This window comes from Natrix helvetica (genome assembly GCF_964273705.1).
Source record: "Natrix helvetica genome assembly, chromosome: 6".
NCBI classification, from domain to species: Eukaryota; Metazoa; Chordata; class Lepidosauria; order Squamata; family Natricidae; genus Natrix; species Natrix helvetica.
The window spans coordinates 44,515,053-44,621,258 of NC_138553.1; the positions used below are offsets into that span (position 1 = coordinate 44,515,053).

The window sequence follows — 106,206 nt, forward strand, 5'->3', positions numbered from 1 at the left end:
TATCTTGTAAAATTCTTGGACATGGTGCCAAGTGCCCCGATGACAATGGGTATCACTGTTACATGCTTCATCCATAGCCATGTAGTTTCGATGGCCAGGTTGTGATTATTTTTTTCTAGTTTTTTTTCTTCGACTCCGGCATCTCCAGGAACAGCAATATCAATAAACTGTATACTTTGACCCTCTACAACCGTGATATCTGGCGTGTTATGCTCCAAATGATGATCAGTTTGTATTTGAAAGTCCCACAAGATCTTCACCTTCTCATTTTCGATAACTTTTTTCCACTTTATGTTCCCATGACTTTCTGGATACAGGTAAATCATATTTTTTACATAATGACCTAAGAGTTCAAGTCCTAACCAAGGACCTAAATGCTGTTAAGGTAAACAACGAAGTATATAGGCAGTTCCTAGTAAGGTGTTTTTTTGCAAAGTCAGAATATTCAGGTCTAATAAGTTCAAGATTTCCATGTATCTAGGCCATCCTTTGGGTATTGCTCATAGGACTCCTATTACTATTGCTACAACCATTGATTTCTTCCTCCACAATTACTCAACTTCAATTTGTAAATCACAATATTTCATTATATTTTCTAGCTGTTCCTCCTCCTCCTCTTTCACAATAGTAGTAGTAGTAGTAGTAGTAGCAGTAGTAGTAGTAGTAGTAGTAGTAGTAGTAGTACTGGTAGTAGTAGTCATCTAAACATATTTTCACCACTGCTAAAAACAGTAAAGTAAAAATCACCTAATAGTGCCTTAAATTTCCTTCATAGCGACTGTGGCTGTTATGGTATCATAAAAGAGGAAGAAGGCAGTTGTGGCTGGTCCACAAAACACCCAGGTTGTACTATTAGGGCATATCAACATTGTACTCTTACGATGCTTCTGTCTTGGACTCATGCTTGATAACAGACTAAGTCAACTTAAAGAAAAAATCCTGCCAGGACTGAGATACTTTGGCAGCAACTTGCAAAGTTTATCAGCCAGATTGCAAGCTGTCATGTGTTCCCACCAAATATACTCTCCTAAGTTTCCATTCTAGGAAAATGATTATCAATTGCTTTTCTTCCTGTGGGCAGAACTTATTGGAATATACAGTCTGCCTGCCTGCCTGCCTGCCTGCCTGCCTGCCTGCCGGCCGGCCTGCCTGCCGGCCGGCCTGCCTGCCTGCCTGCCTGCCTGCCTGCCTGCCGGCCTGCCTGCCTGCCTGCCTGCCTGCCTGCCTGCCTGCCCCCTCGCTCACCCGTCCATCCGTCCCTCCCTCCCTCTCTCTCTCCCTCCCTCTCTCTTTCCACATTTATATAGGCATGATAGCTAGTTTTGAAATAAAAATTGTTTCTTGACATTCTTTTAGAGGAATTGTGCTGCAATTCTATACCAATATTTCCCTGAATATAGAATGTTGTTGGTTTGAAAACTGGCTGTTTTTTTTTTTGTTTCGTCATATTTCTATTTGCTTCTAAAAAGGTTTAACTCAAATGTCTGGAGAAATGATGAAATAGTGAATCAGTTAACCTTTTTTTTAAGTGGCTCAGAGAAAAATAATAAGAATAAATAGTTTTCTGACTTTCAAACCAGCAAGGCAAGTGTTACAACCACTATACTATTGCAATATTGTTCTTAAAGGTAACTTTAGAAGATATCAGAGACCATAGCAACCATTTAATCAGTCAAGGGGGTGCTTTTGTCTGTGCAAAGTAGCCAATCAAAGCACAGGAAACAATGTACTGCAGGCAAAATGGAGAGTATTGCTTGAGGCAATTGAAGCAGAAAAATTGTACTTTGAAAACACAGCAGGAAAGCATCTGGAGTTCCCTTCTGTGGTGGGTAAGGGCAGAGTATAGGGCAGTGTTGTCCATGCCTACTATTGAAAACTAGTTGCTGGCCTGTCCTGGCCCTGGGACAAACTTGGTAGGGAGACTAAGCCCTTAGATGGGGGTGTTATAAAATCTCCATGTTCTGAAATGACCTCAGGTAAACAGCAAAGATTCTCCTAAAGTCTGCTGGGAACCAGTCATACATTGTAGATCTGCAATTATTAGAAATATAAAATCCAAGATAGATTATTTCTACATTTTCAAGTTATCCAGAACATTTGATACACTGATAGGTCAAAAAAAAAGGGAATTCAAGTAAAGTATGATTTTTTAGTATGTGTGCTGCAATGCCAGATTAGAAAATACAAAATCTTTTGTAGAATCCTAAAGAAAAGAATACAGTAAAAATCCACATGACCAGTTGATGGCAGCAATGAGTGAGCGTTTCCAGAGTTTTTCAGCTCAGTATGATAATGCTATGAAAGAAGCTTCTGTGCGTATCAATTGGAACTGAGGAAAAATATCATTTTAGGAACAAATTGGATGACATACAATGTGGATGTTATTATCCTTTCATGGGTTATTTTTTACTTATTTAAAATGTGGCCTGATCTGACTCAAGATCTTTAAAACATTGGACTGGGGAGTCTGATTCTTCTCTCCTGCCAGCACTTATTTTCTACCCCTTGATTTCTATCACCTTTATATTTACATGGCTTTTTAAAAAGCCCATTGGCATCAATTGGATTTGCAATACAACTCTCAGTCTTCAAAAGATATTTACAGATTCTGAGGCAAACTTAAATCCTTACTGCTCAGCTAGCATTGGTTAATAAATAAGAGTTATTGAAATAGACCAGTGAAGATGATGGTTTGAAGTCTGAATCTTCTCCAATGGATTCACTGATGACTATGCAATCTACACTCCTGTTCCATAAAAGCAGAGACAGGACTGGACTTTGGGCTATACAAAATGTTTTCGTGGGACTGGCATCTATTTTTTTTATTAAATAACTCTCTTTCCATTATAAAACAAATCTAGTGAGTAATAGGGAGGAAGAAAAAAGGAATGATAATGGCTTAGAAGACTTATACAGAATGCTTCAAAGCAATGCACTTTAATGCATTTCAGTTTTAGTAGGTCACCAAATTATTCATAGATTTATATAGACAAACAGTTTCTGAAAACATATCCCTGACAACTGCTTAGTAGGCAATCTCATAAAACTGGGGGAAGTTGGCAGCAACTTCCATGGCTTGGTGGAAAAGAGTTGGTGGGAATGGATCCTTTCCAAAGCCCAGAAAATATAGCATTACATGAGTTCTTTTTGGCAGCGTGCAAAGAGCACAGAAAAACAAGCAAAAATCCAGTTTTCCTCAGAAACCCACTTTGCAATTTTCTTTGCCATTTTTATAAAGCAGAGACCTGATTTTAATTGTCTCTCCAGCAGAGAGTCATAGGATTGCATAGTCTGAAGATGTCATTTAAACGGCTGAGTCCAACCTCCTGCTCAGGATAGGAATCCAAATTAAGGGACCCATGTTGGAAGATTGTGCAACCTAAATAAAGGAAATCCTACCACCTCTTGGGCAGGGCTTTGATTGTGTAGTCAAGACCATCATCTTGGTGTTTTTTTTTTTTACATCTTCCCCTCACCCGCCCTGAGTATCTCTGATGGTGGGAGACTTTATTACTTGGTGCTTACGCTATCAAAGCTGAATTATGAACCTGTGGAAGCTGTTTTTCCAGTTATTTGGATATGCACTGGGAGTTATGCACATTTATTTGACTACTATAAAGGGACCCGATACCAAGAAATCAAGCTGTTTGAGGAATACCAGAAATAATAAATAAGCTTTATGAAAATGAGCAGCATTTTTGTTCCTCAAATTGCATATTGCGTTTGATTAATCTGTACTCCCAACTTTATGCTGGTCTCTTGAGCCTCCGTCTTTCATCCATGTTTGCTCTTCCTTATTCAACAAGCCTGCACATGGTTTGCTTTTCAGTGCTGCTTCAAAGGTATTATTAATACCTTTGGTGCTGAGGCAGATGAAAATGCGATCAGTCTCCCTCTATGCCTAGATTCTAAACCAAAGCTTTTAAAAAGAAACTGATTAAGAGCAAAATTCTGGGTTGCAACATAATGCAGATTTTCGCTGGATTGACGAAGACTATTTTCAATGAAAGCAGTTAACATTATGACACACAAAGGGAACGAGGACTCTTCATTCTGTAAATGGATGTATTATTCATTAGATGGAACGGTTTAGAACTGCTTTCTGCGTCACCACCACTGCACTGATTATTCAGCAAACACATATGATAGATCTCGTTATAAAGGACTAAGAGGGCAAGAAAGAAGGAAAATTGCATCATTATTGCCTCTTTTTAGGTCTCTTTTCTAGTAAAGGTATATTTCTCTTTTAGTAATATACCTTATATTTCTGGTCCTCACTCTGTGCCTGTCAACAATCCTGCACCATGAAATTATCATATATTAATTACTGTACTATTTTTTGTTCTGTGTCTCTCTGCTAGCAGCTCCTATACACAAAATGGCACAGGCTTCATTCTGGGTTCCCCAAGCATTTAGATTATGTACACAAATAACCTGTTTATTTAGATTCTGCACAGAAGCTGATTCCATGGGCAGATGAATCAATGGCAATGATAGAAACAGCAACCATCATGGTCTAGCGATTTTTATTTAACATCATGTCCAATTTGAAGAAGAGTACAGGTAACAACCCTTTATATACCACTGGTCTAGAATTATGAAAACCACAGAACAAGTACTTTATAGCCAGCACTTCTGGATATTGGAAAATGTTGCACCACCACCATCTCTATGCTCACATGATCGCAATCTGGGTGCTTGGAAACCTGTTTGCATTTATAACTGGTTCCCAGTCACCTCATGATCATGTGATTGCCATCTGCAATCTTCTCTGCCAGCTACTCCAGAAAGTCAATTGGGAAGCCAGCAGGAAAGATATAAGAGAACAAAAAAGGGCTGCCTGTTGGAAGGGAATTTTAGCCAGGAGGGAATGTCATCTGAGATTTCCCCTCCCGCACTGCCTTGGAGGCAACCTTTGAAAGTAAAAGGGCTGTTTGCTAAGGAGAGGGGTAGGCTGTAGAAATTGAGGTCAGATCCCGAAAATCTGGGCTCCTTCTGCAGTCTTCTGGAGGAGTTCCCTTCCATGAATGGAGAGGAGCTGAAGTTGTCAGGCAGATCTTTTGCTCCATCCACTTAACAACCCAGAAGCTTGCTTTATGATTGCAATTGGGAGTAGCAGGATGGCAGTTGATGAGCAAAACAGTCACATGGGCATCTTGTTTAATGACCACTTTGTTCAACAATTGAGATTCTGGTCCCAGTTGTAATTCAAGGATTAACTGCATGCCAAATTAGCTGATTGTATTACTTTTTGGTTAGCCCTAGTACAGGTATTTTTCTTAGATACTCTCATCATTCAATTTCTAACAGATCACAATGACTATATTTTGTGCACAGAACAAATTACTTTAAATCTTATTTTTTGCCAACCAATTTTTCTTTTAAAACCATCCTTCATAGACCAAATGATTTCATGATTTAGATACTGATGTCTCATATAAGACCTTCAAAAGATGATTCATCTTTTGCGCTTTCATCTTTTGCTTGAGTCATGGCAATGAAATGAAACCAACCCGCCAAATCTCAAGTAGTCATCACAGAAAATTGCTGTTGTTTTGCAATGACATTTAACAAATACAAGTGGGTCATATACTTTTACAAAAGCAGAATTGAATATTTTTTCCAGACACAACATTTTGCCCTACACTTTTATAGAAAAGATAAACTGATAAAAATGTATCTAAAAGGGGGCGGGGGGAAACCATTCAAGTTTGTTTTTGTGAAGGATTGTTCTTTGGATAAATGCAACAGGAAATATGAGTCCAAGAGGGAAACAGAAATCTGTCTGTTTCTGAAATTGCACAAATACATTCTCTGTTTTGGAAAAAGGCTTAAGCCAACAACCCACTGCAAAAATGTTGCTTTATTATTATTATTCCTTCAGTAAATGCATTTCTAACTGCTTTCACAAAATTTCAAACCAATTGGAGAATAGATATACAGATCTAAGGGAAATGATATCCAGAAAGAACATGATTGCAATTTATTCTCATTTTCCCTTTTTCTCCCTATGGCAAATGGATAATAGTCTGATTGCTAAGACATAGAAAGCTGCATTCCCACATCATGTGATTGTGTCTTAGATAAGAGAAATCATATACAGGTGAAACTCAAAAAATTAGACTATTGTGCAAAACTTCATTTATTTCAGTAATGCAACTTAAAAGGCGAAACTAATATATGAGATAGACTCATATCATGCAAAGCAAGAGAGTTCAAGCCATGATTTGTCATAATTGTGATGATTATGGCTTACAGCTCATGAAAACCCCAAATCCATAATCTCAGAAAATTAGAATATTGTGAAAAGGTGCAATATTCTAGGCTCAAAGTGTCCCACTCTAATCAGCTAATTAAGCCATAACACCTGCAAAGGGTTCCTGAGACTTTAAATGGTCTCTCAGTCTGGTTCAGTAGGAATCACAATCATGGGAAAGACTGCTGACCTGTGCAGAAAACCATCATTGACACCCTCCATAAGGAGGGAAAGCCTCAAAAGGTAATTGCAAAAGAAGTTGGATGTTCCCAAAGTGCTGTATCAAAGCACATTAATAGAAAGTTATGTGGAAGGGAAAAGTGTGGAAGAAAAAGGGGCACAAGCAGCAGGCATGACTGCAGCCTGGAGAGGGTTGTCAGGAAAAGGCCATTCAAAAGTGTTGGGGACTTTCACAAGGAGTGGACTGAGGCTGGAGTCAGTGCATCAAGAGCCACCACACACAGACGGATCCTGGACATGGGCTTCAAATGTCTATTCCTCTTGTCAAGCCGCTCCTGAACAACAAACAACGTCAGAAGCATCTTACCTGGGCTAAAGAAAAACAGACCTGGTCTGTTGCTCAGTGGCCCAAAGTTCTCTTTTCTGATGAGAGCAACTTTTGCATCTCATTTGGAAACCAAGGACCCAGAGTATGGAGGAAGAATGGAGAGGCACACACTGCAAGATGCTTGAAGTCCAGTGTGAAGTTTCCACAGTCTATGTTGCCATGTCATCTGCTGGTGTTGGTCCACTGTGCTTCATTAAATCCAGGGTCAATTCAGCTGTCTACCAGGAGATTTTGGAGCACTTCATGCTTCCTTCCACAGATGAGCTTTATGGGGATGCTGACTTCATTTTCCAGCAGGACATGGCACCTGCCCACACTGCCAAAAGCACCAAAACCTGGTTCAATGACCATGGGATTACTGTGCTTGATTGGCCAGCAAACTCGCCTGACCTGAACCCCATAGAGAATCTATGGGGCATTCCAAGAGAAAGATGAGATACATGAGACCGAACAATGCAGAAGAGCTGAAGGCCGCTATTGAAGCATCCTGGTCTTCCATAACACCTCAGCAGTGCCACAGACTGATAGCTTCCATGCCATGCTGCATTGAGGCAGTAATTGCTGCAAAAGGGCCCCAAACCAAGTACTGAGTACATATGCATGCTTATACTTTTCAGAGGTCCGATATTGTTCTATGTTCAATCCTTGTTTTATTAATTGCATGTAATATTCTAATTTTCTGAGATTGTGGATTTGGGGTTTTCATGAGCTGTAAGCCATAATCATCACAATTATGACAAATCACGGCTTGAACTATCTTGCTTTGCATGCAATGAGTCTATCTCATATATTAGTTTCACCTTTTAAGTTGCATTACTGAAATAAATGAACTTTTGCAGGATATTCTAATTTTTTGAGTTTCGCCTATAATAATTGGATTGGTCAATGTGAGAAGATATTCTTCCCATCCATTTAGAGCTATTCAAAGACAAATGCATCTATTTTATCATTAATAACAAAATATTTATATGTTAGCCAGATGTCTTCCATTCCACTTTTTTTCATTTCTTTTTCTAAAACAGTCTAATATCAACAAAAATTCTTTGTTTCATACTGACATACTCTTTGTGCCCCTACATTTGACTTGGTAGCCTGTGATTTATAGAAAGTGCTGTCACTTCCCACGGGTTTCTTCCCACCTACAAATTGTAAATAGAATGGCTGCTTTCTTAAGAGAATCTCTCTCTTAGTGTAAGGCTAAATCACAGGTTTGTGCCATAATAGTTGAATTTCAATTTTTAGGTCCTGGTATTTCGTGATTTTTTCATGTTCCTTCTCATTGACCCCGCTATCACCTGGTATTGCGATGTCTATGATGTCTATTATGCCAGCAAACAAAGGGGCTACTGAATTTTTTTCTAATTGTAATTTCTGAGAAATCCTTAAAGGCAGTCACATGTAGAGACAATGGCACATTGTGGCCAGTCCATCCTGGTAGTGATAAAAGTGTGAGCTATAGTTGCCAGTGTTCTTGCTTCAGGCAGGTTTGTAATTGGTACACCAGTTAAATCTGGGCAAAGTCCCTCCTGACCATTTCCTCCACTTGCCCACCAAGAACTTACCATGAGTCTAAGAAGATTCCCAAATCACAGACTTGCTTCATTTGCAATGCCACCACATTCAAAAGCAATACCAGACCTGGCAGAGCTCCTCTGAGAAAAATGTATCAAACTTTTTCCATTCAGCCTGTGGCCCAGTGTTTTTCAATATTGGGAACTTTAAGACATTTGGACTTCAACTCCCAGAATTCTCCAGGCAGCATGTTCCCCAGTTACCAAGGCTGAGAAACACTGTTCTCTAGAGTCTAGATACTAAGACAAAACTACAAATGGTTTGCCTGGATGGCCAGCGATGGTGATGTATATTTGAATATCATCAGAATAATGTGATACCACATCCAAACCAATTAATAACCACTCCAAATGGCTTCCTATAGATGTCAAAAAGAGGGAGGGAGAGAAGCATCTAACTCTATAACATTCCAAATCCATGAGGCCATTGGGATAACTTCTCCCTTTGACTACCCACCAAGAAATCATAGTAACAATTTCTAGTTCCTATAGGTGGCCCAGAAAGGTGCAATAGTTGATAGAATGAGATTCTTCCAAGAGATTTAACAAAACCAGAAGGCACAAGCAAGTTCTGTTTAGATCCTGAGAAACATCATCAAGTAGGGTGACTGATGTGGTTAAAGCCTCATATCTGAACTCAAGGTCTCAATCTTGAATTAAAAAGGACCAGATAATCCATTTCATCTAGTTGTCTCTCCAATAACACCTCAACAACCTTCCCTAAAATTGAAGAATGGAGACTGGATAATACTAGTTTGGTACACCACTGTTCATTGCATAAACATTCCCTCATGAATTGAGACATTGGCTAGCTGACCACACCATCAATCAGGAATCAGGGGGCATGGATTCCATTGACCAGATGCATGGGATATATCAACAAGCTTCCTATTTCAGTACTTCATCAGTCTTTAGACCAAAAGGATTCCCATGTAACATGACAAGACATTCTGGTTACCACCATAGACTTCCTCCACTAATGCTCCAGGCATGCTTCTACCACTTCATTTCCTGAGCAGCTCAGTAAATCAGGAATTAACTGCAATAAGCTAGTAGGAAGAGGCTACTCAAGAGCAATCCTGCCAAGTGTCACCTGCTATTGCTAGCCTCTGAATAGGATATCAATGGAAATCCTACCAGATCACTGAAAACATTTCAAGTTTTTACTGGAATCCATTTGGATTTATAGTGCATCTGAATGGGTAATTCTAATTAGTCTGTGCTTCCTCCAGAGATCTAGAGTCTTATTCCATGTTTAGTTTGTTTTATTGCCGTCACTAAATGGAATGTGCCTGATATAAGCAGACACTTCCTTTTTCTGCCCCTCAATTTATAGATTTTCAGACGACTGATTGCATTTCTGCTTTCTCAGGAGTATATGAGTTTGCCTGGAGCTTTTACATAAATATTCTGATGTACTTTAGTCTTTGGAGTACGGCTTCCATATGCCATATCCTCAATGGACAACATTTGCTGATTACAGGAAATGTAGTTTAAACTATCTGAAAAGCTCCAGGTTCCTTCAACTGCTTGGCTAGGATTTGAACTAAGAAATTTAACTAAGAAATTAACAGATGCTTTTAAGATTTTTTTTTTAAATAGAAGAATCAATTTTAGTCCAAGCTAGTGTTTTACAGTACAATTACTTGAATGTTTAACATTGCTGAATATAAGTACAGCATTAAAGAGAATATTGCCTACCCCAAGCACATCATTTGTGCAATACCAATTCAGAGAGAAGAATACATGTTGTGCCCAGCTCAGCACAGACAATCAGTGAAGATTCAATTACAGACCTCTTAGGGGATTATGTTTCATTCCTAGGCTTAGATGATATGTGAAAAAGAAAGTGGAACCACAAGAAAGCTCAGAAATGAACACTGTTTGTGCATTAGAACAGGTGGGAAACGCTACATACAGCTAATCACACTGCACAGCTTGGATAAAATTACCCTGAAAAGAAAAGCATGGTGTCTGTGGTCCAGACCTGTTGCTTTTACATGAATATATCCCGTGAGTAATCTTTCCCATCTCTTTTTTTTTTCATTTATAAACTTTTCCTACACAACACCTGTTCTTGCCAGGATGGGATAATAGCATTTCCACCCTGGGAGAAGAAATGAGATTCTTACAACGCTGAATTGTACATCTTAAACTTTTGAATAAATGCGGAAACATGAAAGGGGCTTCACAGTTTATCTTCTTCAATCCTGTACATAGTTTCCTCTCAGAAGATTTCAAAATCAGGGCTTTTCCCAATTATATGCTGCATAAGCACACTGTTAGACACACGTACAAAATTTAATGTAATGATTTTTAGATCAGTTAAACACAATGGGGACTTGGGAAAAACACTGCTGAAAGGGATATTCATACTGCTTCCCTTCAGCACATTTGTGTTTTTTAGAAGATAGGGAGATTTCCCTATCTTCTAAAAAGATTTCATACTTTTCATAAGAAATATTTTATTTGGAGAACTGTAATCCTGGAATAATCACCAACTCATAATATGTATTAGAGTTCTTAGGAAAATGTCAATTGCTGAACTTTTCCTAATGCTACACATCAGACTCTGATAGTATAAGAAGAGTCCAATGAACCAGGCTAAAAGCCCATCTAGGGCAGCATTCATTTTCAAGTGACCAACCAAATTCTGATCATGGAATTTACTGCATTACTTTCATGACCTCAATAGCCTTGTATTTTATGAATCTTTAATCCTTTTTTAAACAGTAGGACAGTGTGTACGTGCATGTGCCAAAAAACTCAGGAGGCATGATTGCAAGTTCAAAGTCCAACACTTTTCTATGCATATTGATATTCCTCCTTTAAAGCTATCTGATCTGGTAATCAGTAGTGCATCATATGGTACTGTTTAGCTTAGTTTAACTATTTGGGACATGAAGCAGGTGCTTTCTGAATCTCCATTATTCAGCATTATTGGATGATTGCAAGTTCTATTATTGTCATGATAAAAAAAATCTTGCTATTTATTTTTCCCACTCATCTGATAACACTGGACAAGTTTTTCAAATTTTTGCTTCCTGAAAAACTTTTGCTGATTATGATGGATCCTTTCAAACGGAACACAAATGTAATTTTGGAATGAATGTGTCACATAGGAGTCTTGGGAAATATGAAATAAACTTTTAATGACTCTAATGTATTTAATGGCATAATGTTTCTGACATATTGCATGAGTTCAACAAGGTCAAAAGTTGTTGATTTGTACTCAGTGTCCAATGCATCTCGCTGCAGGGTCCAACAATAGCCAGCCAGCACTGATGGATTCCAGTTCCCTGATACATTTTTTCCATTGTGACAATATCCTAGTGAAACTTTTCATCATGTTTGTCACTGACTCCACCTAGATTTTTTGTGGGAAAGTCCATGTTTGAATGCAGAAAATGAATCTTCAGTAACATGTTGCATTCCACGGTGTCGTATGCTATCTAAAAAATTGTCAACCAGCTGAATGTAGTTTGGTACTCTGTAGAAAATTATCAGTGACATCTTTGAATGCTTTCCAGTCAATTGTCTCTGGCCCCACTAACAGATCTTCAAACCATTTGTCATTTATGATGTATCTGATCTATGCACCAAAAACCTGCTGGCATCAGGTATTCCTGGAAACCTCTGTCTCAGATATTGAAAACCTTGTACAATCTTGCATGTTTTCCTTTCATCATCCAATATCAATACCATACAACATAAATGCTCCTTTCTGGAAGTTATATGACTTAACAGCAGTGACTGGTAGGAAACATTCAACCAATAGCTAAAATAGGCTGTGGATTCTATAAATTAGCAGAGCAATTCAATGAGATAGTACTAATTGCTGTTAGGATACTAAGAATTTAGAAACTACTGCTTAGTATTTCATAGCCATAAAATGTTCTAATTAGTAAGGTCCCTTTCTTTAGCTTCCTGTCTATCTTTTTCTTCTATGTGATATTACCCTTATCTTTTTGTTAACTGATCAGTGAAATATGAGATGCAATAAGCCAGACAGTTTAGAAATCTATTCAAAGTCATTTATAATCTAGATGGATAATTTCTTAGTGTTTGTTCCAATTAAGAGCAAATCATGTCCATGCTGTTAATGAGATTTTAATTCTCTCCCAATCATTTTATCTTCTGTCTGTAAAAATGGAATAGTATCTGGTGAGCCACAAAAGCTGGCCACATTTTTGAGATAAAATGGAATAATTTGTCTTCATTGCAGGACTGTGATATTTAATGCCCTGATGTTGAAAGTAGGTTTCAGCTTGCAAAAATAGGCTCTTACTTTTTCCTATCAAGGGGATAGTGGGGGAGGGGAGGGTTAAAAATTGTGGCTTTTTATTGCTGTTCACCACCTGGAGTCACCATGTGTGAGTTGAAGGGCCATATAAATTTGTTTAATAAATAAATAAAAGATTCCCCAAATGGAAAATAAATATTTTAGGCAACCAACTGCTTTGCTTAGAATTGGAAGGGGAAAATAATTCCTGATAGCATAAAAGCAAAAGCCAATAAATTCCAATGAGCTTTTGACAGGAGGAACAATGTGGCCAAGACCCAAACAGTTGTATAGTCAGGGCCAAATGCCCAACAGGATTAATGCACACATGCACAGTGTATGTAAATCATTTCCCAATCAGTGGGACTTTTATATTGCATGGACATGCAGAGTGAGAAGAACCATCATGTCTCTACTACAGTCACTATATTTATTCTGAAAGTCTACGTTATTTCTAAAACATGCCTATAAAGAAAATGTATGTATGTATGTATGTATGTATTTGTGTGTGTGTGTGTGTGTGTGTGTGTTGTAATTGTACTGATAAATAAATAAAGGGAGACTAGGATAGATCTATTTCGAGCTAATTAGCTCTCATCAGCTAGCCATACCCTTACTGGGATTAGAAGGGCTAGGGCTACAGGACATGAAATCAACTTTGAAGGAGCCAGGTTAATCTCCAAAACAGAACACCTCCACAAGAGAATAATCATGGAAGCCATCGAAATAGAGAAACACTCCCACAGCATGAACAAACGTGATGATACCTCCCGCCTACCAAACATCTGGAAACCAGCCCTAGCCAACAAACGAACACCACCCACCACCCAAGCCGTTACAATACAAAACAACAATGCACACACAGCCTGCACCAATCAGCACCAATCTACCAATCATGATACAACCACACAACCAATCATTCCACTTACTGAAACAAAGCCAGCACCCCATCCCCTCCCACCAAGACTTACAGAAAGACGGCAACTCTGTTCCCATTGTAAGCCCATGCTTGAAGATGGCAGGTGAGATCCTGCCGAAACGTTGCAAAGACAATCTCAACCTTACACGGGAAAAGACCCGAATACAACAAAATGCCTGGATTAAGTCTATTGAACTAAGTGGAACTGGAATGTGATTGCCCAGTTGTATAAATATGTATTTTATATATAGTATATGTATAAAAATAATCTAAAGATGTTCCCAATCACATGGGAGTTAAGTGCTAGTTATCTAAAGGATGCTAGACTATCTAAATGAAACCAGGCAAGCTACAAATAAGACTGTTCCACTTATTCCTATATGAAACATAATCATAGCTCTAGGGATGTGCTTACATATCATTTTTTGCACCCAACTAATCAATGCCTCTGGCAAGATGAACAGTACAATTACCGCAATAGGTTATACTGTTTATTCTTAAGGCAAAGTTGAACATCTATTTCAGTCAGCAAAAACAAGACCCAATGTTATACAAACTCTTTGTAAAATTACAAACACAACCAATGAAACTAAACTAAATTAAATTAATTAGACTAATAAGATGCAACTTCAGCTATATTCCATCTGATTATGTACTGTAGGTAAACAATAACTTTAATGCTTTAGATTTGGTAAATGGAGTGTCTGAAGAATCATAGACTGAAATTTGTAACATTGATAACCATGAAGCAATAAAAAAAATGCCCTGAAATGTAAAAGAAAAAAGAAGACAAAATGGGAAAGAAAAGAAAAGTAAAAGCAAGAGACAGCAGAGGAAAATTTGCCCAAAGTAGATACTGAGATCCACAGCTTGAGAAGATGGGACAAGAAGTTGTGTTTTTAAAATCCACAGAAAGAAAATGAGGGTAACAATCAAATGGGAAGGGCAGCAGATTTAATGAAGAAAATTACAAATATATGGATATAAAATTATTATAGAAATTATAGACACAAAAGTCTGATAACCAAACTAGAGACCAACATTCCATAAAATGAAGTTAAATGGCCAAAACTGGAGAATAAATTATACAGGAAGAGACATTATCTTCCTAGGCTCAAAAATACATGGGGATGAGAACTAGAAAGAGATCTGATATTTGAAAGCAGGACTTTGAAATATTTAAATAAAATATTAAGATGCAGAGATTTCACACTGATAAAAGAGTGATGCATTGTCAAGGCTATTATTTTCCCAGTTGCAAGAGATAATTGTGAAAAGTGAATTACCAGAAAGGTTGGACAAAGAAATACTGAAGTAGTTGAATTGTGGCATTGAAGGAAATAGTCATTATTACCTTAGACTACAAGAACAACAAATCATTCAATATTACATGAAGTAAAACTAGATAGTCCACTAGAAGCATTAATAATATAGGTAAAACATAAATATGTTGGATGCCTAATGCAAAGGCAAAAGTAATCATTAAAAATCATAATGCTAAAGAACAATTTTAAAAAAGGCTGAGAAAAGACACAGCTGTTAGATCCACATATAAGCTTGGAAGAATGAAAACTCACCGTAACTGACATATACTCTTGATGAAATCATGTTTGAGGGCTCACAAAGTTATTAAATAATGAAACAAAAATCAGTTATTGATAAATGCCAAATGGTTATTAAAACTTGTAATTGCCAATATTAATTGCCTTCTCAAATATTTTTTCACAACTTTTGAAAACTAGTAATCAACTAGTAACCAGCAGCACTTATTGCTCCATTTTATTTGAACCATAACAAAACACACACACACACACACAGAGTGGGGGAGGGAGGGAGGGAGGGAGGGAGGGAGGGAGGGAGGGAGAGAGAGAGAGAGAGAGAGAGAGAGAGAGAGAGAGAGAGAGAGACTTGGCTATGCCTTTGACAAACTTCTGGTAACTGCATTTTATATGCAAATTGTCTTATTTTCACAACATACAAGCCAAATACGTAGGAAGCCATTCAAATGCCTGCCATACACTTGTATGTCAAATGCCTTTGATCGTTGATAGTATCCTGATGATGGTATGGCTGTCATGGATCAGAGCTATATGACAATAGGTACTGTGCAACCTTGCAGCAAAAAGTCACTTCCCCTCCCCAGCCCACCCCACATTTATGTTTGGACAATGACTTGGTAACTGTAGGCAGGCAAACAGTCCTACTGTTGTGTACAGCCATAATAGCAAAGAGCAAACATCAGTTTGAATAAAGCAGAAACAACAGACAATGCATCAGTGGTTCATAAATCTCTCAAACAAACCGGGTGAAATTCATGAGATTGTTGAACCCTATCCCAACAGTTCTTTTTACAGATATATAACGATGGGAGGCCATCAGTTTGATTGGATAAGTGGCTGTTAAGGGAAAGAAACTTTTATTTAGGGTGAATTTCAAAGTTTTCTGCATGTCTACTGTACTTCACCTGAACATTTTAAAAGCTTGGAGATTATTGCATCTTCCATATCTATTTTTCCTTGCAGCTGCAAAGATCCAAAAAGGTTCAGTGAAAGGAAGTCAAGGTCAAGGATCAGGAAACTGATGAAGAATGTATCCTGACTGAATCTGGCTGATGATGCTACAGAAAAGTATTTATATCATATGAATGAATGGAGGTGCTGATTCACACAGATTAATAGAGTTGGAAGTATTCCATACGAAGGAGCAATTCCAGTAGAGAACATGGCATGAAAGTGGAGGCTTGCAATGGTGAGGAATTTCAACATACCGTATCCCTGTGCCAGTGGCATTGTGCCTGTGGTTGAAAAATTCATTTCAAACAACAAATGCTGCCTCACAAATAGTTATACAGCACTGCTTGTGTTTGAAGAGACTCTCATTGGAAGGGATACTTTGCATACTCCAGCTGCTGGCTCCAATTGTAGTAGCATAATAACATTATATGAGAAAGGAATTAAGACAACAGAGGTTTGCTATCAGGAAACATGTAAAATGCTACTTAATACTTGTATTTTAATAGATATTATGGATCTGGACTTGAGACACGATAAGGTACTTACCGGCAGTTATTCACATGCAAGTAAATATTGATTGGCTAACAGTTCTCTGTGCCCAGTTATTGGTCAGAAAGGACAAATACTGATTCCTAGTGGCCCTCTGCAAGCTTTAGACCTGCAATCTTATCAACATTTAAAGCTCAAAGCATCTTGACTGACCTACAAATAGTTTAAAGCTGCTTAGATGAATCCCATGTATGTTTTAAACTGGATTGGAAATAAATGAAGGTTGATCTTTGAAGGAACCCTTAGCCAGATTTAAAGCCTAGATTTATCTCAACCACTCAGTCTGTCTGAATGTTACCTGCACATATAGATATAAGGGCTTTGTTTGTTGAATCATATATTTGTAGCTGATCTGTTAATTATAGCGACATGAGGGTATATTATAAAATAAGAGATCTGCCTAAAAATCAGTTACTACCTGAACTGGAAGTCAAGTTTGTAGGGTTGGTGTTGCTGTTGTTCTATTCTGGAAAAAATCAATCATTCATCCATCGGTTTGAGACAACCTACAGAGTAGTCTTACCTCCAATTTTACCCTCATAGCAAAATTCTATGAATTAAGATGATCAAAGAGAAACTGGTCCCGAGTCATCCATAAAACTTTCGTGACAGAGAATGTACTTAAATTTGGGCTTTCCTGGTTTACTCCAGTATCTTAACCACTCTACCACATTGATTCTTCTTGACATTGGAAAGGAACTCCAGGATCAGACACTTTGGTCCTCATCCATAATAATTACATGTAAGTAAATGTGATTTAAGAAGTACATTTTCATTATGATGATCCACTTTATTGAATGCAAATAGAAGTTATCAAAATGTGTTTTTGCGCTTATTTATTTGTGCAGCTTCTGATCCTACAAATGTAACCAGCTTTTTCCTCCACATAATTTTTCTTGTTTCACTGGAAAATATATTAAATTGCACTGAAATCTGCATTAGGAAGTAAGCTTCATTTAATGCGGGATACGTATTAAAATGACAGCATTATATCCTTTCCTTATTTCAAAAACGCTCACTGTGTTGCAGCATTTATATAATAACTTATGCCTTGTATTTTCAGCTACATCTTCTTTTGTTCCAATCTGTATTAACCATTTCAATATTTTCTTAACTGATACATTGCCTAAATTCTGTTCATTATGAGTTGTAATATTTCCTATATATTTACTAATTTCTTTTAAGAGATCTAGATCTAAAAATCATCTATCTATCTATCATCTAAATACTAGTGTCTTCTAAGAGGTCTATTAAATTATTTTTATCTTATATGTTATTTTGCCATCCTTTATTCTTTCTTATTTAGTTTATAATCACAATTACTGTACTCATAATTTTCTTCCTCTTCCTGCTTTGCTTGGTACTTTCTCTCTGTCTTTTTCTTTGTGATTTTGTTGTTCTTTCACGGGATTAAGCAGACTGCACTTAGAATGAAGCAATCTTGTTATTAGGAGCATTTTTGCTATGGAAGACAATGTCTGAATACTCGGTTGAAATTCAAAGAAAGTACCATTTGCATTCATGTTTGTTTAAGGTCTAAAGTAGATGTGACATTTACTGCACAGTTATCGTTAATTTACACAGCTTTTGGCAGGAGGAGGAGGAGGAGGGGATTTTGAAGCTAGAGGTTGTTTTTCTGAAAATGGCTGTATTCCAAAGAAAACTCCCATTGGATCCAATGGAAGTTCCTTGTCAATGGTAAACAGGACTTTCAGAGAGGCTGGAAACAGAAGGGAGAATTTTCATGCTTTCCACCAACTTCCCAATTATCCAGATAACCCTGAAGTCATCAAGACTTCTATTATGTTAAAATATGCATATTGATTGCATTCATAAAACTTACAGCCATTTGGGCTCTACGTTACTGTAACTTAGTTCTAGCCATATAATACTAAGATGAAATCTTATGAGAAATTTTTCTTTTGTTTTGTTTTGAACAGCTGGTTTGGGGATCTCTTTTGATTCAGGAAACATGACAGGCTTTCTAGATACAAGCAAACAGATTGCATCAACCTCTCACTGATGCTATGTATAAAATATATGATTGTTTCTGCTATGGCAGTGGGAAGCCACATTTTGGAGCCAGGGACTGATCAAAGTATTTCTGAAATATCAACAAATTCCTTTAATAACAAATCCACTAAACACAAACTAGTTCCAATTCTTTTCATGCTGCCGCACCTAACATTGTACATGCAGAGATGTCTACCACATGATACATTACTCTGTGTACAAGACTAAATTGGTTTGAGAGCTTAACACCAACCATTTTTATGGTTGCCTAAACTCTTCTAAACATAGCACATTTGTTTCTGCACTTGTGTCTACCTTAAATTTTACTATCATTTTATCCAGTGGTGAGTTGTCAATTTTTTTTTACTATCAGTTTGGGCGCACTCCCACGCACGATGTTTCTGCGCATGAGCAGAAGCTTCTGCATATGCACAGAAGCATCCAGATGGGTGGGCGGAGCCTCCCACCACCGCTACTACCAGTTCGCCCGATCCAGGCCAAACAGGGAGCAACCCACCTCTGATTTTATCACTGCATACAGAACCTTATTATCTTTTCAGCTTTACTGAAGAGTGAAGGGCAGATTTTACATACGATTCACCCCTAACTCAACTATCCACCTATATTTATAGGCTGCAATGTCCATGGTCTTTTCTATCATGTTTCCACTTGACATATGAAATAGGTTCTTGGAAATATATGATAGAAGGAAAGAAACAACTGGTGGATAAGTGGAAGGAAATGACAGAGTGGAAGGAAATGACATTCTCTGCTGTGACATGTCTATTGCATCCAGTTGCAATGATGATGTCACGTCTGGAATTATGCCTACTACCACCAACGTAGATTCTCTATATCTATAAATGGAAAATCAAAAGTCTTTAAAAAATAAAAATTTAATGAAGTGCCAGATTGAGAATCTCCTAACAGCTGCATCTTAAAAAGCTAATGTGATAACTAATCGAAATCATATTGAAAACATATTGCTATCCATCTGGGCCATTCCTTATTCACTGTAAAAGAGAACATGAGGATAAATATGCTTTTATAGGTGATCAGTGCTGTTTTGCTGTAAGTATAACAATTGTTTAAAATCCCAGAAGAATGTACTTCTTGTATGTTCCTGCTTTAGACTCTATGCTTTATTAAGCAGCAACTAGCTTAACAGATTGAGAAATGATAGGATGTGTACTAAATGCATTTAGTTCAATTATAGTTTCAGTAACTTGGAAAAATACTAAATTTGAGATGCAATGGTGGATATTAGGCAAAGCAATCAAGTCAATGACACGAGCAAGCGCTATAGTGAACTGCACATGGTATGCTTCAGCTTTTGAGAGGTTTTACAGCATGTTTGTGTAAATGTATCTTGACACACATTAAGTCTAAGTATGTTAATAGTACATGCATTTATTTCATTTGACAAGCATAGTATCTAAGCAGGCAAAGAAAAGAAAAATCACAGGGCAGAGCTGAGCTTTTCCTCTCAGAAGACCCTCAAATCTTTGTTTTGGGTGGCACCAAGAATCCCAATATAATGGACTGTAATAAATCTACATGCCTGCAAACCTCTTCCTGATCTGTGTAAAAATAGAAAAATTCATATCTATCTATATGCCTGGTCTCATCAATAAAATAAAATAAAATACTGTAAACATGGCCCTAGCTACCAAAATGTTGCCAGAAGGTAGAAAAGTATTATAATAGAGAGGAATGGTTCCTCCCCTCTCAACACACACACACATTTTGGCCTTCTACTGGGCAGGAATTCCCTTCTTCTGATAAAAGAGAAGGGCAGCAACTCAGGGACACAAGGAAATAGGCATTTTGGTTGGCATCAATGAGACGGTGGAAGAAATGGAAACAGCTGGTAGTATTCATGAAGCAGGCACAGTGCCTAACAGACTAAGAGGGAACGTGAAAGAGGTTGACAAGATCATCAGAAAGAAAGCATCAGTGACTTTGTTGGGGTGGGAGGTGTTGGGAGACCCCATTTGAAGAGCAGAGAGGAACATAAAGGAATGGAGAAGAGATCTGGATTAGATGAACCAGGATGGAATGTTTATTTATATGATTATTGCTGCTTTAACAGATTGTTTTTAAATGACCCACATTTATATATTTATATTATGCCTTGGTTATTTTTATAAGTAACTCAAGGTAGCAAACATGCACAATATTCCTTCTTCCTCTTATTTTTCCCACAACAGCAACCTTGTGAATAAACTGAGCCTTCCTTAGCAATGAGCAAGGTCAATGCAATAACCTTTTTTGTTTGTGAAACACTGTTATGCTGCTCTTTTCCTCAACCATTACTGTCATTTAGTGAACCAATAAAAAAGAATGCAGTGGAATATTCACAGTGGAACATCAGACTACGTAGTCCTTTGTGGCAGGTTAACAAAGCTTATTTGATCTGAAAACAAAAGAGAAGATTGAAGCGTGCATGAAGACTGTTGTCGAACTCCTCCTCTCCGCAGCTTCATCAGACATCACAAAGCAATGATGACTTGTGAAATATTCTTAAATGTCTTATTCCCTTGTCCTTTACAGGAGAGAACTTTTACAAAGATTGCTATTGTTTATTTTCCATTCCTCACTTTCCAGAGTGAGACTTGTTTGTGCATCTCCCATGCTTTCCTTTGGATTGGGGAAAGTGACTCCCCCCCCCCCCCCATCATTTCCCATGCCACCAGCCTTTGGTCTGCAACAGATGAAAATTATTCTGGCATTCAGCAAGCATTTGGTTGCTCCCTTCCCTGCAATGGGATCCACTTACAGACACTTCATGGAGGAAGATATGTGTTCTACAATATTTCATGAAACAATACAGAGATACCTGCCTAAATCTAATCCTTCCTTGTACCCCCTGGCCTCTTCTAAAAGACAAGTAGCATTATTTCTAGATGCATTTATGGGTCAGGTAGAGAAAACAAAGGCTTTTATAGCAATGAAACACAAAGTTAACCCAGCAACAGACCACTTAGGGTGTCATTACAGATGTTTTGGTGTGTCCTAGTGAAATTTATCAGTAGGAAATCATTTCCAGACCAAACGTTCCTATTCCAACTGGGATCTGTGGCCATGGCCACAGTGAGAGTTTATTCATTATAGATTGTAACTGTAAATATTACAAAGATATAGCAAAAGGGCAGATAGTCTACAGTCTACAGTCTACAGTCAACGTGTAGTTCTCAATGGAACTGCATCTACATGGAGGGAAGTATGCAGTGGAGTACCCCAAGGCTCTGTTTTAGGCCCAGTACTCTTCAACATCTTCATCAATGATTTGGATGAGGGAATAAATGGGGAACTCATCAAATTTGCAGATGACACCAAGCTGGCAGGAATAGCCAACACTCCAGAAGATAGGCTTAAGATACAGAAGGATCTTGACAAACTTGAACATTGGGCACTATCTAATAAAATGAAATTCAATGGTGAAAAGAGTAAGGTTCTACATTTAGGCAACAAAAACGGAATGCACAGGTACAGTATAGGTGATACCTTACTCAGTAGTAGTAACTGTGAAAGGGATCTTGGAGTCCTAGTGGACAACCATTTAAATATGAGCCAGCAGTGTGCAGCAGCTGCCAATAAAGCCAACACAGTTCTAGGCTGCATCAACAGAGGGATAGAATCAAGATCACGTGAAGTGTTAATACCACTTTATAATGCCTTGGTAAGGCCACACTTGGAATACTGCATTCAGTTCTGGTCGCCACGATGTAAAAAAGATGTGGAGACTCTAGAAAGAGTGCAGAGAAGAGCAACAAAGATGATTAGGGGACTGGAGACTAAAACATATGAAGAACGGTTGCAGGAACTGGGTATGTTTAGCTTAAGAGAAAGAAGGACTAGGGGAGACATGATAGCATTATTCCAATATCTCAGAGGTTGCCACAAAGAAGAGGGAGTCAAACTATTCTCCAAAGCACCTGAGGGTAGAACAAGAAGCAATGGGTGGAAACTAATCAAGGAGAGAAGCAACTTAGAACTGAGGAGAAATTTCCTGACAGTGAGAACAATTAATCAGTGGAACAGCTTGCCTCCAGAAGTTGTGAATGCCCCAACACTGGAAGTCTTTAAGAAGATGTTGGATAGCTATTTGTCTGAAACGGTATAGGGTTTCCTGCCTAGGCAGGGGGTTGGACTAGAAGACCTCCAAGGTCCCTTCCAACTCTACTATTGTATTATTGTATTATTACATTTGGACATGCTCATCCACAAGCAGATTTTCTGAAGATTAAAGACTAAAAGATTAAAAACTAGGAGTTAATGCCTTCTGAAGTTTTCTTTTCTCCATAAGGTCCAAAGCAGGACAGTCATGGTTTTATGCCATTTTGAAACCATGTGAATGAATATTTGATGAATGTGCTCATACGCTTTACACTCCAGGAATACTAACCTACAAAGTTCCAGACATTCAGTTCACTGTGCATATACTACCTGCAGCAACTGTACAAGGATTAAAAAATACCCTTCAGTGGATTGAATAACATAGGGGAAGTTGATAGGAAGTGAATGTGGATTGCTTGCTTAGTCATGCAGTATTTAAACTGCATATTCAATCAATGGCCTGCAGGAAAAAGAAGAAAGACAGGATCATTAAAAAATATTTTATAAAATATAACTGAATATATATGAACTGTCACCAGAGTTCTCTACATTACATTAAAGCAGTGGTTAAATGTAAACATTTTTGCCACCGGATCGCTCGCCATGGCTTGGGGTGGGGGAGGTGTCATGTGACTGGGTGTGAAGACAGATTCTTGATCAAGATCAAGGGATAGAATCAAGATCACGTGAAGTGTTAATACCACTTTATAATATCTTGATGAGGCCACACTTGGAATACTGCATTCAGTTTTGGTCGCTACAATGTAAAAAAGATTTTGAGACTCTAGAACTGTAATGGTGAACCTATGGCACGCGTGCTGCAGGTGACATGTGGAGCCATTTGTCAGGGCACGCGAGGCGTTGCCCGGTCAGCTCCAGTGTGCATAACTTTGGCCTTCTTTTGAGGCTGTTTTTTGCCCTCCGGAGTCTTCAGGGAAGCCTCCTGAAGGCTCTGGAGGGCGAAAAACGCCCCTGCGAGCAAACCAGAAGTCCGTTCCTGAACTTCTGGTTTGTCCATGGAGCAGGTTTTTCATGCTCCAGAGGCTTCAGGGAAGCTCCTGAAGCGTCCGGAGGCCTCTGGGGGGGGGGGCAGGCTATTTTCGCCCTCCCTAGGCTCCTAGTAAGCCTCTGGAGCCTGGAGAGGGTGAAAAAAGAGCGCCAAAAGCGGTGTGTGTGTGTGTAGTGCTGGTCACGCACATATGTGTGCAGATGGGGGAAGCATGCGGATATGTGGCACGCCCACGTATGACCCCCCCCTGTGCTCTCCCCGCTTTTGGCATGCGAGCCAAAAAAGGTTCACCATCACTGCTCTAGAAAGAATGCAGAGAAGAGCAACAAAGATGACTAGGGGACTGGAGGCTAAAACAGTTCCTCCAACCATTATGGAGAATGGTTGGAGGAACTGGATATGTCTAGTAATACATGCATACATGTAAATACCGACACACAAACAAGCAGACACACTCACCCACACAGGCACACAGAGACATTCTCATCCCATGCACCTGCATTTCTGTTACATATTGTTGCTAAGGGTCATAATAATTTCATAATATATTTAAGATGCATATTGTTAGTTTAACATTGGGCACCTCTTAATATATTTTGAATGTTGCCTGTATACTCACAACAGCCTTTCTTTCATCCCCCTACCTCTGTGGAAACCAGCCACTTGGGAGCTTTGAAATAAACTTGTTCTCCTGGCTATTTGCATGTGGGGTGCTTTGGTCACCATGAACCAGATAACTTGACAGTGGATGGTAACTGCCCAATTCCTATTGGCCACTTTCAGTTGATGCAGACAAACCCCTTCCCTCTGAGTGGTCTAGAGGAGGTAGAGACTGAGAGATAGCTCCTGCAGTGATAAATACAGAAATAGGACCCCTTGAAATCATATTTGCCCTCCAGTCTCAAATTTGCAGCAACATCAACAGCTTTGTCTGCAGGTTGTGTACAGTGAGTATAGCTGAACAAGGATTCCTTCACCCAATGCAACCAATAGAGATGTCAACGAGAATAACAAGTCATGCAAGGGATCTTGGAATGATGAGCATCCTTAGTGACCCCATTCTTGTTATCAGGCATTGTGGATTGGTTAGGTGGGCAGGAGCAAATAGTCAGGATCTTTATCAGGAAGCCTTTGTACCAGCTTGCACCCCATCCCCATGCCCCAACAACAGCCAAAGTTCATGCTGAACAAACTTCTGAAAATCTCCTAGTCACCAATGCAGGGAAGGGCTGAGGGGCAGGTTGTTCAATATGACACTTCTGCTGCAGTATTCTGTTTGTCAACCTTTAGGATCCATCACCACTTCTTGATGGATCAGGCACTGCAGCATGATCTATAGATGGGTTCCTGGAAAAACTGGAGGGGGTGGGAGATAGCCTTTTGTGCCTTAATGGTATCTCTCTCAGATGAGATTCTGACAGATAGCCAAACCCATCCTCTAGCTTTGGAATATGCCCCTGCCCCAGTTCTGGTCTTGGTGCTTTTCCCATTGGTTGGACTATGACAGAAATAAGATTCCTTTCTCCTTTTTGTCTGCTGGTTTCTTACCATGAGCACACTTAGCAAGCAGTTGCAACAACTAGTTGTCCCTTCTGAAAAGGCGGGGGGGGGAAGTCCCTCACTATTCTACCACCTCAGCAGTAAGTAGTTTAATGTGTTTAGAGAAACGTGCAGGTGATGAGACGTAGGAGCTTTGTGGTTATTAAAATTCTACTTTTCCCTCCTGAATAGCCCTCTCTGCAAATGCTTTGCAAGACCAATCTGCTATTTATGAGCCTGCTTTAGAAATATAAGCACGTTATGTGTTTCAAATACATTTGCTTACACAAGAGGATTCTGTACTCAAAGCCCACATATAATAAAGGTTTTTAAAGGCAAATATGTAAAACAAGTCTCTCTCTCTCCTCTCTCTCTCTCTCTCTCTCTCTCTCTCTCTCTCTCTCTCTCTCTCTCTCTGTGTGTGTGACGCATATTCATAGTCTGGTTCAATTTTTTTCATCTGAGTTTAGAAAGTATATCTGAAGCTATATTTATTACAAAAGAAGACTAATTTCCCCCAATTTACCTTTCCAATTATTCACTTAGAATAATTGAGAATGTGATTTAAAGTATCTTGTCTTGGTTTTATACAGAATTGCATTAAATTCACCATCCTTTTTCTTTTAGTAAATGTGGCATATTATTTTCAAAGTACTAGTCAAAATATAATCAGAAAATCAACACTGAGGGGAGAGGGGCAGGGTGGGAAGGTCATAATTTGAGTGACCTATTTCACATTCAAAATCTGACTACAACTGCAAAAATATTTTTTTTCTAATGAGGTATTTTATAAACATTTGTTTTTAAGTCAAATATGGATTAAAATTGAATGTATAGGTATGTACAGAAATTCAACCTGTGATATCCCCACTAGTATGAAAAATATTTTGCCCTGAATTATGTTGTCCTGAAGAACTAACCATTTCTGTTTCTATTTCTTGATGAGAAAAAGCACTTAAAGACTTCCAGAAACTTTGATTGTGGCTGTGACAAGTCCCAAGAAGAGGACCTGCAATAATACAGGCTAGTTAATTATTAGCATCACTCTGCATGATTTTATACACCAGTTTTATGATGCTCAGAGAGCAGGTGGTCTCAATTACAAGATGAACTGATGCCCAGGTCTTACTGGACATTGCCATGTGTTTATTGAGTGACTGTTTATTATACATAGCAAAATATGTCTTTCCTTTAACATTTAAGAAACTGAATTCAAACTGAATTTCAGCATTCTTAATGGAAGGAAAGAATTTCACACATAAATATCTCATCCTCCTCTCCTGCTACACACACTTTGGGCCAAAGAATTGCCCAAAACAAATGAAGTCAGTTAGTTTTCACAGCTGCTAGTAAGACATCATGCATTAGAATCAACATGTCATATTAAATTGTTACGAGTTAGCAGTGGAAATTTTTTGGAAAGTATTAATGCTCTTGCTGAGAAATTACAACCCTAACCCCACAAGGAATGCCAATTGTGGAGGGCTTTTCCCCAAAGGCAGAGATACCATCACTTGCTTTCCCTCACATCTTCCCAATTAAAAATGAAACATTAGCATTGCTCATTGGTTGTTGTTGTTTTAAACTGAGGCAGAATAAGACTCAACATTGATAGCTGCATCTAGTATGCCAGCCTAAATTTGTATCACCTTACAGCCATGAATGTGGCATGTTAGTGCAGTTGAAAGGAAGAACCATCAGTATCATATTCTTTTCTAGCCTCAGACCAGCCTTCTTCATGCTTTCATGGCCTGCAATTACTATGAGAAGCTATCATAATTGGAAATATTTTTTGTAAAGTGCAATAAATATAAAGCTCATGTGGATTGTCATTCTTACAGTACAACACAATTCACATTGATTCTGAAGTAAAATTTATTCAGTTCAGAAGTTTCATTCTCCGGTAATTATGTGCAAAATAAACTACTTGCTTTTAAAATTAAGCAATCCAATTTACTGCTGCATTTCCAGTATTACTGGAAGAATGTGCCATTAAAGTCTTTTGATAAAATGAAATGGTTACTTCAGACAAAAAAGGAGGAGTACTTTGCATTAGCCAGAGGATGATGACATGTAGTTAAATTATATGCATTTCCTTTCATGGCTCCAGACAAAAAAAAACCACCTACAATGAAACAGGTGAAGAGACTAGAACGGGTATTCAAGAACTCTTTCTTGTCCTTTCATATATAGTAGGGTATCCAATTGGGCCAACTCCATCCTAGCAGGAAGCCCATTTGAGTAACAAGAAATAGATGTGCTGTAGCATCCAAGATCAATGCAATTTTGATTTATAAGCCATGCCAGTGTTAATCATGAAAGCTGCAGCTGCATGGAGAGAGCTCTTGATATGAATGCACCTGCTGTTCTCTCAATTTCTTTAAGTCTCAGAATCTCTACCCCTTTTGGGGAATATATAAATAGCAAAACCTAATATTTAAATTAAAAATACTCAGTTCTTTCTCAGGTATAGACATCCTGGCAGCCTGTAAGGACTGTTTGGGCCAGAGACAATAAAACAGACATATGAAGGCAGCTATAGACTTATTTCCACTAGATTTTAAATAGCAATTTTTTCCTATTACAAAAATTCAACTTTTACTTTAAACTTAATGTTGCCATTTTGGGTTGTCTTAGCCAGGAGTTGAAGCAAAATGCTTTAACAGAATGTGCAGAAATAAAAATTAAATAAAGAGCCAAGATCTGTCTTAGTTATATATTAATTGAACAAAACTACAATTGTAAATAGTGCTACAAGTATAACACTGTTATTCAGTATGTACAGAATGAGGATTTGTGATGGGTTCATAGATTTCCTATATGTAAGGATAAGGACATCAGGTGTCCAATTTGCAGCAATATCCAAGTAATTATGTCTGACTTGTTATGCAAATGCCTTTCAGGTGGAACAGAACTCTAACCACCGTGGATAAAACAAGCTGACATCCCAATGAAACAGCTTGTAAGATTGAGTAATAGCACTGTGGAATATCATGATATTTTACCTTAGGAATCATATTATCTGATGTTTCATGGCTGAAAATATAGTTGAAAAACAAAGGTAGCCTATTGTGCTATTAGAACATAATTTCATTTCTTTCAAATGAAATTACTTTAAATACATCTAGTAGAGTTGCTCAAATAATGTATAGAAGATCTATAATTATTTGTCCATAGAATTCTATATCTAGCAAATCCCAAACTGTGTGTTCTGAAGAAAGCAATCCTGCTTTTTATCTCTTCGCACTTATATTGGATGATTATTTAAGCTGAGTCCAAAGTGTTTTGATTCCCAAAGAACTTTTCCATTGTTGAATAGATGAAATCTCTTTTACTGTTTATACACGAAACTTTGCAAGGCTGATTAATCATTTAATTACAACCACCATGGAGGTAAATGCCTTTTAAGAACAAAGGGAAATTGTCGTTTTTGCGATATGCCTTGAGGTAATCCCATTGAGAACAAATCTGTTTCCTGCAGTAAAAATGACAAAAAACAATGGCCGATGTGTTTATTTATTTTGTGTCAGCTAAATGTTTGAAGGTAAAGCATAAAGATAAAACACATGCATGGAAGAAATAAAGAACAAAAGAGATGCTCTACTTTGCTTGATAGAGAAGGATTGGTGAGCCATTAAATTGATTTCATTATCTATACTCCACTTTCTGCCCTCCTTCCATTCCCTTTTCATTTGGTTTTATTTGATGAGCATACAGATATGAAAAGTAACCACCTTTGTCTGGGCATTACATATTTTATCAGGGCATAGACAAGCCTCCACAATCACATTCACACTGACAGCTGCTAATTTCCACCTCAAGACTCTAAGCCAGAGGTCTCCAAACTTGGCACCTTTAAGACTTGTGGAAGTCAATTCTGGGAGTTGAAGTCCACAAGTCTTAAAGCTGCCAGGTTTGCAGACTCCTGATCTAAGCCTTTAGCCCAAAGAGACTCTCCCTAACCTCTTCCCTTTGGCAGAGGAAAAAGTTCTCATCTCCTCTTCATTGTAGTTTTGTATCAGGAAGGGACAAACCCAAAGTAACATACTAGAGGATGAAAAGTTCCTAAGATAATGTTGCTAATGATATACTCTGATTAATAGTTGCAACACTACCAGAATCTGGGAAATCCCGTACATCAAAGAGGAGCCCTTCTGGAAATCCCTTTAATGACAGGGATATCTGTGTTGTGTGTGCGTGTCAAAAGATTCAATCAGGATTGAAAATGCAACTGCACAATCAAAGAATTTCCCCCTTTTAACATGCATGTGAGGCTCACAACAGCTTAATAAGTGGCAAGGTTATAATTATATGATCCTACTTGCCACTTTGAATTTTTAGACATTTCAAATTTTTATGTCTGCAAATATCCCAATCTCTGCCAGTATTCTGATTTTCTTGACTAAAATGGGATTTGAACTCAAGGTCTTGCTTTGTCATCTGGTGCCTTATACATTATTAGAATAAAATGGCTCCCTATTTGTCTATTTCCCACTCACAAACTTTTGCAAAGATATTACCTATCTGTTTTTTAAAACTACTTTCAAATTCCAACTATATTAAACTCTTTTGAAGGATGATCTCTCTCCAGCACTTCGTCCTATGAGGAGGCCTTGGTGATCTCTGAGCTTGGTTGTTTTCTTGCAGATGTTTAATTACCCAAACTAGGTAACTTCATCAGTACTGGTTAGTTTGGGCAATGAAACATCTGCAAGAAAACAACCAAGCTCACCGAGCATCAAGGACCCCTCATTTCAATCCTGAGTTATAAATATTTTCCTTTATTGATACTTTGTGCTATCCTACTAGTCAATTCCAACCAGTGATGTGCGGTGAGGTTTATGGCTGGTGAGGCTGGTGACGTCATCAAACCGCGTGGTTGCTCCGATCACACAGGCGCAGCCCGACCGGTGAAGTTTCTCTTCTCAGAAATGTCAGAAAGGGACAGGCAGGCTGCCACAGCTCCACTGAGAAGACATTTCTGAGAAGAAAAGCTTCTCCTTTCTCCTCCCCCCCCCATTCACGTCTAGCACTGATGCATTTTTTGCATCGGGCGAGCCCAGATCCTTGCAAGGGGAATGGGATCACATGTGCAGGAGGCTCCTCAGCGCCAGCCTCAGATCAGCGGGAGCCGCTGTCCCCTTCCCCTGCACATGTGGTCCCATTCCCCTCCTTCCTGAGCCAACATGAAGGGGATCGCGGCTGCGCTGATCTGAGGCTGGCATTGAGGAGCCTCCTGCACATGTGGTCCCATTCCCCTTGCAAGAATCCCGGGCTTGCCTGATGCAAAAAATGACGAGATCGGCGCACTTGGGGCTGCTGCTGCGATGTCCAGGGAGGCTAAACCAAGCCGCGCACCTCTCCCAGCCACTTTCGCGGCTTCCTGGAGTTTTTTTTTCCCCATGATGAGAGCGGTGAGGCTCTGCCTCCCCTGCCTCCCCTGACTGCACGTCACTGATTCCAACTGACTGCAATACTTCACCTGCTACAGCTAGTTGCTTTTCTGGGCAGCCAGTTTGTCTTTGGCTGAGAGACTTTTATAGCTTCTTTGTGGGTTGTTCATCTGGGTTCAGTTTTAAGTGGGGACAAAGACACTGGAAACATGGAGGCTGCTTGGAAGGATGGTTTAATGGAGCAGAACCATTAAGCACATGGTCCTGGTGCACTGAACACAATGGAGTGGAGAGTGAGTGTTATTTATACCCTCTCTTGGGCCTTGCCCTACAGCTTCCTGTTCCTGTGCAAGAAATGTATCCTATTGGTTGCTGTAAGGGTCATGTGCAAATCCTAGGAGTTTGTCTGAGATAAGCCTGATTGAACTTTGCTCGGTAATGTAATATCCCCAAGTGCCACGTGGTGAGCTCTGCTGCTAGATGGGTAGAGGGCTAATCCTATTATATCATTGAGGTCATGTCTTAACCCCATCACCCTGCAGCTAGAGGCTTTTTGTTTTGCAGACAGGATGGCACAGTCTTTCTATGGCTATTAATAAAGGTGGGGGCTGCTTTCCAAGAGGTTTCTCCTTTTCTCATCCAGGGAAATATAATATTCTGCCCTTTTAATATTTCCTAAAATATTTCATTCTTCTAAGAGAGGGGTGGGTGCTAACTTTCTACAGTTGGCAGTTATTCTTTTCACATGATCACAGCTTCTGACTTCCTGTCTGCTTCTTAATTAACTTTGCTTGTGGGAAGCTGGCAGAAAAGATAAAAAAAATGTAATCACGTAACCTCGTATTGTTGCAACACTAATCATGAGCCAGGTGCAAGTTCCGCGATCAACATCATGTGACCATGGAGTCAATGTGACCACCACAACTCTGAGGATGTGTCTCCCTTGTTCAGTGGCAGCACAGGTTTGAAAGATTCCTGAATGAGTGGTTTTAACCTGAGGGCTTGCAATGCTGCTGTTATTGTCCTTACCTTATTCTCATCCAATAAGAGTCCACTCTTTCTGGTGCATCATTTTGTCATTAATTGGCTTAATTTGTAATTAATTTGACTTAATTTTTTTCTGCTGGGTCACTTTTACTTTGACATTTGGCAGAAGAAAAAATTGCTTGGGTTCCAGCAAATATTAAGTACATATGCTCAGTGGAAAAATAATGCATACCCCATTTTTTTGCATTGTTAGGTCAAGGTTTGGCAATTAATATTTATGGAGGAATTTGGTTTTAATGACCCTTCTATGAAAAACTCGTACATAAAAGATTTCATCTCAGCCTGAAAAAGTACTTTGAGCCAAAAAAATGTCATCCTTAAGTTTTCTATATCAAATCTAAGCTACCTATCTTAGTTCACTTGTGACAAATGTTAAGCAGAAAATGAACCAATCTACCAACAAAATGATTAATAAGTTTCTTAATTATAAGGACCAGATATAAATTGTCAGGAACATAAAAGTGGTAAAAGACATGGAGTCCTAACCAAACATCCCCTCTTGCTAATGAACAACCTATAGTTTAGTGCTGCTGCAAGGATCAATGAAGGTGTACCTGGGAATAGAATGGGACAACTTGCTGCAGCCAACTTGCCATGTCAACTCACATTGGAACAACTTACTGTGGGACAATTTAACAATTCTATTTAATTATTTAAAATAAAAAATATTTAATTTTTCCCATTCACATTTCATTCTGTCCCTCCTTTGGCATTCTTTCTTCAATTATTCTATTCCACTATTTCTTTGATATTAGCATAAATCTTGTCCTGCAGCAAGTTGGCTGTAGTGAGTTGTCCTGCAATGAGTTAACTGTGACAAGTTGTCCATGGTAAGTTGGCCATGGCAAGTTGACTGTGGCAAATTGTCATAGACCCACCTAGGAAGGAGTCATTAATACTAACTTAATTATCTAGATCAACGTCCACATTCAAAATCTATGAACTAATCTGGCACCAAAGAGAGAAGTGGCTTTTGTACATTACAAAGAAGGAAACAAGGATTTATCTCTTCTGCCTTTCTTTAGAAAACTCGAGTTTTTGGCAGCAAGCAACAACCGGAAATGCCTGCAGCTGGTGGCAATGAATGGCTAATATCCCTTTTCTCTTGCCCCAAAGGACTCCATTTAGCTGCAGTATGTAACTGTGTAATTCAATTCTTGCTGCTCAGAAGTAAATCCACTGAATGATATAACACTTGCTTCCAAATTGGTATGCATAAATCTCAGATGTATAGATACTAAGTATTTCCAAACTGCCAATACTATATTGCTCAAGGCATTGAGCACCCCCAATGTTTGGAAATTGAAAGTTGAAAAATTTTACACGCCCTAAATGGTCTCATATCAATATTGATAACGAAACGTGGTAAATTTTCCTCCATTTGACAATGATACAAGCATGTCCTGGTAATTGCATTTATATGCATTTATATCTCAAGGCATGGCTTTCTTCTCATGTCTCCCTGTCTGAGAAGCCTGGATCAGCCAAAATAGTGGAAGTCCAGTGATACATGGAGCTGCATAGGAGAAATCATCTCTGCCTGCACAGAAAACAAAATTTAAAAATATGTGACAGAGCAAAATAAAACCCTCTTCTAAATTCATTGCTGTTTATAAGCTAGTATTTAGGTTCATAGAAGGGGGAAAGAGGCAATGGAAACTTTCCATTTACTTTTCCCTGCCAACTATGAACTAATATTATATTTTCCAAGGACACAGATATTGCTGATGTTTGCTTTTAACTGCATCTCAGAATTATTTTGACAGGTATTGCTTTGTTTTAGTCTGAGCTATCTATAATTTTTCATACTGGGCTGCCTGCAAAGATAACCTATCAGTCATGCTCTGGTGCTTAAAGGCTCCAGTGAGATCAAGATCACTTTGTGTTAGGCACTGGGCATGTACACACATTAAGAAACCTCTCCATTACAAAGACGTAGATATTTAAGCAAAACAAGACAAATAAAAGAAATACAATGTCCACAGAACCAAGAGGAACTGCCAAACAGACAAATCAAATGGCTGGCCCAAGGTCAAATAAAGGAATATAACATTATAGCAAGCATTGATTGCATTTTTCAATAGTATTGCTTCGAGTTAGTATTATTTTGACAATGTGGGCATAGAAAACCGTGATATTTTCCCCCCTGAAGCTTTTGAATGCCAATCCAGGAGTAGACATGTCCAGGAATCAGGTTGATATGATTAAATTTAAAATAAATTTAATTTATTATTCTTAGCATTATATTTTGTTGTGAATAAGTAGTATCGCATTAGATATTACAACACAGAGAAAGTATCTGGAGATACTTCAGGACTGTATGCAAGGTTTGGGTGGCTATAAGTGGCCTGAAGTTTCAAATTGTGCACTCCTTGTCTCATAAACCTTAATTGTTGATATGTATGAGTATAATGTATGAGTTTTTGTTTAAAATTTCTAAGATGAAAAAAGGGGAAAGGAACATGCTTACAGCATAAACATCTGTCTGGAGTTTCTCCCCCTGGATATGGAATCTAAGTCCCAACAGATGTGTTGGGACTTAGATTCCCAGAAATCCCAACTAGCACAGCTGGAGGGCACAGCTGCTTGGGATTTATCTGAATTTCTGACAAGTGAGGATAATCTTTAAAATGATTGAAACAATATAATTCCACAAATAATTCCATATTTGATAGTTCCAGAGAAGACTTTTTCAAGTGTTCTTACAATCTCTAATTATATTTTGCAATTAATGTCTGAAACATTGACCATTATTATGCAAATAATATTAGCTGTATTTAAAAAAAAACAAGACCATAAATTAGATGAAGATTATGAAACAATAAATTATGCATGCTAAGGACAGTTGCAATTTGCTTGAGTTATATACCAGAAGATATTTAAGAGTTATTGTTCTAAAGTGGGTAGCTGTTGATACAGAAATGGAAAACAATTTTCAGAGAATGTTGTATAGAACATGCGTGAATTCACTGACAGAAAGTTAATTTCTTTCTTATACAATAATATATTTTTACGTCATTGACATTTATCAGATGTGTTGATCCCTGTGTTATAGAAATTAAAAATACAGCATAGCAGGATCCTTCCAGATGAAGCATATCAAACTGAAGGCCTCCTTAAGACTCCCCTCTGTAACATTTCATTAGCTAAGCTTCAAGTCCAAATGAAATGTTTTCTAAATGCAATCCATCCAGTTTTCATTACTTCATAGGACAAAAGAAATATTTGAATTCAGATTGCATTTGGAACACAGAAATTTAATTTCAGAATTTTATTTCAGATAACTAGGAATTAAATATCGCTCACTGGTTCCTCCTCCAAAACTAGCAAGGAGAAAAATAAGAAACTACAAAGACCTGCAAATAGAAGTAGAATGACTGAGGCAAAAGAAAGCAAATATAGTTCAAGAAGTAATAGGCACCTTAGGTGCAATCTCCAAACAACTGGAATAATGCCATTGGCACTGACAAAACCACCATTGGTCATTTGCAAAAGGCAGCTTACATACCGTGATGGTGCCTTTAGCAACATCAGGCAACATTTGTCTATTCCAGGTCCTTGGGAATGACTCATTAAGAAGATAAAAATGCCAAATCTTGTATAAACATTGGGCTGACGGGTGACCAATCATAATAAGTAATAGAAATTACCAACTAAATTTCAATAACACTTTGGAATAATCAGAATAACGTCCTTTGTTCCTGTATTATCGGAGCTACTGGTCAGAGACAGGTTCAGTAAATATGTCTGGCTGGGATATTAATCTAAGAACCCATAATTTTCATAGCTTTGGAAGATAAGCAACAATAGAGCTGATATGACTTGTTATAAACAGTATGAACAAGCAGGTTGTAGGCAGTCTGCATCAATGCAGTATTTCACTTTGCAAATGAAACTGCCTCAGCAAAAAGTGGAGGTGGGGGTCAGTCTACCTCAATCATAGATTTCCTTTGTGAATTACAGCTTCAGTGCATGTACTGCAAATATGCAGAAAGGCTGTTGCCTGTACTCTGATGGCATTGCTCCACTGAACAGAATTGGAGTAATTCTTCATTTTGCTGAAAGTTTTCAAAGCAGGGTTTCATTCAGACAGCTGATGAAGGGAATATACCATCATACCAGACATTCTTCTAACTAAACTAAATCAGCTAGCGGTACCTGAACACACTTGTAAGTGAATCACAAGCTTCCTAACAGACAGGAAGCAGCAGGTGAAGCTGGGCAAAATCACATCAGATACCTGTACAATTAGCACAGGAGCCCCCCCAGGGCGGTGTGCTCTCTCCACTTGTCTTCCCTCTATATACCAATGACTGCATCTCAAAAGATCCCTCTGTTAAACTACTGAAGTTTGCAGATGATATAACAGTGATGGTGTCATTCAAGACAATGATGAAACCGCATACAGATGGGAGGTTGAACAACTAGCCTCGTGGTGCGATCAGAACTATCTAGAACTGAACACACTCAAAGCTATAGAAATGGTGGTAGACTTTAGGAGAAATGCTACTACCTCTTGCAGTACTAGATAACACAGTATCAACAGTAGAGATCTTCAAATTTCTAGGTTCTATCATATCTCAAGACCTAAAATGGACACCTAACATCAAAAACATCATCAAAAAAGCACAACAACGAATCTTTCTGCGACAACTCAGGAAGTTCAAACTGCCCAAGGAGCTGCTGATACAGTTCTACAGAATAATTATTAAATCTGTCATCTGCACCTCTATGATTTGTTTCTGCAACCCAGCAAGACAGACACAGACTTCAGAGCAGGGACATGTGGTCAGGGGAGGCAAGGGAGGCAAGGGAGGCAGAGCCTCACCTCTCTTCATGAAGTAATAGTATATAATATAATATTATATACTATATATATATAATATTATAATATTATATACATCTGTCCGGCCGCACCCGGGAGCTGTGGAGGCAGAAATGTTGTCTGCGCTCCCGGATGACGAAGCCACGAAAGCGACTGGGGGAAGGTTCTCGTCGTTCCCCAATCGCTTTCGTGGCTTCATCATCCGGGAGCACCGACAACATTTCTGCCTCCGCAGCTCCCGGGCGCGGCTGGACGGATGTAGCCAGAGCGACACCGAGGCGGTCCGGGCGGACGAAAGAGCGAGCGAGTGAGCGATGGAGGATCAGGCAGCCTGATCCTCGGTCGCTCGCCCGCTGGACTGCCTCGGCACCACTCTGGCTACCTCCGTCCATCCGCGCCCGCGAGCTGCGGAGGCAGAAATGTTGTCTGCGCTCCCGGATGACGAAGCCACGAAAGCAACTGGGGAACGACAAGAACCTTCCTGCCTCTGCTGGACTTTGCGCGCTCCTCGCGACTGCAATATACGTCCAGAAGCGGCTTTTGTGGCTAATGGGGTTTGGGCTTCCAGCCCAACAGCCCCTGCCACTTCTGGACGTCTATTGCAGTCGCGAGGAGTGCGCAAAGTCCAGCAGAGGCAGGAAGGTTCTCATCGTTCCCCGGTCGCTTCGAGGACTGCAGAGCACGAGCCGGCGGAGCACGCTCAGGAAGGCGGGGAATGGGATCACGTGTGCTGGAGGCTGAGGCAGCCTCAGCCTCCAGCACATGTGGTCCCATTCCCCGCCTTCCTGATGACGTCACCAGCCTCACCAGCCATAAACCTCACCGCACGTCACTGCTTCAGAGGATAATCAGAACTGCAGAAAAAACAATTACTGACAACCTGCCTTCCATTGAGGACCTGTACACTGCATGAGTCAAAAAGAGGGCCGTGAAAATATTTACAGATCCCCCGCAACCTGGACATAAATTGTTTCAACTCCTACCCTCAAAACGACACTATAGAGCACTGCACACTAAGACAACTAGACATAAGAACAATTTTTTTCCAAATGCCATCACTCTGCTAAACAAATAATTCCCTCACCACTGTCAAACTATTCACTAAGGCTGCATTACTATTAGTCTTCTTATTGTTCATATTACCCACCTCCTCCCACTTACGACTGCAGGACTGTAACTTTATTGCTTGTATCCTTATGTTTTTTGTTGATAATGATTGTTTCATGATTGCTTATTTGTACCCTATGATTATTATTAAGTATTGCACCTTATGATTTTTGATGAATGTATCTTGCCTTTTTCTGTACACTGAGAGCATATACACCAAAGGCAAATTCCTCGTGTGTCCAATCACACTTGGCCAATAAAGAATTCTATTCTATTCTATTCTATTCTATTCTATTCTATTCTATAGAATAATAGAGTTGAAAGGGACTTTGGAGGCCTTCTAGTCCAACCTCCTGCTCAAGCAGGAGACCTCATACCATTCCAGAAAAGTGACAGGTCCAGCCTCTTTTTAAAAGCCTCCAGTGATGGAGCACCCACAACTTCTAACTGACAGGAAATTTCTCCTTAGTTCTAGGTTGCTTCTTTCCTTGGTTAGTTTCCATCCATTGTTTTTGTCTGCATTGTTTAATAATTGTTTTACAAACAGGGCATATCTCATACATCTTGCTACCTATGGCTTATGCAGGAGCCTGCAAAAGGCTCAGCTCTTTAAACAATAGCAGAGAGATGCTATGCTCTCTCTTGTGCATAGCCTGAAGCATCTCTTTTGAGTTATTTTAAAGTATGTGCAGTGTAACTGAATGCCCTGTGAGCATTAAAACTTCCCACAAAGCAAAATAACATTCCTGCACAACTGATAAGCCTTGCTGAAGAATAGGAAGAGTTGGATATTGGACTCATATTCTTCCATTCTAGAAGAAGATACAGAAAGATATCTAGGAAGGAACCCAATTCAACATCAGCATCATTTTAAGAATGAAGGGATTACCAGAGTCACTGAGAGGCAATCATCAAGCCCTTGTACTAATGTTTGTGTATAATTTTTCCAGCTGAACTACTATTATTTAAAGTTAAACAGTGCAACCTTCTATTGATGAAAGCAGTGCAATTTTTGTCAGTGTACAGGAAAAATGATGCCAAGATTATCAGTGATATTTCAGCTCACAAAAAATGGGACAATTTCTTTTTCAAAGTAGATGGATGTTTATGATCCAAATAAAAATAGAGACAATAAATGTATTATATAAATCAGTAGCAGCATAAAACGACTTTGTGTTTCCCAAATTAAATGACTTAGTTTTTCACAAAGGTACACAGCACTATGAAACAAACTCTTCCCATTGTTTCATGTTTCAGTAATTTCTAAGAGAATGCTTGCCTTTGTTAACATTAATATTGTGCTTTACTCTATCGATTATTTTAATTTATCAGTGATATTATGTAAAATTTAATTGGTTACTTGATATTTTATGATTCTAAGAAGATTTGAACAAGTGAGTAGACTCAATGAAATGTTGTTTAATTACCATATTAAAGTAGATTTACAAATTGATGCACCATCCTGTTCCAAAATAAGAAAGCAAATTAGATAATTGAAATTGCTTTGGATTTTTGATGACTTTTCTGCCGTACTTGGGATTTTTCTTTGTAATGCACAGATACATTGTGTTACAATTTTGTAAAGCACTACATTATACAAACTATCCTTCACAAGTTGTGGCTAATCTAGAATTTAAAGATGCTAAATATAAAGTGGGATAAAGTATCCAGTCATTGCAACTGGTATTTTTCTCCTTCCTAAAGAAGATATGGTCTTTGTGTTGTCTAGTATGTTGTCCATCTAAATATATCTCAGTGTAGTTAATGAAAGATGGAAGAAAATGCTGATGTGCTGGCATGATGCCATTCAAACAGATATCCACAAAGCATTTTGGATATATCGAGTGCGGTTGTTAAAGAACAAGAACCTAACTAACCCTAGAAGCTACACACTTAGACTAGACTAAATTACAAACCTAAAAATAGCTTCCCTAGTTTGCTTGGGCTTGTTAGGATAGAAAGAAATATATAACCTTTAGAGCGGCTACCATTTTCAACTATGCAGGATAAAGGAAGATGCTGTAGTTTCTTCTTTGCCCTGTACAAAGGTAACATTGTGGCTGCAATGAGTTGGTTGCTAGCTGTTTCAGCTTGTGTGGAATGGCTTTGACATCCCAGGTCTGATCTAGGAAAGCAAGGGATGTGAAAGGATAGCTGTCCTTGGGATGATCAAGTGCATTTACAGGAACAGTTCTTGTTGTCTTCAAGTCCAGCTCACCTCCCTTCACTGGGAAAAGCATAGAATACCCAAAGCAGCTGACATTGCTCAGAAGGTGATGCTCTGGGGGAGAAGGAAGACCCTTATTTACAAATCTGTGCACTGAGTGAATTGAGCTGCTTGTCAGATCTAACCTGCAGGGAGATTGTTCAACCACACCCACCACCATCCTATCATCTTGCTCTGTAAACTAAAAATCCCACAAGATTGTACTGTGCCTTTGTAGGAAGACTGAAAACAGAACTATAATATCTGATAAGCTTTTTGAAATCATCTACTAAGTACAGTAGCTGCATTCATTACTTAGTGTGTATTATTAGAAAATAACACAATTACAAATAGGCTAAGACTATGTGAAAGCTTTGAAAATATCACAAAAGTGTGGTCTGCATTCAAAAACATCTCCCTGAGAGCAAGTTTACTTTATTAAATACATGTTTGCAGAAAAAGTTGCACCACCAGAAGCAATTCCTGTCTCTAAATGATTGTAATAGGCTTTGTTCTATTCACAGACATGTTTTATGTAATATGTAGCCCAGTAGATTAATTGGAAGGTTCTAACTAGGATTTCTTCGTTTTCCATCTATATCTATATCTATATCTACATCTACTTCTACATCTACATCTACATCTACATCTACATCTGTCTGTCTGTTACATAGGGGTGTGTTTTAAAGAAATAAATGGACATTTTAATTGTATTCCAAATAATCATTTAACTGCATGGTTTGGACACCTATGGTGGCCAGGGACATTAAAAAAAAACTTTGGGGACTTTTAAAAGCCATAAGGTTGGTAATAACTGGTCATTTTTCTAGTTTTGAGACCAGGGTTAACCTTGTATGAGTTTAGAAGCTAAGCAGGGTTAGGCCTATTTAATACTTGCCAAGGGTGTTGTAAACTACACTGAGAAGTCAAAACTCATTCCAGACAAAGAGGCCAACCTCTTTAGTTCTGCCACCAAAGAAACCAGCATGGCTGGAGGCAACTCAATCTTATGCAAGGTAGGGACAATCCAATCCAAACTGTATAAAACCTAATTTTATAACCAAAAAAAGCCAAATAATTAGTGATTTTGAACACACAATTTTGAGCGCTCAGGGAAATTGAAAAGTGGGTCTGGGGTGACACATAGATGGCAGGCTGAAGAATCCCTGTCCTGATCTCATGGAAGAAGCTTTGTTTAATTTTATTCAGCAAATTTATATAGCTGCCCAACTCACACATAGGTGACTATATCGCTTCCATTTCTGGTTTTTTTTAAAATGCTTCCTTTATTTTAAAGGAAATTTCACATCTACAGTATATCTGCAGAATTACAAATGAAGTTGTTATATTGTAAATAGTAGCAGAAAAAATATCTCTAGTGTCTTGAATAACAGTGACAGATGCTTTGATTAAATTGGTTTTATTTGATTACGCACCATCAAGTTGATGTTGTCGTTTACTGAACACAGAGATAATTTTACTCCATGATAAGAGACCTCCAGCCTGTCCCTAATCTGATCTTTCAGGTCTTCCAATGGTACACCTATCAGCACTATAATTAAATCCATCCACTTTGCTGTTGGTTGTGTTCTTCTCTTTCTTTTTCCTTTCACAGCATTAGATCCTTCTTTTAGGGAGTGAGGTATCTGTATATATATCCATAGTAAGATAATTTGACCCTAGTCATTTATGCCTCCAGTGAGGACTCTGGGTTGATTTGTTCAATAATCCATTTATTTGTTTTTTGTCCATCCATGATATTCTTAGGAGTGTTCTCCAATATCCAAATTACTCTTTCTGGACTGCTCCTTCAAAACCCAACTTTGCTTCTACAGAATGTCCTAGGGAATTTCATTACTTGCACAATTCTGATCTTTGTAGAGATAGATACATGTGGCATTTGAATATTTTTCAGGTCTTTGCAGCTGCTGTATCAAGTATTAGTCTTGGGTAGATTTCTTGACTGTTCCTTTACTATTCATTTTTATTTTTTTTAAAAAAACTTTTAAGCTATGCTCAATTCAAGGTGAGATTTGTTGTTGTTGTTGTTGTTGTTAAAATACAGATTTCTCTTCCAAATCTAGCCATTAATTTTAGGACTGAAGGATTGGGAAGGAAATTTAAAGAGACTCCTGCACTGGCAAAACTCCTCTTGATCTACATACTTCTAGCTATTCTGAAATGACGAAGAATGAGCTGAAGAACGAACAGTTTCACTGGTTCTGAGCACTATACTCCAAATGACCATATGTAACTTTTTGAAATCTGTGCCTTTCTGAGCAAAGTTCTGAGACACATAAATGAATACGTTTTCATAATTATAAACAGTATTCTGCCTCAAAAAGCTTTAAGTTATTTAACTTGAAAAGACGTTTAAAAAAAGAAACAGTTTATGTAGCACTCTAGACAATTCTGCAAAGCACCCAGCTGAAATGATGAGTTTGCAATTAAGTATTGAAAAAGAATGGAAAAAGGAAGCATTGAATTAGCATAGTAGCACTACCTCAGAGATTAACTACTCTGATAAGCGGCTAAGCAGGAAGTATTGTATTTATTTATATCTCCTCCCAAAATATATCAGGTGCTTCCTAAACTATTAATGTGAATTGCCCCTATGGAGAGGGTTGGAATGTGCAGCTGTGCTTAACCATCTGATCCTTTCGAACAGAGATGGGTAAGCAAGAACATATACTGCAAACAGAAAAAGAAAATAGAACAGTCAACTCCAGCATCGGATTGCCTTCCACAGCATCTCTGCAAGACAGTTCACGAACATCCTGCTCATAATCAAATTTCTCGAAAAAAGGAACCCGCTTGCCTCTTGATATAGTGAGGTAGTAACACTACAGCCATAGATAAGGATTGATAAAGACTCCTTCCAACTGAGTGATTCTCAGTGACTTCATAGATAAATTCTTGTGGTTTCTGTTTAACTTGCCAATGTAGCCTAGATTTTGGGATTTCTTGGGAAGAGAAGGGTCCAAGGCATTGGTCCAGAATGGTTCTTGAACCTATTTTGTGCAACGAAAGTATATTATTATCAGCAGCTTCAATTATATATTGTTTAGATATTAATGCTTTTTGTTTGTTTTTCTTTTATTATGTTGAGTTTTGTATGGTGCATATTTTCATTGTTCTTACTTGGACCACTAACTTGATTCCTCTGGTCCACTAATTTTGTCACTTTGTTAAAGAATGCAATAGGATTTATCTGGCGTAATCTGTTTTTGACAAACTCATGTTGGCTTTTGGTTATGACTTTGCCTCATTAAACTAGACCACGGGTGTCAAACTCAAGGCCCACGGGCTGGATCCAGCCTATGAGGTGCTTAAATCCGGCCCACGGGGCCAGCCTGGAAATAGCAAAGGACCAACCCATGGCACCTCTGCTAGCGAAAATGGTTAAAAAGTTAATTCATTTTTGCATTAAGACTCCTTCCCCAGTGCCTTATAAGCACATTACAAATATGCTCCAGCAACATATTTTTCCTGCCACGTGTTCTTAATGTTGCCTTCATCTCAATCTATTAGTGAGACAGAATGAAGTCATCTTTGGCTCACCAACAAGAGCTTTCAGCAGAAAATAGGTAAAATCTTATATGTTTTGCTGACCATTCCCTTGATACTGCAGATGGCCCATAGCAGATAGAATAATCAAATATTTAATTGGCTGTTTCAGGTGTTTCATTTCTGATCATTCTCAATTGCTGCTCTTCTGTTGTTGTCTCCTATAGTTTCTGTGACTTTGAGCACTTGCTGGTGGCCTCACTTTCTACAATCTTGATTCCTCTGCTAGTGTTGCACTTTCAAAGATGCAAGTGAGTTGTCCCATTGGCTCAGCCAATTCTGCCCCAAATAAATTGACCAACAGAGAAGAAAGTTAACTGCTAAGGGAGGGCACTGGCATGGTCAATTCATTCAGTTTCATTCATTAGCTTACAGCAGATGCTGTGATGAGGAAAAACAAAATGAGGGAAAAAAGGGCAAAAGAATTGAGGGAGGGAAAGAGAAACAGAGAGAGCCCAAGTGAATGAACAAGGAAGCAATTAAAAATTGAGACAGATCACTGATCCATGTAGTGAGAATTTTAAGCTTTTAACTAGTCTTCCAATTTCATACATCCGTTTTTTCTAACCCTATCTTGACTCTTAGTTCCTGCTTAAAGAGCAGATGGCAACTGTTGTACAGAGGCTATGTTTGTACTATTCCAATTGGTGCAATGTTTATGATTTTTCCTAGAACACCCTTCTTTCAATTGTTCACTTTACTCACCTTTTGTTTGGATTACTGCAGTTTTTTCCTCACATGAAACTAATCTTGAAACCCACTCGGAACTTACAGTTGGTCCAGAATACAGAAGCTCAAGTAGTGATGATTTACCCATCTGATGCTACTACTTTGGGAGCCATATTGTCTTCCATGTGCAAATCAAGATGTGGGTTGTCAATTTAAAAGCCATTCATAGCTTCAAAATGACCTTTTCCCAATTATGTTTGCCTGTTTGACAAAATCATGCAGAGAAAGCCCTTCTCAGGTCCCTTCACCCAGGAATTGCCATCATCTGGACCCAGGAACGGCCTTTTTCAATTGCTGCCCCTCTTTCCTGAAGCAATGTTCCCCTTGAGATCCAGACCACCCCTATTCTGATCGCCGCCAAAATCAGTGTGTTTTAGTACAACAGGGTGAAATTGCATTATTTCTTCTTGTAATTTGGGATAGTTGATATTTATCTCTATGTCTTGTATTACTTTATCAATGGATTATACTTGCAAGAATATGGTTCATAAGCCTCTATATGTTGGTATAGAGTAGACTAGATAAGCCATGTAAATGCATGCCTTCAAGCATACAGTATATACTTAAGAAAAAAATTTTTTTAAACTATCGCTTACATTCCAGAAAGAAAGGAAATGTCATCCAGTTTTTTCTTTCTCTCTCTTTAATGTAATCCTTTTATAAATAGTAGTAAACACAAATATAAGTTTCCCATCTTTTTGTGGTCTGTGAAGTAAAAGATAACACCAGGAAGCCAAGACTATGATACTGATTCATTTAAAAAAAAACCTTGAATTTACAACTATTAGAAAAGTGAGTAGTTTAACCCATCAGAATAATGCTCTTAATAATAATTAGCCAAGAGTGTGGCTACATTGTATATGCTTTAATTTTGATTTTCAACATTGGAAGCAAAGGTGGATTGCTCTCAGTTCAGCCCAGACTGAACTGGTATTACTGCCGTTGCCTGGGCCACCGTACTGTGCCATTTGGCCATTTGGGCCCCCCCTCCTGTGATATTATGGACTGGGTCAACCGAGTGCAGCCCTGGCGATGGATGTGAGTGCGGCTGGCGTGGGCGGAGCTTAGCTGTTGGAGTCGGAGTTGGAGCAGTCGCCGATGCCGCCGCTGTCCTCATTGCCGCCATCACTGGCCGCCTTACCACCTCGCAAGCTAGCATCTGCTGCGATTTTGGACAGCTGGCCATTACCCTTATATATTGTCCCCAACACCGACAATTTTATGATTGACATAAGCTTCCTGCTACCCCCTTAAACACTGCCGGCTGCCCCCCCCCCCCCCCCGTGGACATATCATCTCCTCATTCCATCTCCCCATGATGTCATCCCGTTTGGTTGATGCCACACTCTCCTCTATGCTATACTGCGACAGAACTTTATTCCCTCCAGGAACTCCCCCTTTCCCGGGGATGGCCTTCTGGCCTATCAAGACGCTTCCTTAATGATGGATCTTGGGATCCCGAGAGGTGGCATGCGAAGAAGAAACTTCTTAAGGGTTTTTTACAGGGGCTTTTAAACCAAATTTTAAGGGGTGGGAGGGGTGGGTTGATTCGGATGGCTCAGACAGGCTTGGGGGGGAGTCTGCCAGGGCACAGGCCAGCACTAACTAATGGGCGCGGGTTGGGAGGGCTAGGAAGGGTTGGGATTCTGGGGGAGACATTAAGCCATTCCATTGGGGGGGTTCACCATCACTACTGTTTGTGGGAGAGGCAGATATGGTGGGGGCCGAGGGCCAAATGATGTTCAGAGGATGCGGGTTTGCTGTTTAAGAGCGATCGCACGTTCCGACCCTCATCGCCCTTCTCGCACCACCGGGTGCCCGGGATTACAGGACCCTGGTCTCCGGCTGGTGTCGCTTAACGCCAGGTCTGTGGTACATAAGGCTCCCCTCATTTATGACCTCATACAAGAGGGTAGAGCGGACCTGGTGTGCATTATGGAGACCTGGTTGGGCCATGAGGGAGGTGTGCCCCTTAGCGAACTATGTCCACCAGGCTTCTGGGCGTTTCACCAGTCGAGAGCCCAGGGCAGGGGCGGGGGAGTAGCGGTGGTTATTAGGGAAAGTCTCAGACCTCAGGAGGTCACTGTGCCTCAGATAGGCAGGTGTGAGTCCCTCTTTGTGAAGTGGGGCCTTGGAGCTCAGGTGAACCTTTTTGTTACGTATCTGTCTCCCTGCTACGTTTCATCGGCCCTGCCAGAGCTGCTGGATGTGTTAGCTGGATTGGCGGTTGATTTCCCCAGGCTTATGGTCCTGGGGGATTTCAATCTGCCTTCCACTGGCGAGACATCCGAGTCAGCTCGGGAGTTCATGGCTTCCATGACAGCTATGGACCTAACTCCGTTAATTCAAGACCCCACCCATAATGGGGGGGACACGCTCGACCTGATTTTTGTCTCTGGGCAGTGGATGAATGATCTAGATTTAGGGGATATTTCTATTCAACCCTTGTCATGGTCTGATCATTTTCTCATCAGTCTTGACTTCCATACCGCTACCTCTTGCCGCAGGGAGGCAGAACCGACCAGATGGTTCCACCCCAGGCACCTGATGGACCCCGAAAGGTTCCTGATGGAGCTTGGGACTTTTCCTGAATCCCTTGCTCACAACTCGACCGAAGCCCTAGTGGAAGCCTGGGATAGGGCGGCCGCTGGGGCCTTGGATCGCGTTGTGCCTTTGCGGCCTCTGACCCGGTGTCGATCCCGGGTGGCTCCCTGGTTTACCGAGGAGCTCCGGGAGATGAAACGCCAGAAAAGACGCCTAGAGAGTGGCTGGAGGGCCAGCCGGTCCGAATCTGATCAAACACTAGTAAGAATTCATATTAAATCCTACTTAGTGGCGATGGAAGTGGCAAAACGGCAACATTTTTCTGCTCTTATCGCGTCCGCAGATAACCACCCAGCCGCCCTGTTCAGGGTGACCCATTCCTTACTTAACCAAGGAACTGGGGAAGACCCCTTGCAGGGTAGGGCTGAAGAATTTGTTCAGTATCTGCAGGATAAAATCGCTTAGATCCGGACAGGCTTGGACTCTGACTGGGTAGATTTGGGTGAGCCGACGGGGATGAATCTTGAGGAACAATCTGGGATGAGTTTGACCCTGTGACCCCCGAGGGCATGGACAGGATTATGGGGAGACTCAGTGCTGCCACTTGTGTGCTGGACCCGTGTCCCTCGTGGTTAGTTTCGGCTTCCCGGGAGGTGACATGAGGCTGGCTCCAGGCTATTACCAACGCTTCATTGAGAGAGGGGTTCTTTCCCACTGCCTTGAAGGAGGCGGTGGTGAGGCCCCTCCTTAAGAAGCCTTTCCTGGACCCAGCTTCTTTAGCCAACTACCGTCCGGTCTCCAACCTTCGCTTTGTAGTGAAGGCTGTCGAGAGTGTGGTAGCACGTCAGCTTCCCCAGTACTTGGATGAAGCTGTCTACCTGGATCCGTTTCAGTCGGGTTTCAGGTCCGGGTACAGCACAGAGACAGCATTGGTCGCATTGGTCGATGATCTCTGGCGGGCCCGGGACAGGGGCTGCTCCTCTGTCCTGATCCTATTAGACCTCTCGGCGGCTTTCGATACCATCGACCATGGTATCCTACTGTGACGACTCGGGGGGTTGGGAGTGGGGGGCACTGTTTTACGGTGGTTCTCCTCCTACCTATCGGATCGGTCGCAGTTTGTGTTGACTGGAGGGCAGAGATCGACCCCCAGGCGCGTCACTTGTGGGGTGCCCCAGGGGTTGGTTCTCTCACCCCTACTGTTCAACATATATATGAAACCGCTGGGAGAGATCATCCATGGTTTTGGGGTATGGTATCATCAATATGCTGATGATACCCAACTTTTCATCTCTACCCCAAACCACCCAAACGATGCCCTCGACGTGATGTCCTGATGCCTGGAGGCTGTGCGGATCTGGATGGGGAGGAACAGGCTCAGGCTCAATCCCTCCAAGACTGAGTGGCTGTGGTTTCTGTCATCCCGATTTGTGCATCTTGTTCCATCTTTGAAGATAGGGGGAGAAATTTTAGCCCCCTCAGAGAAGGCTCACAATCTGGGAGTCCTCCTGGATACGCGGCTTAGTTTAGAAGAACATGTGACGGCTGTGACCATGGGGGCCTTTTACCAGGTTCGCCTGGTACGTCAGTTGCGCCCCTTCCTGGATCAGGATGCTCTGTGCACAGTCACTCATGCCCTCGTCCTTTCTCACCTGGACTACTGCAACGCTCTCTACATGGGGCTGCCCTTGAAGAGCACCCGGAGGCTTCAGCTGGTCCAGAATGCGGCCACGCAGGTTATCATGGGGGTACCTAGGTGCTCCCATGTTACACCCCTTTTAGGCGGCCTGCACTGGTTACCGGTTGTCTTCCGGGTGCGATTCAAGGTACTAATTATGACCTTTAAAGCGCTCCATGGCTTAGGCCCAGGGTACCTGCGAGACCACCTACTGCCACCAATAGCCTCCCACCGTCCAGTACGATCCCACAGAGTTGGCCTCCTCAGGGTGCCGTCGGCCAGACAGTGTCGGCTGGTGACCCCCAGGGGGAGAGCCTTCTCTGTGGGAGCGCCTTCCCTCTGGAATGAGCTGCCCCCGGAGCTTCGCATAATCCCTGATCTCCGGTCCTTCCGACGCGCCCTAAAAAGTTGGCTTTTCCAGCAAGCCGGCCTGGCCTGTTAATTTTATTTAATTTTTAAAATGTGAGTGTTATATAAATTGGGTTTGTTTTTTTGACTGTTTCTAATTTCCTTTTAACTTTTGTACTATGTGTTTTTTAATGCTGTACCTGAGTCCTTGGGAGAAGGGAGGCATATAAATCTAATAAATCCAATCCAATCCAATCCAGACTGGGCGAACTGGTAGTGGTGGCGGCGGGAGGCTCCATCCATCCGCCCAGATGCTTCTGCGCATGCGCAGAAGTGTTGCACGCGTGTGCGAGCATGAGCAAAGAGGTAGCGTGGATTTGCAACCCACCTCTGATTGGAAGAGAAGATTGTTAGCTTTTGAAAACATTGCAACATATTTTCTATTATGTATAACTTTACCCATATTTCCCATATTCTATTTTCAGGTAAATATTTATTGAATTATAGTTTTGACATCATTGTGGTTATCTTCCTGGAGATGCTACACTACTAAAATGGCAGTCTCAACCCTTAGAACTTTTACTGACTGTTTCAGGGAAAGAAATATTTTATTTAAAGAGGTACTGCCAGGTACTACATGTTTGCCTATGTGTGCTTGGAATCACCTTTACTTTCAGATAGTACCACTAACATTTTATGACTGATATAATTTTATGGCTGATATGGCTGGCTGATTTTTGATTGTGCAAATGCATGCTGTTTGGCCACACATAAAAAAAAAGACAAAACATATTCGTTTTCATCTATTAACCAGGTCAACTCACCAAAGTCAAAACTATTCACTCCTGCTCATGAGCAACATCATCAGATTATTGGAGATGGCTCTCGGAAGCAATCTTATTAATTCTGGATTCATGTAAATTCTCTTTCAAGTCAACTCAACTGTAATGATTTTATCGGCATGTTCATGTCATTTTCTTGGCAATGAACAAAAATGATTGCCCACTGACTTCTTCCCAGATATGTTTTCAAAGTTTAGCCTGTAGCCCTCAGTCTGTAGTAATTTCCCATCTGCATACTAACTCCAGCTGGTCCTCAACTTACAACCATTTGTTTAGTGACTATCTGAAGTTACAAAAGCATTGAAAAGAATAACATATGATCGGTCCTCACACTTACAACCATTGCAACTTACCCACAGTCAGATGATCAAAATTTGGGTGCTTGGCACCAGCATGTATTTATAATGGTTGCAGCATCCCAGGGTCATGTGATCCCTATTTGTGATCTTCCTAGCTGGTTTCTGACAAGCAAAATCAATGGGGGAAGCCAGATTTGTTTAACTTCCATGTGATTCATGTAACAACTGCAATGATTTGTTTAACAACCATAGCAAAAAAGATTCAGTTAACCATTGCCTTTTTTAGCAATGGAAATTTTAGTCCCAATTGTGGTCATACATTGAGGACTACCTGCAGCTTACTGCTACTTAGGCTAGACAAGGCTGGCCAAGATCTAACACCTGGGGAATTCATTCACTCAGTTATCTTCTCTGTTATGAAAGCAGGATTACTATTATTTTTTTGTTATTTCCTCCAGTTGGCAAGGGAGGTGAGTAGGCAAAAAGACAACATGAAAAAATGCAACAGCTGCCCTTCATTTGATGTTTTAGTGCATTTTATGGGATGCAATCCTTGCTCTTGTTTTTCTGATGTCTTATTTTTATTAGGATAATAAATGATTTATCTAGCTCAAGTGATTCAAATGCTCAAAAACAAAAACAAATATTGAGGAACAAGAATTCATATTTGGCTCGGAAGAAGAAATTACAATTTATTACATTTCCCAAATGAGCTTTTTAAAGCAACACTTTTAAATATCAGTTTGACACTTAGCCAACGACTGATACTTTAATTGAATGTGTGTGTATAGATACAGCTTAGATTCTATACAGCAAGTGGAAAATTCAGTTATTACCAATGAACAAACTAAAAAAAACTTTTAAAACAGATCTTTATTGGAAGTCTGTTCAGCTATAATTACTACCAAAACCCCTATTAAAGTAATTATGATTCACCAGTTGAAAACTGCCAATTTTTTTGATGGGATTGCAGTATGATTTAATTATACCCCAAAGGTTGAACAGTTGTTAGAAAGCTTCAGCACTGCAGTCTAACATAAGATTTTCTTTAACTCTGATTTGAATTAGTAGGAAGCTTACAGCGGCAGACCTTTCTTCCTGTAAAATGCTTCTCTAAATGCACACTTCTAAAGAGCAAATAAGAAACAACTTTCAAAGAAAAGGAATTGAACAGTGACTCCCACCTAGTGGTAGGGGAGAAAAAAATCACCATCTATTGACAGTTACAGAGTAAGTTAAAAAATATTTCCTTTCTAAGACCTCTCCCTGCCTTTTATTTTCCTCCTTCCAGACTGAATCTTTGTGAGGGATTGAGAAAAGAAATACTGATTATGATTGTTGTTGTTGTTATTGTTGTTGTTGTTGTTATCAGCTCAGCTCTATATATGTTTTTCAATTTTTGCAGTATCTCTTCCAGTCTCTAGATGTGATGCGTTAAAAATACCAAGTAAGCTAGGTCAATTCAATTCAAACTGATTGTGTTTTGAACACAAATTTAACAGAGATGCCAACTTTCAAAGTATCCCCTTAAAGCAGTGGTTCTCAAATAGTGGGGCGCGCCCCCCAGGGGGGGCGCGAGGCTCCGTAAAGGGGGGCGCGAAGGCTCCCTTTCCATCTGGGTGCAACGGCGGCGGCAACAGCGCAGCGGCGGCGGCGGACTGGAGTTTCCCGCCAAGGTTGCCTGTCCGACCAGCCCCCGCTGGCTCCTGGCTGAGGGAGGAGCTGCCGCTCCGCCTTCTCCGAGCGGGATCCACGCCCTGCAACTGGCCGTGAGGGGAAGGTTTTGGCCAAAAAATGGGCCATTTTTGCCCATTTGTTGCCAGTAGAATGCTTCTGGGGGTGGGGGAGGTGAAAAATGGGGTGCACAGATGCCCCAGGAGGCACAAAAAATGGGCCCCTTTTCAACCCCCCCCCCACCTTCAGAAGATGATAGAGAAAGAGAGAGCTAGTGAGAGGGAGGGAGGGAGAAGTGAGACAGAAAGAGATAGACAGAGAGAGAGACACACACAGAGAGAGACAGAGAGAGACAGAAGGAGAAAGAGGGACAGAAAGAGAGAGAGAGGAGAGAGAGACCGAGAAAGACAGAGAGAGACAGAGAAAGACAGAGAGAGAGAAGAGAGAGACAGAAAGAGAGAGTGAGACACAGAGAGACAGAAAGAGACAGAGAGAGAGGAGACAAAGAGAGAGAGACAGAAAGAGACAGAGAGAGTGAGAGAGAGACAGAGAAAGACAGAGAGAGAGAAAGAGAGAGGGAGACAGAAAGTCAGACAGAAATAGAAGGAGAGACAGAAAGAGAAAGGCAGAGAGAGAGAGAGAGGGAGAGAGACGAGGGAGAGAGAGAGACAGAGGGAGAGACCACTTGGACTGTCTTCGCATCTGGGATGCATGGGTCTTTCCCATTGAGACGAGCAGGTGTTGTTTCTAGAAATCACTGCATGCAGGAAATATATGTGTGTGTTTGTGTGTGTATGTTACGGTGAAAGACCGAAATTGGTGAATGTCGACATTCACAGGTGAATGTCGACATTCACCAATCTCGCTTGGTGAATGTCCGAAATATTTGCTAAATGCCCTTATTTCTGACTTACACCGGTGAATGTCGACATTCACCAAGTACGTTTTCCCCTCTCTTTGGGGAGGAGGAGAGCCAGAGGGTCGCCTCTCTTTGGGGAGGAAAGTACGTTTCCCCCTCTCTTTGGGGAGGAGGAGAGCCAGAGGATCGCCTCTCTTTGGGGAGGAGGAGAGCCAGAGGATCGCCTCTCTTTGGGGAGGAAAGTACGTTTCCCCCTCTCTTTGGGGAGGAGGAGAGCCAGAGGATCGCCTCTCTTTGGGGAGGAAAGTACGTTTCCCCCTCTCTTTGGGGAGGAGGAGAGCCAGAGGATCGCCTCAAAGGATGCCCCAAAGAGAGGCAAAACGTACTTTCCTCCCCAAAGAGAGGCGATCCTCTGGCTCTCCTCCTCCCCAAAGAGAGGGGGAAACGTACTTTCCTCCCCAAAGAGAGGCGATCCTCTGGCTCTCCTCCTCCCCAAAGAGAGGGGGAAACGTACTTTCCTCCCCAAAGAGAGGCGATCCTCTGGCTCTCCTCCTCCCCAAAGAGAGGCGATCCTCTGGCTCTCCTCCTCCTCAAAGAGAGGGGGAAACGTACTTTCCTCCCCAAAGAGAGGCGATCCTCTGGCTCTCCTCCTCCCCAAAGAGAGGGGAAAACGTACTTTCCTCCCCAAAGAGAGGCGATCCTCTGGCTCTCCTCCTCCCCAAAGAGAGGCGATCCTCTGGCTTTCCTCCTCCCCAAAGAGAGGGGAAAACGTACTTGGTGAATGTCGACATTCACCGGTGTAAGTCAGAAATAAGGGCATTTAGCAAATATTTCGGACATTCACCAAGCGAGATTGGTGAATGTCGACATTCACCAGATTTCAGACTTTCACCGTAACATGTATACATGCACATACAAGTGTCATTTCTTCAGTGTTATCACAGAAGTGAGTACACCCCTTAACATTTTGTAAATATTTAAGTATACTTAAATATTTACAAAATGTTAAGGGGTGTACTCACTTCTGTGATACTCTATATATAAATATATGTATATATATGTTCTAGCTGTGCTCCTTTAAATCTTTTCTGCTACAGTTAATAAAGCTATTCTTTGTTGTAAATTGATCCACATTTTTCTTTTTTTATTCTCTTATACGTTAATAAGGATACAGTGTTATGCAGAGGTGTACTTATAACAATTTTATAGACAAATGATACTATTTACAGTCACGCGGGGGGGGGCGCGAAATGTTTTCTTCTTCCTAGGGGGGGCATGACAGAAAATAATTGAGAAGCACTGCCTTAAAGCAATATTTTCACAATGAAGTTTACATTTTTTTTGCAACTAAGCCCAAGCTCTATCAGTTTCCTCTGTTATATTTCATTTATCAATGCTTTATGTTAATGGGAATGTTTGTTTTGAAATGACATTTCCACAATTCAGCCAAATACCCAGGAATTTACTCTTATCCTAGATGGTTCCTGCTGATCCTAAATATTATTTTATGGAATTAATGTATATTAAAAAATCTTTTTAAATATGGATAACTTTTAATCAATGCTAGGAACTTAATATATCAAGCTGTGATAGTGCAGTGCTTAGAATGCAGTATTGCAGGCAAACTCTGTCCACAGCCAGAAGTTCAATCCTGACTGGCTCAAGGTTGATTCAGCCTTCCATACTTCCGAAGTCTGTAAAATGAAGACCAGATTGCTGGGGGCAATGTGTCTACTGTGTAAACTGGTCAGAAAGTGCTGTAAAGCACTATAGAGTGGTATATAAGTCTAAGTGCTGTTGCTATATAGTCCCTTGCTATTCCCTGTGACATTTTACAGAAGTGAACGTTGAACTTTAGCGAAGCAGATAGGAAAAATATTGACACCTTTCAATTTTGGTAGTGGTGGAGAGTGAGAATACTATGAATAGGCAACATAACCAATTGATAAGATCATCAAAAATCAACCCTGTTCTTACTTGAGGCACCAATAACCAGGCTCAAACATCTTACTTTGGACACATGATGTGAATACCCAACTCTTTGTAAAAGGCTCTAATGCTGGTGTTAGATAGGGTGAACAGAGGAGACAGGACTCAGGCTTTTAGTATAAGCATTATATATGTCTCTGTCCATGTTTCTGGCATTTTTACCTCCCTTAATAAGTCATTAAATAGTTCCAACATTACTTTGCTTAATACTTCTTGTAGTGTTTGGTACAGTTCTGCCGGTAATCCATCTGTTCCTGGTGTTTTCCCCTTCTTTTGCCTTTTGATGCCTTCTGTTACCTCCATCATTGTAATTTTTTCTTCTAGTGCCTTCTTAAATGTTTCTGGGATTTTGGTTATTCTAGTTTTCTCTAAATGTTGCCTTATTTTCTCTTCTAGAACGCTCTCATGTTGATACAACTTATTGTAGAAGTTCTCAATTATTTTTCTCTTTTTTTCATTTAAATGTTGTATAGTCCTTTCTCCATCCACCATTTGACTTATCAGCCTTTTTTCTCTTTCTTTATTCATCTTATAAGCCAACCAACATCCTGGTTTATTTGCATTTTCAAAAAGTTTTGTTTTGCCGATTTTATTTTATTTGCCAAGTCCTCATTTTCTATCAGGCTCAATTTATGTTTTTGCAGTTCCATCATATTTTTTACTTTTTTATTTTGTGCATTTTTCTGCAGCTCGGTCTCCAAACTTTTGTACTCTGATTCCACTTCTTTTGACTTTGTTCTGTCTATTCTTTTTCCCTAAGGCCTCTGATATATGTTTTACAAGTGTCCCATACATTCTGTAATGATGTGTCTTCCTTTCTATTTTCCTGGAAGAAATATGTCAATTCTTTTTCCATATATTGCTGAAAACTTTTTTCTTTCAGTATTCTTGAATTTAAAGTCCCTCTCCCCTTTTTCCTCTGTCCCTTCCAAGTCATTGATATTGGATTGTAATCTGCCCATGTGCTTATATCTATGTCTATAGTAACTGTTTTGAGTGTTAGCTCTGTAGACATCCACATCATATCAATTCTTGACCATGACAAATGTCTGTTTGAGTAGAATGTATATTGTCTTTTTTCGGGTGTCTTATTCTCGAGACATCTTGCAAATTTAATTCTTCCACCATCGTGAAAAATGTTTTGGGTAGGATTTTTCTTGGCTTCTTGTTCATCTTTATAGATTTATAATCTATTCCATTATTTACGATTGCATTAAAGTCTCCTAATATACATATATCTTCATAGTCATATTCTATTATCTTTTTGTGTAGTTTTCCAAATAATTCTTCTTGTTTGTCATTTGGGGCGTATATTGCCACTAATAATATCTTTTTCATGTTCATCGTTATTTCCACCATCAGTGTTCTCACTTCCCCGTCTTCAAAAAAATTATTTGATCGTATTGTCTTTCCAATATATAATGCTCCTTATTTGCGGTGGAAACCAGGACATTGTCGAAGGAGGTGACTACTCCTGGTATGCCCCGCAAAAGTCGTTCTATGACATTTTATAACAATCCTGGTGCTATGTTGACTCCAAATTGTAGTCTATTGCATTTGAATGCACCCCTATGTGTCACAATGTTTTGAGCCTCCGCAGCAGCACCATCACTGGCAACTGCTGGTAGGCTTGTGCAAGGTCTAATTTTGCAAATACTTTCCCTGGCCCAAGAGAATGAAGCAAATGTTGCACGATTGGTACTGGGTATGCGCTTTGTTGAAGGGCTTTATTCAGTGTGCACTAATAATCCACACAGATGCAGATCGACCCATCAGATTTGACTGGTGTCACTATTGGGGTTGCACGATTGGTACTGGGTATGCGCTTTGTTGAAGGGCTTTATTCAGTGTGCACTAATAATCCACACAGATGCAGATCGACCCATCAGATTTGACTGGTGTCACTATTGGGGTTTCCCACTGGGCATGGTCGACAGGCTCCAGGATTCCCTGGCCAATTAATTTGTCCAATTCCTTGTCAATTTTGGGTCAGAGGGCGAAAGCAACCCTCTGGGGCTTCATTCTAAATGGTGCAATCTTGGGGTCTAGGCTAAAAGATATAGTAGTCCCCACATACTTGCTTAGGTCTCTGCTGAAGACATCCTCAAACTCACAGATTAATTTGTCAGCATTGTCATTGGTGATGGCATTGATGTTGGTTACCCCCATACCTAGAAACTCAAACCAATCCAAGCTGAGCAGGCTTGGAAGGATGCAGCTGACCATCGTCAGTATGAGCGGCCTGTAAAAATTCTTGAATTGTACCCAGAAGGTACCACAGCCAAGGACCGGGATACGATTTCCCTGATAATCGCTGAGCCATAGTTGCTGGTGTTTCAGCTGGTTCCTCTTGAGGCTCGGGCTTGCCTTCTTCAAGGTTGCCCAGGAGGCGATGGTCAATGATGACCTGGTGTCGATCTCCATAATGCACAGAGTGCCCTCAATCTTATTGTTACATGCAGTTTCTTATTTCGCGGCGTGCTGGCCTGTCAAATTTTTGTGTGGAACATGTCCATTGACCCTGTCCATTTGTGCTTTTGCCAGGGCTTCCAGGTCTCATATCTGGATAGCCTCAAATGTCCCAGCTGGTTTGTTGTTGGCCTAGGCTGTTGCATGGCTGGTTGGATGGCATGGCAGCCTCAGACCAGGTGCTCCTTCCATTTGCAGCTCTGGCAGATGGCGTCCTTGAAATAGCAGGTCACCCTCTGGTGATTCCCTTTGCAGCCTGCACAGGGAGGGAGCCATCGAACAGCCTCACATGACGTTTTCTTCTTCTCTGTTCGAAGGCGGCAGACTTCTTCCTCGCTGTCATCCGAGAAGTCTTGCTCTGCATTCTTGTGATGCACAGTGACAGCTTGGTGGGAACTCTGTGGGGTGCCATGTTTTTGGAGTGTTTCTGTAGACTGGGTCGATGATTCCGTTGCTTTGGCCTCATCTAATGTGATCTGCGGGGTGAGGTTTGTCTTGGCTAGTAGCCACCGCTGTAGGTTGGTATCCCTTACTCCACAGATGATTTGATTGAGCAACAACTCATCCAAGTCTCTGAACTCACAGTACGCCACAGCCTTTTGAAGTGCGGCGATGTACTGGTTGATGGTTTCTCCCTCTTTTTGGTTCCGCAAGTTGAATTCGGGCCGCCTCATGCATTTGGACAGCTTTGGTGCATAGTGCATCTTGAGAGTGTTCTGTAGTACGGACCAAGTGACCGTCTATACCGGAGTTGGTTCGGAAAGTGTCTTTGTCATATCAAAAACCTCAGAGCCACAATAACTCAGGAAGAGAGCCCTCTTCCTGTTATGTGATAGGCTGAGAAGGTCATTGATCTCCATGAAGCACTCAAATCTCATCATATAGGAGTCCCAGTGCTCTGTGGCTGGATTGTAGGGAGCTGGTGGGGCATGCGTCATCATTGTGACAGGCAGAGGCAACTTTGAATTTCCCGCTCAAAATGGCCACTTGGCACCCGACATTGATCACTCCAACTGGGATAGCTCTTTTTGTGCCTAATCATCTTCCAATCTCACCCTCATTGCCTGTGTTAGATAGGGTGAACAGAGGAGACAGGACTCAGGTTTGAGTGATAACAACAGCTCTTTATTCAGCAACTATGTACAGAACCAGTGCTGGCCTGTCTGATAGCTTGTCCTTATATAGGGAGCTATCAGATGACTCAGCCAATCCACTCAAAGTATTTTCCCACCAGAAAGGAGGAACTTGGTGAAGCCTATTGCTTTAGTCTTAATATCTAACAGCTGGAAAGGTAGAAGAAAAGAAAAGAAGAGGACAACCAATAGCAAAGTGGATGGATTCCATTATAGTGCAATGAGTGCACCATTGGGTGACTTCAAAGAACATGTTAGGGATACATCATTGTGTGTGTGGGGGGGGGGAATCTATGCAGTTGCTAGGAATTGAAAACAATTTGAAATCATCCATCAATCAATAGGAGCTAAGAGTTGCAGCACATCTTTTTATAGGAGTACAGGAAGCAATTAAAAATTGAGACAGCTCACTGATCCATCTAGTGCAGAATTTTCAGCTCTAACCAGCCTTCCAGTTTCACGCACGAGTTTTTTCTAATCCAATTTGTTGATGTCAAAAACTTTGGATCATTTACCGCATCACTGAACTAAGGGCTACCATGTCCCTCTAGTTCAGAGGGAGGCATTTCCACTAAAAATGTCCCAGTTTCCAGGAACCCAGCTGGTGGAATAGCAGTTGTTGCAACCCAAGCAACAATAGGATTTACTTTTAAAGGTGGTTGAAGCCTTACACTAGTGACAGCAAGGAAAACAAGTTCTGCATTAATTGCTTGTATTAGCTACCATAACTTGACTCCAAAAACCTAGCATTGAATACAAAGAACTGAGATCCAGAATGCTGCATGGCATAGTGTAGAATATGTCAACATATAAACAAAGATTATTATTGTTATTATTTTAAGCCCAAACTTGGGATATTGTATCTGTAGATGGCAGCAATGTTCACTGAGAAATCTGTAACTAAAAGTAATTCTATACCAATTAAGTATGTATGGCTACCAAATCATGTAGCATAAATACAGTTGACCACTGTGCGGCAGCAAAGTGTCAAGACTTTTTTTTTATCCCTCTTTGCTATCATATAGTCGTTTTTCGATTTTTTTGAAGTCCAAATGTGATATCATACACCATTTATTTAATTCTATCCCAACATTCATTCTGGAGTTCTGGAGTTTGAAATAGATCAGGCTGAGGGTGAGTGACTGGCCTACAATCATTTAGTGAGCCTCTGTAGGCTCTTATATTTTAACCACCAACTCACCCTGATTCTTTGAATATTTCATACAGAATTGCTTCCAGTTGCACTTTGTAACACAAAAATTGTTGTATTCTTGTTTTGAATTTCACAGCTCAGAGATGCAGCTCCAACTGCACTATCATGAGTATTTGAGGTTGTGGAACAACATTAATGTGTAAATTTATACAAATTAATGTACCAGTTTTACTCTTCACAATGAAGCAGTACCATTTAGTAGTAGAAGTTAGTAGTAGTAGTAGTAAAAATACTGGCCTTTCCTTAGTGATGTAGTTTTTTCCTTTTCTCTCACCGCTTGTCAGGAGACCTGAAGCCCAATCAGTTTTCACATCTCTTAATTTAAGGGCATTTTATTGTTATTTACATTCAAAATATATCTACATATAGTAGGAATGGAATATTTCAAATCTTTTTTCCAAGATATTGCTGAAGAAATGTTTGCAATGTATTTTGTCATGCAAGTTAATAATATAAAGAGGTGAATATCATTGTTTTGTTTTCAAGTAAACATTCAAGGATTTTCCCTTTTTGATATACAGCCAAAGGAAATTGAATAGTTGCTTAATATGTGTACAAGAAATTGCCACAAGATGATTGAGCAAGATCAGCATTTTTTGCTGTTCAGAGACCAAACTGAATATTTATATTTGTTGCTAAAAAGCCCTCTAGGTTAGAGTTCATAATAATACAGTGGGTTTATAACATTTTATTAATTATAAAGACGCAAAAGCATTTCCTTGATTCGTTGGGCACAATAAAATTGCATTGTTGAAGATTATCTGCATACCACACTTGCAATCTTAAATCAAAGGAAATCTTTAGAGGTTCGTAATAATTGAATTGTCCTGCACTGTATTATGAGATACATTACATAATCCAATTTCCAACAAACATCTATGAGAAAAATCATGTTTTCACCAAGCAGAAAAATCTAAATTTTCTATGAATAATTAATTATATCATAAAATACTGTACCACTATCCACAAAAAATATATTAAAACATACTTTTTGTTTATTGAGTGTGATCTTTTAGTTTTGCAGCAAACTTCAAGGCTGGAAAACAGTCACAGGACAGTGCTTGTAAAGTCCCACTCAGAGGGTTATATGATGCACTTATTGCATGCAGTTCAGGGGTGAAATTTAGCAGGTTCTGACAGGTTCTGGAGAACCGGTAGTGGAAATTTTGGGTAGTTCGGAGAACTGACAGATACCACCTCTGCCTGGCCCCAGAGTGGAATGGGAATGGAGATTTTGCAATATTCTTCCCCTGTCACGCCCACCAGGCCACACCCATAGAACCAGTAGTAAAAAAAAATGAATTTCACCACTGATTGAATTGCCCTGTTTTCACTTCAAAAATACTTCCTGCCTTCCAAAATTTATCACAAACTCCATGATACCACAGTTTTGCTTGTGCAATTTTCTTTATGCTATAATTATGGAGATTTTTTTTAAAAAAAGATTATTTCTTCTAAAATAACTTTCGATACATATATATAATCTTATATATGATGCTATTTTCTAGAGACAAAAATACAAACAAGATCTTTAAAAAGACTGAATACAAATATTGACTAAATGCTGACCACTGTCCTTATCTTGATTCATGGTCAAAACTGCAGCTTGGGAAACTGTGGTATAGATCCTGGAGCAATGAATAAGGTCAATTTCCAGCCAGCCAGATCCATGTGCTATAATACCAAAGTAAGAGTTGTTAATGGAAAGTTCAGTGTTGAAAAAGCTTTTATTGTCACAGGTTATTTTATCTATATTCAAGTTCAGTGGGCCCCAGCCGAGCACAAGCCTTCTTGGTGTTTAAGGCAACCCACACACAAGCACACAATGGGTAGTGTTTGCAGTTCCTTCTCACATACTTCCCCAGGAACTCCTACTACTACAACTGAACTACTGCAATTCGTGTTCCCTACTGCTAAAGAAAAGCATTTCTGTCCATTAGCGCTAGGCTGCTCCTAGTGGCTCTATTCCCATAAAGCAATAGAAACCACCTGCCCTCTCACATTCCGAACAATGCCAACATCATCTAACCCAGCGATGGCGAACCTTTTTTGGCTCACATGCCATAAGTGGGGGGAGCGCAGGGAGGTCGTTTGCAGGCGTGCCGCACCCATAATGCAATGTGCCCCCCCCCAGTGCGCATGCTTTTTCGCCCTCTCCAGGCTCCAGTGGCTTTATAGGAGCATGGGGAGGGGGAAAACAGCCTCCTCCGCCCCCTGGGAATCCCTCCGGAGGCTTGAGGGACTTTCAGGACGCTTCCCTGAAGCCTCCGGAGCAGTCAAAACGACCCTCTGAGCAAACAGGAAGTCCATTCCCAAACTTTCGGTTTGCCCGTAGGGCCAGTTTTTTGCACTCTGGAGGCTTCAGGGAAGCTCATGAAGCCTCCAGAGGGCCTCCAGGGGGGCGGGGAAGGCTCTTTCCCCCCCCCAGGCTCCTATAAAGACTCTGGAGCCTGGGGAGAGCGAAAAATGGCTTTAAAAAAGTGTGAACCCAGCTGACAGGACAGTGCCTCGCGTGCCCTGACAAATGGCTCTGCGTGCCATCTGTGGCACGCTTGCCATAGGTTCGCCATCACTGATCTAACCCAACTCAGCTGCCTCTCTACTTGGCTTTTACAGCTGTTCATTGCTAGACAGCTAGGCTGGCTAGGGAGAGGGTTAGGGTTAGGTCTTAAAGGGGCAGGGCTGCATTAGTCCAGGTGCTAGACAATTTTCAGGCGGCCTGCCCCCTCACATAAAGCACTGAAACAATAAACCACATAAACCTTTAAGTAAGCATAAATGGATGGCAATATCTACCCAATTGTGGCTGATTTTAAAAGCGATAAGCAAACTGGGTTGGACTTGGTTACTACTTATGAGAGATACTATCTAAAAACCTTAAAAGTTGTAAAACAGACCAGGAAACAATTATAATCTTTCTATATACTACTAAAACTCTCATTGTATTCATCTGTCTGTACTAAAATCTGCTAACTTAAAGAATATATTAAAAAATAGGACTCATGTCTCCTGTGGAATTAAAATTTCCATGATGTTCAGACCAGGTTTTTTTGCAAAATTATGGCCAGCATCCTCAAATTCAGATGATCACAATTTCTGGTGTTCCCCTATCAGCTTACAACAAACAAAGTCAATGGGGAAAGTTGGATATCAGTCCTAGTACCACTGCTCGTGTCATTCTGTTTAGGTAAGTAACACAAATTCTTTATTTAAGCTCATTTGCCACTACAATTATTTTTTCTATTTATGATATATTATTTTCATAGAATATATCCTTCTTAGAATATATTCTTTTTATCTTCAGCATTGTCAGCATAAAATTTAATGTTCTTTCTAGACTCATCAGATTGTACTATCTTTCTCTCAAAGAATGACCGAATGGATCACAGGGTTTTTTAGTAATTTTTAAGATCCACAGAAAAAAAAAACCTAGTAAATGACTTACACGTCACATTATGGAAGTCATGTTTGATCTGAGGAAACTATTCTTGATAGTGCAGAAATTTCAATGGATAAATTTCTTAGAATATTTTAGAATTTGGAAGAGTAAAAAACTGAGCTTGTTGGATCTGGGCAACGAGAGAACAGACTGCGGACACGAAGTGACTTAACAGCTCTTTATTAGTAGTAATAGTGATCCAGCTTGCTCTGTGGTCGGAGGGTTCCCCTTTTATAGGGATCGGGTACGCCTCTCGACCAATCAGAGCGATACCTGTTTCCCGCTGTAGCAGCGGACCAGAGAGGAGGCTTGTACCGATATATGTTAATATCTAACACCCCTCCCCTCTTAGACGGAACATTGCGGTTTGTTATGTAGTCCTTAAGGTATGTTGGCGTTTGCCTTACTCGGGTGGAACGTCGCAGTTCGGGTTGGTCAGAAGTAGTTGCAGGATCAGTTGCTTTCTTTGTTTCGAGTTCTGGGGTTTGCAGGCTTTCGTTGCTTTGGCGTTCGGGGGTCTGCTCGCTTACGTTGCTTGGGGGTTGTTCCGTTTCGCGCTCGACCTCTTGTTCTGTCCTGGGCTCGCAGGTGTCGTAGTTCTCTGTGTTGGGGCTCTCGAGTGGCTGACTTTGCATTGGTAGGTAGCTTTCGTTCTCGGTTCGTAGGTCTGAGTGCGCCAGGCGACCCCGGAGTTGATCGATGTGCCTTTTCCAGTTCCGCCCATCTTCCAGTTCTAACAGATATGATCGTGGACCCGTGATGCCAATGACCTTTGCCGGCATCCACAATGTTCCCCCTGCATAGTTGTGGGCGTATACCGAATCCCCTATGCTAAAACTCCGAATTTTGCTTGTGGAGTCTGGGGGTGCTGTGGCAGAGTAATTGGGGTGAAGACGGTCCAGGTGAGACCGTAGACGGCGGCCCATGAGCATTTCAGCGGGGCTCCTGCCCGTCGTTGCGCTGGGGGTGATGTGCTGAATTAGGAGGTAATGGTCAATGCGTGTTTGCCAATCACCTGGACCCATCCTAGCGAGGGCCTCTTTTGCGGATCGCACCATCCTCTCCGCCTGTCCATTTGATACTGGATGGAATGGCGCGACGAGGGCATGCCGAATTCCCTGACCTGCTAAGTACGTTTCGAATTGCATGGCCGTGAATTGGGGCCCGTTATCGGAGACCAGGAGGTCGGGCAAGCCATGAGTGGCGAAAAGTCGCCGTAGAACCTTAATGACTGCCTCTGCTGTGGTTGAAGTCATTAGGACTACTTCTAGCCATTTGGAGTATGCATCCAGAACTATAAGGAAAGTCTGACCTTGAACTGGCCCTGCGAAGTCGATGTGTATTCTCGACCAGGGTGCTTTCGGCTTTTCCCATTCTGTGGCGGGCGCTTCCGGGGGTGCTGGTCTCGATTCTTGGCATGGATCGCAAGTGGCCACCCACTCCTCTATCTCTTTGTCCATGTTTGGCCACCAAACGTAACTTCTCGCTAAAGCCTTCATCCTAACGATCCCCGGATGCCCAACATGTAATGCATCTAACACATTTCTACGTAAGGCATAAGGAATAACAACTCGATCCCCCCACAATAAACAACCTTGTAACACTGAGAGTTCGTCCCGTTTCGACCAAAACACTTTGAATTCCGGGCCCACGTTTCCCTTCGGCCACCCCCTCCAAACCCAAGTTTGAACTTGCTTTATTATATTGTCTTTAGAGGAGAACCTTGCAACGTCGCAGGAAGAAACCGGTCCTGAGTCCAAACAGTCAATGAGCAACACTGGTACTTCGGGATTTGGGTCTGGCAAAAGGTCCGGTAGTGGGCAACGGCTGAGTGCGTCTGCGTGTCCTAGAGTGGAGCCCGGTCGATGGATTAACTTGTATGAGTACGCAGCCAGGAAAACAGTCCACCTGGTCATGCGTGGAGAGAGGGAGACTGGAGTGGGGCGGTTTCCCGCCAAAAGTCCCAGCAGCGGTTTGTGATCTGTAATTAGTTCAAAATCGCGGCCGTAGAGGTATTCATGGAAACGTTTTACTCCAGCTACAGCAGCTAACGCTTCCCTGTCCATCTCGGCCGATGAAAGAGTCCTAGACTAGAAGGCGATGGGTGCTTCGTTCCCGTTAGGCATCCTGTGGCTGAGGACTGCGCCAACTCCAAAAGGTGATGCGTCACAGGTCAATACCAGCGGTAGTGTCTGGCTGTATTGGACTAACAGCGAGTCAGTGGTGAGCAGGCGCTTTACTGCGGCAAAAGCTGCTGCTTCGGATCGTCCCCATCTCCATGGTGCGTTCCTCTGGAGTAGTCGATGTAATGGCTCAGCAACGGTCGCCTTCTGTCTCAGAAAAACGCTGTAGAAGTTAAGTAGTCCGAGGAAGGCCTGCAACTCGGTCTGATTTCGTGGTGTGGGGGCGTCCTGGATCGCCTTAATTTTCTTTGAAGTGGGGTGTATTCCCTGACCATCGATTCTATAACCCAGGAATTCTACGCTAGGCACGTTAATTTGGCATTTTTCCTTTTTAAGGCGGAGACCCTTCTCTCTGATTCTGGCCAAAACAGTTCTGACTCTTTTATTTAATTGCTCCTCGTTTGCAGCGGACACCAAGATGTCGTCGAAATAGGGGACGACTCCCGGTATCCCTTGCAAAAGTCGCTCCATGACGCTCTGGAAGAACCCTGGAGCAATGCTTACGCCGAATTGTAGCCGGTTGCATTTGAATGCTCCTCTATGCGTCACTATAGTTTGGGCCTCCGCTGTGGCGCTATCCACGGGCAATTGCTGGTAAGCTTGTGCCATGTCTAACTTCGCAAATATCTTTCCTGGCCCCAACGAGTGTAATAAGTGCTGTACTACTGGCACAGGATATGCGCTTTGTTGTAGCGCGACATTAATTGTGCATTTATAGTCTGCGCAGATGCGGACTGACCTGTCTGGCTTAACTGGGGTCACAATGGGAGTTTCCCAGCGCACGTGATCCACCGGCTCAAGGATTCCTTGCTCCACTAGCTTATCTATTTCCTTATCTATTTTTGGGCGGAGTGCAAAAGGCACTCGTCTCGGTTTAAGTCGGATTGGCGCCACTTTGGGGTCTAAGTTGAATGAGATTGGTTTACCCACATACTTACCAAGACCGGGGCTGAACACATCCTCGAACTCCTTAAATATCTGCTCAGTGCTGCTGTTCTCCACGGCGTTGATCCCGGTGACTTCTAACCCCAAGGCTTCAAACCAATCTAGTCCTAGAAGGTTCTGTAACGGTGCGCTGGCGATGGTCATGGGCAGCTGGGCTACGATGTCTTTGTAGCGGATCTGGAATGTGCCTTGGCCCACGATGGGGACTCGGTTCCCCTGGTAGTCTCGAAGCAGGATGTCTGGAACGCGTAGTTGGCTCTTTTTGAGGCTAGGGATAGCCTGTTTCATGGATGCCCATGAAATGATCGTCAGGGACGATCCTGTGTCAACTTCCAGCTCGCAAGGTGAGCCCTCCAAGAGGACTGTGACTTTCAGCTTTTTAGGCCGCTTGGTGCGGACCTGACTTATTGTGGTGAGATACGTTCGCAATTCCTCTCTCTGGGTCAACTCTATCTCAGCATCTGTATCCTGAAAATACTCTCGTTGAGCGTCCTGATAGAACGCTCTCTCAGCTCTTTGTGTGTAATCTCTCTGGGGATACGCTCGCTCAGCTCTTTGGGGATTTTCTCTCTGGGTAAACATTTGTGGATTTCTCTCTGGGCGCCCTTTTTGATTTCGCCAAGCCCCTGGGTTGGGCTTCTGTTGGCGGTACATAGGTGGCTGCCGTGGGGCAGGGACTTCGCTCCGGCACACTCGTGCGATGTGCCCAAGTTTGTTACAGTGCGAACAAAGAACGTTCCTGAACCTACAGGTAGACCGGGGGTGATTCCCTCCGCAGCTTGCGCAGGGCGGCAAACGGAATCCGGGTCTCCCCCCAGGCCTCATGTGACTGCTCCGCATCAGGTGACTGTCCTCGAACTCGGGATCCTCGTAGTCGGGGTTGGTGTCCTCGTAGTGAACTCTGGTGTGCCTGGGTGCTGGCTGGCTTGCGCTGAAACCGCGTTGTATGGTCACCGATGATTTCTCCGCTGACTCTGATGCCCTTGCTTCGTTGAGTGCTATCTGTAGGGTTAAATTTGGGTTTGCCAACAGCTTCTTTTGTAGCGAAATGTCTCTTAACCCACAGACAAATTGTGCCAGGATATGCTCGTCCAGATCCCTGAACTCGCAGTGAGTTGCTGCTTTACGCAGGGCTGCAACATATTGGTTGATTGATTCTCCCGCCTTCTGGTTCCGCGTGTTGAATTCCTGGCGGCAAACGTGGCGGGAAGGTTTTGGCGCATAATGAGTCTGTAGAGCCTGTTGCAACGCCGTCCATGATATCGCTTGTATCGGAGTAGGCGCGGTTAGGTCTCTGGCCGTGTTGAAGACCTCTTTTCCACAGTAGCCGAGGAAGATGTTTTTCTTTCGGGCGTCGGTTATCCCCGTGTATTCGTTTGCTTCGAGAAAGCAATTGAAACGAATCATGAATGCCTCCCATTCATCGTTCGCTGGGTCGAACGGAGCGGGGGGAGTGTGCATCGCCATCTTCTCTAGTTTGAATTTGCCGCGCTGCGGTGTCCTGAGATGGCTGCCGGAATTTCTGCCGAATTCCTAGGCTGGATCAAATCCGGAGATTCTGAAGTAGCGTTCTTCGTCCTATCTGTCTCTCGATCCCACCTTCGTCGCCAATGTTGGATCTGGGCAACGAGAGAACAGACTGCGGACACGAAGTGACTTAACAGCTCTTTATTAGTAGTAATAGTGATCCAGCTTGCTCTGTGGTCGGAGGGTTCCCCTTTTATAGGGATCGGGTACGCCTCTCGACCAATCAGAGCGATACCTGTTTCCCACTGTAGCAGCGGACCAGAGAGGAGGCTTGTACCGATATATGTTAATATCTAACAGAGCTATTGTTAAAAATATTATCTACCAAAGGCTTAGTTAGCTGTCATTGCTAACTTGAAGATTTTTATAGCATTTGGCTAGCCAGGAAGAATGGCATTACCACAGGATGCCAAATTCTGTAAGGGCTTTGTTTTGAATCGATCTCAATTTCAGTCTGGAAAAAGCGTTGGTAAAATTGATAGCCATAAACTCCATGCTAATTATTTCCAAGAAAATATGCTTTTAAAGATTAGTGTTTTTAATTACTGCAACCAAAATTCAGGAATCATGAAAATTTTTGGACCAATTTTGTAAAAGTGTGAAAAGTATGGAATTGGCACTTTGATAGAGCTAAACCCAAATAATAGTTATTCAGATGAGGTTTTATTAGATTCAGAAAGCACATATACCCATCAAACATATTACACAAGGTTTCTATGACATTAACTGTGGTGGTTTTTTTTTTTTGCTTTTAATGGTTTAGATAAATTACAAAAGAAGTTATACATGTGAGTTCTGAACTTATTTTAACCTTAGGGATTTTGATTAATTACATCCCAAAGAAAATCTAGAAAATGTTGTCTTAGAACTGCAAAACAAGAATTCTTATTAGATGGTTCTTATAAAGAAATCATAACCATGAAAGTATCTTCAGACTGTACTATTGCAAAGCATCCTTTGAAATTACGATTCGGGTTCATTTTATTGCCCACGCAAATTACAGACAAATACGAGGTAGCGTTTGGAAAGATTCGCCAGAGAAATTTACCGCAATTTTAAGTTACCTAATATTCTATTTTCGTATCTCTATGGAGGACTCCGCCGACCTCCCCCGTCCTCCCAGGTTCACCGCTTCCGTTTTGTCACGTGGCCGCTGAGAGGCGGAGATTCCGCGGCGTCGCGACGTGAGAGCAGCATGGCGGCCTCTGGGAAGGCTCAACGCCGGAAACGCGGAGCTGCGACCCAACTCCCCAAGACCGACAACACGGCTCCAGGTGATACCATCGTCCCGTGTCGAAGCGTGACTGCTAGTTGGACGTACTATGGTGGCTTCTGCTTCTTTTTTAAAGGAAGCACTTGGACGCATACGCTAATTTGTGTTGAAGTCGGTTGCAAATACTATGTTGGGGTCGCTGGCTCTTTGCTCCTCGGTTCTAATTACCGTAGCTGGGCTTCAAAATCCGCATCATTAAGAAATGCAAAGCACCTTTTAGCCGTCCGCATTTTTGCAGACCAGATGGGGTATTCTTATCCTCTATGTGTATGATAACCATGCAGTGGATGTCATTTATTTATTTTTAAATTAAATTCATCTTAGAATTATGTGCCTGACATTTATAGCTAACTTTTAGTGTGTTCAGATTTGTTTTTTCTTCAATATATTACTAATTGCTGTGAATGCTCTTAGGGCTAAAGTGCAAAATAGCTAAATTCTGAGTGGCTGTGCTTTTCTTTCAAGATAAGATGTATAAAGGCATACCGTAGTGTCAGCCTCCAGCAAGTTCTATATATGGGGAGACAAAGTAATTTTGTATGTCTAGAATGAGAGGGAACAGTCAAATCACTGGTGTCTGAAAGAAAAGAGGCATTGCTTCACTGTTACCTGTTGTGGGAGGGGTTGGTGGTGGTTTTTTGTTTTTTTTTGCAGCAGCAGCAAGTCTTAGTAAATGCTCTGCTTTTATAATTTTTTTCCAAAGCTGCAGTGTAAACATTCTGAAGAAGATTGCAAGAAAATACATAGAAGTCCCCAGTTATTTTTTTAAAAATGGCTTATTTAGAACTTAGAATAATTTTATTGTCATTTTGAATGTACACTGCCATCGGGCAGAAGACATCAAAGTATAGCCAGCCGAACAAATAGGTTTAAAAATAGTTTCTATCCTTGGGCTGTCAGACTTTTAAATACAACCACAATCACTCCATGCACATGCGGAAACATATGACTAGTTTTTTCTTTTTCTTTCTTTTTTCGTTTCTGCTATAATTTTGCACCAGTGAGGCTAAAACCAATTTCGTTGTATTTATTTTGTAAAATGACAATAAAGACTATCCTAATTGGCGTACATTAAAATAAAATTTCATTGCATATAGCTCCCTTTAATTATCCTTTTTATGAAAGTCTTGTATAGCTGCATTTATAATCGGTAATTGGTGGATTATGGTAGAATTGCCACCAACAAAGGGGCAAATACCGTATTTTTCAGAGTATAAGACACTTTTTTCCCTCAAAAAAGAGACTGAAAAACTGGGTGCGTCTTATACACTGAATACAGCATTTTTTGCCTCCCAAAACCCCGCCCCCTTCACCAAAATAGCTGTGCAGAAGGCTTTCAGAGAGCTCCTGGGGGCTGGGGAAGGCAGAAATGAGTGAAGAACAGGCCAGTTTTTGCTCAATTTTGCCCCCCCCCCCCCCTCAGGCCCCAGGAGTACTCTATAAGCCTCCTAAAAACTATGCATGCAATTTTTTTGACAAAAAACAGTCCTGTTTTCCCCAAAAACAGGCCATTTTTTGCTCATTTTTGCCCCCCCCCCCGGAGCACTCTGCAAGTCCCCTAAAGGCTATTCATACCTTTTGGGGGGGGGGGGGACAGGCCTGTTTTCGCAAAAAACGGGCCGTTTTGGGGAGGTTTGCAGAGTGCAAAACCTTTTTAAAAAAAATTTGCCTCTTGAAAACTTTGGTGCGTCTTATACTCCGATGTGTCTTATACTCTGAAAAATATGGTACACCACCTTGCCAGTTGTTCTTTTTCTTGCTCCAGATTGGCACTGTCATAGCACTCCTTCCTTTTGATCAGCTAGGGAGCCTCATTACTAGATGCACACTTGAGTGCTATTCTTTCTTTGAAGAGGTGGAATAGAACTTGTTACTGAACCTTCTGTCTCTCCAGCTAATAATCTTCAATCCAAATGTTTTTATGTTTGAAAGACATTGTAACATAAATATTTTTGCACACAGAAGATGAATCAGGACTTCTCACAGTGCCCGATGGATGGAAAGAACCACCTTTTACCAGAGAAGATAACCCTAAAGGGCTTCTGGAAGAAAGCAGCTTTGCTACTCTTTTCCCTAAATACAGAGAAGCTTACTTGAAGGAATGCTGGCCATTAGTGCAGAAAGCTTTGAATGAACATGTAAGAATCTTTACTTACACTTTTATAGAGATGTTTTCCATCTACGTAAAAAGCATAGATTTTGAGGAAAGTCATGACTTAGCTATATTGATGGATAACAAGTATTTACTATAGATGATTCTCTTTTTCACTGTCTACTTTGTGAATTCCCAAATATGGTCCATAAGCATCCTATTTCTGTATTCACTGCACAAGAGTTCCTATAATATTTAAATACAATGTGTATTATATCAGTTATTTAGAAATAAAAGTATTTCAGATGATATATTAATAAGCCTATGTTACAAACATGTTTGAAAGTAAAAGGGGTAATACTGATTCCAAGATTTTGATGTCCCCAGAGCAGGCTCTAATTAATGAGTTACATGCCTTAAAATGTGCCCATCTAATCATCCATCTGTTCTACCATTTGCTTCATTCTTCTGGCTCCAGTTTGACTTCCCAAGTAAAAAGTGCAGGCTATTTGGAGATGGCAGAGAATAGATAAAAAGGAAAAAGTAGGAAATAGGACCTGGAGATTTGAAAGGCTGTAGTGGAAGCATCATTGGAGCATGGGCCACGATCCCTAATTGACAACACAAATCCAAAGATTCTTCATATAACACCTTTTAATTTAAAAGAGCATCTGCTTAAGGTTTTTAAGTAAAACCCTTACCATTATGAAAATGTTTAGTTCTTCTTTGTTTCTAGATACCAATACTTTTTTTTGTTAGTAAATTTTATTAATCACATACATTTCTGAGATCATTTGTTCTGTTCTTCTAAGAATAGTTTGTTGTCTTATGCTACAGCATATAAATGCAGTTTTAGACCTAATTGAAGGAAGCATGACTGTCAGCACAACAAAGAAGACCTTTGATCCATATATCATCATCAGAGCCCGAGATTTAATAAAACTTATAGCCAGAAGTGTTCCATTTGAACAGGTTTGTTTTTCAATCTTTTCATACTTTAACTCTTTAATTTCAAGAGCTCTGATAACAAACTCAATCTGATTAAGAATCCTGATTCAAAAGTTTCCTAAAAGAAAATGAATATGTTATAATAAGATACTTGATTATATATCTCTGATTTCCATTCAGTCTGTACGTGTCCTTGAAGATGATATTGCATGTGACATCATTAAAATAGGGTCCTTGGTCAGAAATAGAGAAAGATTTATAAAAAGAAGACAAAGGCTTATTGGTCCAAATGGATCTACACTAAAGGTATGTCTTGTTTTTTTAACTCCTATGCATGCTTAGTCAAAAATAGGTCCTCTGTAAATATGATCTGAATGCTTGCTTTCATATTCAGTAAAATATATGCCTATGAGAATTGCATCCTGAAATGTATACTGTTCTCTTATTTTGATGTAGGCGCTAGAAATATTAACCAACTGTTATATCATGGTTCAGGGGAACACTGTTTCAGCTCTTGGACCTTTTAATGGTTTAAAAGAGGTAAGATCACCTTGGGATAGAACATTTTGCACATTCAGTTCAAGTATTTCATTTAAATTTGTTAATGTTATATATTAATATAAAATGAATATGCATTAAAAAGAAAGAATCTATATACTAGTCCATAATTGTAATAAAGATTTGATGTTGGGAAATTACCTAAGAAATCAGTAGTTGTATTGAAGTTCTATATATTGTATTAACATAATTTTATCTAATAAGCTAAACTCTATGGTTATACTGTGCAAGACAAAACATGATATAGATGGAGCATTGTAGCAAAATGTCTTGCTGTCAGAAATCTGAAAGTTGCCAAAGAAATCACAGTGTGCAACTTAAGAATAGAATACAAATTTGACCTGATACAAATTCTTGCACACTGGTAGGCCTTTGTGCAATATATATAATTTAACTACCAATCTCCTGTTCCAGATTATATCTTCATTAGTTTTTTTACATGGCTAAAGGATACATAATCATACTTACAGAAAATAACATTGTTTTAAAAATAATCTTCCAGTGTTAGAAATGTAATCATCTAGGAATTAGATATTTTAACTCAGGGTAACTAACTTGTATCTTACAGGTTACATGCAGCCTTTACCATTCATTAGCAATTCCAGAATTTTCTCCCCCTTCAGAGTATAAGATACCAGTTTTGTCTCTTAACATCCCCCGCTCTCTTACTGCCCAACAAAAAATATCCAAAAGGAGAAATAGAACCTAAATTTCAGTCCTACAACTGCAGGACTTGGACAGGGCAGAAACAGTGTACAGTATGTGGCCACATGGCTGAAAAAGTTTGCTCACCTTTGGTTTAAATCATTAAAATTAATCAGTTTGCAATGTTGTCTTTTTAAAAAAAATAGGTTAGGAAAGTTGTTTTGGATACCATGAAGAATATTCATCCCATATATAATATCAAGGTAAAATAAAAATATTTGATCTAAAATTATTTTGGCTGACTTGTTGATATGTTATCTTTTTAGCAACGCTTTGAACATGCTGTGTTTTGGGCAGAGGAGTTGTATGTTTTCCCAGAATTCTGCAGTGAAATTGATTGAATTGAATCCCAAACCCAATATTCAGTAGACATCAGGGAATAATAATAAACCCATCAAATAAAAATAAATTAATAATATCAGTTCTACAGAATGTGGGTTATAATTCTGACTTATTGTAAGCCATGGCCAGAGAACAAGGGAATGCAGTAACTTTGCATCCTGAATTGATTCTTAGATGTTTTATTTTCAGTTTCCCTGCTGTTCAAAATGGCTCCATCTGCCCAAGGGAGAGTCCCTGAAAAGATCGTGGAAGTTTTTTATACCTAGCAGCCTCTCAGTCAGAAGAGTATAGATTACAAATTCATTTGAACACAAAATTCAAATAAATGTGCAATTTGCTTTTTGTTTTTTGCCGTTTATTGGTTCTACAGGTAGTCCTTGACATACAATCACAATACAGTCCAGAATTTTGGTCATATGTCATCGGGATCATTAAGCGGGTCACCACATGGCATGGCTCAACTTTAGGACCATGTCATGGCTTTCCTTAAGTGACCATGCAGATTGTTAAATAAAGCCTGGGGTACCTCAGGCAGTAAAGCAATCCTCATCTAGTGCAACCACATGCAAGTTATGGGGGTGTTATAGTGTGGCTGCTTCCATTTAAATGGAAATGGCTTCCTCTATTGAAGCCAATCTCCTTTAGGAATGTGTGCTTTTGTTTCAACCCACAAAACTCAAGCCAAAACCTCTTAAATCCATTGGACTTAGCAGCCATACTGAAAAGCGATTAAGTCTCTTTGTTCAGCAGTCAATTTTGAATATTTGATGAAGGAACTGTCACATCAAGAACTACTTTAAAAAAAAATCACCTGAAGAGAAGGAGTCATTAAATTGAGCTAATAGTTACTTATAATTGGATCACTTTCTCCTGTATTAATATGTACAGTTATTAAATTAGTCTATTTTATATCTGTGATATGATACCTGATTTTTCCTTAGGCCAGATAATAAGAGTTTTTCTTCTAACTGTTTGATTTTTTAATATGTTTGAAGACACTAATGATTAAGAGAGAATTATCAAAAGATCCTGAATTAAGATTGGAAAACTGGGAACGTTTTTTGCCCAAGTTCAAGCATAAGAATTTGAACAAGCGGAAGGAACCAAAGAAGAAAAATGTCAAGAAAGAATACACTCCCTTCCCACCTCCACAACCAGAGAGTCAGGTCTGTTTAATCTGAAATTTTACTGAACAACCTAAAGCCTTGGTGGTGAACCTATGGTATGCTTTGGGCACTCAATCAGAAAAGGTTAGCCATCAGTGACCTAAAGGAATTTTCTGACAGCTAATGCCTTTAGTACATGGATACCAAACTATGATGTAACAGATGTTTAAGAGAGAAGGTAGCCTTCAAATGTGGCTAGTGAGAGAGATGGGCGGTCCCAAAATGTAATGAATAAATAAATGATAACTATATCAGGGGTGTCACACTCAAGGCCCGGGGCCGGATCCAGCCCGCAGGATGCTTAAATCTATTCTGTGGGGCCGACCTTGAAATATCAAAGGACCAGCCCACGGTGCTTCTGCTGGCCAAGACAAGCCTCCTGCAGCACATTGCCGGCCAAAAACAGCCCGTGCGGACACCCCACAAGGCCCCGACGCCTGTTTTTGTCCGACAGTGTGCTGCGGGAGGTGTCCTTACAGCAGAGGTGGGTTCCTACCAGTTCACACCGGTTCAGTAGAACCGGTACGTTAAATCTACCGAACCAATTAGAAGAGGTTCCACCGGTGGACCCAGAAGTAAGTTCAGGAACATCTGCCCCGGCCCTGTCACTCGCTCGCTCACCCCCACCCGTCCAGAAGCCACTCCATTGCTTGCTCCCCCCACCCATCTGCACTATCCTAGCTGCACCCACCGCTCACTGATTGGCTACCTCACCAATCGCCCCGCCCACCTCTAAGAACCCTATCTAAACCCACTTAGTTTTTTTCCTGCTTGGCTCTCTATTGCTGCCTGCCGACTCCGAGGAGGTAAGTAAGCTGCAACTAAGCGTTTTTGCCCAAGTTCAAGCATAAAAATTTGAACAAACGGAAGAAACCAAAGAAGAAAAATGTCAAGAAAGAATACACTCCCTTCCCACCTCCACAACCAGAGAGTCAGGTCTGATGCGGGGATCCCAGGCTTGCTTATAGCGCAGAGCCGCAGGGCCACCAGAAAGCAGGGGTGGAGATGGCGGCGGGAGCTTACGCGGTGTGGCTGGCGTCTTTGAGAAGTTTGGGGACCTCGGAAGGCCTTTGCAAGGTCCCCGGACTTGCCTAAGATGCCTGGCTGCCAGAAAGCACGAGCGCGGGGGTGGGGATGGCGGCGGGAGCTTACGTGGCGCAGCCGGCATCTTTGACAAGTTCGGGGACTTCGCAAGGCCTTTGCAAGGTCCCGGACTTGCCTAAAATGCCTGGCCGCCAGAAAGCATGGGCGCGGGGACGGTAGCAGGAGCTTATGCTGTGGGGACAGCATCTTTGACAAGTTTGGGGACTTCGTAAGGCCTTTGCAAGGTCCCCGGACTTGCCTAAGATGCCTGGCCGCCAGAAAGCACGGGCACAGGGATGGGGACGGCGGCGGGAGCTTACGCAGCGTGGCTGACATCTTTGACAAGTTTGGGGACTTCGCAAGGCCTTTGCAAGGTCCAGACTTGCCTAAAATGCCTGGCCGCCAGAAAGCATGGGCGCGGGGGTGGGGATGGCAGTGGGAGCTTATGTGGCGCGGCCAGCATCTTTGACCAGTTCGGGGAACTCGCAAGGCCTCGGCATTTTTTGCATCGGGGCATGCTGCAAGAGAGAGGGAGTGAACACCTTTTCCGAATTGTTGGTGGTGGAGGTGTGGGCCCATGCTCAGCAAAGCAAGTCTGGGGAATTTGCGCCGGCCGGAAAAGGTCTTCACTCCCTCTTGCAGCATGCCCCGATGTGAAAAATGCCGAAATTGGCGCACTTGGGGCTGCTGCTGCGATGTCCAGGGAGACTAAACCAAGCCGCACGTCTCTCCCAGCCGCTTTCACGGCTTTCCGGAGCGCCAAGAATCTTCGCGCTCTTTTCTGCGCTCTCCTCAGCTCCTCACGACTGCAATAGATGTCCATTAGCCCCCAAAAAGCCGAGGAGAGCGCGGATAAGAGCGCTTCGACCCCCGGGAGGGAGTGGGCCAGGGGGAGCATAAAGGGAGCCGCAGCTCCTCTGGGAATGGAGGGAGAGGAAAAAAGTTGGGATTCTCCCTGCTGCAGCCTTTAAATGGCAGAGAGAAGCCGCACTCCCCCCTCCCTCCATTCCCAGAGGAGCTGCGTCGCCAGGGAGACAGCCAGTGCAGGTAAGCCGTGTGGTTGCTCCGATCGCACGGGCACTCCACCAGCTTGGGTGCAGCCAGACCGGAGAAGTTTCTCTTCTCAGAAATGTCTTCTCAGAAGTAAAGCTGTGGCAGCCTGCCTGTCCCTTTCATGTACTTCGACCCCCGGGAGGGAGTGGGCCAGGGGGAGCATAAAGGGAGCCGCAGCTCCTCTGGGAATGGAGGGAGAGGAAAAAAGTTGGGATTCTCCCTGCTGTAGCCTTTAAATGGCAGAGAGAAGCCGCACTCCACCCTCCCCCCATTCACAGAGGATTGCTGTTCCCTTTATGTGAATGTAATGTGATATTTTGCAAGGACTGGGAAATCTCTCATGCAGTCTTTGAACAAGAAAAATATATTTGAATGTTAATGGGGGAAACAGGTGGGCTAATTATAATCTTAAACTATTTTTGGCTTACTATACAGATAATTTAGTGCAAAGCCATGCACAACAGTATTAGATTTCTGTGGTTTTATCTTTCTTGATTGGTTTTGGGGAGAGCTATGGAAAGCTAAAACAAAAGCTGTGTAACAAGAAAGCGTAAAACATTCCTTTGGATTCATTGGAGAATTAAACCCAAACATTACAAAGGAGAGAAGTTTCATATCATGCAACTTTCATCAAAACTGTTTCACATGCCCTTAAATCTTGAGGGAGGAGGGGGACACAATAGTGAACATCTAGGAAGTAGGGTAGTAGTGGCAAATATCTTAGAATAATATTGTGCTGCAAGTATTATAAATTGTTCAGCAATAATTTAACTAAAAGAATTGTGCATACTATATATAAATTGTTACTTCTTAGCAGGAAGTCCAATATTTTTTTTCTTCGGATTTTCCCATTTGGCTGAGTTTTTCAGTACGCCGACATACTATTCTTTTTTTATTGGGGATATATTTATTGGGTTTCAGTCTCCCATCAGTTAAGAAGACAAGAACTGCAAAGCAGGTGGTTGTGTGCAAATATCATAAGTATTTTTGGAATGTATGTGTGATGCTACCATTGTGAATTTCTTGTTAAGAACACTTATCAAGTTTTAATATTATGACTGTCTAACTTATTTAGAGGGCGAGTGCTTGCTTGTTGCAGGAAAGTACAAATGCCATAAGCAAAATACCTGTTTACTCAAAGGTATATTCCTGCTTAAATTGCTTGATATCAGTGTGCAGAAACTTTAAATTGTATAGTTCACAGCAATACAGTAACCTTATATAGCAGTGACTACTCTTGGCTGTTTCTGCTTCCAAGTGATGCTTTTGAAATCTTCTGGAACATATTAGGGATTTCTGCACTGAGAAGCAGAAGGATGGACTCTCGCCTTTATGATGGGCTTTTGAGACACTGGAAAGCAGTGGGAACTTTTGCTACTTCTAAGTACTTCCAAATCCAATAAGAAATTGATTATCTTTCCTTGAGCCTCTTTATGCAGGGACAGGGGCAGAAAAATTCTTCAAAGAAATGGAAACAGTGAGTGAGTGTGTGTGTGTTTGTGCATGTTTGTGTGTGTTTGGAGGGGGGTGGTTTCTGATATGTAGGATTGGAATATAACTTATTGGCCCTGGATTTTGAGGGTGGAGGGAAGTTGCAGAAGCTGAAATGCGGTTGGGACAGACTGGGGAGTCCTATGTTTTCTCTCTTTTACATTTTCAGAGATTATATACAGTATAAAGAGTTAACAGTTGCACTGATTGTACTTTATGTTTGTGTACACAAAACAAAGAACAGGTAGTTCAGCACATGGCTGAAAAGCCACTCTCACCCAGTCACATGGCCGGCAAGCCACTCCCACTCAGTCACATGGCCAGCAAGCCACTCCCACCCAGTCACATGGCCGGCAAGCCATTCCCACCCTGTCACATGGCCGGCAAGCCATTCCCACCCAGTCACATGGCCAGCAAAGCCACTCCCACAAAGCAGGCCACACCTACAGAAGAGGTTCTAAAAATTTTGAAACCCACCACTTCCGTACAGTTTCTCTTCCCCCCTGCTCCCCACCCCACCCCCATCTGCTGGCCCATGGAGAACTACTAATGATCCGGCCCTCGAAGAAATCCAATTTGATACCCCTGCTCTACACCATCTGGATGGTACAGGTTCCCCATTCCTTATTTTAGTGCATTATGAAATTTAACCAAGGTTTCCCTACAAATATAGCCTAAAGATAACAATAACCAATTGCAGTTTATTAGAAATAATTGTCTTTCATTGCAATATATGTGTGCATAGATTTGCTACCCAAAATGAACAGGTTAAATCAATAGTATAAATTGATTGTGCATAAATGAAAAGTGTTTTATGTTTAACTTTTCAATTTTAATATCACTTGGCTTTGATGTTGCAGTATGAAAACTATTAACTTCTGATTTTTTAAATAAGGAATCATAGCAACTTATTTTTTAAAATATGTAAACAAGGCAACAGTTTTTACTGTGGAATATGTATGCTCATGTACTATTTTTACAGGTTGATAAAGAATTAGCAAGTGGTGAATATTTCTTGAAAGAAAGTCAAAAGAAGCGTAAGAGAATAGAAGAAATAAAGGTACAGTCCCTTAATTTCTTTGTTAATTAATTAATTAACAATTTCTTTGTTATAGTTTCTGGTTGTGTCCGGAACAAAGATTAATTTGTTAATTGAAATATGCATTTAATTTTGTGTGTACTTAATTTTGTATTATAAATAAATGTTTTAATTATATATATATACCACACACACACCACACATAAATATGTACATATATAAATATGTATTTAATTTTGTACAACCAATTTCATTGCATTTAAGTACAATGACAATAAAAATTATACTATATATGCTACATGATCTTTTTTTATTTTTAGGCAAAGCAAGCAGAAGCAATTAACAAGCGACAAGAAGAGAGAAATAAAGCTTTTATTCCACCTAAAGAAAAGCCTGTTGTAAAACCAAGGAAAAGTAAGATTGGTTTCTTATTATTCTTAATGTTTTATAAAGACCAGTCTTCCTATTGAGAGGAAGCATTTTGATCTGTTACTTACAGAATAAATTAATACTTCCAGGGCTCTCTGTTGGGAAGACTCAGGGCCAAAATTGCAAATGGAAGTTTAATTTTATAAAAATATAATTATATTCTAATCCAAGGAAATAGATTGGTTTTTTGAAATGCATATGGTATTAAGAATATCTCTTGACATTTACATTTTGAAAATGCCTGAAAAGTTAATTTATACAATTAAGTTGTGATATGCAAGACCAAGAACTGATTCTCCCCATAAATATTATTTTAAGCAAGGTGGGATAAATTAAAGTTCACTGATATTAAAGGACTCTCCTCCTTAGCATGGACTCTATCTACCTTTTGTAGACAAAAACAGTTACAAAATTCCTTTGTAAAGTTACCTTCAGATAACTTCTATTTCTATTCTCCCATGGTTCCTATTCTCTCAGCATAGTTCCTATGCTGACTGATTAAATATTTGTTTTAAGACCAAGCTTACTATTCAGAGTATTAATAGCTAGATAAATCTAAAATACTATATTAATAGGCCTTGGAAGTTATTTAAGTTTAATTCATAACTTTGGATCCAAAATCTATCTTTTGAATTAAAAGCTTACATTGTAAAATAATCTCTTTTAGCAACATCTTTGTAGGGCACTTTAATATAACTGGATTCATTAGCTTGGCATCTTAACTGATTTTTTTGTGTGCATTTTATGCATTCACTGAAAAGTTAATGTGTTTGTTATGCTTGGAAATGTTTTCCATAATTCTTGGATAAGGCAATAAGAAAAATATACTCTTTTACTCTGTAGAAACAACTGAAACAAAGATTGATATTGATGCAATTAAAGAAAAGATTAAAAAAGCAAAGAAGAAGAAGCTTGGAGCACTACCAGAAGAAGAAGTTAAATTAAAAATTGCAGCAGGTGAAAAGAAAAAGAAACCATCTTTAAAGCTATAGCACTTCACGTTTTGCAAGGAGGAAATCTATGAACTCAGTTAATGTAGAAGATGAGAAGTTGCATTCCATGAAGGAAGGAAAATACCTTTCCATAATTTTAATCTAAAACTGATATCTTGCTCTGTTGTATTTTAAGCAATATGGGAAATATTTCCATACATGTGATATCCATTAGAATAAACAGTTGACTTTTAGCTATTGGTGTAAAAGTGGCAGTATACACAGGATTATCATTGAGAAGATTTTATGCAGTATATAAATACCAACAAACTTGGATTTATTTGTTTTATTACATGGGACTCTGAAAAATTGTTATCTAGAACATTACAAAAAATAACAGGTTTTCTGAGTGGCAGCTGAAACATTTTCTAAATAAATGTATATTGCTTCATTAATTGATGGTTTTTGTTTACTAGACTTTCATAAACTATTTATATATTTCCTCAATATTTTTGGAAGGGGACTGCTTTACGTTTTGTTTATATTACTGGAGAATTTTGCTTTCCAAATGCTGGTTGCAGTTGAATGTTGAGTTACTTTTTTCATTCAGATCAACAAAGAGTAGAATGTTACTTTGTGAATGTTGTTGTCAATAATAACTTTATATTCATTGCATGTTTACCTGTGGAAGATCTTTTTCTGCTACTTGTACTTTTTTAATTCCTAAAAAAACATTTTGAAAATGTATCTAAAATCATGGATGTCTTACTATTCTTATCAATTCATTGTTTAATACCTTACAAAAGTGCTTATTTTTGTTCCAATTTATTTATACATATCCATTCTGGGATAATGTTGCTTCAGAAAAAAGACAGTTACAAAAGTTATTAAAAATGAAGATATTCTCAGGACTAGAACAATGATGTAGTAGGAATCACTATCTGGCTTCTTCACCCATACTTCACCTACAAATAAATTATTTAAATAGGTTATTTACAGTTGCATCTAGATTAATGACAAATCAATATAAACATAAGAAACTTGTAATTTTGGAGCTTTCTAGCTAGATAATTTAAGATTGGTATTTCATTCATGGAAGTTCTGTTTTGAAATGTTTTTTTTTAAAGACCCTAACTTATGACAGGAAAGGAAGAAATGCATGCTTGACACCTTTTACTTACCACAAAGTCTGTCTATGCAAGGCTCCTTGTAACATTCACTGCATGTTGCTCCTGATTTATATGGCCATCTTGGATAATTCCCACTGCAAAACAATAATTTTGTCAGCTCACTTGATACAGAGACAGGAGAGAAGGTTGAACCACTCTTCTTTCAGGTCAGTGCTTTAGCTGAATTATAATCTGGAATAATTTTTGGTAAGTACTGGTCATTAAAACCACAGAATGGTGTTATTAGACACTAACACAGCCAAATACAACAGACGTTTGCTTACATTTAAATCAATGAAATGGACCCTTGAAACTGAAGCTAGAAACCTATTTGCCAGTATTCTTTACTATTTCCAAATTATTTCATTTTGATTTATGAAAGGACGTTGAATTAGATTGAATTGTCCAGTTTATATTAAAGGCAAAAATGGTTATTAAATATTCATATATTTATTAAATATAGTGTTAAGTGCAATGAATTCCTTCTTTGTCAGCCTTTATGTTCTACTATTGTCACCTTACATAAAAGGGGGATTGAATACCAACTTTGCTTTAAACATTTCAAACCACTAAATAAGTAATAGTATTTAAGTATAGTATTCCCCAGTTTTTATGTGCTCAACACCAATAAACGGACAAATGTTTTTAAAAAATCACTGACCATATCAGTGACATCTATAATTATCAAAATACTATCTATTAAATGAGTAATAGAGAAATTGACATAGTGGCCAGAATTTGAAGGTAACACATGAACAAAGATTAATAGTGCTTTCATGGAACTTTTTGCTTTATTTTTGCTTTGCTTGTTCTAATTCTATTGCTGATAATATTTGAAGTTTGTGTTTATGCAAGTTTAATGATTCAGTGGAGTTGGAGTCTACAGTTCCCACCCATCTTGAATCTCTCGACTTTATATTCTCCATGATGGGTTTTAATGAGAGATTCTTTTAAGATGTTAGTTTTAGGCTACTATACGTTTTGTCCAATACTTTTTTTTGTTTCTACATAAAGTTACAAAGGAGTTTATACATTATAACTTGTGCTACTGATCTGCTCTCCAGAGAGGGAAGAAAGCTACTTCTTTTCTTAGCCACATACTTCAAAACTACTAGGAACAGGAAGTGACATAGCATTTATTTTATTTCCACTTTTTTTGCTAGCAAGTAAGGCCACAGGCTGTGTGAGACTTATCTCTCATATTGTATTAAAAGGGTGAATACCAGGTAAAGGTCTCCAAGAAAATATGTCATGGAACTGTAACTACAATAATAAGACACTAAGGCAGGGTCAAGATGTGTAAAATCAGAAGACTTTAGGATATGTCTTTTTCTCTCTTTCAACTACATTTCTATCTGCCTTTTTAAAAAATCCCAGAGTGCCTTAGTTCCTCACCTCATTAAAAAAAAAAAAACAGGTCCTTGGCAGTAACAAATAATTACATCCACCAAAATAAAATGAAGCTCAGCTGAGAATTTTTATTATTTGAAAAGCTTATAACATTAACAGAGTTGGAAAGGACCTTATATAGGTCATCTAGTCCAACCCCCTGCCCAAGCGGGAGACCCTGCACCATTTCTGACAAATGGCAGTCTAATCTCTTCTTGAAAGCCTCCAGTGATGAAGCTTCCACAAGCTTCCAAAGGCAATCTGTTCCATTGGTTGAATGTTCTCACTGTCAGAAAATTTATCCTTATTTCTAGATTGAATCTCTCCTTGTTCAATTTCCATCCAGTATTCCTTGTCTGGCCTTTGGGTGCCTTGGAAAATAGCTTGACCCCTTCCTCTCTGTGGCAGCCCCTCAAATATTGGAACACTGCTATCATGTCTGCCATAGTTCTCTTCACTTTAAATTGCAATTTAAAATTCTTACCCAGGTCCATAGTCACAAATGAAGTGTGCAGCATTAGATCCACCAAAGCCTTGTACTATAGGACAAAAGTGAACAGCACAGCCAACTTTGTAAGTTTCTGCCCAAACCATCTGAAAATAAAATAGTAAATTCTGTGGTAATTTATTGTACATGATGGTATTTTCTGTGATTATTTAGTGTATATGATTAGGCCACAGTTGTGCTAAAAATTGGACACCTGCTATGTAGCATTGTCTTTAATGATGATCACTTATAATGTTAATGCTCAAAGAATTAATTTACAGGCATATTAAATAAATTGCTGAGAACTAATATATTGAAGTAGGCTTAACAAACTTATATGAAGTACTCTTGCTGCTTTTCCTGACCAAACTCACTGCTGCTGTTTTTTTCAGACAGGATGCATAGACTTAGATTGTGAAATTATTTTGAAAACACCACTTCTCTTATTTTTTCATATCTAAATACTAATAAAACTTTTCAGAATAAATTTCAGCTTTTTTACATACACACTGGGATGGGGATAGGGAAGTATAGTGTGATGAACTTGTAGGTTTATTATGACTGAAAAGTGTTTCCTTAAACATATGGAAAATTGTTTCCATGGTCAGAGATGTGAATAAATGAGATTCAACTTTTATTTGCTCCCAAACTACTTATATACTAAAAACAACTGATGAAAACTTCTCCGTGACTTTATCATTCCATCAAGGATCATTAGAAATGGAGGATTTCTGATTTATTAGCTAGACCCAAAATATTAGAGAAGGAACGTTTTCTGTGATTGGACAAAGCAATATATTGTGTATTTCTTTTTCTTTCAGGTTATTAAATAAAACAGATGCAAGAATAGCTAGTGAGTTGCTGTTAAGCTTGAGATTGGGTTCGATGGCAGTGCCACGGCAAATGCCAACAGGGATAAGTAAGGCACAAAGCCATTGGGCCATGGAAAATGGAGATTATTTTTTAAAAGTTGGGATTGGTGGGGTGGGATTTGTGATGGCTCAACGTTTGCCTTTATAGATTGGTCACTTTTTTTTGCCTAGGCAATTTTAAAGTACAATTGCAGGCTTGCCAAGTTGAATCAAGCAATTTGGAAGTTGTAACCACATTAGTCATTTTTTAAAAAATAACTGCCAACCAGAGGTGTGTTCCTACCGGTTTGGACCGGTTGAGCCGAGTCAGTAGTAACTTGGTCTGCCACACCCCCGAACAAGTGCGCACCAAGTGTCAAGCGCCGCATCAAGTGCGTCCCTGAGCAAACCGACCGTAGCAGCAGCCAGAACCCACTCCTGGTGTCAACTGCTATTTTTAGAAGTCATATGCAAGATATAATTAATGACTTACCTGAGTATAGTGCCCACATACATGTTTACAACTTCGAGTAGCATAATTATAATGTTGGACTTCACTGTGCCAAGAAGTGAGGGCTGAAGTCACATTAAAATATCCAATGGTTCCAGTCCAAATATTTTCTCCAACTATTGTGAAGTTTGGGTGGGCCTTCCCTGTCTTGAGATCAGGATTATGATTAAAATGGCATATATTTGCCCAGCCAAGAGCAGTCTTTGCAAGATCATGGTCCCAGCTCTACAAAAACATAATATATATTATGATCACTTTATTTGGTATTCTTGGATTATTTTTTAAAATAATGCAATTGTCTTTTACAAAGTAATTTCCCATCCCACCCTGCCACATACCGGTAAATTTGTATATAATTTTTATTCCTGTTCTAACTCACTTCTACTGCGGATTGGGGAATATATAAACCAGAATGTTCAATGCCTCCTGCCCTGGCTTTGCACTCTGCTTTGTACTTTTTACAAAAATGAGCTAGTTGCCTGCTCGTTCCTGACTCATCAGTATGGATATGAATGTAACTATATAAATAGATGTGCAAAAATGTAAAAATTTGACATTATTATGCATTGCACTGTACCATATGTTGTGGAATAAACTACAACTACACTAAGACAAAATCAAATAAATCATTATGTAATCTGCGAAGCCAAACTAAAATACTAGTTTTGAAGAAAAGTCAGGAAAGGCATAAACATTATTTTATATACTATCCTTTTCTTTAAAAAGTAACAGGCTGTTAGGGGGGAGGGGATTCTGTGGGACCATGTTCATTTTGCATCACACTGGTTGTGATTTTATTCTCACACCTGCTATTTAAAATTTGCCTCAATAGCTGGTCACATTAAATGGGATACACATTTAATCTCTGGTTAGATACTGGTTCTCAGCCTTTCATCTGAGTTCAACCATGTGTGTAGTCCATTTTCATAAATGGCTTCACTGGATCAAGAAATCCCTCATTGGTTAGATTTACTCCCAGGGTATTCAGATTGAACTGATTCTAGCCAATCACTTGGGTAGAACTAGAACAACTAAAGCCAAGCCTTTTGTATGTAGACCACCAAGAAAGGGATAGGTGAAACAGCCCATATATTCACTACAGAGCTCCATGCCAAGGCCCAGAATGAAACATACACCTCAAACATTGAGTGGCTTGTGATATTATGAAGCATTGCCAACATGTTCTTGAAGCCAAGGTTCATGGGATGCTAGTAACATTTCTTGGAGAAAGTGGGTGAAACTTGGTATTCCTTAAATAATAACTTTAGACCCAATTGGTGTGATTGTTTGCTGCATAAATGATTGGTAAGTTTAGTGACACGATTAGCAGAACCTGACTCTGATACAATACCAAATTTGTTCCTCCCAGAAAAAGGGAGGAAATGTAATGTAGTGCAAAAAATGGGCACTCTTTGAGATTTCTGAATTAATTATATAATTTCATTATTTTTGAATTTGGCATACAACCAAGCAGATGGTCTTGGGTGATAGAGACATATTTAAGGAGAAAAAAAGATTAGTGCTTTGTTTGAAAATGTGCCTTACCTGCTCAGAAAAGAGATAAATGAATGTTAGGACAACAAAAAGGACCTAAAGGCTTAAAGTGTAACTGGTATTTTGACTAGCTATATCTCCCATAGCAACTATTTTGCCAAAAGTGGGAGTCCTCACAGCTTCCATTTGGAATTGATGTTTGCTATACGCTCTCAAAATTTCCAAAGTTTCAAAAGAAACAAAATTAGTACCAAGCCTTGTCAGAGAATTAGTTTCAGCATAGCAAAATTATCTTAAAAGAACTAGAAATATCTAAGCCAATTCTAAACCTGCAGGAAGTATGCATTGTACATTGCTACAGATTATGATGATTTCCTTACCATCCGTTTCATGTTGCTAGCTGGTGGGTCCACCATTGATCGGAATCTATTATGCACTCTGACACATTCTTCAATAAACTCTGCATTTTCAATATCCGGTAAGGTATGCTGGGTATAAAAACAACAGCACACTTGCAGTTTCAGGAATAATAAAACACCAAAGATCAGGCCTTTTCCCGTCATTCTGGGCTGCTACACAATCAGCCAAAATAGTTTAAACAAAAGCCAAGTCGTTAGGGTTATTCCTTTTGACAACTTCTGCTTGGCTTTCACTTCATCTTTCTTTGGTTCCGTTGTTAAGGATAAAAGCACCCGGAAATGAATTTAACAAATACCTTCAGGCTGAAGGCAGGGCCTAGTGATGAGTCATTTTCACCCCTGAATTTCTCCTTTTCGTACACTCTCTTGTATAATCCTTCCTATTTTGTATGTAAATCTTAAGTAATGAAATAACATTTAACATTAACAAAATTAGGATAGAAAGAGTATTGACACTTGAAATTTTTTGTTACTGATGGACAAGTTTCCTAGGAATACTATGAATAGCCAATAAAAGCAAAAATAATAATCATAAAAGAAAAAAGTCCTCATTTGAGGGATAAATGAGTGGGCTCACATTATACTTCAGGTAGATTATGTAAAGACACATTGAGAAGTCCATGTTGCTGGAATGTGTAGAAAAAAAGAAAAAAGTATGAACAGCAGTTAAATGAATGGACCTGATTAGAATGGCAATAGGTCTTCTGTTGAAAGACTTAAAAAGCCAGGTTGGGATCAAATCATTCTGGAAAAGGTCCTTCTGTGTGATTGATTTAAGAATCAATACAAACATGATGCAAACATTCAACAAAATATTCGATCAGGCAAATATTCATTGTATGGAACTTCCTTCTGCCACCACATCTCCTTCATATGAAGGTATCAGCTTGTCAAGTTTCAACTTTACTGAAAATTAAGAACAAAAATCTTTGCAGTCTGATACCAGAAGTCCTGCCTTTTCACTCCTCTACATGGGAAAAAATGAACTGTTTACATCTCCTCCATCCATATCTTTATTTCATGTTTTTTACCTGATCATATGCCCACCCTCTCAATTCTAGTGAGATTTGAAAATGGCCTTTCACCATTGTCCTTGAAAGACCTTAACCCTAGAAACCATAAAGAAACAAGAGTTCTTGCAAATGAGGAAGTAGACTACCTGCAAATTCCAATATTTTCTTGTTCTTCCAAAAAGTAAGATTTCTCAGTTTATCTCTTGAATACACCATGAAATACCATCAATTCAAAGTTCCTTTGGAAATACAAGGAAGAAGAGCCGCCGTGGCACAGTGGTTAGAATGCAGTACTGCAGGCTACTTCTGCTGATCACCGGCTGCCAGTTCTGGTCTCACCAGGCTCAAGGTTGACTTAGCCTTCCATCCTTCTGATGTGGGTAAAATGGGGACCCAGATTGTTGGGGGCTATATGCTGTGAAGCACTGTTATAACTCTAAGTGCTATTGCTATTGCTAAGGGCCCTAGGTCGTATCCGGAGCCCACTCTGCGGGCACGCAGTCACCCTAGCTCTGCGGGCACCCCAGCTGTCACAACCGCACATGCATGCGCGCCTCCTGCCAGCCAGCTGATTTTCGTCTCTGTCGCATATGCAGATGTGCGTGCATGTGGGGGGTATGGGGGCATGCGCAGGGGGAAGTGCAGGGGTGGTGTGACGCCCCCCGTGCACCCTGTGTTTGTTCTCAGGAGGCTTCAGGGAGGCCTCGGGGTGTGCGGATCGTGCATGCATGCGCAGGGGAAGTGTAAGGTGGGTCACACACTCATACGCAGGGGGACGGCCACCGGGGGGGGGTGTTGCGCACACACTGCATTATGGGTGCGGGCAATATTGTTTTTATGAAACTTTTTTTCAGTATGATGTGAAACTTTATTAGTATAGTAGTGTCATATGGTACTGTATTAGTACAGTAAACAAGAGCTGTGGTGGTACAATGGTTAGAATGCAGTAATACAGGCTAATTCAGCTCACTGCCAGGAGTTTAATCCTCACTGTCTCAAGATTGACTCAGCCTTCCATCCTTCCGAGGTCAGTAAAATGAGGACCCAGATTGTTGGGAGCAATATGTTGACTCTGTAAACTACTTAGAGAGTGCTGTAAAGCACTATGAAGCGGTATATAAGGCTATTCCTATTGCTAAATTACTGCATCCTACCCTTGTGCTTTACTAAATCTAAATGCACTGCCTGAGCAACTATCAGCCACACAATTGTGTCCTATTCAATAATCATATATGTGCCTTCTGAACATGACTGCTGCTGCAATCATGCATACTTGAGTTAAGGGAGTTTAACATATACAGAAAGTATGTGCAGTTTATCACATTAACATTTATTAATAACAACTCCCTAATTTTAATATACATGTTTACAAAACATGGAACATATTAAATATATTTTGTTTTATATGTGTATTATCAGAATAAAAAAGCATTAAGAAATTGACAACATTCCATAAAAACAATGAATTGAACCAAATCTACTTTAAAAAAATACAACCGGCAAATAATGTAACAATTCATGTAAATATAATCTTATAATTAACCAAAGTAGTCAAAGAAAGTTTTATGCATACAAAATACTGAAGATTATTTAGAAAAACGTAAACCGGGATAATAGATTTGTAAGCAATAAACAGCAGCAAATGCCAGGAACATTAACAATGGCCTTAAAACAGCAACAGCAATGCAAGATGGATCACATATAATCCGCCTTTCAAATGGTGGATACCATCGTGAATAACCTAGGATAAAAAAAGAGAGGGAGTGTAATGATCCTCTTTTCAAAGTAAATTTAAAATATAAAAGGCAATTGTAATACATACGTAAGTTGTTTTCTTTCTCACGTTCAGGATTTCCTGTTTTTAAAAACAAACAAGGTTCAGACAAGCCAGTTAAAGCTTTTAGAATATTTTCTTTTCATACAGTTTCATTTCTTATATAAATGAATACATTAATTAATAGTAGCGGTGATGCCACATTAATCAGTCTTTAAAATTCAAGCAGAGCTATCAAATTTATTATAATGCAATGTTTACTCCTATTTCTATAAGATACTCATTTGAGCAATGGAAGGAAGCCTCACATACCTCTTTTTTCCCCTAAAAAGGAGAAAAAATTAACACTGCTCTACTAAAATAAAATCTGAAAAAAATGAATATCAAAATGATTTTAATAAACTATAATAGGATGCTTTTTTCTCCTCCTCGAACTACTATTTTATTCAGATTGTACTCACTACAGAGATTGTCTTTACAAGTGTCTCCTTTTGGACAGTTACTGCATGGCTTCCCCTCTTTATAAGGACGAACTCCACGGTAATTACCCCTAAAAAACAGTGGATGAATATATTCTTAATCATACCAAATATTATTAAGTAGACAAAGATAAATTGAAAATTTAGCTGGAAATGTTAGTGACCTTCCCTGAAGCTCCCAAGTCAAAATGCCAAAAAAGTGCAAAATCTTGAAGAAGTTTGAGTCACAGTACATCTTACAGAATTTCAATTATCTTTTGTGGTACTGCTAAAATTTCATTTTTCTTGAAAATAATCTGATTTAAAAATAAATAAATTAAGTGACTCCATGTTTAATGTCTTCGGTATAACACATGCACTTGTGCCCAGATGTCCCAAAAGTGCTTTTTCAGGAGGCAACTGGACTTTCTTGTTTTTCTTTGAAGATGTTTCACTTCAAGTGAAGTGAAATTCAATTCAAGAAGCTTCCTCAGCTCTGACTGAGGATTTATATGCCTTGCAGATAGCTGATCATTGGAGGTTTATCTGTGTTCTTGGGGTCACCTAAGTAGTGCAAATGGGTGGGGGGCCTTCTTGGAACTGCTGAAAAGACTGTTATCCTGGTTCAGCAGTCCATCTGCATTTAAAAGACAAAAGCCACTCTTTGAAGACAACAAAAATATTTTTGACAGGACTACTGGTTTGAAAGAGGGATCAAAGAGACCATTATGTCAAAACTGAACAGCCTTCTGTCAACAAAGGAGAAGGGATACGACATCATCTATATCCAGTCTACAACAGTCCTTTCAGTCAGAGCTGAAGAAGCTTCTGGGATCAGAAGTGAAAAGTCTTCAAAGAAAAACAAGAAAGTCCAGTTGCCTCTTGAAAAAGCACCTTTGGAATAATCATGACCTGGATGACTGAGAAGGTCCATATACATTGGGCCTTGATGTTATAGGGCCAACACATAATCTGAAAAACTGACTGGCAGATTTTGGGCCAGTCATTCTCCTCTGAGCCCAGCCTACCTAAAAGGACTGTGGTGGGGAAAATAGAAGAAAGGATTGTGGTGATTTTAATCCCGGAGCATGAGATGCCTTTTAACTTTCCATTAATCCTCTAGTTGGTACGTCCCCTTTCTTCCCTCCCTCGCCTCCTTTGCTTTGAAAAGTTGTGGGGCAACTTTTTCTTTCCTCTGCTGTGACAGGGAGCCTCAGTAGAGGGATGAAAGAGCCACATGTGGCTCCAGAGTTGCAGGTAGTCAACCCGTTCTAGAGGTTGCTGGCTCAGTGCAACGTATGAATTAGAGAATGGTACCTGTAACACTACTGCTGCACGAGCTGCATTGATTACCAGTCTGCTTCCGGGTGCAATTCAAAGTGTTGGTGATCACATTTAAAGCCCTTTATGGAATGTGTCCAGGTTATTTGAGGGGCTGTCTCACCCCACTTCGATTGGGCCGTACCACTCGTGCAGGCAGAGGAGGCATGCTGCAGGTCCCCTCATTATTATTATTCCAGCTGGGTGGGTCCAGGAGGGCCTTCTCTGCTGTTCCTCATGCCATCTGGAATCTCTCCCCTCCTCCCGATGTGAGGTTGGCCCCAAACCTCCTATCTTTTTGTAAGGGCCTAAAGACATGGCTTTGCCAGTCAGCTTGGACCCTTGAGTAAGAGATTATAAAATAGAAACTTTTCTTTTTTAACAGTAGGTAAAGATTTACAGAATAAAGTTGCAAAATAATTCAAGTAAATTTTGGAATAAAAAAGTACCAATGACATTTATCTTGCCACCTTTCTTCCAGAACATAAATATATTTATCAGATGCATGAACCTGGACCAGAATTTCTCAATGGTTAAATGTGTTATCACATGACTGGACCAAGGGTGGGTTCTGGCAAGCACTACTGCTGGTTCGCTTGTGTATGTGCTTAATGTGCGCACATGCGCAGTGCAATTAAAATGGTTGTGCGCATGCCCAGAACTGAAAAACAAGATGGCGCCACCTGAGGAACCGGTTTGGGGCGTGACAGGCCTGGGAAGAAGGAAGGAAGCAGGAAGTAGCTCCAACTGTTTTTACCCCCCGTTCTCCCCGCTTTCATGGGTTGTCTAGGAACTAAATATATTTCTAGTTATGTTCTTCTACAGTTTGAAAATTTTCTATGTAGTCTCCTTATAACTCACCAGCTGATTTTTAAAATAAAGTTAATAAAGATATGTCAAACATTTAAAGTTGGTACAGAAAGCAAACTAACTGAAAATAAATTGTTCAAGATTATATATGTAAATGTATGAATACAATTTCAGACTTCTTTTAATATGTATTAACTTACGCTGGAGCATAATTGCATACTAAAATGTTATTATTTTTTTCCTTTCCATTCATATAACGGCAGTAAACAATAGCGCAGCCAACTTTGTGTGAAGTAGCCCAAACTACCTGAAAAAGGAAGAACATCTATTTTGAATAATTTCAGTTTCTCTTCAATTTCTTTCTATTTTCATCTGCATTTGACTGAGGAATATTTATTTATTTTTCACATTCGTAAACCACCCATATCCATCAAAGAGGGAGTTAATTACATTAAGATTTGCCTAAAAATAGATAGTCCTCCACTTATAACCACAATTGACCCCAAAATGTATATTGTTAAGTGAGGCATTTGTTAGGTGAGTTTTGCCTCTTTTACGACCTTTCTTGCCACAGTTGTTAAGTGAATCATTGTAGCTGTTAAATTAGTGACATGGTTGTTAAGTGAATCTGGCTTCCCCAGTGACTTTGTCAGAAGGTCACAAAAGTGGATCATGTGGTCTTCCGGTTCCGGCGGCTACGGCGACGGGCAAGAACTTTGCCCGCTCCCGCTCTTCGGTGGGCTTCCCCCGTCCTCGGGGGGGCACAGGACGCCCCGGAGAGGCGCCCTGCCGAAGGAGCGGCTCGCGGAAGGCTCTGGCACCGGCGGCGGCTGGTGGGGGCTTCTCCGCTTTGCTCCAGGCACCGGGGAGCAGTTTTGGAGGGCGCGCCTGCGTCTCGCCCCATGCTGATTGGAGAACGTAAAACTGAAGGAAGCAACGGCGGTGCGGTGAGATGCTTCCTCTCTTCATCCCCTTACTTTTGAGTTGATGGACTTTTCAGTAATTTTAAAAGTTAATCTTTCGGATTTATTCTTGGAGGAGCGGCTAGAGGGGAGGGGGATTTCCCCCCCCTTGGACAAGCGGCTTGTAAAAATTCTGCTCTCGCCCCCAGGGGAAGGAGGAGGGGGGAGAGCCAACTAATGATGCCTCACCCCAGTAAAAGTGTTTTTCATGGGACTTAGTTCCAGAACTTATTGATGACCTGAGAACTTTCTGAACTTTTAAAATTTTTCCTATGCCTCTGAGCCCAAAGCTGGCAGGGCAAGATGGCACACTTCCGTTGTCTTCATGAACTGTGAAACCTGACTCCACCTTTAAAATTCAGGCTTCCGGTCTTTGTCTCCGTGTCACCCAGAGGAATCTCTTGTGGATTGTTATTTCCTGAACTCTTTGGAGAAAAAACTTTCATCTATTGCTAGATTGACTAAAGAAACTCCCACCTGTTTGGATCCTCTGCCTTCTGGACTCATCTCCCTGCTCTACTTCTCCAGCTGCCCAGTCTCTACACTGACTGATCTCTTTGTTTTATAAACCATGTCTCCAAAAAGACCACCCCCTGGAAAACCTGGCTTTGCTACTTCTGCACCGACATCTGCAACATCCAGTCCTGCCACACAGTCAAAGATTACAGAACTGATGCAACCTAAGAGTACAGAGATGGATTTGCAACAAATGCTCCAGCAACTCATACAGGGCCAGGAAGAAATTAAGAAACAATTAAAAGAAATGAAGGAAGAAATTAAAGAGAATCAAGTCCAAATTTATAAGAACTCACAGAGACTGGACCGTGTGGAGGGTGGGGTGGCGGAGGCGAGAGGGGGGGTAGAGGCTTTACAGAAGGGAAACAAAGAACTTGATATCCAACAAATGAAAACAGAGTTTGAGAGAATGTCCTTTTATCTTAGATTTCAAAATGTAATAGAAGCAGATGGGGAAAATATAAGGGACATTATGACTAATATTTTAGCTGAATACATACACAAAGATAAACAGCAGATGGAATGGGAGATAGATCTGGTCTATAGAGTGAATTCAGCATATGCCAGAACACACAATGTACCCAGGGAGGTTCATATTAAATTCCTTAGGAAAAGCACAAGAGATGAAATTCTGGGTGTACAAAGGGGGCAAACATTGACATATCATGACAGGGAGATAACCATCCTGAAGCAGATCCCCAAAAAAATTAGGGAGAAAAGGAAAAACTATTCGCAATTGGCGAATAAACTATACCAGAAGGGGGTGTGGTTTAGATGGTTGATGCCTGAAGGTATGCTGATATTCTGGGAGGAGACAAGAATCAGAATCAATACATCCATAGAGGCACAGGCCTTTATGGAAAAAAATAAAGTGAACCTAGAAAAAACAGAAGACACCACAATGGTCACACAGGACACGGGAGGGGCCGGAGCTCTGCCAGCGGGGGGTGAAGGGGCAACACCAAGAAAGCTCAGATCACAAAAATGAATAAGAAAACCACAATGTTATAAACAGACCGAAAGTAATAATGAAATTATATCTAGACTTTATATCATAACTATATAAACTGATTGAAAACTATTTTTTCTAGAATTAATATGCTGATTTTTTATGATTATGTATTAATGTTTTATATTTAGATGTATCCTATGAGTTTGGAGGGAGGGGGCATCTGCCACACTTGCAACTGCCAAAATTTGTAACCATTCCACTTACCCTTTTCCTTATAAATGTTTTAAAAAACCAATAAAACTTTTTGGAAAAAAAACAAAAACAAAAGTGGATCATGTGACCCTGGCATTCTATAACTGTCATAAATATGAGTCAGTTGTCAAGTACCTGAATTTTATCATGTGACTATGAGGATGTTGCAGTAAGTGTGACAAACAGTCATAAGTCACTCTTTTCAGTGCTGTGGTAACTTTTGACTGTCACTAAATGAACTGTTTTAAGCCGAGGATTACCTGTACTTTGAAACAAAAGTCCTTCTTTAAAGTGTTAACATCAAAATATTGCAATCTGGTTGTATTTCACTTGAATTGGCCTAGGTATACACTCCCCCCCCCCCGCCCACCCCTTATCTGTGAGTTCTTGCAGGCTCTTCAGATAATCAGATGTGAGGATCTCTGGAGTTGAGCTTTAGAGAGCAGCTGGAAAGGTTGCTGCTATAGTACCATTCTTGCTCCACAGTATCCTTGCCTGGCCAGTTAAGTTCCATTCCTGGACCTGGTGATAAGAGTATATGGGATTTTAATCTGCCACCTAGTCAGGTAGAGTTTGGAATAGTGCCATGGACTTGATTCTGATGGTCCAACACATACCAGAGGCTGCATTTTAATGTTTTTTTAAAAAATTATTATGTCTTGGGAAACTTGTAACTGATGTGGTAGCAAAAGACATTAACACCAATCCATTGCCATAGACAGATTACTTTGTTTACTTTCTTGTCTTGTTGATGCCACTTTTTCTACAGGGAGACAGGACCTATTCAATCAGGCTGTTCCAAGCAATTGATGATCATTATGGGGTTCCAAAGGTTTGAGGGTTTTCCAAGGATGTAGGAAGCTTCCAGCTGAGGTCTTGGCTGCTGCCTACAATGTGTGGCTGTCCTTGGACTGCATCGTCCCTATTTGGCTCCTCCCTGTGTGTTGATCCTAAAGCACATCTCAGTTTACTGAGGAGATACAGGAGATGAAGGATCAGAAGAGACTGATCAAATATGAGGAAGAGCCATGTTAGAGATTACTTTGTGGATAAAGAACATAGAAACCTCACTATTTATCTGAAAGGGGCTTAGTCTTAGGTGACTTGGGATGGGTTTGAACTGTTGACTTCTGAAGAATTGGAGAGGATTCTTTGTGCTGTTAGCTTAGCCACCCATATGCTGCATTTGGGGCCCTTCCACGTTGTCAAAGAAGCCAAGGAGATGATCTGTAATTGGGTCCATGCTATGATGCCTGATTGTTTGTGGGAGAGATGGCACACAGTGATATGCCTGCCAGAATCAAAACCAATTTATTTCCAACTTTCCCTTTTGGTCAGACTGTAGCTCCAGAACTCTAAAGAAAGTGGATTATTTTGATCCATTTGAGTTGGGTTTCAGGCCAGGATTTGATACAGAGACTGCCTTGATTGTCCTTGTAGGAAACTACTGGCAAATCTGCAATGGGAGTGATGCATCCATTCTTTTGCTCCTTGATTTCTCAGAAGCTTTTGATACCATCAACCATGGTATCCTGGACTGCTCCAGGAATTGCAAAGGGAGTGGCAGTTTATTTTACAGTTGTTCTCTTTTTTCCTTCAGGGACAATTCTAGTTTATGTTGTTTGGGGAGAAAAGTCATTCTCGAGGCCCCTACTCTGTTGGGTACCACAATGTTCAACTTTCTCTCTCTTTCTATTATTTCTATTCAACATCAACATGAACCCACTGTGTGATGTCCTACATCACTTGGGGTTTAGTATCATCAGTATCCTGATGGTAATTAAAAGCAATGACTTTGACAAAGATCTGTTAGCCAAAATCATGAGGAGAAAGACATGCCTTAAATCCAAAACAATGTAATGTATGCACAAATGGCTAAAATAGACATAGCATAACCAGACTTCCAAAATTCTATTATTATAGCCAATCTCAATAAAAGGAGTTGTAGCTTCCTGTGGAGTGGATTCTCAGTCTGGTTTACTTGACAATAAGCAATTATAGTTGCTGACTCAGACTTTTGATATACTGTCCCAGGACATAAAGGCATGTAGAATGTGGAAGAACTATCTCTGACTCAATCCTACCAAGAGGAAGTGGCTGTGGGGTCTAGGACCACTTGGTTCTAAGTTATGTCATCTCTGACCTTGGATGGGGTTGCACTTCTCCATTCAAATCTAGGGAACTTTAGAAAAGTCTTTGTTCAGCTTCATCTGGTGCAACAGTTGTAGCCTTTCCTCAATTGGGAAGCCCTTCAGTAGCCACTCATGTCTTGACTATTTCAACACTTTATATGGGACTGCCTCAAAAGCAACTTGGAACCTTCAACAGGTCCATAAGTACAACAGTGTGAGCAGTTATTCACATGCCACATGACTATGTGACACCCCTGCTCCATAACTTGCACTGGATGCCAATTTGCTTCAAAATACTGGTTATCACCTATGAAGTGCTACATGGTATAGGAATTGTTATTTGAGGGACTGCATATCTTCTCTGGAGGCTGTCTTGCCAATTAGAACTAATAGTGTTGATGCACTCTGGAGTCCTTCAATTAAACAATGTCATCTGATCCCAGGAAGAATCCTTCTCTGTTGCAGCACCGGCCTTATGAAATGAGGTATCCGCTGAGATCTGTATGATTTCCACCTTGTTGGTGTTCCAAACAGCCATACAGACCTCAAAAGGTGGTTTTCCATTTTGCTCATATATATTTTTCTTTGTTAAAGTCTAGTACTATTGTTTCTCTCTTAATATTGTTTTTATATTGGAGGTATTATATTCAGCAGAGACATCTGGAGTTGGGTAGCATAAAAGCAAGCAAATAAGTGAACAGATATTTAGAGATGAAATTGTTTTCTTTTTGAATTTTTCAGTTGTCTTTTACCTTTCTATATGTTTGTAAATAAGCAATCTTATACAATTAATTCACCTACTAAGCAACTGTAATCAGTATTCATAATTTACTGTCACAATGGAGTATATAAACACAAAAGTACATATCTTACCTGCGTATAATGTCCACATACTTGGGTGCAATGATGGGTAGAAAAAGTATAGTACTTTACTTCACTATGAAATGCTTGAATTGGACCCTCGACATTAATTGGTTTTTTGCTTGCACCTCCCAACCACATATTTTCTCCAGTTGGCTTAAACATAGGATCAGGGTGGTACCTTTGATTAGGATTATGTTTCCAAATACATTTATTTGCCCATGCTCTAGCAATTCTAGCTAAAGCTAAATCAAATGTCTGCAAAAGATAAAATTATCAGTTAAGCTTTTGATCATATTTATCTCCCTGAGTAAAAGCACAAATATCAAACTGAGCCCCATCCAAATACTGATAGGAATTTCCATGCATTAGTTCATATAAAGAAAATTATTTTATTAAATTCTGGAATTTTGCAGAAGATATAACATCTAAAACACTTTCAGAGATGATTCTTACTTATTTATAATTATATAAAAAGTTGATTTTGTATTTTTAAAACTATAAATATTATAAAAATAACATTTGTGCATAATGATACATAATGATATTTGTGCAAGAGAACATTATATATATATATATATATATATATATATATATATATATATATATATATATATATATATATATATATATATATATATATATGCTTTGAATCACATGTGTAGATACTGATTACATATTGAAGCAGAATAGTATCCAATGAAGATTTAATAGGATGGTTGTGCGACAAACTCTTGCAATGTGGATTGATTCTGTAAATGACAGCTATATCTTTTCCCAAGATATTCTTTTCAACTTTCTATTCTTAGCCTACCTGTCAGTAAACCAGAATTTAACACAAACTTTACTTAATATGTGTAGATCTTCTGCACCTTTGCTTCTACCAAGCTTCACTTTATACATCTAAAGATATTAATGTAAGTACATTAAAACATGCAAGTGTACTTCAAAGCAATATGGTTTCAAAATAAATTATCAATTATTTTGGTAGATCATAATATGAATATGAACTAGCGTAAGATTTTCAGGTAAAATATCTTTCTGCTTACCAGATGTGAAGAAAAAACATCATGAACTATCACCACCTAGTACCGTCTATAAATCCAGAGTTATTGTATGGCACGTTAGCAAATCTCATTTTTAAAGGAGTAGAGAAAAAAAGCTACCAGAACCAGAACAAGATTACCATAATTCCTCTTCTCTAAGAAGTTATTACTATGTTAGAAATTACTTCTGCTTTTACTTAGATCACACCCTTTCATATTCCATAGGTTGTATATTCCAGACCGATAGTGGTTTTTTAAAATGCATTTCAATGTTACCAGTAGATGTGTGGATTAGCAGAAAGAACAGTAGTAATTATACAGGATAGAGAACAGAGTATATCTGCCTGACAGATTTCCTATCACAGGTTATCTTTCAACTTTAAAATGTCCCCACAATGGGCAGAAATAACATGCCCTAAAATGAAGAGAAGGGAGCTATAAATAACTAGAATCAGCAAAGTAAATGTTGCTGCAGCGTGAGATAGAATAATCTACTCCTCCCAGTGCAGAATTTATAACCAAATTCCTTGCTTGCCTTCTGATTTATTAAATGACAATCACCAATCTTTTCAGGCCAATCTTTTCAGCAGGCTGAGACTGCTGATGGGAGTCCAGCAGCCAGATTCCAATGCTCATTTGAAAGTTAACATTCTGAGAGAATTGGGGAAGGTCTCAAACTTCCAGTAGCTTGTTTGCTTTGATGCTTAAATATGCTTTTAACAACTTAATATTTTAAAACTTAATATTTTTTACATGATTTTGATCTTAACTTTTAACTTCTGGATGTGGCTCAGGGATCACTGGTAGCGTTCACAATCAGATGCTTATTGTTACCTAATGAAAACCTTGTGTGCAATGATTTGCATTTTGTTTTCTTAAATACATGCATTCATTTCCTTGTATTTATTTGTTGAATTTATATACTCTTTTACTGTATAAATTGCATACAGTAAAATTGCAACTTACATGTAATTCAACACATACAATACCCCAAAAATAGAGTAAAAATATACATAAATTAATTAAACCAAGCAATAAAAATATTCTTGTGAAAAGGATGCCTCTATCCACTTGTTTGGGAAAAAGTAAACTCCTGATACCGGTAATAGGCACTAGGTCAGGGGTCAGCAACCCACGACTCTGGAGCCGCATGTGATTCTTTCATCCCTCTGCTGCGGCTCCCTGTCACTCAAAATATGTGTCACCCAAAATATGTGTCATTCAAAATATGTGTCACAACCACCAATGTGTGACACCTGCCAAAATGCAATTTATTGAACTTTTAGACCCCTGGTAGGTTTTGTGGCTCTTGGTGTTTTCTTTTCTGTGGGAAACAGATCCAAATGGCTCTTTGAGTGTTTAAGGTTGCCGACCCCTGCACTGGGTGAAAGTAGTCAGGAAAATCCCTACTGAAAACAGCTCAGGGATCGTGGCCTGTTCCCCTAGGACTGCAAAATTTGGTGGAGATAAGCACGTTCAGATTTGTTGGTTCGGGCTTGGAAACTTGCTGAGTGACTTTGCCCTCGCCCCAACCTTTCAGCCCTGGTTATCCCATAGGGCTGTGGGAATGGGATTCACATTGGAAGAATGATTCAATTGAAGCTCCTGGAAAAAACCCGGGGCTGTTTCTTATTTTCCTGAGGTACCTGTTCTCCCCCTCATTAAACTCTTCCAACTCAAGGGTCCAACAAACTTTCGCCACTATTGCAGGCACAAATCCGAATGACTTTCGGCCCCTGGAAGCAGCACCCTCCGCGGGCAAACGTTTCTTTGGGCAGGTCTTCAAACTTGGCAACTTTAAGACTTGTGGACTTCAACTCCCAGAATTCTCCAGCCAGTTTTGCTGGAGAATTCTGGGAGTTGAAGTCACAAGTCTTAAAGTTGCCAAATTTGGGGACCCCTGTCTTTGGGTGTCCCCTCAGGGGCGGCACGCTAACAGGCAGAGCCGAGGCTTCTCTTTTCCTCACGGCTTTCCCCTCTAACGCCCTCGGGCCTCCTGCCCCCCCGCTGGCCGGCAACCTTCGAACCGCTCACCATGTAGAGCATGTTGGAGGCAGAGGGCTTGACTTCGCTGCGGAACTTGTTGTGGATGTCGAGGTATTGCTTGATAAAGGTGCGGTTGGTGATGTCGGGTAAAGGCGCATATTTACTTCTCGCTTCCCCGAGGAGGAGAGTCAGTAGCACCGCTGGACCATAGCACCACCACCAGAGGCTCCTCATGGCCGCGGCAACGGCGATCCGGCGGAAAACTGCGCGCGCGCTAATGGTCCTGCTGAGGCCGCCGTCGCGGGACGAGGGTGGCCTGCTAGTCTTGCTAAAACGATTGCTTTCACTTCCTCCTCCCCCGTTAGGATTGCTAGCCCTCATCTGAAACTTGGCAACTTTAAGACTTGTGGACTTCAACTCCCAGAATTCTCCAGCAGCTGGCTGGAGAATTATGGGAGTTGAAGTCCACAAGTCTTAAATTTGGCAAGTTTGAAGATCTGCCATAAGGCTCACTTGGCAGTAAATTCTACTCTGGTCCTTGAAGTTTATTTCTCAGAAGTCACACCCTGGATTCCACTTTGTTCTGTTTTTAAATCTAGGTAGGGCTTAGCTAGCAGTCTCCTGGAAAGAACCCAGTGGTGTTTTCTCTCTCTCTCAGAAGAATAAATATACTATATTTTATTAATAGAACTCTATTCCTTTTTCTAAATATCCTTTTCTATTTTGAAAAAAAAAATCAGGATCTGTCAGATGAAGTTCCACTGAATGTCAACAAATTATCTGCCTCCTATTCTTCTCATTTGCTCTGTGTGGGAGGCTGTTATTTTGAGTTAGACCTGTAAAATGTGCTGTGTTTAAATATATGTATGAATATGCATGTCATATTGAAACAAATCTAAGATGCTGTTGGAAGTCAAAGGGCATGAAATGAAAGAAATGACTAATACAGGCAAGTAATACAAACTGCCTGGCGAGACACTATCTGCATTATAAATATATGCATATATATACTCCTACTGTATAAATGTTAGAGAAATGTCATATACGTCTAGTGATTTTCTTCCAAGGAAAGTTACTCTTCTCTTCTGGGATATCGGTTTATATTTGTAGATGATATTCTTTCAAGAAAAGTCACTCTAAGACTCAGGATGCACACAACAGGCTGGATAGCATCAGTTGAGTATGCTGATCACTTTTTAGTTAGATAATATAACATGAAAATCATGTCAATCTAGAAGTAATAACATAGCAATTCAACTAATGATAAATAGGAAACTCTGCGTATTGACAGTCCTATTGTAAAGATGTATGTGAAAGAAATGCTACTTCTCCAAAATGTGTTACTGTAATTCACACAAAACCATAATCAGATAATGCAGTAAAGGCCTTTCCATCCAGTTAGGGGCTGAAAATAACATCTAATTACATCTATTATATCAATCTCAAAAAACCCTAAAATTTCACTATAAGGGAAATAAGGTCATATCTTTCTAAATCTGTAGGGAAGAATCTGATTAAGACAATATCCGATTTGGATTTTCTTTTCCTCAGTGGTATTTTGATAGGTCTCTGAGAGAAATTGAATCCTTAATTATCAAGTATTAATACTTTGAAAGACACTGGAAGATTAATTACCTTGCATCTGTCTGGGGTTTTAAATCTCTATCTATTACAATTCAATTAATGGAAATATCTTAAGTATACTTTTGTTCTATTTTATAGGGTGAGTTTCAATAAGGGTGAGCAGTCCACAATCCTACCACCTCTGAACAGCTTTTGTGGCCTTTTGAATTCTATCTGCAGTTATTGAAACTAAAGGAACAAAATGTATTTCCATTTTGAGCTGGGAAAAACATAACTACAGTGGTATCCCTAAAATGAACATTTTGGTTTGTTCATTTTATTGCCTGTACTTTTATTGGTCAATGACTGAAATAAAATTCTGTCTGTCTTACTATATTTTATTTTCTTATCATTGATAAAGCAAAATGTATCCCTTTATCTGTGAGTGCAAAAAAATGATAGCATAAAATGAACTGATGACATCATCCCTCTTCTCTGCTTCCATTGCAACTCCATGCAGAATCATGTAGCTCTGGTTTTTGGGTCACCAGCCACAACTGTAATGGATTTTCTCCCTGCCTTTGTTACTATCACCTTAGCAGATTACCAAGTAGTAGGAAAACACCCATTAATTATAGCATTGTAGTATAAATGGATTTTGAAAATACTGGTAATCCCGGGTTACGAGCATTCCCTTAGTGAATATTGGAAGTTATGCGATCAGTGCCCCCTAGCATTTCCGAACAAGGCCTGAAACTACAAATCTTGCAGTACCATGGCAGTTGATCACCCTTATGAACAACCACAGAGGTTCTGCAATATTCGTCTTGCATGTTGCTGGCAGAAATGGAGCTTCTGAGGGATGTATCCACCCCTCAGAAGCCCCGTTCTGCCTTCTGTGGGCCTCCCCTGGCCTGTTACAGGCCGAAATGGGGGGGGCCTGGGGAGGCCTGCAGAGGGCCGAACGGAGCCTCGGAGGGCTATATTCAGCCCCCAGAGGCTCCATTGCAATGGGCCAGGGGAGGCTCAAGGAGGGCTGAACGGAGCCTCGGAAGGCTGGATTTACTCCTCAGGAGCTCCATTTCAGCCAGCAACATGCCAGGCGAGGCCTGCAGAAGCCCAAATGGGGAGTTGGAGGGGTGCACGTGGCTGAGAGACTGGAGAGGAGACTGCTTGCTAGATCTTCACAAGGTAAGTGACCCAGTGTGGCAGGTTGGGGAAGCAATTGTGGGGAGCATGAGGTATTTCAGTAGGTCACGGAGGCCTTGGGTGGTCTTAGTCAGGTGGCCTGTTTCATCGGTAGGCCCCGCCATGGCCTTCCCCCACTTTGAAATACCTCATGTGCACTTAACAAGTCTCACATTTGATTAGCAAATGTGTGGGTGAAAGGAGGAGGTGATCCTGTTCAAGGTACGACATTCACTCCCACAAATCCTCAGGTTATGAATGGAAGGGGCAGGCTCCATTACATTCGTAACTTGAGGACTACCTGTATTGTGCAATTATGCTATTTGCAGACTCTGCTTCAACTTCAGTAGGTTGGTTTGTCTGGCTTTCCTCCCACATCCCATCTGGGCAAAAAAATGTGAAATAAAGAAACATATGAGATTGCCTCCAATCATAAAAATGTTTCTACAAAAGTGTTTAATGAAACAGTGCCAAATATATTCTAATTTTAAAAGAGTACATAAATAGACACAGTGGTAGAGCAGTTTTAAGGGGAAAGGAAACAGTCTTGCACATGATTGTGCAAGAAACTAGGTTTTGTACAGCTGGAGAACTAAACCTTTTCTTAACTGTATATATACCATCAGCTTCTTATAAATCTGTGAAATATTACTATATCTTAATAACCTTTCACGTAAAGTTTTTGAAGGGGATTTATCAATAAATGCTGTTGCCAAGGTTCCAACTAACAAGCCCAAGCAGATCAAAACTCCGAGACTCAGATCTCTCTCAAATAACTTCTTTATTAGGCACATCATATTGGCACGACTAAATGTAAAACCAACTCTGAATAATTCCCACTGTTTCTGTATAGTTAAAATAGTAAATGATCCCCTCCCCAGGTGTTACCAATCACACTGTCCAATTAGGTTCATTGGCAGGCTCCTTAGGCACTCCTCTTCATTCTCATTCAACACCTGTGGAGATGACCTTAGTTCCCATGAGAAAAATTGGTGCTGTGTCTGGCAGTACATTCCGCCTCCTTCCCACTCCCCTACACTGGCAATTGACAACCAACAAAATGGTTTGGTTCAAAATTGACAGCTGTTCTATAGAGTGTTTCTACTTAGAATTAGATAAAAAGGGGGAATACATTGGCCTATTCTACTATAACAATGTTCTCCCTTTCCCCCTGAAATAATAAAGGCTGTTCTGGTAGTTTAGAGACAAATAAATGTCAAAAGGATAAGGGGAGGGGAGATGATAAGTATGTAAGGGGAGGAGAGATGATCAGTATGAAGCAGAGGTATCCATAAGTGGCTACAGTGATGCCAAAGGTTTGTATTGACATCACAATGAAACAGATAGTTAGTGTGGAGGCTTGCTAGAGACCAAGGAGGAAAGGCAACTTTGTCTCCTAACATCCCCAAAACACATCTCCAATCACATCCATGACACATCATGACTTGTTTTGAAGATAAACTGAGAAACGTTATCAGGTTTGTACATTTTGAAGCTATAGTAGAACACTGAAATATCAACTTAAGGAGGGAAATATTACTTTAAAACTAATGTATCTAAGAATAACTTAAGGCTCTTTCAATTACAGGAGCATACACACTATGCCTGCAGGATATAATAAAATGTCAAGATGGCAGCTGTGATGGTATGATCTGTCCAGTTTTTTAAATGAAACACAGATAAAAATAGTTGGAGCTTTGATCACACCATTGTGGCTATCAATTTGACTTTTTTGACCACACCCAGAAGATAAAAGGCTCTGAAGATAAAAGTACCAAGTTGTAGTGCACCCTAGTCAACTGTTCATTTCTTTTCCACCGCCACAATCCATTAGCAGAAAAAAATATGTTTCAATACGGTATTTCTTCTGGTCTGTTTTGTGACCTGGTTTACCTTGAAGGGCCGTGATAATAAGACAGATGAAGACTGATAAGCACCGTAGATAGGGCAACACAGAAACTAAATTGGCTCTAGTGGGGATGCAATACAAAATACTAATTTGTTTCATAGATTGATGGTCCATTAACCCTATTAATATGCAATCTTGCTTTCCCCAAATTTTCGGAGGCTGTGCATTGACTCAGGACAAGGGAAATGACTGTTGCATCATTTTTTTTCCTGCAATTAGGCAGTTGACTGAGGGGTCTATATGTGTGTGTGTGTGAATTGATACACAAACACAAAGTAGGGTGAGATAAAATAAAAATGGAGCAGAGTTAATCCTTCAGGTGACATGGCTATGGGTGGTAAACAAGATAGTTGTAGGTGCACTGATACGTGTACAGTGGGACCTCAGGTCACGAACGCTTCTGACCACGACCAAATTGGGTGCCAACCAAAAATTCCACTAAATGTTTCACGAATACATCCTCGGGTGGTGATCAAACGCAGCCACAGCGATTTTCCCTGTCTCAGTGATTTCCCCTTCCACACCTTTTTTGTGTGCATGTGCAAGCACAGTCAGTCTTCCCACCACGACCAAATTGGGTGCTGACCGAAGTCCTGGAATGGATTACGGTCGTGACCAGAGCTCCCACTGTACATATTCTCCAAAAACAAATAAGGCTCTTTTTTATCACTTTACAACC

General features: G+C 40.1%; 3 protein-coding genes across 3 annotated transcripts; 1 reads left to right on the top strand and 2 right to left on the bottom strand.

The window, feature by feature from the left end:
• The first annotated feature begins 68,477 nt into the window (after positions 1–68,477).
• KRR1 (KRR1 small subunit processome component homolog) lies at positions 68,478–80,920 on the top strand. Its single transcript, XM_081956817.1, has 10 exons — positions 68,478–68,628; positions 70,590–70,765; positions 71,557–71,691; positions 71,848–71,973; positions 72,124–72,207; positions 73,077–73,133; positions 74,268–74,438; positions 79,048–79,125; positions 79,425–79,518; positions 80,377–80,920. Exons 1-10 carry the CDS (start codon positions 68,550–68,552, stop codon positions 80,523–80,525), a joined length of 1,149 nt encoding a protein of 382 aa, XP_081812943.1. The 5' UTR covers positions 68,478–68,549; the 3' UTR covers positions 80,526–80,920.
• A 144-nt stretch (positions 80,921–81,064) lies between these two features.
• On the bottom strand, positions 81,065–87,065 carry GLIPR1 (GLI pathogenesis related 1). Its single transcript, XM_081956819.1, has 5 exons — positions 86,747–87,065; positions 84,855–85,097; positions 83,508–83,617; positions 81,647–81,729; positions 81,065–81,430 (listed from the first exon to the last, which is right to left on the bottom strand). The coding sequence occupies exons 1-5, from the start codon at positions 86,927–86,929 to the stop codon at positions 81,291–81,293; spliced, it is 759 nt and encodes a 252-aa protein (XP_081812945.1). The 5' UTR covers positions 86,930–87,065; the 3' UTR covers positions 81,065–81,290.
• Positions 87,066–89,107: 2,042 nt separating this feature from the next.
• On the bottom strand, positions 89,108–101,249 carry LOC309394200 (GLIPR1-like protein 1). The gene is made up of 6 exons (XM_081957084.1): positions 100,916–101,249; positions 97,848–98,093; positions 92,361–92,467; positions 90,034–90,122; positions 89,621–89,653; positions 89,108–89,539 (listed from the first exon to the last, which is right to left on the bottom strand). Exons 1-6 carry the CDS (start codon positions 101,246–101,248, stop codon positions 89,385–89,387), a joined length of 963 nt encoding a protein of 320 aa, XP_081813210.1. The 5' UTR covers position 101,249; the 3' UTR covers positions 89,108–89,384.
• Between the last annotated feature and the right edge of the window lie 4,957 nt (positions 101,250–106,206).

What these genes read in the sequence shown, in the direction of transcription:
- KRR1 (XM_081956817.1), top strand. Translation starts at nt 68,550, where the DNA reads ATGGCGGCCTCTGGGAAGGCTCAACGCCGGAAACGCGGAGCTGCGACC. An exon ending in CTTTTAATGGTTTAAAAGAG is followed by an intron (nt 72,208 to 73,076) that starts GTAAGATCACCT and finishes TAAAAAAAATAG; the next exon opens with GTTAGGAAAGTTGTTTTGGA. An exon ending in AGAGAATAGAAGAAATAAAG is followed by an intron (nt 79,126 to 79,424) that starts GTACAGTCCCTT and finishes TTTTATTTTTAG; the next exon opens with GCAAAGCAAGCAGAAGCAAT.
- GLIPR1 (XM_081956819.1), bottom strand. Translation starts at nt 86,929, where the DNA reads ATGACGGGAAAAGGCCTGATCTTTGGTGTTTTATTATTCCTGAAACTG. An exon ending in CTAGCAACATGAAACGGATG is followed by an intron (nt 85,098 to 86,746) that starts GTAAGGAAATCA and finishes ATGTTTTTGTAG; the next exon opens with AGCTGGGACCATGATCTTGC. An exon ending in TATGTGGGCACTATACTCAG is followed by an intron (nt 83,618 to 84,854) that starts GTAAGTCATTAA and finishes TTTTATTTTCAG; the next exon opens with ATGGTTTGGGCAGAAACTTA.
- LOC309394200 (XM_081957084.1), bottom strand. Translation starts at nt 101,248, where the DNA reads ATGAGGGCTAGCAATCCTAACGGGGGAGGAGGAAGTGAAAGCAATCGT. An exon ending in TATGTGGACATTATACGCAG is followed by an intron (nt 92,468 to 97,847) that starts GTAAGATATGTA and finishes TTCCTTTTTCAG; the next exon opens with GTAGTTTGGGCTACTTCACA. An exon ending in GTATGCAATTATGCTCCAGC is followed by an intron (nt 90,123 to 92,360) that starts GTAAGTTAATAC and finishes ACTGTTTTTTAG; the next exon opens with GGGTAATTACCGTGGAGTTC.